Source organism: Pteronotus mesoamericanus, unplaced genomic scaffold (assembly GCF_021234165.1).
Source record: "Pteronotus mesoamericanus isolate MK-2021 breed Mesoamerican mustached bat unplaced genomic scaffold, CSHL_Meso_final contig_2, whole genome shotgun sequence".
Taxonomy (NCBI): domain Eukaryota; kingdom Metazoa; phylum Chordata; class Mammalia; order Chiroptera; family Mormoopidae; genus Pteronotus; species Pteronotus mesoamericanus.
In genome coordinates this window covers 15107932-15247298 of record NW_026555084.1, presented here as the reverse complement: position 1 = coordinate 15247298, position 139367 = coordinate 15107932, and the positions used below count along the sequence as shown (strand labels likewise).

The following is a 139367-nucleotide window of genomic DNA, read 5'->3' as shown; positions in this document are numbered from 1 at the left end:
GACTGGCCCCCAGTGAAAGCCCTTGGGCTGCAGTGTCGGTAGGCCTGAGGCTGGCCCTGGTGCCCAGCAGCTTCTCTTAAGCAAACCACTTCCAACAGAAAGCTGAGCCCAGAACCTTTTCTCTACCAGGGCCATAAACCTGATTTAAAAACCAAGTTATCACCAAGATCTTTATGAGGCTGTCCTCTTGGCACCCCACCCCAGGAGGCCCTGGTGGGGGCAGGGTGTGGGAGCAGCCCAGAGGGAGGACTCCAGAGGGAGGAAGAGGGGCCCACGGGGAGCCAGAGGGAAGGAGCGGTCCAATAAACAGCCGCTCCCAGAGATAAGGGGCTGTCAGAGAGGAAGGGGCTGCCGACTAGGGAGTGGTGGATGGACAGGGGCAGTGCTTCTCCGCCCACACAGGGTCACAGTGTCACGGCTGGACCACTGTCTCAGCCACCCAGCCCCTAGTGGTCATGCGGGGACGCTGAGGCCCAGAGAGGTAAGGGCTAGTCAGAGGCCAAGGTAGGGGAAGACCTGCGATCTCGGCCACCCAGCCTGGGACTTTGGTTACAGTGTCCTCGGGAGGGAGAACCTGGGGGGGAGGGGCGGGGGAGGGTGTCACATCAGGGCTGGCTCAGGCCTCTAATGGAGGGTGGTCTACCGAGAGGTGACCGTAAGGGAGAACTGACGCTCTTTTGCATGATGAAGCCAGAGGAGGAAGAAGAGCCAGGAATTTGTTTAAGCAAAATCCCGGGGTGGGGGTGGGGATTGGGCGGGGGGCAGGGGGGAGGCACCCACAAACTCACTATCCTCCCAGGCCGGCTCAGCCGGAGAGGAAAGAACTTCCACACAGGCCACTGACTTTCTGGGTGGCCTCAGGCAGGTGACTTCATTTCTCCGAGATCCAGGTGCTTCGTCTACAAAATCAAGATAACAATCAAATTCCACCTCACTGGGCCGTCCCAGGATAAACTGGTCCCCCCACTCCCGTCGGAATGTAGAGCATTCCTGTGAAACATTTCTTACGCTGTAATAGCGTCAAGTGAAGAAGCAACGACCTTAGGACTCTTCTTGCTAACGGATGCACGAAGTAAATTGGGATGAAGCACAGACTCTCACAGACACAGGTCAAAGCTATGGCAGCTTGGTGCTGAGATGCCACGATGCTGAGCATCGTTCCTCAGGAAGAGGCTCAGCGAGGCCATGCTCCCCGCTCAGGGTACCTGCTGCCTCTATAAGGGACCACTGCAAAACAAATGCTGAAAGCTACTTTTGCCTTTTTTCATAACAGTGAAAATCCACTATCTTTCTGTTAACAAAAACAGGTACTAATACAGGTCTTTCCTAAAAGAACGGGGGCATAAAGTAAACTTTCAAAAAGCAGGTGGTAACTGTACATGCAAACAACTTGGCCTGGCACTTAGTAAATGCTCAATAAATTGCAATGATGCTGTTGGTATCACTCCGGCACAGGCAAAGGGTTCTGTCTCAGCAAGATGCAGTGAAGGGGCTCTGTGCTGGGAGTCAGGACACCTGGGCCTACTTCCAGCGCAGCACTGACCTGAAAAACAAACGAACAAATTCTTTCTTTAAGCTTATGAAGCCTTTGTTTCCCTATCTGTAAAGGGAGTGGGTGGGCTCCCTGAGGGTCTTCCATCGTTAGGCTGCTATAGATCTTCGGTGCCAATGCTCTCCTACCCTAGGCAGATTGGAGGACCGGCAGGGCTGGGTTGAGGACCCCTCAGGTAATCTGCCTGGGCACTGAGAAAGGCCAATGGGGCCAGAAGACCCAGCTTCTGAAACCAGCCCTGCACCCGTGTGACCTTGCCCGAGTACCTGGACCTCTCTGTGCTCCCTTTCACCATCCAGCAAATGGAATCAATTTGCCTCATCCTTCCCAACACCCGGGGCTCAGGAAAGAGCAGGCTGGGAAGCAGGGGGCGGGAGGCCCCTTCCAGGGGTGTTTGTGGGGTTGGAGGCAAGTCTAGCCGCCCGCTGGGAGAAGACAGCAGTGAGGGGCCCACAGAGCGGCTGGGATGGCTCCCCCAGACCTTGGGGCTCGCTGGCTCTGCACTCTCCCGGATCCGAGAAATAGGCCCTGCTTTGCCTGGGAAGTCCATTTCTCTGCCACCAAGTCCTAGACACCATCTTCCTCACTCGTGGAGTCCTGCCCAGCTTCCGTGCTGCTCTCTACCTGCTGGACTCTCCTCTGGCTCCTTCCCCACACCCCAGCCACAGCCATCTCCCCACTCTCGCCCCGATAACAGCTTCCCACACCCTCATACGCTCTGGCTCACCGGGCCTCGCTCCTCCCCTCTCCAGACTCACCTCCTGCCCCCCTATCGCCTGCCCCCATCACTGAACTCCGAACAGGTCTTTCAGTTCTAGGGACCCACCCTGTGTCCCTTTGGGTCTCAACACCATCCTTCTGTTCACAATGTCCTTCCTACTCCTAGGGCCTTGACTTATATGTCACCTCCTCTGACAACTTTCATGTCTCCTCCCTTTAGGTCAAATCTCTGGATTCCTGGCCCTCACCAAAGGTAATTTTACCTTTATTTGTGATCATTTGATTCATATCTGCTTCTCCCCCTTCCCATTCTGTAAGCACCCTGAGGGCAGGGCCTCATCTAGTACTAATAGCGTCAGCACAAACAAGGAAGAGTAATACATAATTGTCAAGTGAATGAACACACAGGACGATTGAATACCGATACCTAGTCTCAAGCTTTAAGCCTTCTGTCTGGGTCTGATTTAGCATATTCTTGGAATCAGAGGGCACCTCAAGGGTACTGACCTTCCTACCCCCTCACACACACTCCTCCCCGTCATTGGCATTCTCTCTGCAGCATCCCTGATGAGGGACTTCCAGCAGTCGCTTACATACCTCCTATGATGGTGAACTCACTCCCTTTTTCATGACAACCTATTTCCTGATGGATGGCCCTTTAGAGAGCCCTTTGTGATGGGTGGGTGGACATGTGTGTCTGTGCCTGCAGTTTGCTTGCTTTCTCAGGTCCCAGGTCTGCCCTGTCCCACGCCCCAAACTCAGACCTTCAAGTCCCACTCCAGGTCTTCCCTGCCTTGAGTCTGAGCAGCCCCGGTGATGTCAGGTCAGAGAGGGGAGCCCAGTCCTTCACCCTCTGTACTTTTCCCAGTTCCTCACTGACCCCTTGAAAGAATTTTGCATGACTTCGGAGTAAAATGTCACTGGCATGTCCACTTCCTGTCAGGGGACAGGGGCCCCTCCCTGCAGAGGCAACCACGTGCTCACCCGTGTCAGCCACGACCCCAGCAGCCCCCTCTCCATCTCCAAAGGCAGCCTTCACTTCGCTGCAGAAACTTGGGCACAGCCTCTGGCCCGTCTGGGCCACCATGTTTCCACCCGCACTGTGGAAAGCGTCCCTCTGAGCGAGAAGGGGAGCCCTGGGCCATATCCATCGGAGCCCCAGAAGAACAAGATTTGACTGGAGCCAGCTTCCCAGGTGGGTCAGCTGTGCAGTCACACAGGGCCCCGCGTTTGCTTAGAAGGGCTGCGTGTGGGAAGGGCCCCACGCTTGGTGGAACCCTCTGCTGTCGCCATCTTGAAAGCCTCAATAACCTCTGAACCAGGGGCCTCCCGACGTCCTTTTGCACCGGGCCCTGTCAGCTGGGTCCTGATCCTGACACATCTGGCCCAGAGATGCTGCTGTCCTGCCCGGGGCCAGTGACTCATGGGAGAGGCAAATTGAATAGATAAGAGCCTCTCTGATTCTGTCTACCTCAGGGCAGGTCCCATGGCCCTGCACATTTGGGGAGCCCCAAGATATGTCAGAGGATCAAACCCCACAGGGGCTTTCTGAGCAGCTCCTGGGCACTGAGCCTCCTGTGGGGAAGGGAACCTGCCTTCCCCAGGCTTCCTGACCCAGAGCTCAGTCCTTCACGACCCCTCCCCGGGGAATTCCCTCCCCAATCCCTCAACCCTGCTCCCTACTCCCAGTTCACTCAGGGTCCCTCAATGGTTCACCCACCCTCCTCCACTGGGGTAGCTGTGAAATGCTTGCCAGTCTTTAATTGGGGGTGGGTGCTGGATAATACCCAGGAATTTGTGTTAATTTTGTTAATGATGTTTAAAATTTGTTTTAAAATATTTTAGCAAAAAAAGAAGGGGAGGAGATGAAATAAATCTTGATAATGGTTGAAGCTCGGCGATGGGCATATAGCAGGTCACTCGCCCAATTCTACTTTTGTGTGTGTTTGAAACCTCTCATTCAAATAAAGGAGGTAGGGGACCGCCAAGAGAACTGCAAGAGGTTCCTCAGAATGTCCCCCAAAGAGCCCCCCGTACCACCTCCCAAAGAACTCGTGTATGTGCATATGTGCATTTTCCCAGTGAAAACATCCACAGCTTCCATAGGACACTCAGAAGGGTCGTGACCCCTGCCCCTCCAAAATTAAGAACTCTGTCCCCCTACAGACAAGAACGGTGTTTGAAGTCCAGTTGCCCCCTCACCTCAAGCTGGTCACTGCGGAGTGTGCCACAAGCCTGGCCTGGCTGTGTGACGCTGGCCTAGGGACCCCAGGCGGCCCCCCATCCCTTTTCTCCACGGGGAGATCGCAGAGTTCCGCCCCTGGGCCGCCAGCCTCTCAGGGCTCTCCCACACCTAGCGTGCCTCGACGCTCGCCCAGGATGCGGCCTCCGCGTCCCCACCCCTCCAGGCCCCGTCCCGTCCACCTCCCGCTTGGGGTGGCAATTTGTCTCCTTTTGAACCCCCCGCCCCCGACGGGTTTCCCCCTTTGATTCGCGGCCCGGAGGCACCCCCCGCTTTGAAATGCAAACCCGCCTCGGCTGGGGCCGCGGGCGTCCCGGGGCTATAAAAGGCCTGGGTGGGGCGGCCCGGCGGCGGGGCTGGCGAGTTCAGGTGAGCAGTTGCTCGTTGGGGCGGCCCGCGGCGGCGGCTCCAGGGCCCAGCATGCGCGGGGGTCCCTGCGGCCACCATGTACGTGGGCTATGTACTGGACAAGGACTCTCCCGTGTACCCCGGCCCCGCCAGGCCCCCCAGTCTCGGCCTGGGCCCGCAAGCCTACGGGCCTCCGCCCCCGCCCCCCGGACCCCCGCAGTACTCCGACTTTACCGGCTACTCTCATGTGGAGCCGACCCCCGCGCCCCCTGCGGCCTGGAGCGCGCCCTTCTCTTCGCCCAAGGACGACTGGGCCGCCGCCTATGGCCCGGGCCCTGCGGCCCCGGCCGCCAGCCCAGTCCCGCTGGCATTCGGGCCCCCTCCGGACTTTAGCCCCGTGCCAGCGCCCCCTGGGCCTGGCCCGGGCCTTCTGGCGCAGCCCCTCGGCGGCCCGGGCGCACCGTCCTCACCCGGAGCGCAAAGGCGGACTCCCTACGAATGGATGCGGCGCAGCGTGGCGGCGGGAGGCAGCGGTAGCAGCGGTAAGGACCCTTCCCTGGCCCTGCGCCTCCGGATGGTTCCCCTGGGCACCGGCAGGTGCTAGGGCTGGGCTCCGGCCGTCCCCTGTGTGACCTCTGCCCTGGCCCTGCCTGGGTTCCTGGGATGCGGCCTCCCCTACCGCTCTCGCCCCGGGGGGCTGTCGTCTCAGCTTCCCTTTCCGAATCCCAGCCAGAGGAAGCACAACCCGCCTTTCTGTCTAGGTCGGGAAACTGAGCCCCCAAAAGTGAAGTTAGGGGGCGTGTGGTTGCGTGGCAAGGCCGCAGCTAGAACACTGCCCCCAGGCCTTTATTCTAGGGCCCTTTTAGAGACACTGGCCCTGGTCCTCCTCGGTTTCTTCCAGCCCTATCCCAAGCCCGGGCAGAGGCTGCAAGCCCGCCCCGGATGGGACGGTGCCCTGAGTGTAAGAAGGCGGCCAGGTCACTTTCCTTTACTGGTGTCAGCTCCCCAACCCATACAGTGAAGAGATTGGAGGGCCATGTTATTTGGACTAAAAAAGAGCCCTCTTTGGTGAGACTGGCGGGTGGGGTGCTCCTTACCTTCCCATCCCAGGGCCCTTCCTGAACTCTTGACCCTGGGGGAGGGGAAAGCGGGAGCAGTTGGGAAGGTGGCTGCTGTTTGGTTCCTGAGCTTGTGAACCTCCTGCCCCCAGGCAGGCCTCTCTGATCCACCCTCTTCAAAGGCAGGGGAAGGGGCTGGACAAAGGCCCCGCTTTAATGAGGGGCGGCCTGACCTCCTTTATAGGTCCCCCCTTTGTCATGTAACAGGCTGCGCCTTGGCTCGGTAGTGACTCCTGTTGGCCGGGAAGTGAACACGATACCCCATTGTCCTGACTGTGTCGGGCCAGTCCTGACAAAGGCCACCTGGCCTGGTGGGCGGGAAGTTGGCCTGCCCACCCTTTGATGTCCAGCCCCTCCTCCCCTTCCCCCAGCTGGGATGGAGCCTGGGACTTCCCCACCTCCTCTCTAGCTTCATCCCCCTTGTCTCCACACACGCCCTGCTCACCCGGGGGCAGATGCCGGGGAGGGCTTGATCAGTAGCTACAGGTCCGGCTGTAATCAGACCACCTTCTTGGGAGTCCCAGGGACGCAGCACCTCGTATCTGCCTCCAGAGGCCTCGGAGGACTGGGACGTATGACCCGACCCTGCCCCTTGTTTCTGTAACCTTAGCTAAATTATGATACTTACTAATAGACCCAGCACTGACCTAAGATCTTGCATGTGCTAACTCATTTAATTCTTATAACATTATAGTGGGTACTGTTATCACCCCCAGTGTTAAGATGAAGAAATGATGGCATCGAGAAGTTAAATACTTTCACAGAGCAAGTATTTATAACCAGTAAATGGTGAGGCTGGGACTGGAGTCCTGGCAGATTGACCACCAAGCCTGTGGGCTAATTCTCTAAATAGCTTCTCTAAAATCAGTCATCTTTTCTGGGTCTTAGTTTTATCATCTGTGACATGAACGAGAAAGGTCTCGTACCTTGTTTGAGTTACAAAAGGACCCCTCTAAAAAATCTGAGGGAAAGTACCAATCTCCCTAGAAAAGAGTGTTGCCTAATTTGGCAGACAATTTCAGGAATGTTCGAGGCCCGGGAAGCTTTATCCGTGACCCCGGCTGGGAACCCTGCGTTAGATTATATGAGAGAAGGTGTCTGGGGCCAGGGACCCTCAGGGTCCTGCAGTTCTGTGTCTGTTCCCTGGAGGAAGAAGCCTGCTTTTCCTGCTCCTCTATTCCAGTTGTTACTTCCTGCTGATCAGGTGACTTTGGAGATGGATGGGGGGCTTCCCCAAGGGCGGGACTTTGAGAGAGGCATGGCCCAAGTGCCACTGCTCCTGCTCTACCGTCTCAGAGACCTCACTGTGTGAGGGGGGAGAGTAGGTCAGTGGGGGTCAGAGGACTGGGGCTGTCTGGGGGAGCTTCCAGGCCATGTGATGTCAGGCAAACCACCTCTTTGGGCATGGGAGCTGGCAACCCAACTCAGCCTCTGATCTCAAAAGTCATTTGGATGCTGTTGTTTCAGGGCAGAAAAAGGGCCTAGGAGTAACTCTGCCCAAAGGCAAAAGACCTTTCTCCCTTGACCCCCAGACAGCAGAAGGAAAGGCTAAAGGACGTGTGGCGGCAAGGAAAGTGGCTGCCCCCAGGGGTCAGGTTGGACCCATTCTGCCAAGGAGGCAGGGGTCCTGGCCTTCTGAAAGCTAGAAGCTGCTGCCTGTCTGCCCAGAGGGCATCTAATTATGACCAGTGCCCCTGAGGCGGGGGCAGAATTGGGTGGGGTTACAGACCTTCTGAGAGAGAGAGAGAGGCCAAGCCCTCCTCCCCTGTTTGGCCTCAGTTTCTCCTTCTGGGCAATGAAGATACAGGGTCTCTCAGGGTGTTACCTGTGTGAATGCTGCTGTCTCAGATGGCAGACGAATGATCAGTGCCTATCATCCCCCCCCCGCCCGGCCCTCTGGTCACCCCGTCTTATGATGGCATTTTTGGCCAGCCCATTTTTCCTGCACTCTACCCTATCTGAGCTGGACAGTCAGAGACCAGGTGTACAGATGGGGAACTGAAGACCAGAGACTGGAAGGGATGTTCTAGTTTCACATAAGTGAAATCTGGACTAGAATAGATGTTGGATGAGTCAGTTAAAAAATTTCCAAAGGTTTCCCATCATTTGGGGGGGAAATCTGCACTCCTTCCTGAGGTCCCTGAGACTGTAGAGCAGCAGCACTCGACCCTTGCCTGCCTCCCTGACCTCAACTCTACCCCCTCTCCCCTCGGCCACCAAATGCTAGCCACTCCAGCACTCTTTTAGTGTTTTGGACATGCCACGCCCTTCTGCAGGTCTTGTACAAGTGTCGTTCCCTCTTCCCAGAAACCTCTTCTCCATGACTCTTTGCAGGCCTGTCTCCTTCTCACCCTTCAGGTCTCAGCTTAATGCTCACCTCCTCAGAGATGTCCTCCATGATTTCCCAAGGAAGTCTTCTCCTACAACCACTGATAATCTTTGCCACACTCTCTGTAGAGCACTAACCGCCATTGCAGTTTACTCAGTTATTGGTGTGTTTGTGTGTGGTCTATTCCCCTGCCTACCCACCAAGGTGAACGCCTCTGAGATCCAGAGCCACGTCTATTTGACCTGTCACTACATTCTCGACACCCAGCTCCATGTGTGGCATTTTGCAGGTGCTCAATATATTTTGTTGACTGAATGACCAGGGCGAGTGTGAGCAACAGTAGGTGACTCTGGGGGAAGAGGGGAGAGATGAGACCTTGGCTTTGACACAGGTTTCTGAGGTCCCAGCCCTGGAGATGGGACTCACAACTGTCTAGTCGAGGGCTCATGCCAACGGACGGAAGCCTCGTGGCTCCCCTCTCACCACTGGGACAAGGTGGTGCCATCCTTACCTGGGACACCGGCATAGCGAAGGCTGGGACTAAGACCCTGGCTTTGTTCTAACGAGGGGGCAGTGAAAATAGAGACGATCAGGGAGAGGCTTTGGGCCTCCATCCCACAATCAGATATGAAACCGTTCCAAGTGTTTGCTGTCACTTGACTGAGGCCAGGGTAGAAAATGACGAAAGGGGTTCCATTTTTTTCCCCTTCCCCCTTTGCATCTACAAATACCAGTGTTTTCATTAAGAAGGCCCTACATCATCCTCTGCCGAAGGCTCAGCAGCCATTCCTTGTGCATAAACAGCGCTTCACAGGTTAATGGCCTATTAGGGAGGCTGAGGTTCCGCACCACGAGGGAGACGTTCACTCGGGTGATGAGACTTTGCAGCAGGGTTTAGATCTTGGTTCAACCCCTTCAGCTTTTAGATGGAGAAACTGAGGCCCAGGAAGGGATGAACCCCGTCCCTCACCACATTCCAGACTCTCTCTCTCTCTCTGTTGCCACAGCCACCAACCTGGCCCCTCACTTTCAGCCTCTCCGATGCCCAGCTACCTTCAAAACCGTGAACTGATTCACCTATTCAAGGCACACCCCTGCTCAAGAGCACTCCATGGCTCCCCACTGCCATGGAATTGCCGTTTTATTTTAAGCCATTTCACTGCTGTGAAATCCAGCCCCATTTCTGTGGCATTCAAAGCCCTGTTGAGAACTGACTCCCAACCCACTACTGAAGCTACCCTCCCGCTGGTTTGCGTAGATACAGAGATGCTTGCTTGCAGCAGTTAAGATCTGGACCTTAGCTGTGATTGTATTTCTGTTAGAAGCTGTGTTAGCATCAGGAAAGTTAATTTGGATCATTCCGCTGAGCCTCAGCTTCTTCCACGATAGTGTTCAGATGACAATAAGATTGCACCTCGAAGCAAGGGTACCTAGATCCCTGGGGTGGCCTAGTAGGTGCTCAGTGCATCGGTGCCTGTGACCATCTCTTCTAGTCCTTGGCAGGTGCACTCGAGCACACGCCTTACACACCCACCCCTCCAGTCTGGGCACCTCACCTGAACTATTCTCCCTTTCCTCTTCTACATCTTTCACCAGTTCAAATGCTGCTCCTTTTTTCAAGGCCGCCTCCTCTGGCAAGCCCTCCTTGGTTCCTCCCCTCCCAACACTCTATCAGGCCCTCGTATGAACAACATTTACCACTGACTGTTTATCCCTGTCATCTGCCATCCGTTACCCCTCAGGAACTAGTCTCAGTCCCATCCTTCTTACTGTTCCTTGCCCACAGCAGGGGCTCATGATACAGCTGATAACCCTGGTCTTGCCTGAGTCCTTACCATGTGCCAGGCGCTGTGCCCTTTGCATGGGTGATCTCACCTAAGCCTCCTAACAACCCTAAAAGTGTGAGAATCTATTATTAGCCTAATTTTACAGATAAAGTTAACAAGGCTCAGAGAGGGCAAGGCAGCTCGCAAGCTCACACAACGGGGATGCAGCAGACCCACACACGATAGGCCTATGGAGCATCCGTCGGATAAAGCAACACCCTGGCACAGGAGCCCAAGTGCCCCTCCCCAGCGCGTCCCGGCCCAGGTGGGGGAAAAGGAGGCCAGTCGAGGAAGAGCTAAAAGAGGCTGGAGGGGGAGGGTGGGCACAGCAGGGGCTGGGCTGTTTAAAACTGGCTCTCAAGGCAGAAGCTCCATGTGACACCTCATCGCTCAGATGTAGCTGGGGAGGGGAATGACCCAGTTAGAAGGTGGCAGAAGGCTGTTTTTGGTTGAATGTTTGCTACACCCCCCAACCCCCCGTTTCGGCAGATACTGCTGCTGAGAGGCGAGGAAGTCCTCCTGAAGGTCCAAATTGGCTTTGTTAGCAGCCTTGTGCTGCTTGTCAGGAGGGAGTTATCTGAATGGGCTGGCCCCGTGGGCTTCTGTCCTGGAACTCCTGGGGTTTGGAAACAATTGCGTCTGGAGTCAGGTCTGTCATTATGTTAACGTGCTAAACCCTGTTCACGCCACACTCACCCCTTAGGTTTGTAAGGGGGTGACTAGATCCCTCTGCATCAACAGAGAGGGGGCAGGTGTTAGTGAAAGCCGAGGCTGGTGCTCCAGCCTCATACCCCTTATCCTAAGACTCAGCTCTGCCAGCCTCTCCAGCCTCATTATGTGCCTCTCTCTCTCATTCATTGATTCATTCATTCATCCATCCATGCATTCAGGCCTGTGGACGATAATATGCCTCAGTGTCTCTTCTGGGTGCTAGGGATTCCAGCCAGAACCAGCAGACAGAGTCCCCTCAGCGAGCTGGCACTGTCTGCCCCTGACGCTGCCACTTTCAGCCTTAGGACCTTTGTACATGCTGTCTCCCTTCCTAGGATATCCTTCCCTGTTGGTAACATGGAAACCTCCTTCTCAACCTTAAGGCTTGGCTTAAATGTTGCCTCCTCCAGAAGCCCTCCCCTAAACTGAGTAAAGTATGCCTTTCTCCACCCAACCACCACTGAATCTGGCTCTCAGGTCTTCGCTTGCTCTCCTTCATACTAACCAGAGTCTGTAATTGTATCACTTGTTTGTTTTTAATAAGTGCCGCCCCCCCCCCCAGCAATGAAAGAGAGGAGTGAACTATTTAACAAATAAATACCAAGCAAGTACCATAGTAATAATATGAACTAGCATGCATTGAGTGCTCAGTATTTTTTCAAATGCAGGTATTTCTGACCCCAGAACAGCACATTTCTGCATTAGATTAGTGGCTTTGACTACGGCTGTGGCATCCGTGGAGCTGAATAAATGGGTGTCCTTTGGAGGCCGAGCCGACCAGCTGATGGATCGGATGTGGGGAGTGGGACGTGCCAGCAAGGCTTCTGGCCTGAAGGATGGGGACTATTTACGGAGATCAGAAAGACCAGGAAGCAGTAGGTCTGTGTTACATACTCAACAAGGCCCAGCAAGTCCTTGCTGTGGGCCAGCCACTGTTACAGGACTGGGTGAGCAAGGTGGCATGGTGCCTGCCCTCACAGAGCACAGAAGGAGCCAGGCACCGAGGGGAGGAGATTTGCCAAGGTCACACAGTGAGCCAGAAAAGGGCTGAGTCCAGAACCCCTCCCTCCACCTCCACCCAAATGGAGGCCTTCTGGAGCCACGCCTGCAGACCCCTGGGCAGAGGCCTCACCGCCTCACCAGAGGAGGGTGGCCTGGCTAGAGCAGAGGCCTGGCAATCCCACCAGGAAACGTCTCAGAGAGGCCTTGGGTTGTTCAGCCTTGGAGAAGGTTTGCAGGGACTCCGTTGCTGTTTGCAGATTTTAAAAGGGCTGTTCTGGACCAAGGATGCCCCTTCTTTTAGGTGCCTCTGTGCAGCAACCTTGGAAGACTGAACGGGTGGTGGGTGTGAGCACGGGCCGTGCCACAGATGGTGCAGGCACCGTGCAGGTGCAGGCATCTGGCCCTTGGTACGAGCCTGGTCTCGCGGGGCTGTCCAACGGCGAACATACGCTGCATGTGTACAGTCCAGCATACGAGCTGCATGTGTCTTTTCGAGCACTCGAAATATGGCCAGTGTGACTAAAGACCTGAATTTTAATTCTATTTAATTAATGCAAATATAAATAGCCACATGTGGCTGGTAGCTGTCTTGTGGGACAGTGCAGGAAAATCATCCTCAAGGGTTCTTAGAGAGGTAAGCCACTCCAGATGGGACCCTCCCTCTACAGCGTGGGTTCTCTCCTGCCTCTCCCATCTCTGCAGTCCTCTTCGTCTTCATCGTCCTCGTCACGGCTAGCTTTTATTACTAATGACCTTACTGAGGAGATTTTCTTATCTAATCTCCAAAAGGACCGCATATAAGGAGGAATGAATAAACTGGGATTCCAAGAGGCTCAGTGCCTGGCCCGGGCTCACACTGCTGGCATGTGGCCGGCCTGGGCAAGGACCAGCGGGCCTGTCTGACTCCGAAGGCTCTGTCCTCTCTGCTGTCTCCCAGAGCCAAGTCAGACTGTGGACCTCCAGGAAATAGATAGGGCAGGGGATGACGCACAGGTGGCCTGGGAGGAGGAGCGTGCAGTGCTGACTGAGCACTGTATCCAGGAAGGAGGGTCAGGGCAGGGAGGAGAAGCTTGCCTGAGGCTGCAAGGCTCCTATTTGTGGCTGGCCGGGCCATTCCCGCCCGCCCCACACCAGCCTCACCCCTGCTCCAGGGCTTGAATGAGGAACTGAAGGAGCATCCTGGGACTCATAGATCAGCAGGAGCAAGGACCCAGTCGAGGACCCACTAGAAAGCCTCATGGCCCACAAGAGACAACCATCATCGAACTGGCCAGGTCAGGGCTGCCGCAGCAGAGGTCCCATCCCCTGGTAGTACAGAGGAGGAAACAGACCCAAACTGGCCGTCACACGTGTGGCGGGTGGCCCAGCCAGCTTTCCCCACGCCCAGGCCAGCGTGTTCTTTGCCCTGCTGCTCCCCATCAGGCGGCGTTCCTCCGTCTCCCAGGGGAGCCCTCCAGCATCCGCTGCCACAAATAGCTCAGTTCTCCTTGTTGTCTCCAGAGCTCTTTGCCCTTTACAAACTGCTCTCACATCCATTCTGTTCCCCATGGGGAAGGAAAGCCCAAAGAGGTTCAGTCGCTTGTCAACTCCTTCAGCTAAGGATGGTGGAGGTGGGTCAGGTCTCTCTCTGCCTCCAGCAAGGTCTGGGGACTCGCCCCCTGTGCACGGGGCCTCACCCACAGCTCAGCACAGTGGAAAAGCTGATAGGATCAGGCCCCTCCCCAGGAGCGCCACCACCCCGGGGCTACCTTCGCGGCCCTCTTATATGTGTTATCTGGATATCACCTCACATGTTTTATGTTAAAGTTAATTGCATGCTCAACATATTTGTAGTTCTTTCTTCCTCCTCATTGTGCTGAAAAATGCTCACCATCCTTTCAGCGAAGTCCATCTCCTTCCTTCCCCGCCCTCTTTGCAGTGGGGCTCCGTGGTGGCCCCGGTGCTTCCCCCTTTTCTGAGCCCCCTCCTGCCAAAGGCCCCAGAGCTTGCCTTTCTCTCTGTGGTCCCCAGGCCAGCACTACGGACATGGGTGACTCCCTGGTGCCTCCTCCCCTCATGTGTCCGAGGGACTTGGCTGGAGGATGTGCAGGCCATGCCCCCTCCCTGTGTGTGCTGCCCAGGTGGTGGGTGGTGACGGGGAGGGGGTGTCTTGTCCTTATGGGAGGGCTCAGAGCTGCACAGAACTTTAGACTCTATGGGGCCTTCAGAGCTGACACCCCAAACCTCTCCTGATGCACAGGAGAAAGTGAGGCCCAGATTGGAGACAGGCCTTCTTCAAGACCACACAGATGGCACAGAACTGGGACCTGGACCTGCTGGCTCCGGCTGGTGGTTCAGAATCCCCCAGCAGGCTTGTTGAAGATGGCGGGGAGAACAGGATGCAGTAGACCTGGGGCGGAGCTTGTGTGTGTTGGGGGGATTTTGATGCACAGCCAGATGGGGCTGGACCACACAAGGAGGAGTTGCAGAGGGTCCAGGGCTGGATTTGCAGTTCAGGCCCTGAGGGCCAGAGGTGGCAGTGTCATCCCTTAGGCCACAAACCCAGCAGGAAGAGGGCAAAGGAAGTGCTGCCCAGAGTCCACTGGCTTTTCTTGGAGCCACCTGCCCCGCCCTGGAGGCAGCGGCTGAACTCTGTCCTTGCCCTGTCCAGGCTGGATGGGGAGGCCTCACTGAACGAAGGCCGTGTAGCTCCTACCTCCCGTCCTCTAGCTGGGCAGGCTCTGTATCTAGACTTTCAGGCAGGGAAATTGCTCTTAGAATTCTTTTAGCAACAGTAACAAACACAATCAGAGAATCAACAAACATTGGGAGCTTCATGCTTCCAAGTTGGAAGGGAGCTTATAAATAAACAGTCTCGTCCAACATACCACCCATTGCACAGATCATTTCCAGCACTCCTGCCATGTGGTTATCCTGTCACTACTGGGAATGAATGAGATTTGCCCTTCCCCACACACGCAGTATGCGCCGGGTACTGTGCTGGACATCGTCCGCCCTTCACCTCACCCACCTGTCGCAAGTGGCCCCCTGCAAGCCCCATAGCTGGCTAGTTATGGGAGAACGTACACTTCGCGGTAGGTGCTGGTGCTGTTTCTGAGGCTGGGCAGGCCTGGGTTTAAATCTCGCCTGCCAGATGTGTGGACCTCTCTGAGCCTCAGCTTCCCCATCTATAACACAGGGATAACAATTGTACGACTTCATAGATTGTTGAGACACGAGGTGTCTGACACATGGACATGTTGGCCTTTATTAGAATAATAATTATCCCCGTCTTGTAGGTAAAGAAAAGAAGGCTCAGAGAGGTGGGGTGACGGCCCTGGATCACCCAGCCAGTGAGAGGCCGTACTGCACACCTCCGGGGGCCAGCTCGCTCGAACAGCCTGCACCTGAGAATGATACAAGTATCACATCCCTGAGCCCTGTTTTAACCCTACTGACTCTGAACTTCTGGGCTAGAATCTGTGTTTTTAAAAAGCTCTCCGGCCAGTTCTGAGGCTCCTGGCAGGTGTCTGGAAACACGAGCCTGTATCTTCTCCCCTGCCTGCCAGGCATGCTGGGCGGGGGGCACTTGCTCCTTCCAGGGCAGGCTGGTGCGCATGGGTGGGCCATTCCTCAAGTCCCAAAGCCAGAGCGGTGGGAAAGCCTCTCACGGGGGCAAGTCACCCAAGGCTCTCCCCACAGTGCGCGCCCCTGGAGAGCTGGGGCGGGGGGGGGGGGGGGTTCCCTGCCCTCCCCTCACCCACTCGCACTGGCATCTGGCCCAGAGGGTTATTTATTAGGTGGCTGGGAGCGGTGGCCCCCATCAGACACCTGTCACAGGAGCCTGGACTTCCCCCTTAGCCCCAGCATCCCAAGGGCCTGTAAATCATTGATCCCAGGCCCTCTCCCTCCCCCCGCTTACCCCCACCCCGCCACTCTCTCGCACCTCCCTGCCCCCTCCCTCCCCTCCCTCTGGGCAGCACAGGTGCTCCTGGGAGGGGGCAGGGAGAGTGGCTCGGAGCATTCAGTCAGGAGTTCTGGCCCGGAGCTGGGCCTGCAGCCCAGGGCTCCCAACTGCCATTAAAAACACAAGTTCACGTCTGCACATGGTAAAAATTTAAACACCCCTAACATTCTCTCCCACCGGTGGTCCCCCAGCCTCCAAAAGCCCTCTCCAGAGGCAGCTTCTGCTAATGGCTTCTTGCAGAGTCTTTCAGAAAGAACTCTGTGGGTGCACAAATTTATGACTGTGAGTGTGTACCCCCACATTTATGGACAAAAACAGAAACATTATTCACAACATTCAGTGTCTTGTATTTTTTTTTTTTTTTTTTTTTTTTTTTTTACTTAACACAATATCTTAGGCACTGCTCTGTATTGGTGCATATGGAGCTTTACAATCCCTTTAGAATGATTGCATAAGGCTCTTCTCCATGGATGCACCATCTTTTATTTAACGTGTTCCCTACTTATAGGCATGTACATTGTTTCCAGTCGTGTGCTGTTCAAAACAGCTACAGCTTTGGGCATTTCTCTGTGGGATCAATGCCTGGAGGTGGGATTAATCGGGAAAGAGTATGTGCATGTTCAACTAGGCTAGACATCACCGAGCTGGGCTCCAAGGAGGATGCAGCAATTATCACTCTGTAGATAGCCCGTGGACTCCCTGGACCACACAGTGTGATAGCAAACATTTTGTTCTCTGGCAAAGCCTTTTTCTTAGCAACAAAATGGTGTGTTTCCAGCAGCTCTATCAATAGAAGTTGGCCAGGAGGTTCCTGAGCCCACCGGCCCCTCTTCTGGGCCCAAAGGAGGAAGAGGGGATGGGGGCGGGGGATGGGGAGATGAGGCCTGTGGGATGGGCCTTCATTGGCAGCCAGGCTAGAACAGAGAGGACAAATTATGCTGCGAGAGCCCTACCTCCCATCTAGTTCCACGCCCACCTGATCTATGGAACGGGCACGATGGATCCCTGTTTGCTCGTGAGAAGGGATGGGAGTGAGAGCTGGGTGCCTGAGGGGACAAGTAACTTCATAATCCCTGCTTGGAGTCTCTTAGACTGAGGTTTGAGTGGGCAGGGAGCCTCATCCCCAACACCAGGCTGGAAGTCTTCTGGGCCTTTTCCAGGCCCCCAGCCTGCAGACCCTGCAGGACCCCACAGCCCAGGGCTGTTGGGAGCCTGATCTCACTGTGGGCTGGGCCCTCCTCCCTTCCCCGACACAACCAGATGATGGGTGGTCTGCTGTTCGAGCCTCTGCTGTCAATACTCAGGGTGGGCTCCATGGCGGGGGTTCTGCAGCCCCGAAGCCTGATGGGTGAGGAGTTGTGAGTGAGAATGGGAAACGAGAGCCCGAGGCCAGGTGGCATGGTCTTGGGCGAGGCCGTGACAGCCGGGGGTCCCAACTGCACAGGGAGCCTGGACGAGAAGGACTCTCCAGGCCTCCCTTATTTAGATCTCTGGCAGCTGTGTAGCCATCCTGAATGTCAGTCTCTTCATGGATAAAATGGGAGACTGAACTCCCATGACTCCTCTGGGTTTAGCCCAGTGAACCCAGTGGGCTGTGGAACCAGAGCTTTCTGCTGGGCTCTGGTGGAGGGGGCGAGAGACAGAACTGTTTCTGAGAGGGCATTGAATTTTCTAGGCCAAGCAGGGGCTCCGTCTGGACCAAAGCTTTAGCAGCCACTCCCTTGTCCCTTTCCTGGGCCAGGCCTGGCTGCGGGCCGAGGTTGTCCCGTGCTGCATTGGGCAGTGGGCTGAGGGCAGGGGTTGTGGAAGCGTCCAGGGCGGTTCCGCTGCTCTGGCAGGAAACCCAAGGGAAAGAGACCAGGAACATCTGTTGTCTCCCATTCTCCATAAAACCATTTGGCTCCCAAGGAGCCCAGTGCTGTCCTGCCAAGCTGCGTGGGCTTGGTGGAGGGGGTGGGGCTGGAGCTTGGGGGGTGGGTAGTTAGGACAGGGGTGCTGAGGGACAGGCAAGGCCAGAGCTTGTGGCCCAGACAGAGATGAAACAGTGCTGTTGTGGGGGCACTAGGGTGAGGCAGGAGGGAATCGATGGTTATTCAGAGACCCACCCTGCCCTGGTGGGACGCATGTGTGTGTGTCTGCGCTTGCGTGTGCCTCCTATTTATAGCCATGTGCTCGGCTTTTTACAAAGAAAAATGGTGTTTAGTCAGTCCCCCACACCAGCCCAGGCCAAGCATGACTCTTAATATTCTCTCCAGACAGACCTCTGATCCCAGCCCCAAAGAAGCCCTGACATTAACCCCAGCCGGTCTACAAATCCAGCTCCTGGCCCCCGGCCGAGCCCCATGTAGAAGCCAAGCCAGCGCCTTCTCTCTCCTGGGTTATTGCAGGTCTCCCTGTGCTTCCCGCTTCCTCTTGCCAATCTGTTCTGCATGTGGCAGCCGGAGTCATATTAAAACGTACACCAGACCTCATATCTCCTCTGCTCAGAGCCCTGCAGTGGCTCCCATTCCAGACAGAAAAAAAGTAGGGTCCTTTCCATGGGCCATGAGGCTCTGGGCAACCTGCTCCTCCCTGCTTGCTAAGTGCCCTCTAACTGCACCCCACTGCCTCTCACACATGTCAGACGTCAGGCACGCTCCTGCCTCAGGGCCTTTGCACTTGCTGTTCCCTCTGCCTGGAGCCCTGAATTGCTCTGGTTTTGCTCTTACCGATGTACACCAGTGCCTGGCTCACAGAAGCAGCTCAGTAAATGTCATGGACTGAGCAGTCACTCCTGCTCTGTGCCTGGGCACAGGCAGGAGTGTGGATGGCTCCACGCAGACCAGCACCTGCCCACCGTGCAGCCCTAGCTCAGGGCGCGGTGTCCAGGGCTAGGCCTCTTGAGGTAACTGCCAGGTCGTCAAGGGTCACCAGCAGCCACACTCAATAGGAATCAAGGCGCCATACACCCCAGGACAGTTTGGCAAACTTCCGCCTCTGTCTACAGTGGCTCTTCCCTGCTCTCTTCTGCACAGGAGAAAGGAACAGCTGCCATCATTAATCTCAATCTACACTTGCCTGCCAGTTGTCCCTCCATGTCACTGGTGTTCATACCTGTGGTCTGAGGATCCTGAAGCTGAACCACCTGGGGAACCTACTAAAAATGCAGATTGCACTCCCAGACTTTCCGACCCACGTGGTCAGGGATGCCCTAGAAGCTGCTTTCCACAAGCTCCTGGAGTATCTGTAGTGCAGCCACATATGGAAACTGCTGGGTGAAAGCTGGAGGAACTGGCGATCATAGGAGGGCTCTGGGTCAGGAGACCAAGACTGAAACCCCAGCCCCGCTAGCGGCAGCTTGCTATGCAGCCCTAGGAAAGTTGCTTCCCCTCTCTGTGCCTCAGCACCTCCCCAAATGGGCGTGAAGCAGTGCTTGCCTCTCAGGAAGTCTCCAAACGTGAGCCTGGGGGGAATGGTTGTCACCCCCAAGGCTGGGGTGTACGGCCCTCCTCACCTCAGCGTTCTCCTTCCGAGGGCTGCGGGCCCTTCCTGGGCCTTTTGCGGGCTCCCCTTCCCCATTCACCTCTCCTCCTGGCCATCTGCTTCTTAGGTAAGACTCGGACCAAGGACAAATACCGCGTGGTCTACACCGACCACCAGCGCCTGGAGCTGGAAAAGGAGTTCCACTACAGCCGTTACATCACCATCCGGCGGAAGTCAGAGCTGGCTGCCAATCTGGGGCTCACTGAACGGCAGGTGTGTGGGTCCCCCCAGCTCATCCACAGAAGCAGCGCCGGGAGTCTGGCTTCTGGGCTGCCAGGCAGATGACAGAACTCAGTCAAAGGAGAACAGAGAGGTCGAGTCTCCTGGCCATGGTCACACAGCACAGCAAAAACTGAGCTACCGCCAAATCCTCTCCTGCCCCAACAAAACCCACTGTCCCTAACCCTCAGGAGGGAGATAGGGGATCTGATTCACTATAGGCCACAGCTATGACCAGTGCTGTTCAAATCCAGAGGAGAGAGCAGTCACAGGCAGAACACGGAGGGCTTCCTGGAGGAAGGGTATGGCCTTGGGAGAAGGCGGGGAAGAAGATGACAGGAAAAGTTGTCATTGGAGTAGGGGACCATGATCTGGAGAAGAGAGCGTGGTCGGGGTGCGTGAATGGCCGGGGCGGCTGGAACGGGATGCAGGCTGCGAAGGCCGCACCAAGAAATGAGAGCTCAGCTGTCCTCCCTCCCTCCCTCCCACTGCCCCTGTGTGCCGCCCCTCTCTGTTCTCCAACCACAGGTGAAGATCTGGTTCCAGAACCGGCGGGCGAAGGAGCGCAAAGTGAACAAGAAGAAGCAGCAGCAGCAGCAGCAGCAGCAGCCCCAGCCCCCGCAGCCGCCACCGCCAGCCCATGAAGTCGCCCCCACTGCAGCTGGGCCGCCCCTGGGGGGCCTGTGCCCCAGCTCCGCCAGCCTCCTGGGCGCCTCCTCTCCAATGCCTGTCAAGGAGGAGTACATGCCTTAGCTCCCAGCCCTGCCACCGACCTTCTGGGTCACCTTGGACAAGTCACCCACCTAGCCCCTGTGTGCCCTTGACCTATCTGTGCAGCGAGCTCTTTGGATAAGGACACTTTCCTGTTCTAGGTCTCAGGGGGATAAGGGAACCCAGGGTGGGAGGTCTCAATCCCTAGAGGGCTGGGGGAGGGGGGCCAAGATAAGTCCCCCGTCTCCATCTCCTTCTCTGTGGGTTCAAGGGCAGAAGGCCGCTGTAGGGACTGGACCGGCCTGGAGAAAGGAGATGGAGCCGAGGGAAAATGGAACGCTCACCCAGCGTGACCTAGGGGGAGGAATGTGGCCGGCTCACGCCCGCCTGGTCCCGCAGCCTCAGCCCCACCGGCCCCCCACCCTGACATGACTGGAAACCTCTCTGGGCTGATGCAGAGCACAGAACCCACAGGACGGGGCCTGAGAGGCTCTGATGACTGTCCCCTCTGGGTCGCAGAGCCATAGCCCCTCACTAGCATTCTCAGTGGGGCCTCCAGGGTGGGGAGAGGCCCCCTGGAGGAGTTCAGAGGGGCAGAGTCCCTCGGCCACGACCCACCCCACCAGGCTGCCCCTCAGGGCCCAGGCCCCAGTGGGCCCTCGGAGGACTTTCTCTGGGCCAAGCAGAGCTCACGGCTGGGCAAGTGTTGTACAGAGTGGAATCTCGTGGATGCAGCTTCAAGAATAAAATTTTTCCCCCTTTTTAAAGATGTATAAAAATCATTATGCACAGCATTAAAGGAAAGTGTTAAGTGTAAATCATCCTCACCCTTCCCTAACAATTACATAATCCCTTTCAGTCGCTGTCAGCCTACAACAAGGTCACCTTTAAAATGCATTTGAACGATCAAAACATGACACTGTCAGAGTAAGTCTATGAGACTATGTAAAATATCAGTCTCTTGAATTTTTCAAATACTCTCAGCTCAGGATTTTACAATATTCATTGGGCACCCCCATATGCCAGGCATGGCTGGGCCCAGTGAATTCACAGTCCTTGCCCACCCCCCCCCCACCCCAGAGAAGTTCCAAGTCTGAGCTATGCTTTGGGCATCAGAGGGCGGAGCATTCAGGGGCTTCCAGCTTCTCTTGGAGGGTCTGGAAGGCTCCCTGGAGGAGATGAGGTTTGAGCTGATGCCTAAAGACTAGTGGGTGCTGTCAGGCTACCAAGCAGGGAATGGCAATCAAGAGTATGAGCAGTAGGAAGTTAACTTGTAAAAACTCCTGAGAAAAGCTGCTGTTCTCACCTCCCTTTCAGGGCCTGCTAGCTGGGGGGCTCTAGTGCCAGCTGCCTGCCCCCGCTGTTTACTGTTCTGGGAGGTGCCCCGGCCATAAAAAGTGTGCACCGCCTGCCCTTTGCTCCTGGGGCACGTGACAACAATGCATGAGGTGGCTCCCTCCTGCACACGAGCCCCTGAGGAGCAGCAGGCACTCCTCTCTCTCCTCCTACTGGTGGCCTCAGAGACATCGCGGCTTCACTGAGGGCAGTGGACTTCTAAAGCGTTGGGAGCTGGGTGGCACCAGGGAAGGGACCAGGGCTCTAGGAGCAGAAGAAGAGGGTTGGCAGAAGGGTGGCTGGCCGTGAGGGATTTGCTGTGTGACTCTGGGGTAACTGCCTCCCCTCTCTGGGCCTTGTTTCCCCATCTGTAAAATTGGGGAGCTAGTTTACCAAAAAGAAATGGCTCTGGTCGAGCAAGTTTGGTAAGTCCTACAGGCTTAACCCTCTTGGGAGAGTCACAGTGGTGTATTAGCCACCAAAGGCTCTCATGAGGCCCACAGCAAAGAAGCCCCTCGAACCTTCTTTAAGCCAGCATTTTCCATGCTTCACTGCCCAGAAGCCCCTCCTGGCACTACCGGCTCCCCAGTGAACACCCCCCGCTCTGAAGCGTGGCGATTCTATAGGCCGGGGGACCACACTTCAGCTGTGACTCAGTGGTTAGTAGCAGGTTTTGTTGTCAGATGGCCTCAGCTCCAGCCTAACGGCTAAGCTGTGAGACTTCAGGTGAATTACTTAGCTCCTCTGAGCTTCAGCCCCCTCACTTGTCAAATGGAAAAAAAGAAGAACCTATCTCAGAATCGTGCACAAGGCCCAGGACATAGTAAAGCTCTGGGCTTCGGCCACCTGCTCCCAGGGCCGCTGCATCCTCGTGTGACAGGCTGTCAGGCCTGACTGATGTTTTAACTACCCCACCCCCCAATGCCGAGGACAGATGGTGGCTGGGAAGATCTGAGGCAGAACAAGGCTGTCCCCAGCCACAGGAAGACCTTCCTGACAGGAGGTCGGGGCCAGGCCCGGCAGGCTGGGTGAGCGCAGCTGCTGCCCACGTGGGAGGTCAGAGGTTGGGTGGGGCCCACAGGTTGGGTCGGTGATCACCTGTCAAGTGATATGAGTGCTGTGAAAAAGGAAACTTCCATCTAAAACAACTTCCAAGCAGTGCCATTGGCTGGCTGGTGAGGTGGTGAGTTCTGTCACCGAGAGACTTCCACCAGAGGCTGAGCCTCGTAGTGACTCAGGAAAGGGCCCGCTCCTGAGCTGTTAGACCCCAGCACTCAGAGATGGTCCAGCTTTCCTATTAGGTGCTTCTGCTTTGCATGTAGAGAGTTTCCGCTTCCCCCCCGCAGGCTCTGCATTGGTACTGGAGACCCAGGCTCTCAAAAGTCAGACCTGGCCTCCATGGCCTTTACTGAATCAGGGAGATGCCCATCAGCACCTTGGTTTGCATATAACTTCCCCTCTAGACCCTTCTTGCCATGCTGAGAACCTTCTAGACCCTTCATGCCATGCTGAGAATCTTGTCTTACAGAGGCGTTGCTGATGGCCGAGAGATTAGTGCAGCTGAGCAGAAAGAGCCACAGCTCAGTTCTCACAAAGCCTGAGCTGAGGGCTTGGAGTGGAGTGTTCTCACCCCGGAGGTCTCCAGCAGCCCAGGGCGGGGCGCTTGTGTGTGTGTGTGTGTGTGTGTGTGTGTGTGTGTGTGTGTGTGTGTGTGTCTGGGTAGCCAGCCTCCTGCTGGGTGGCTTAGAGGCCCAGCCAGTGGGATGCAGAGCCTGGGGGCACAGCAGGCCCAGGACAGGGTGGCGCTGGAGGGCAGTTCTGCCCCTGCGTGGCTGCTCCGGAACCACTTCCTCGGAATCACACCAGATGGACTAGCGGTCTGGATCCTCATTTTTCACAGTCGCCGCTCGGCGGGTGTAACAAAACACATGCTCCACAGTGATAGTCTGAACATTAAAGCAAATTAAAATGTTTATTTATATGCATTTAAAAATATCTTCCTATATAATAACAGGAAGTACATTTTCATCTAACACTCTCCTTAAATTAGCACACATCTCCACTTTACTTTTGATGTGAGATCAGAAGAAAGGGAGGGCGAGGAGGGAGTGGGGGAAGGGCAATAGAGTAAGTGAGACGCACGGGTTTGGATTCCTAAGCAGCTATTTTGCCAAGTAGTATCCGGATTGCCTGTCGAATGGGGGAGACAAGACGGTGGTGGTAGCGATTGTCTAACAAGCTCAGTAGCTGAACATGGGTCACTTGTATGATTATAAACCTGGGACTTCAGTGGGTGGATTAACTAATGGGTCTTCCAAAGTTGAGGTTTTGTTTGTTTTATAAAGTGCAGACTTTTCCCACAATGGCTGTGGTGGTGGGGACAGGGCAGCAGAAAGGTGCGATCTGAGGGCACAGGCCAGGTGGGTCGGGCTCTGACATTCCAGGCCTGACCCTGCCTCTACCCCCCAGAGTGATTTGGCAAAGTCCTGGCTCTTCTGGACCTCAGTTTCCCCATCTGAAAGCTATGAGCCTAGACCCATCTGTCCTCAGCTCCAGTGACTTGCACTTGAGGAAGGCTAAAGCCCCAGCCCCACTCCTTCTCCTGCCCCAGAGCCGGCTCCCTGCAGGGCGGGGGAGCAAGTGCCGCTAGGAAGGGGCCATAAAGAGGCTCTGGAGCCAATGCCTTTGTTCTACTCCCTGTTCTTGTGGTTCTCTGTGCCTTCCACCTGGGCCCCCATGGGAGGGGGTAGTGTGGCAAAGCTGCTTCCTGTCCTATAAGAGATGTGGCAGGCCCCAGAGAAGGGTGGGGGTGGGTCCTGCCTGGGCCTTCTTGGAATCAGGAACCACTGGCCTTTGCCTTTCCCCAGGCACAGCCCACAGCTGTCTTGGCTTTATCTCCAACGCCCAGAGAGTCAGTGCTCTGTGTGACATCACTCCTCTGACAGTTTCCTCAGGTGTCACATGGAGATGCACAAACCTGTCTTCCCAGGCTGTTAGAGAGAATTAAAATTAGACACTGGATCTGAGTCCATCTAATATACCCAGTGGGGGTCCATGAGTGTTCCTTCCTTTACATTCATGGCCAAGGGGCCTCCTCCTGGGTCTGGAGGCCCCTGGCCTGCTCTGTGCGGCCAGGCTGCAAGGCAGGAGCAGCCTGGAGGAGAGGTGGGTCCCTGGGCCAGGCCAGGCCAGGCTGTCTGAGCTCTTGCTTTGATTTAACCCCTTCCCACCTCCTACCAGGCTCCAGGGGTGTAAGCAGCAGCCCATATCTTCTCTCTCCCCAAAGACCTCCCCATGTTGGGTGATAACAGGGTGACCTTGAAATAGTGTCTCGTCTGGGACACTTTTAAGAGTAAAAGGGGCACAATGTCTAATGTATGGTACCTGCTGGGTTCACTAGCATATCCTGGTTCAGTCCCACAAACGAATGCATATGGTCACCCCAGCCAATAATTTCCCATCCTGGCCACAGGCTCATGGACCCCCACGGCCTTCTAAGAGCTCAGCCAGGAAAGGGCTGGTTGACGGCCCATTTGGCAGATGTCAATCCTAACATTCCCATGGTCATACTGCGGGTAGACAGGAGCCCAGGCGCTCATGCTTCCAGTTACAGGTCATCACGACAACACAGTGGCTCTTGTCCCGTCCCTTCTGCTTGCCCACACCTCCCTGTTTTACTTTCCTCTCAAGAAAAAAGAGGAGTGTTCAGGACCGTCATCAGGTCCAGAAGGTCCGTGAAGACAGACTCTGTTCCTGGTGTCATTCACTAGCCCTGTGACCTTGAGTGAGTAACTTCACCTCTCTGTGCTTCTGCTTCCTCATTTCCTCAATTGTAAAATAGAGACAATACCATCGGCCTCTCCAGGTCACTGTGTTGAAGAAATAAGAACGAGCACAGGATCTGGCACACTTTGTACTATTTTTTTTTTAATATCTATCTAGTCATTTATTTATTTAGAGGGAAAGGGGTGGAGAAGGAGATGGAGAGAATCATTGATGTGAGACAGAAATATCAGTCGGGAGTCGCACCAGTAACCTTTTGCTTTGTGGGGTGATGCTCAACCAACTGAGCCACACTGATCAGGGCAGGATTTGGCACACTTTAGGTGCTCAGTGAATATTGATGGATTGGATGATTGGATAAATCTTTGACTAATGGTTGATTGTTGTTGTTGTTGTTTTTGACGTTGGCAGGAGTGGGCAACCCACAGTGGGTCAATAGATGTTAACTGAGCCCCTACTATGTGCCTGGCCCCATGCTAAATGTTTTCCATGCGCCATCTTCCTGAATTCCTCACATTCTCATTAAGAAAGTAAGATTCTTATCCCCATTTTCCAGATGAAGAAGTGGCAGTGCAGGGAAGCAACATGGGCAAGGTGTCACACAGCCAAGAGAGGAGACACTGGGATGATGGAACCCACGCCTGGCTGTTAGTGTCCACGTGCATAACCTGCCTCCTTCATTGCCCAGCTGGGGAAAGAGAGGTCCAGAGAGGCCAGGTGATTTGTCCAAGGTCACGCAGGAGACTGTGACCGAGGCCTCCAGACTTCCAAGGGTTTCCCTCGCAGACGCCCCCCTCCCTAACCCCCCACGCTACCACTCCTTACGCTTTTGGCCCCTCCAATCGCAGCTCTGCGCGAGGGGGCGCGCATCCCCCCACACATCCACCCTTCCGCTGTCCGTCTGTCTGGGTGTCTACGCGGGCGCAGCCGTGCACCCCTCCCCAGCCTCCGGACCTGCGTAAAGAGAGGCAAGCAGGCGATCGCGGTGCCCGGCCCGCGCCCCACACCCGCAGCCGACAGACGGCAGCGCCTGCGCTCGCGCCCCACCAGCCGGTGCGCGGCAGCCGCCGGGGCAAAGGCGCGCTGCCGGCCGGCGGTACAGCTCCTGCGCTCTCGCTCGCTCTCTGCTCTGAAGGGAAGTCAAGCCAGGAAACCCCAGCAACCTGCCCTTCAAGATGAAGAAGCTCCAGGGAGCTAAACTCCGAAAGGTAGGGCGCGAGGGCGGGCTGGGGGCGCACCTGAGAGAGGGGTGCAGAGGCCCGCCCCTATCGAGGCCCCGGGAAGGCGGAGAGGGCACCTGGTCCCAGCTCAGAGCTGGATTGCACGGAGGGGCGGGGTCACGGTCTGTGCCGCCCCATACCACCCTACCTGCGTCTGAGGGTCGGGATGTAGTGTGATTGGGCCTGGGGTTCATTGGGCCAGTCCTGCGAACAGGTGTCTGCAAGCCCAGAAGGCCGAAGGTAGAGGTGGCCTGGGCCAGGAACCTACCCTTCTCCAATTCCTCTCCCGTTTCCCCCAGGGGCTGATGTGAGGCGGGGCGGGAGGTGGGGGAGTCTAGGGGGGGAGGGGGCGTGTGTTAAATAACTGAGCACTAGCCTTGAACAAGACAAATTGCAGGGTAGTGGGTGGAGGCGTTGGCGGGTCCTCCTCTGGTTACTCTAAGCTGAAGCAGCCTCGGAGATCCAGCAGCCCAGGCGTTCCTGCCTGCGCTCCTGCCCACAGGGCCCACCCCCTGCTTCCTCCCTGCTCCCTTCCTTCTTCTGGCAGCTGCAGTGTCCCCGCTAAGACCCCAGGCTGCCCCTCAGCAGGGCAGAAGGAGACAAGGAGTGAGGAACTTGGAGCCCAAGGAATATGGGGTGGGAGCTGGCAGGAAAGAGGCAGCCAAATCCTGGGGCCCTGGGCTCAGACCTCAGCCCCTTCCCGTCTGGTCCTGTGGGGCTGGACCTCCCAACCAAGTGGCCTGGGCATGGGAAGGGAGAGTATTGAGGCACGTTTCCTGGCTTTTGGCTTAAAAGTACCAGTTCCAGCCAAGGAGCCAGCATTCCAGGGTGCTGTTTCTGCAGATGTCCCTTGCTCTGTCTGTAGCAAGTCCATTCTCTAACCTGGAGCGTTGCCTGTCCACCCTCAGTGTCACCAAAAGCAGGCTCCCCTGTCACAGGTGCTGCTCATAGGGCCTGGTGTAACTGACCCCTCCCCTCCCCCAAGAACCTCCCCCATTTATTTAAACTCTCTAGCCTTGGGCAGCTGCGTGGAACCACCAAGTGAGAAGTGGGTCCTTTTTATTCCTGACGTGAATGACTTCTTAGGGCCATTTGTGTGTCTCTTGGGTCCTACCTGGTTCTTTCCCATTCTCCTCTCTTCCTTTTTCTCTCCTTCTGCACAAGGACCCCTCCCCCTCTTGCTACCATGGGGTCCCACATTATGTAAATCACCCTGTTTCGCGAAGCCTTATCTCATGCAATCCCTAACAATTCTGGAAGCTAGGTCTTACTATCCCCACTTTATAGATAAGGAAACTATGGCAAAGAAGGGTGCGGCTTACTGCTGTCCTGAAGGTGGGCTGAGCACCCTAGGACCAGCAGAGCAAAGGGTGGGGCCACGAAGCCTCAGGGCATCCTCCCTTGGTCTGAAGGAACAGGGGCAGGGAGGCAGGAAATGCCAGGTGTCAGCTCTGAGTACTGGGCTGAGTCAAGGGTCTGGGTCCTGGCCTTGCTCTGCCCTTAACTTACTGTTTGACCTTGGGGCTCGCCCCTTCCCCTACCTGAATCTCGGTTTCTTCATCTACACAATGATGAACCATTGTCTCTCTCACCCTGGAGAAGATATGAGAGCCTTGGCTTGGGGCAGTCCTACCTCCCCCAACCCCTAGCAGGCCTGGCGACCTTTATCTGCTGGTCCCTAAAAGAGGGGGTGCAGGTCTGCCAAACTCGGGTGTGTTTCTGCGTAACTCTGGGTGGGCAGTAGGGGGCTCTGGGAGCCTCACACCCAGGTGGAAGTGTGAACTGATTCATTAAGCTTCCGGCACTGGCCTTGCTTTCCTCTGCCTTGCGACTGGCTCCATCCTCCTGGGATTCACTCCATGGTGGGGCTGGGGATTCCAGGTAGCCTTCACATTGGCTCAGCTTTGTAGGACCCCATCCCCTGCCCCAGGAGCAGAAGCAGGCTTCCCTCAGATTGGGGAAGGAGGGGGACGGAGAGCTGGCAGCATCCTGCTCTTGGAACTCTTGTCACCATGGCAACACAGAGCTGGGACCCGCTCTGTGAACATAGAAAGGGCAGCAGCTTCTCAGGAAGGATCAGAGGAACCTCATTATCGGACCTTCCTGCCAGGTGGCCTGGATGGGACCAGGGGGTCACAGGGCAACGGGCCTGCCTCACCACCCAGGGCCAGTGTCAACTGGCCCCAGCCCGTCCCTCCTGGGGCTAACCTAGGAGGGAGCGGCTCCAGAGGGCTGCTGCTCCCCCAGCCGGTGAGGGGGCCTCGGCGGTCAGGGCATCGGGCAAAGGGGCAGGCTCCAGATGGGCCCGGGAGCTGCTGCCGTCCTAACCCCAGCCTGCCCGAGAGCACAGCTGAAGGGCTGCCAGCCACATAGTTGTTTCAACCCTGGGAACCCCTGTACTCAACAAGCAGCTTCTTCATGTTCTTCATTATTGCTGCCATCACACCAGGCTGTCCCAGTCCAATAGCCAGGGCCGCCCCCCCCATGGTCACCACCATCACGGAGAGTCAACCCAACAGCGTTACCCCGTTTCTGCCCCCAGAGCCTAGTGCACCAACCCTGTTACCACAGCCAGATACCCCCAGTCCTGTGACACCTGCGCTCTTCACCCCAGCAATGCGCCTATGACAAGTCCCCAGCCAAGCCTTCTCTGTTGCCGCCTGGTTTGTGTCTAGGTACCACCTTGGTCTGGTGCCAGGAAGGGCATTTTTAGGGGAACCCACAAACTTGGGTCGTAGCGCTTTCCTGAGCCCCTGTGGGTGTGAATCAGATCTGGCCCTCGACCACCTCAAGTGCCTTCAGTGAAGTCTCTGATGAATCGTGCCTCCCAAATCAGAGCCAGAAGACTCTTAGACAGAGATTGTCTAGACCCGCATTTCCCCAAGTGTATGCCAGCAGGCCAGCTCCTTGAAACCTTTTTCTTAAACGAGATTGGCGAATACTGTCTATTCCAGCCCCTATTTGGAGAGTCCCAGTGCTTATTGGTCCATTAAAGGCCCCCAACAAGTCCTGTGGAAAAGAAGCCTCTTTGACTTGGTGTGAGCCCGGCTTCCCCCAAACTTCTTTGAATCAAGAATCATCCCCTGAACTTCCCAAGGGATGTGATTTTGGAAACACTGACCTATCCAGTCTCCCCAGTGTCCAGATGGGGAAACGGAGGCTCAGAAGACTCCCAAAGTCGTACAGCGAATTGGCGCAGACGTGGGACTGGAACTGTGGTCTCCTGACTCCCAGTCCAGCGGCATCACTGCTTCCCCCAACCATTCCTCAGCAGGAAGCAGGGAGGCCCTTCTCCCTGAAAACCATGGACGTCATTTGATAATTTGCCTTCTTTGCAATTCCGTCTTTTTCTGCCATGAGGCGAGACTTACAGAGGCAAACAGGAAAGGTATAACTGTCTCTTTCTCCTGACTCATTCCTGGAGTCAGTTCTCGAAACTGCTCTTTGAATTCTAGGGGGTCATCCTGGGATCGCTGGTCTTCCTCCCAGGCCCTCAGCCCGGGCAGCCCATGGACATGATAACTCACATCACTCAGGGCCAAGATTCCAAGCAGCTGATCCATCTCCTAGCCTCAGCCTGACGGGAGAATGCCCAGTGGACTTCCCCGCCCTCCTTGAGTCACAGGAGGGGCCCTTAGGGACAGCTGGCCTCCATTCGCCTCTGTGCATACATCTGTCCTCAGTGATAGGAAGATTATGACTTTGTGAGACAGATCGGAGCTTAAGTAGCAACTTCCTGCCCAGTAACTAACATGCACAGCCCTCTGTAGGCCCCCTTGATCATAAATCTAATCCCTCCTTCAGGGGAGCCCAGGGTCCCTCCAGGCCCTCGCCTCTCTATGCTCAGGGTTCCCAGCTCTTCCCTTTTGTCCTCATGTAACCGCTTTTCCTGAACAACCTCCAGTTTGGCCACCTGCCCTTTGGACACACTCCGAACTGTCTGTGTCTTTCTTAGAAGATGGTGCCTAAAAGGGAGGAGCAAAACCTCAGCCCTGGTGTTTGAAGACATGGGCTTTAACATGGGGGAGCGTTGGGCTCAAGACCTAATCCTCCCACTAGCCAGCCTTGTAAAAACCTCAGGTGGGTCAGGATTCCTCTTTGACCCTTGGTTTTCCGCATAATTAAAATGGAGCTTAGATGAATACTTAGCTCACAAGGTTGTTTTGAGAATGAAGTCAGGCAACGTGAATAAAAGTGTTTAGTGCAGCGAGCACATAGCAAGTGCTCAGTACATGGTGGCGGTTGTTAAGATCATCATCATCACTGTCATTGCCGTCATCTTCAAAACAGGACCATCCCTTCATTTGACCTCTGTTAGCCCAGCTAAGAGCAAGGTGGCTTTCCTAGTGCCTGAGCCACCCTGCTGGTCTCGTAAGTTTGCAGTCCCCTAAAACCTTGAGGGACCATGTTAGCCCAGCCAAGAGAAATTGATCATCTGAACCAATAGAATAGGGCTTTTGTGTCCATGTGTTTGTATTGGTGGTCACAGTTCCAGCCTGACCTCCCCTTTCTCCTTCACCCTTTTGGCCTCTCTTATCGGCAGCCTGTCACCCCGGACCTGCTGATGACCCCCAGTGACCAGGGTGATGTAGACCTGGATGTGGACTTTGCTGCAGACAGGGGGAACTGGACAGGCAAGCTGGACTTCCTGCTGTCCTGCATTGGCTACTGTGTGGGCCTGGGGAACGTCTGGCGTTTCCCCTATCGAGCCTACACCAACGGAGGAGGTATGGGCCTGAGCTCACAGCCAGGCGGTGGATCAAGGCTCCGGGTAGACTGAGGTTTGAAGTAGCCTTAGCCACTGTTTCCTATTTGACCTTGAACAGAATTAGTTGAAAGTGTTTTCATAGCAACCTCGGGCTGGAAAGAGGGAGCTCACCTGCCTTGTCTCTTTTCATCACCCAGGCCCCTCCTCCTTCTCTCTCGGTCCTAGCGTGGATACCCAGACAGTGCCCAAAGCACTGGAACTTCCTGGGCCCAGAGTGACGGGCAGGGGGCTGCCTCTGCTTCGTGATAAAGAGCTGTATCTGCCTGTCTGTACTCTCAATACCCTCCCCACCTCCATCTCCCTCGCCTCCTCCAGAACCTTGTTCTATCAATAATTCCTGCTCGTGAATCTTCAATCTGTCCTCCGCTCCCGGGTCCTTCCATTGTGACTGCAAACACAGAGTCTCCCATCTTAAACAAATTCTCTGTTGTCCCTGCTTCTCCATCAAGCGACTGTTCTAAGTCTTATTAATAATAGCTGGGGTTGAACACTCGCCATCTGCCAGCCCTGGGCTTGGGGCTCTCCACGCCTGTCTCAATGAACCCTGGTGACAGCCCTCCTGGGTGGACACTGTTGTCCTGATCCGGAGGCCTGGGCTTGGAGAGGCCGGGTTCCTTGTCCAAGGTCACACAGTGGCCAACGCAGCATCCCACCCCAGGACTCTCTTCTGCAGAGCCAACGCACGCCCACCAGCACTCCATATCTCTCCCATCTCTCCCAAACATGTTAAAGAAGCACATATTGGCAGGGCGACAGGAATCCAAATAAAACTAGATGAAGCAAGGGCAGATGAATTGATGTGGCCAGGAAGCGGAGGACTGGAGCTGGCCGCTAAGCTACAGGACCTTCATAATATCCCATAATATCCAGGGAGTTCTCTCTGCTCCCACCCTCACCCCCCCCCCCCACTTCCTGACTCTTTCCCTCTCTATGCTGACCTCATTTTTTCCTGGGACAGCCTGCCTCCTTGCAGTTGGGGTGGCCAGAGACAACTCTCGAATGACTTCACCCTCAGAACTGCTGTCTCTGAATAATTCTATTTAGAATCTCATGGAAGGCCTTTGATTGTCCTGACCTGGGATATGTGCCCATGAGGAGGTGGGCAGGGGTTGGCTAGTGTGACTGGCAGCCCCTCCAGAGCCATATGGGAAGGTCGGCTGCCAATGTGAGAAGAAAGGAGGAAGGGATGTTGGGCACACGGGACCACAGGTGGCAGCCACGAGTATCTGAGGTGGCAAGATGGGGAAGGGAAAGGCAGGTAGGTTGGAGGGTGGATTTCCACACTGAGAAGTTTGCACTTTCTTCAACAGGGAATTCACTCATTCATTCATTCATCTGTTCATTCACTCACTCAGTGTCTGTTCTGAGCCCAGCCCTGGTCTGGGCACTGGGGCTACAGAGGTGAGTGAATCCTCCCTGCATTCCCTTGGCCCTTGGTAATTGGTGGTAAAAACAAAAAAACAAAAACAACAACAACAACAACAACAAGAGAGCCCCAAGCCATACTAGAAATGGTCCCTCAGGTCTCAGGTGGTGTCCACTGGTCAGGGGAGGGGCAGGGCTGGAGCTGTGCTTCAGCGGGGGCTGACCCACCAGACCCTGCCCACCCTCCCTCCTCCTCGCAGGTGCCTTCCTCGTGCCGTACTTCCTCATGCTTGCCATCTGCGGCATCCCCCTCTTCTTTCTCGAGCTCTCTCTGGGCCAGTTCTCCAGCCTGGGGCCCCTGGCCGTCTGGAAAATCAGCCCTCTCTTCAAAGGTGAGGCCTCAGTGGTCGCCGGCATGGTCCGAGCCTGGGGGAGGCAGGGAGTGGCCCCTCTAACTTCCAGAAAGGGGTAGATCCTCAGAGGAAACAGAGCCTGGCCCACAGGAGGGCTCGGCCTAAGGGCAGCCCCCTGTGCCCCACGCCAGGTGCCGGCGCGGCCATGCTGCTCATTGTGGGCCTGGTGGCCATCTACTACAACATGATCATCGCCTACGTCCTCTTCTACCTCTTCGCCTCCCTCACCAGCGACCTGCCCTGGCAGCACTGTGGCAACTGGTGGAACACAGACCTCTGCCTTGAGCACAGAGGCTCCAAAGATGGCAACAGGGCCCTGCCCCTCAACCTCACCAGCACCGTCAGCCCCAGCGAGGAGTACTGGAGGTCTGGGGGGTGCATGTCCCGCAGGGTCGGAGGAGGGCAGGAAAGGACCCACATTCCCCTGGGGCCCAACATGCACCTCAGAGGTGCCAGTGTTCGGTGATCTCTGGGTTCTAATCCCAGCTCTTCCTTTGATCAGCGCTGTGGCCTTGAACAATTTAGATAGCATTTCAGAGGGTTGCCATGAGGATTAGAGAAAATAAGGCATGTAAATTTTGCTATTCAGCCTGGTGGATAGCAAGTGCTCAATAAATGCTAGCTGATAATAATGATTATGGTGATGGTGATGAGGAGGAGGAGGAGGATGAGAATGATAACAGTAATAGTAACCTTTTGGAGCCTCAGTATCCACCTTTGTAAAAGGGGATGATAATAGTCTCTACTTCATAGGATGTCATCCAGTCATTCATTCATTCAATCAACATTTATTGAGCAACGACTGTTAGTAGTCGTTAAAGAACGTAACATCATCCAGGACCACAAAGTGAGGACCACCTCTGGTTAGTTTAATAGAGATAAGACTATGGTAGAGTAAAGGATTGCTATGAGAATTATACAAAGTAATGCAAGTAAAGCCCTTATCACAGAGCCAGGCATATCGTGAGCCCCCATGAATGGTGGGTGTCAAGATGTCACGATTCATCAGCCTGTCCCAAAGGCTCACTTTATAGCTGAAAAACCAAGAAGCTTGCTCAGTACTTGGTGGAAAAGTCAGTACTGGAACCAAGTAACCCTGATTCTTGACCCTGTTCTGCAACATTCCAGAGTAGCCTGGTCTCTAGGTAGAACCATTGGCTGACCAGAAGACACAGGCCAGATACCCCCAAATCTTCACCTGCCAAGGGATGCTCTTGGGAATCTTCCCACAAGTGGTCCCCAGATCTTGAAATATTTTAGCCTTCAACCTACATTTATTATATAGTTCATCCATTCGTCTGTCTAAAGTCCCTCCAAAGTATGTGTACCTGCTGAGGAATATGTCTGACCAATGAGAAAGGACGAGCTTGGGTCTGTAACTTAAAGCCAAACAATGTGGCATGGGGTCCAGCAACTGCCAGGCTGTCCTTAGAAACACCACGACCCACTGCATCGGTGGGAGCACAGGCAGAAAGCAGACGGTACTCTCCCAAGGCTTCAGCAAAGGGAGTTTAGTGGGGGAACTTCACAGAGGTGAGGGAATGCACAGAGCAAGGTGAGGTGCCAGGAATGAGCAAGAGGGTTGGCCGTCACACCCCTGAGATGAGGAGGCAAGCAGAGGGACTGGTGGTACTGGGACCAGGGGGGTTTGGAGCCTTGGAGGAAAGGCTGCCCAATAAGAGCTTGCTATGGAAGAAGGCGGTCAGAGCGAGGCCTGCTGATGGTGGGCTTGCATGCATCTGTGCGTAGGCACATGGACATGTGTGTGTCCAAATACCCCAACCCCTCACTCCTGCCACCCTCCAGTCTCCTGCTGTTGCCTCCCACTAGCCAAACCCAAATGGAAATAGAAGAGGAAGGCAGCCTGCACAATGGGGTCTGTAGAGGTCAGCCCCCTGAGCGCAGAGCTGGCCAGAGGACAGACAGGAATCAAATGGAAACTAGCCAGGATTGCCACGCAGGCTGGCCGAGGCTTTCCTCCCATCAGTGGAGTGTGGCAGCGTGACCAGAGGACACTCAGACATTCGTCTCCCACAGCCGCTACGTCCTCCACATCCAAGGCAGCCAGGGCATCGGCAGCCCCGGGGGCATCCGCTGGAACCTCTGCCTCTGCCTGCTGCTCGCCTGGGTCATCGTGTTCCTCTGCATCCTCAAGGGTGTGAAGTCCTCAGGCAAGGTGAGGCCTGGGAGGCCCCGGGGGCCTGAGGAGCTGGGCGTGGTGAGGGCTTGCGGGAAGAGGCAGGCCTCGGGACTGAACCTAAGAGGACGAGTAGGCTTCAACTGGGAAGAGGGGAGGGGAAGGAGCATGTAGCTGGGGATGTGGGGAGCACTGCCTGAAGAAAGATGTGGAGGCAAGGATGGCAGTGGCCAGGCTGGTTCACTAGACTAGAAACTTGCCAAGGGCAGGGCCTATCTGTGATTCAAATCCAGATCTTTACCCCGTGCTTGGCACTTTGAAGGGGCTCAGCAAGTGTTTCTTGAGTGCTTTGTGGGTGGTTATTATGAGTCAGAGCTCTTTGAGATGCCAGCGACCAGAACTCAGTTGTCACAGTCTATTAGAAAGTTCAGAGTGTGTGCTTTAGGCATGGCTGGATTTAGGGATTCAATCAATAATAGGAATGTGGTTCTCCCAGCCTCTCAGCAGTGCTTTCCTCTGGAGGGGCTTCCTTCACAGGCTTCATTCTTCATGCAGTTATCCCAGCCGCCCTGGGATACACTGTACCTGCTTAGTGGAGGGGTCTCCCTTTCCCCAGTTTGCAAAATCCTAGAAGTGAGTCCCACTGGGTAAGCTCGGTTGCAGCACTGATCCCTGAACCAGTCACTGGCCAGGAGGGTGGAGTGCTGGGCCTGGGTCACAGGCCCACCCCGCAGCTGGGAATGAAGTCAGACCAGCTAGGGAAAGTCAGGGGACTGTTATCTGAAGAAGGTCAATGAGATACTGAGCAGACAAAGCTACAGGTGTCCACTTTAGGTGATAAAGGGCAGGGAGGCCATAAAGCTGTTTCGGAAGGACTTGGAAACCTGAATGGTTTACTTAAATCGTTTATAAATTAGAACTTGTCCCTCTGCAAAGTGCTCAGAAGTGTTGTCCACTTGGAAGAGAACCATTAAAGGAAAGACTATGAAGCCAGAGAAGAAAGCATTTAGAAAGAGGGGAGAAGTAACCATAGTGCAAGCCAAGGCAGTGAGGAGCTGGGACTAACTAGATGGCGTCCGCCAAGGGCATGGCTGGAGGTTTGGGAACGGGCAGAGACGGGCCAGCGGGGAGCCTGGGAATGTGCAATGTCTGGGACCATGCTGGCTAACGCCCACGTGGGGTGGGTTTGCTGGGGACATTGGACATGAGGAGCAGGAGGCTCTTCTAACCTTCAGGGGAGGGATGATGGTGGCCGGGACCGGGCCACAGGGGAGCTGGAGGGAGTCAATGGATTTGGGACAGGCTTGGGGAGCAGTGCCAGGACTTTGCTAATGGGGTCAGTGGGGGGAGGGCGAGAAGGAGGAAGGGAGGGAGGGGAAAAGAAGCATCATAGGTGGATGGCTGTTCCCGGCTTGGGAGTAAGATGGGCATTTCTAGAGGAGGAGCAGGGCAGAGGAAGTCACCCTGCCTTCCGTCCCCGTCACTGCCTCTCAGGTGGTGTATTTCACGGCCACGTTCCCCTACCTCATCCTGCTCATGCTGCTCGTCCGCGGAGTGACCCTCCCGGGGGCCTGGAAGGGCATCCAGTTCTATCTGACCCCCCAGTTCCACCACCTGCTGTCTTCCAAGGTGAGGCCCTCGGGGCTGGGGTGCGCAGCAGGGGCTCAGGCCAGAGCTGGGAAGTGGAAAGATGGGTCCCTGGGGAAGAGAGTGAGCAGGGGGAGGGAGGCCCCCACGGGGCGAGCCCCCAGGCCCAGGCCCTGTGCTCGACACTGTCTTTTTCATTAATCGTCTTGACAAGCCTATGAAGTAGACATTCTTCTCCCATCTTAAAGGTGAAAAAACGGAAGCCCAAAAGAGTCAGATCAGCTTCCAGTCACACAGCTAGGAAGTCGCAGAGCTGGGATCCTAGCCCAGATCTGTCTGACTCCAAACCCCAAGGAGGGTCCTAGTAGTGTTAATAGTCACGGCCATGGTGCTGATGGCTGTCATTGCTTTTTTATTGACAAATGACTGCGCCTAACCTGGCTCTTAGCACTTTGCATATATGTAGTCATTTAATCCTCCCCACCACCGTGTTCCTGTCCCCCGATTGCAGAAGGGCTGAGGCCCAGAGAAGTGAGGTGGCTTGCCCAGGCTACACAGCTGGAGAGTGGTAGGGCTGCGGTCCAAATCCAGGTCCCTCTGCCTCTGGGAAGTACAGAGGTTACATGGGCTTGTTGTCCATGTGAATTTACTGGAAAACTTACATGAGGAACTACTACTACTTCCTTCAGAATGAGACCAAGTTTAGGGATTAAACTTCTAGATTCTAGATGGAGAAACTGAGGCCCAGGGAGGCAGAATGTATGTGTAGAAGCTGGGTTTGCTCCCAGCCCATGCCACTTGTGAGCCAGGCCCTGCCCCACGCTGTCCCTGGACCAATCGACGAGCTCTCCCCCGACCCCCTTCCTCCTGTTACCTTGGCCCTCTGGCACCACCGTGTGCCAGTTGCTTCTCTCTGCCCTCCACCTTCACCCTTCCTGACACAGGTGTGGATCGAAGCTGCCCTTCAGATCTTCTACTCCCTGGGTGTGGGCTTCGGGGGTCTTCTCACCTTTGCCTCCTACAACACGTTTCACCAGAACATCTATCGGTCAGTGCAGCCTGCTGGACCCCAGGGCTGGGGCCGGGAAGAGAGAGGGTACCCAGGGAGGGCCTCGTGGGGTGAGGCTCACCTGGCCTGTGCCTGGACTTCTCCCGGCAGAGACACCTTCATCGTCACTCTGGGCAACGCCATCACCAGCATCCTGGCTGGCTTTGCCATCTTCTCCGTGCTGGGCTACATGTCTCAGGAGCTGGGTGTTCCCGTGGACCAAGTTGCCAAAGCAGGTGGGCAGACTGCCCAGCCCTGGTGGGTGAGGGTTTGTGTGTGGGGGCCTGGGAAAGCGAGCCCATGTGTGGCCCAGCAAGGCTGTGGATGGATCTGTTGAGTGTGTGTGGACCCGGGCGTGCACATGCGCTCAGATGAACGTATCTTAGTTGGTGGTCGCCATGTGCAAATGAGTGTGCATTGACTTGTTCCTGGAGATAAATGAACTTCTCTATGAGATGGTCTTATGTTTTGTCACACCTTAGTAATTCACCTTCCTCATCCAAGTGAATCACATGCTGTATTGCGATGTCTGTGTGCAAGAGAATCTATGGTGTGAGTCATCTTATGAATCGCTCTCTTGTGCTTTAATAACTATATGTGTTAGTGGGATTGTTTGTACAAACAGCTGTGTATATAAGTGCATTCAACCGAGGTGTTATGTTTGGATCTCATGTTTATTCATATACTCATTATTAATTCACTTATTTTATCAACTTATGTTTATTGAGAGCTGACAGTGTACTGGCATGTATCCTAGGAGTCAAGAAAGTATCCGAAGTGGGCAGTTAGTGGACATCTTGGGGTTTGCCCAAGTGGTTGTGAGCGACCATGTGTGTCTCAGTATGTATGTGGGCGCCTGTCGCGTGCCCCAGGCTGCTGACCCCGTGTGCCCTCGGCCCAGGCCCTGGCCTGGCCTTTGTCGTCTACCCGCAGGCCATGACCATGCTGCCTCTGTCACCCTTCTGGTCCTTCCTCTTCTTCTTCATGCTGCTGACTCTCGGTCTGGACAGTCAGGTGAGCCTTGTCCATGCCAGGACAAGGGTGCCTTATGGCGTGTGTGATGTGCGTGTGCTGTGTGTATCTCCATGTGCGAGATGTGTATCTGTGTGTCTGTGTGTGATGTGTGAGTGTGATATGTGTGTTTCTGTGTGCATATCTGTGTGTGTCTCTGATGTGTGTGATGTTTGTGTTTGTGTGTATCTATGTGAGTGTGTGCGTGCGTGTGTGTAGTGGAGGCAGAACTCTGACCCCCCGCCCCCCTCCACCCCAGTTTGCCTTTCTGGAGACCATTGTGACAGCTGTGACAGATGAGTTCCCTTACTACCTGCGACCCAAGAAGGCCATGTTCTCAGGGCTCATCTGCGTGGCCATGTACCTGATGGGGCTGGTCCTCACCACTGACGTGAGTGGCTTTGCTGGGCAGGTGGCTGGTGGGTGAGGCTGGGAGGACACCTGTAGCAACGTCCGTGGCCAGGCTGTGCATTCCCTGAGCCTCCCATTTCTTTGACCTCTTTGGGAGGAGCCTAGACCTCCCCAGACCCTCTCTCCCAAGGCCAGCTTGGCCTGTGACCCCGAGTCCTGGCTTTGGCGTCTAAAAGACCTGAGTTCGAGCCTCAGTCCTGAATTTGCTGCATGAGCTCAGGACAAGTGGCTTCACCTCTCTGAGCCTGTTTTCCCGTCAGTAAAATGGGGGCCTGCCTGCATGTAGGGTTGCCATGAGGCTTAAGGCGATGCATATAAAGGGCTTGGCAGGTAGACAGCGGTACACTGCCATCAACTTGCTCAAGGGGCTGCAGCAGGGAACCAGGCCCTGGTGAAGGGACCCCAGAGCTGTGACTTGCATTCCAGGGAGGCATGTACTGGCTGGTCCTTCTAGATGATTACAGCGCCAGCTTCGGGCTAATGGTGGTGGTGATCACCACGTGCCTCGCTGTCACCCGGGTATATGGTGAGAGGGGCTGGGGGAGGTGGGGATGAGGCTCCCCACAGTGGGAGATGGGAGTCTACCTTGGAGGCCCCCAGCGACTGGGCCCCTGGTCCCAAGGGCCAGGGTTTCTGGTGGAGGCCGTTGGGGTGGAGGAAGGGCCGTTGGCATGTGTGGGGCCTGTGGGTGGGGCCTGTGGGCGGGCCTGTGGGTGGGGCCATCCTCCTCTCCTCCCCCACACAGGCATCCAGAGGTTCTGCCGGGACATCCACATGATGCTGGGCTTCAAGCCTGGCCTCTACTTCAGGGCCTGCTGGCTGTTCCTGTCTCCAGCCACGCTCCTGGTAACTGGGGTGGTGGGAGGGCTGCTGGCTGGGGACCCAGGGCTGAGAGCAGGGCCCCTCTGGGCATTCAGTCTGGTAGGGCTGTCCTGGTCCAGAGTGGACTTCCGTTGGAGCTGAGGGGTGGGCTGGGCCCCAGGATCAGCTCTGTCCCCCTGCCCCTTGATGCCCCCAGCTTTTGTTATCTGTGCTCAGCCTACTCCTGAGTTTGGGCTTTCTGGGGCCTCAGGCCTTAGGGCTGGGGCCTTGAGGCTTTCCTTTCTCAGCCTTGAGGTTGGAGCAGGTCAGGGATAGACCATCTCAGAAATTAGGGTGCTTCAGAGCTGGGCCGTCTCAGGCCTGGGCATTGGGTGAGCTCAGAGTAGAGCTAGCTCAGGCCTTGCCAAGGCTCCAAAGCAAACATGGACCATCTCAGGTTCTGGCACCTCTTAGGACTGGGCTATCATAGATACCAGGTGTCTCTGGGCTGGGCTTTCTCAGGCCTTAAGGTAGCTCAGGCCTGGGCTACCCTAAGCCCTGGGGCCAGCCTAAGGCCCACTGTGATGCTGGGAGCCCCCTACCTGCAGGCCCTGCTGGTGTATAGCATCATCAAGTACCAGCCCTCAGAGTATGGCAGCTACCGCTTCCCAGCCTGGGCGGAGCTGCTGGGCATCCTGATGGGCCTGCTGTCCTGCCTCCTGATTCCGGCCGGCATGCTGGTGGCTGTACTTCGAGAGGAGGGCTCGCTCTGGGAGGTGAGTCGGCTGCACCCCTGCCTGCCCCAGGCTCCCCGACCTGTGGCCTGGCCTGGGCCCACCTGCTAAAACAGAACACATTTGTACCAACACCTTATCCAGGGCTTTGCAGGTTTCTTTTAACAAGAGCAGTTTTTCTAACCAGTAGCCTGGGCTACAAATCGCCTCAGACCCACCTGGACTGCGATAGGCTTGGCAGGCCTGCCCTGTGGCCCCTCATATCACACAGGGCCTCTGGGATGCTCAGTCCAAAGACCACCAGTATCAGCCAATGCCTGCTTGTCTCGAGGAGAAGACAAGGGACTTGCCCGAGGCCCCACGGTGAGTAAGGCAGGGTCAGGACTTGAACTTTGGTCACCAGCCCAGAGCGTTCCTTTGGAACTCAAGGTCAGAAGGCAACATTGAGGGACCCCAGAGGATGGGCTGTCACAGTCCTCCTGTGTCCAGGAGCCCTGCTCTGGCCCACAGGTGGCCTGGGAAAGAGATGATGGCTCGAGCTCTCCTCATGGCCAGGGCTCTGTGGAGACGCCTGCAGGGATCTGCAAGGGGAGTCGTGACCTTTTGGGGGCCCATGCGCTTGCCGTGATGCTGTGTGGTTACAGAAAGGTCCTGCCCCTCTCTGAGCCTTGGGGTCCCTTCTTTATATTGAGTCCTTCGCTTCTGAGGCCATGGATGTGGAGTCCTCTGGTGGCAAGAAGCTGTCATCATGAGCAGAGCCAAATGAGCCTCCTAGCACGAGCGCAAGCCTGGGGACCCCTCCTCTATCCCTGCCTCCCAGCAGGGGTGTGTGCTGGATCCAGCTAGTACTGCCTCGGGAGAGCTGATTATTAAATATTCAGGAACGTTGTTAGCCAGTTGTTAAACCATTCATAGCTTGAGGATGACATTTGTGGAATATTTGCACCATTGAAATTGTCTACAAATCAGGCCTTCTGCGCCCTGCACCCCCCACCCCAGCCTGCTACCAGCATGCTCGTGCCCGCACTCCCCCATACAGCTCCGCTGGCCCTCAGCACCTCTCGCCCACCCTCACTCTCCGCCTGGACAGAGGCTCAAAGGCTCAGAGGCTCAGAGGTGGGCTGTGGCCACTTCTCTGAGTAATCCGGGCACTATTCTGCCTCCAACTGCTGTGTGACTGGGGGCAAACCCCTTGCCTTTTCTGAACCTAAGGAGCCCCACCTGTGCTACTACAGGAAACTTCTCTCCTTGCTTGAAAAGGAAGGAGGAAGAGGGGTTGCTCAGGGTGAAGGGCCCCAGCGCTCCCCCCACCCCAGAAGCTCGTGGTTCCCCAGCTTTGCTGTGCCTCCTGCTGCTCTGCTGGCCCAGCTGCTCACAGCTGCTTGGAGAGGCGTGTTGTTGGGGGGCCGTGAGCACTGCAGGCGAGTCACTGCCCAGCTCCAGAGTGCCACCTTCGGAGACCAGGGCTTCCAGCACCAGCAGAGACCTGAACAAAATGACAAAGTATCTAAGGACAGCGCATTCCAGGCAGAAGGGCAATTAGTGCAAAGGCCCTGAGGCAGGAGGGGCTGGTATGTGTGAGGACAGCAAGGAGGTCCGCATGACTGGGTCAGAGAGGGTGGAGCGAGAGTGGCAGGAGCTGAGGTCAGGGAGGCGGGCAGGGGCCAGGAGGGGGAGGCCATGGTGAGCGCTTAGGACTTCATTCCAAGCAAGATGGCAAGCCACTGGCAGGTTTCTGAGCAGTGGGGTACGGTGCTCTTCATAGATTCTAATTACGTATCCCCATGCTTTGGGTACGGTGCCTGGTCTCAGCGTGTTGGTGCACATCCTCTCCCGTGAATCTGCGCCCCACAGGCTCCACTTAATGTTGCTTGTGTTTCCTCCTTGAAGGGCCAGGGGTCCTTCTCCCTGGCGGGGCAGAGGGCTTAGGGAACGTGGTTTCAGGAAGCAGGGGCCCTAGACTGTCCAGCCTTAGTCACCATCTTAGTCAGCTCCCTCCTTCCATGGAAATGGGGCTCCAGGAGGGAAAGGTCAGACGTCAGAGTCAGAAGGAGGCCAAAAGTCAGACACTTGGAAAGTCGGCGCTAATTCCTGCCTGAGTTTTCCTAGTTTGTGGCTCTTTCCCAACGCGGCCAGCTCCTTAGGACTCAGCATTTGGTGGGGGACCCAGAGTGAGCTCCTGCATTGGCTGCCGTGCAATCATAACCACAGCCATCCGTTGCGGGGCCTTACTCTGTTCCCAGCACCCTGCACAGCCTTAACTCAGCATCATGAGTCCCGAGTTACAAACAGGGAAAGAGAGCTTAGATTCTGTGCCTGAAGGCCACCTAGCCCATGAGGCAGAGCAGGAATCTCATCCAGGCATGTAACTCCCTCCCTGGGGTGAGTGACACTGCCCCCGTCCCCGAGGGTATTGCAGGACTAATCCAGGTGGCGTGGGAAGGTCTTTGCCAGGTGCCCAGCCCCAGGAAGCCTTCCTGGAGCACTGGCTGCTTCACCGCCATCTTTGCTCTGCTGCAGAGGCTCCAGCAGGCCAGCCGACCGGCCATGGACTGGGGCCCGTCGCTGGAGGAAAACCGGACAGGCATGTACGTGGCCACACTGGCTGGTAGCCAGTCGCCCAAGCCGCTGATGGTGCACATGCGCAAATACGGGGGCATCACCAGCTTTGAGAACACCGCCATTGAAGTGGACCGCGAGATCGCCGAGGAGGAGGAGTCTATGATGTGAGGCAGGAAGCGGAAGGACGGGAGGTCCTGCCCTGTGCAAAGGCAGCCATGCCCTCTGGGGCTCTGGGAGGCCTGAGGCCGCAGGAGGTTGCCAAGGTGATACAGTCCCCAATGCAAGTCCTGCTTTGTGGCCTCTGCCTCTCCCGAAATCCGTCTACCCCCTACGTGCGTGCACACACACACAATTAGAAAGCTGAGAATGATCCAGCTCAGCCCTTGCTTCACCGATGGAGAAGCTGAGGCCAAAGAAGAGAACTTGCCTGAGGTGTCATGGCAGAGGAGACTGAACCCCAGGCCTCCTGACCAGCCAGGCCCCTTTCTCATGTGGCAGCTGGTACCACCCTCCCATCTGTGCGCAGGGCCCAGACCCCATCCTTTTCTCAGGGAGCCTGCCCCCCACCCTTCAATACCACCAGAATCTTGAGCTGGGCAGGGACACTGGGGGCGTCTTAAGGCCCACTAAGCCCCAGGCATTGAGGGTTAGCAAGTCAAGTGGGAGAAAGCCCCCTGTGGGTTCAGGCACATGGGCCAGTTTCCCTGAAGGAGGTGGGACCTGAGGGCTCTGGGGGATGGGCAGGTTTGGAAAGAGAGGAAGAGGAGGGCAGGGTGGGGAAGGCCTCTGGGTGAGGAGCTGACCCAGCCAAGGCGCGGAGGTCTGAATGCAGCCTCTTCCTCCTCCCCCAGGGCCAGGAGGAGGCTGCCGGCCTGGGCAGAGACCAAGGATACAGGAGCAGAAAGAGCAGTGGGAGGAGCAGTTACCAGGCTAGACAGTTCAAGGAGGCATGAAAACTACTGGGGAGGGCGGGCCAGGGACAAGGGGGGGGGGGGGACAGGGGATTTGCATGATGTTTGTGCTTTAGATAGAACGTTGTTCTCGGTCAGTGTGCAGGGTGGACTGGGGGAGCAGGATGGAGGAGAGGGGCCTGTGGAGGACAGGCAAGAGGGGTGGTGGCCCAGGCTAGGGTGAAGGAGGTGGGGGTAGGGAAAGAAGGGGGACCCTGCACTTCCGAGCAGGGTCCTCTGTGTAGGACATGACTACGACAGAGGAGAGAGATGCCTGATGTGCACAAGCTATGGAGAAGGGAATGAGGGGTCATAACCAAGACCCAGGGCCCCTCTCTTCCCTTCTCCCTTATCCTGGTGGTCCTCACTCTGTGCTCCAGCTCTGGGCACTGCTGGGAAATTGGCCTTGGCTGTGGATGACCAGGGCAACTAGGAGACTTGGAGGCAGTCCACACATATGGCTGACTGGTCTTGATGCCGCCCACTGTGCTCCGGGACGTCTGGGTCCCCAGGCCCGGGCGTGAGGGTGGGTGGAGGCGGAGAGCAGACGGCAGCTGACATCCCAGGAGCGGGGCTGGAAGCCTTGGTGTCTTCAACCCCCAGGCACAGAAGGGGCTGCCCTGGGGTCCCTGCTCCCCTGAGAGAGGAGGGTGGGGTGTGAACATACCTGAGCGGGTCTCCTGCACACGGTGATCCCCAGTGGGGCTACACCAGCCTCTGCGCCTGTGTCTCTCCTGTGTCTCCCCCACCCATCTGTATTCTGCTGGTATATTGTTAATAAAACCCAATGAGGTCACACTCCTTACCCTGCCTCCTACCTGCCAAGAGCCACGAGGTGGGCAGCACAGGGCTTTCTAGTTCCCATTGGACAGATGAGGAAACTGACTCGGCTGCCCCCTGTCCTGGCTCCCCTGGCTTCTGACACTTCGTTCCTCTATGGCAGTGGGGGCAGGTGGGGCTGAGGAAGGATGTTGAAGAAGATGCAGAAGGCCCATAAAGGCTACTTGGTTCCCCATTATGCATATGGACAAGCTGAGGCCCACTGAGGGGAAGAGACTTGGTCAAGGTTACTCAGCTGAGACAGGCAGAGCTGGGGGGCAAACCAGGGCAAACCAGCATTTCCCCTCCCTCTCCAGCTGCTCTCCTGCCGTCTCTGCAGGTGCCGCTGGAGGGGGAAGACCTGGGTTGGGAGGAGCCTAGACTTTCCCAGGCTGGAAGAATTTCCTGGTTCTCCCCACCTCCTCCTGGCAGGACCTTGCCATATAAAAGAGCCCCAGAGCCTTTCAAATGCGAGGCCCAGGTGTCTGCAAAGGCTTTGATTGGGGGTAGAAAGGAAAGGCCTGCATGCTGCATATTTCGGATATTAATAAATTTCCCCTAACAAAGGGCCAGGCCCCCCTCCCACTCCTCTTTGTTTGGGGCTTTAGATGGGGGAAGAGAGATGGGTTTGCTAATTTGCAGAGGATGTAGGAATGGACCTCACAATTCAGGGTGCTTCTTCCCGCACCCAGGGGGTAGGCTCCAGCCTTGCTCCTGGCCCCTGGCGCCAGCCCCGAGAGTGACCGTGTCCCTGTGCCTCTGTCCTTGGCTCTCCTTGCTGGCCCTAGGACAGACCCCAGGCCCAGGCCACCATGACCTTGTACACACTCTTCACACAGCTGCATCTTGGGAGTCAGGAACAGAGCATCCTAGAAGTCCAGGCTTCTCCCCGGATTCTGAGCCTGCGATTGGCAGATCCTAGGAGTCTGTGGGCCATCCCCTGCTTCACCTCCCCCTGCCTCATCTCCCTGCCTTGCTTCCCCCTGCCTCTCCTTCTCCCTGCTAACCACCCTGCAGCCGGGCCTGCGGTTCCTGGACTGGCCGCCCTTGGCCCAGTCTCCCGGGCTGTCCTGCTTTTCCCATTTCCGGTGCTCCCAGACAGCCCGTCCTACCACACCGCCCTTCCCTTCCCTGCCGCCCGCACCATCTCCCAGTTGCTCCCATCACGGTCCTTTTATTGACTCCTGGTTTAGAACTGACCCCAGCCACATCCCAACTGCAGTGGGAACTCGCTAGGGACCAGGGACCCCCAGCTAGAGGACCCCACGAGAGCAGAGTAGGCATCTGGAAGGAATCGCAGCCCTGTCTGGAGTAGAAGCTCAGCCAGCCATCCTAGACTGTCCTACCAGGCGGTAAAACACAGTGTCTGCAGGACCAGGCAGGGAGCCTGGGGTGCAACGCTGCAGGTGCGAGTAGGAGAGTAAGTGGCAACCGACTATTAGTGAGTATTGGAGAGACAAAAGGGGGCGGTGGGAACTGTGGTGAACTGGCGGCGAATGCAGGTTGCAAGATATCTAGGCTTTTTAAGAGAAGTTAGAAATCTGAACTTTTATGAGAAATTGCCCGTTTTTAAACATGAGCAACTGGTTCAAAAGATGTACACCAGCATGGCTCCAACAGGGCCTCCTGTGGGCTTCTCTGCGCATTCGCAGGGTCTTAGCAGCCTGAGGGGCGGGGCTTGCCCCAAGGCCCACGTGAGAATGTGCTGCTGCTGAAGCCCAGCCCAGGGCTCCCCACCCTGACTCAGTGCTCTGCTCTCCTTCTCAGCTAATCTCTGTGTCCATAGTCCCGTGACCATGAGAGGTTAGTGGGCGCCCTGGGAGGCAGCATCTGGGCCTGCTTGGGGTGTGGTGGAGGGTACCCTGGGGCCCTTCATTCCTGATCTGGGACTCATCGGAGAAGGTGTTCTCTTGGGCAGTGCTGGGAAGCACTGAGATGGGACACTGGACCATCCGTAGTCACTTCAAACCTATGATCTGAGAGCAAACATCAAGGGGAGATGGGACACAGAAGGGAGGGGCGTTTTATCATTAGGTTCAGCCATGTTCCCAAGGTCAAGTGAGGGTCAACAGAAAAAAACCAGGGGTCACAAGGGTTAGTGTTTGATCCTCAGCAGGAGGGCCCTGCGCCTCCTGTGTTCCCCTCCACCGCCCCAGCCAAGTTCATCCTTACATGGAGTCCTGAGCAGGCCTAGGCTCCTGAGGCAGCGTCTTCCCCGTCTGCCCCTGGGAGTCTTGCCTATTCTTTTAGGTCTCAGCCCTTCGTCTGGTGAGCCCTGACAGCCCAGCCGGCATGCGCAGAACATTTGCCCTCACATCTCTCTGAGACACCCCATTTCATTTCCAGGCAGTTAAGACTCTTAGATCACGCTCCTTGGACACCAGAGGGCTTGCGGGGGGGGGGGGAGCGCAGGCTGTACGGCTACACAGGCCTGGGCTCGTTCCCAGCTCTGCCCCTCCCTGACAGTGTGTCTTTGGGGGGACATCATGACAATTCAGAGCTTTGCACAGCACAGCATGGCGCCAAAAGCAGTTTGTTGGTGGCCCTGGGGACAGCCAGCAAAGAGTTAAGATGGTCCCGGCCCCTCTGAATTCCACGTGACCCTGGGTTGCTGAGCCTTCAGGTCTGCGGTGGACGCTCTTCTCCAGACTCATTTTTTGCTGGTGGCTCATGGAAAGTTTGGCTTCTTGAGCTCCAGGCCACTCCCTGTGGGGCTGAGGCCTTGCTGACGCTGGTCCTGTCCTGGAAGGGCGTCCAGGGCCGCCAGCCCGCCCTGCCTCCTGTGCATCCTTGAGCAGCGCCCCCTTGTTCTCCCTGAGGACGGAGCAGCAGCCCGCTCGCTCTGGTGACACGGAGGCCCCCTCAACAGCCCCATGCAGGGTCACTTTTTACTTAGGGGAAAGAAAGCCTTTTCCTGCTAAAGTCCCCAGCATCTGTGAACTGCATCCCTTCGAGAGTTGTAGCGGGTAGGCGCCAACTTGGACATCACTGGTCAGAGCTGCGTCTCGGCTCCACAGCTCAAGGCTGTGTGACACGGCTGGGTCTGCTACTTCCCCTCTCGGAGCCCGGTATATTCAGGTGCAAAAAAGGAGAATGACGTTCCTCCAGCAGAGGAGATGAAGTAATACAGATGCTCAGTGCGTATTTTCAAAAAACGATCAGAGTGCTTAGAGCGAAACAGGACACGCAGAAACCCACCGGATAGGATGGCTCCATGGGCCCGCTGTGCCTTGTATAGACAAAGAAACTGAGGCCTAGCTCCGGCCCCCCGCCAACCCAGGGAGAAGGAGGACGGGGGCCATGTGCTTGGAGCCAGAGATGGCCAAGATGGAGACCCAGGGCACCTTTCAGTTCCATGGCAAGATGCCTGGGAAGCTGGGCCTCCGTGCACCTATCTGTGAAGTGAATGGGTTGAACAGAAACAGTGTGCCCCACAGAGGTGGCTGGGGGAGAGCCATGGGAAGAAGGGACCTTCTGCTAGAGATCACGCCATGGTGAGCGGCACTGGGGAGCAGAGTCCCTGTCTTTGAAGCCAGATTTGGGGATGGGCTCCTCTTGCAGGATGGAGTTAAGGATTTGGAGCCCTGTGGTTCTCCAGTGAGCCTGGACGCCCTGCCAAACCAGAAGGAGGTGGAGGATGCAGGGTGGGAGGGGCACAGCAATAAAACCCTCTGGGCCTCAAGCCTGGCTTTAAGCAAGAGTCAAGCAAGCCTTGACTCTGCTGACCCAAGGTCAGGGTCACAGCTACGGGGGCTCTGGGGTGGCTCGGGAGTCAGGGGCAGGGGAGGAGCCTATGGTCAATATTGACCTAGCTGAGTCAGGAGAGCAGGAAGCGGGAAGTGGGAAGCGGGAAGGCTGGGGTGGGGCTTGCCGATAACCAAATCTTCCAGCTCCAGCGTGATTGTGGGAACTGGGGAAGGGGATGCTTGATGCAGAATTCCCGAATTGGGTGCTTACTAAAGCTACAGCTGCCTGGAACCCTGCCCAGCCCTAATGTAGTCTACTCTCTTGAGGGTAGGGCCTAAAACATCTGTATTTTTAGCAAACTCCCTGGGTGACTCTGTGGCAGCCAGCTCACTTCCCATATTTGGGGACCACTGAGATCCAGAGAGGGAAAGTCATTCACCCAAGGCCACGCAGCAGGGGTGGGGGCGTTGATGACCACTCTCCCCTTTTTCTTGGGGGAAGGAATAGTCTACTTCTAGAGAACTCCATCCACCCCCAGCTGTGGCCCAGGGCCCAGGAAGGGATGGCGGGGCCAGGCTGCACAGAGGGAAGTGGCCCCTGATCTTGGCAGGCCCAGATGGAAAGAGAGGGTGAGGCTCGTCTGGGAGGAAGGACAAGGAGAGGGGGCCATTCCCACAGGACTGGACCTGCCTGGCCCGGCCCTGTGCAAACACTCCCAGCACCTGCTGAGGGATGTTTCCTAAAAGATCTGCTAGGGCCCCAATCTGGGGGAGGCCATCTCCTTTGCTGGACACCCACCCACTCCCTCAGCGCAGTTGATTGGGGCACACTTGTGCCCCGGACATTTCTCACCTTCCTCAGCTTCCTCCCCAGCCCTTTCTCCTTGGCCCCTCAGCCTTTGCCTCCACTTTCCACTCACATCTCAACCGGTCCGGCACCTGCACAAAGCCCCCCAGAGCCCTCACTCCTCCTGCTTCTTCCTCTGGTTCCCACACACTTTGCCCCTCTAGACCCAGTCCCCACCGCCGCCTGCCCTGAGTTCTGGCTCTCTGCATGGCTCTTGCTCACTGGGGTGGCGTCAGGGATTCGTGGGACAGGCGTCCAGCCTGCTCTAGCCTGTTCCGGAAGGCACTCAGAGCGGCCAGGATTCAGAGTCTCACCTCCCTCCCTCACATCCTGGACCACGGTGGGCTGGTTCCTTCCCTGTGTGCTCCACAGGCTCCTCGTTCACGGAGTGAAGAGAAAAGCAGGGCCCAGGAGAGGCTGAGAGCACATGTAAGGGAGGCAGGGCGTGCCGTTGTCCTTGCAGAGGTGGCTGTGATGCTCAAGCCCCCACGGCATCCAGTCCTCCTCCATTCCAGCAGCAGTGATCTGCCGGGGGCTACTCCTTGCAAGAGTGAAGACACCTGCTGCACGTGGCCTGAGCAGGGACCACATGCTGTCACAACTTCAGGGCGTGCCTAGGTTTGCAGGTGCTTGCTCAGGTGACTTCAAAACAGAGGGCTGTGTGAGGTGGGTAGAGGGGTTGTGGAAGCCCATAGAAGGACAGACCCAATGTGTGTTGGGAGAGAGGAGGAGACTTCTTGGACAGGACACCAGCGCTGTGTCCTGAGGATATAAGGAGGCATTGAGTTGCACAAAAGAAGGAGGAGCAACCAGCCCTCTACAAAGGATCTTGGAGTATGTGGGCAGTGAGGAGGTGGAGACTGTAGGTGTAGACAAGTGAGATATGAGGCAATAGCTGGAAAGGGCAGAGGGTCAAAGACAGAGGGGTTCTTAAGATTCCCAGTTACCATGTGGTGGCTGTCTAGAGATGGCAAATGCAGACCAGAGCGCAGAAGACCCTGGGGGAAATGGAGCTCGGCCCTGGAACCCTGGCTGTGCCCAGCAAGAAGCCTCTTTGCCTACGAGTCCTGTTGTTTTTATCCTCAGAATAGGGCTGTCATAACCGGGAGGGGAGGTGTGGTGAAAGATTTATGAACTATAAAAGGTCATGCTCCATTAGATAAAAATAGTCTTTACATGGAGTTGGTACTGTTTGAGGGGGCAGGGCTACCTCTTGAGGTCAACTGGGAGCATCCACAGCCCAGAGCATAGGAGCCCCCCAGCAGGGCGCAGGACAGCCTGTAACCTGCTCCTGTGCTTCCATCTGCTGGCAAGTGTCTGCAATGGCATCCCAAGCCTCAAGCCCTCCCTCCTGTCCAGTAGGGAGATCATGAAGGCACTGCTGGGCAGCCTGGCACAAAGATTTGCAGGCTCCAGGGCAAGAGCGCAAATGAAAGCCCCAGCTCCCTCTGCAATCAGCCTTGGCCTCTGCTCTCACTGTGAAGGTCCTCACCTGTGCGCTAGGAGCACATGCCCCGTGCCCCGCCCCCTGGCCGCCCCGCCCCCTGGCCACCCCACATAGCAGCAGTGAAGACTGACCCAGAAAGTGGCTGGTGCGAAAGTCCTGGAGCCCCAGAATGGCAGGAGCATGGTCTAGAGGGGACTGCAGGCTCCAGAAGGCACATCCCCCGTCCTGTGGAACTCAGGCCTCTTAGGGGACATGGTTTAGAACGACCAGCTCTGTCTGGTTTGACCAGGACTGTTATAGGCTTAGCACTGCAAGTCCTGTGTCAGCAACTAGGACAGTCGGTCACCTTGTGGTCTGAGGGGAGCCGAAGACTCTGTGTTACCCCCTGACTTGGCCTGAGTAGCTTGGATTCAGAGAACCAAACTAGCCTCTAATGTGGCCTCTAACGGGCCGGTGGAGCCCCTCATGCCATCCCTTTCTCCAGCCCCACGGTCCCGGCCCTACTCACTGGGTCCACACAGAGTTTGTGGGTAAAATGACCCTTCCTTCTCCAAACCAGTCTCCAGGGGCTTTGAGGCCCAGGGGTTTGTCTGTGAGGTTGGGCTGAGGGAAAAAAAAATGGGTGGGGAGGGACTTCTTCTGAAGCAACTTCCTCCTTACACAAGGAACCAAGGGCCTGGAGGGGACTTGCCCCAGGTCCCCGAGGGAGACTTTGCTGGTTCCTGTTTGTGACAACCCCTTTGCTTTTGTTAAGCGACCCCCCTGTGCCTGAGAGCTCCCTCCCTGGCTCTAAGGTTGGGGCACTTGGTCCAGGCATACTTTCCCAGTGATTGGCTCAGCCTTGAGCATGTGACCAAGTGGGTTCAATCAGAATGGAGACCTGGGTTTTTATTTGGCAACCGGGGAGATCTACAACAGGAAACAAACGACCTCCCCATGCGTGCTTGAGCCAGACAAGGAGACAGCGTGCACAGAAGTTTGTAGCTATTTATTGCACTGAAAACACCAAGAATAAAACAGACGCCCGTCTTTTCCCCCCTCCCTCCCCAATAGCAGAAAGTTTGAGCAGTGGTCATTCAAGTTCACAGCCACATATTTTTAAAAACAGAAAAGAAAACAAGAAAGAAAAGAAAGAACCGAAACAAAACCCCAAACAGATAATAACAAAGAAACCAGCACGGGGAGTCTGCAAACACATCCCCCCAGGGGGTCTTCCCTAGAAGGGAGACAGGAGGCCACGGTCAGGGTTAGCGCCACGGGAGGCATGAACCCAGGAGAATACTTTCCTGTAAACGTGTTTGCATGCTGGAACCTAGGTCTTGTCTTAGGTCTGGATTTTTTTTGCATCTACAGGGTGTTTTGGAGGAGCACAGAGTTGACTGTCTGGTGGGGGTGGGCTCTGGGCTGCTCTGTCCGCCATCCTCCCTTCCCCGCCTGCTGCCCCAGGATCACACGGGTGTCCTGTGGCCCGCGCCACCTGGCTGACTCCACAGGTGTGGCCTCCACAGCGGGCCACGGGGAAGGGACTGCCTCCACTTCCTGGTACTTAGAGAGGGACACAGTGGACAGGAGGTGTGTCAGCAGATGAAAGGCAGGACATTGGTGTCCTCCAGCTCAGTTTCCTCTGGTGGGAAACTGAGGACTAGCACGGGGAAAGGACTTGCCCAGGGTCACACAGCAAGTCTGGTCAGAGCTGGGAATGGCATCCTAATAACCCCCAAACCACGGCTCCTGCCCCACAGTTCACTGCTGGTAAGCAGCGGACAGGCACCAAAGAGGAGACTTGAGGGGGCAGGCGGGGGAGGGGAGGGGACTGGCCAGGCTCAGAATGGAACAGGAGTCCAGCCAGGGACTAACCCTGTCGGTTCTCATGGACATATTGGGCTTCTCCTCGCCACCCCATTTGATCCCCCATCAGCCCTGCAACACAGGCTGGGCAGGAATGTTTAACCCCTTTGACTGATGGGGACACCAAGGCTGAAGAAGGGACCAGACTTGGCCTTGGTAGCTGCAGCATCCCCTGGCGAAGGCCGCACCTTTGGCTTGGGGATGGCCGTGGGAGCTGGCAGCTCACAGGGAGGCAGGCGGCTTTGCTTCAGGGGCTCTGGGATCACTGCGCTTGACTGGGGAGCCCTCTGGGCCTGGGACAGGCCAAGCGCCCACCCCTGGGCCTCGGCAGCAGGGTCTCTGCCAAGGCTAGAGGCCAGTGATCAACCAGTTTGGAGACCGGGAGACTCGGGCAGCCTCTTTCCTGGCCTGTAGCCCCTGGCCTGCCTGCCTCACCTGTCCCTGGGGCAGCAGCAGTTGAGAGAAGAGCCCAGCAGACAGCCCGCAATCAGGGAAAACTCAGAAAGGTCAAACGTCCCCATCAGTCCTGCTCCAGCCACCACCCAGGACTCCCCAGAGGGAATCAGTGCCTCCTCCCAAGCCATGGGGATGTGGCTCTTCCTCCCCTAAAATCCTCCAGAGGGGACAATATCTCATGCTGGCAAAACACGGCCACACAGAGGCCAAAAGCACAGAGAGGCAGCAACATATTTCCGAGTCGGACACTGAGAATACAACCTCTATTTCTTTTTTTGTCCAAAACATGTAGATTGGATTTGCTGAGTGTTTTTTCTTCTTTTCTGGTTTTTTTCAACATACTTACTGCATATAAAGTCATGCAAAGAAAACAGTGCAGACAGTAGATCCTAGTGGACGTGCCAAGGCTTCCACATCAGAGTCAATTCCCGGGGAAGAGGGCGCAGGGGAAGAAGGAACGATGCGAACCCACGGCTGCGGCACGAGGCGTGAAGAGTAGACATTCCAGGGCTCTGCTTGGACCAGCAGACACCGAGGGGGCAGACGATGAAGACACATGCTGATGAACCACCCCCAGAGATGGGTGGGGGTGCTGGGGGTGGCACGCAGATGAGGTGGGATGAAATCCTGGGATGCGCCATGATGAGGACCCCGGTTTGGGAGGCAAGCAAAGAAAAGTCCAGGTATTTCCATCCTGACAACCTCCCTCACTCTCTCCGCCCCGATTTACTGTTGCTTATCAGCACCAACAACTGATTTGGTCCTCAAAAGAACCTTGGGACCAAAACTTCCGTGACGTCCTTCCCGCTAGGGCTGAGTCCCGCTGCCTGCCGGGGGTGACCATTGGTGACAAATCCATCTCAGAGATGACATTTAAAAATAAATAAATAAAAGACCTAGAACAGAAAAAAAAAAATGCCCCTCTGCCCTCTTTCCACCTCCCTTCTCAACTCAACCCAACCCTCTTCGCAATAATTGAGAGGTCTAGTTATTACATAAATATCCATTAACGCGAAACCCATTTACGAAACACACAGGAGTTTGGCTATAAAAAGGCATGCGGTCCAAGTAGAAGTGATACCTAAACATTGCTTTCTTTTGCCCCCAAAAAGCAATCAGGTTTTCTCCCTTAGATGTGATGAAGCTGGAATTCCCCAGGCCTGACGGAGGGGTGGAATGGGCAGTTAGTGTTGGAGGTAAACATCAGAGAAGGAAGAAGGAACAAAGTGGGGGCACCCTGAGAGGATCGCGCCCCCCACACCGAGGGAGAAGCGGCAGGCAGAGACCGGGAGGGAGGGCAGGACAGGAGAGGAGGTTGGGTGGCAGTCTGAAGCAGGAGGCTCCTGGTGTCTGCTCTTCTCTCTCTCCCACAGGGGAGGTCGGCTCGGGGGGTTGGGGGTTCATCTGCCTTTCCCAAGGGGGATCCCTGGAAGAGGAGAGATCAGGGATCTCCCGACTCGGCCTCTCCTTCTCCCCGGCCCCTGGGCGAGCACACAGCTGGGCCTTCTGGTCTGCATCCGAGGCCAGCCAGGCCTGTGACAGCCAGGTGGGAGGGCCAGGGGGCCACGCAGGGCACCCAGGCCTGAGGAAGCTCCGCCCTGGCCGGGGACAGAGACTGAGAGTGACAAGTGGTAGGTGGGGAGATGTGGCCTTTTGCTCTGAAGACGTGATGGCTTTTGGGGGTAGGCTTTCTTGAGGCAGGTATGAAGGTGACGGTGATGGTGGTGGTAGCGGGCTGACGTGATTGAGGGAATTCCAGCAAAATCCAAGGTGGGAGAAACAGCAGCGACATTCCACGAACGAAGAGTAGATCTCTGCAGTGCAGTGCCCCAGGCTGGTCCCTCAACTGGAAGACACCATATGTGTGGTGGGTATGTGGGCGCATCTGAGGGCGCCCCATTTCCTCCGGCAACCACCCGGCCTTCTTCCCTAGAAGGAGTTCCAGCTGCCACCTACGGGACCCGCCCAGCTCTTCCCCTGGGACCTGCACACCGGCTGTCCTCCCGCCCCCACCCCATGGCCTTCCTTTAGATGGTGCTAATGACAGATGGCAGGAAGGAGGGGCTCTTACTGGGGCAGGACAGAGGGTGCCCCAGATCTGTGGAAGTGGACGATCTGCCATTTGCCGTCCCGGCGGTGCCAGACGCGGGTCTCCTCGGACTGGGCCGTGCGGGGGATGCCGCCGGCGTCCAGGTACTGTGTGATACGGATGTAGGCGATGCAGGCCGACTCGTCACCCATCAGGTGGATGTGAGGGTTCAGAATGGTGGTGTGCACGGGCTTGCTGTTCCGGGACCACACTGCAAGGCAGACACAGGAGCGCGCGGAGCAGATGCAACGGGGGGCCTCCCGCCTGTCTGCCTTCGCTTCCCTGACTCCCCACCACCGTCCCCGTGGAGGCCCCTCTGCCTGTCTTGTTTCCAGAGGAGCGGCCTCTGTGACAGGCTGTGACAGGGCTCAGCTACCTGGGCATCGAGGCAGAACTTCTGGATGACTGGGTCATATCCCAGCTTAGATACAATGGGTTTCCAACTAAAGAGTCTTCGAGTCCAGGGAAATGGAGTTTTAGAATCATAGTGTCTCAGACACATAGAAATATAGGACTAAGATGATTATAAAATCAAATCGGTTTAGACTAGAGTCTCAAACCCAGATCCTTACAGAGGACAGGCAAGTACATATAAATGAGGGGCTGAGCTGGTACAAGATGCTAAATGACAACTGACCGTTTGCCTCTGTGTAAGGAAGCAATAGGGAGTGGCAGAGGTATGGTGAATAGCTTGCCACGTCCCATCAGCAGAGGGCGCCCTGCACACAGCTTCCCTGTGGCTGCTATGTGAGCACATGGGATCCCTGTGGCCTCAGTCTCTGACTTCTTAGGAGAATCTAGAAATCTGGATTTTTATCTGGAAATGTCTCATTTTTAATTACTGGCATCTAATCCAAATTTAAAACATCATGCAGGCCACATAAAACACATATGCAGTCCAAATGTGGCCTGAGGGCTTCTCATTTGCCACCTCTATTCTCAACATGTAGAATTATGGAAAATCGCAGAATATTATAGCCTTTTAGAGTCTTGGAATTGTAAGGATGGTACTTGTGGTCATGGGGTGAGGTAATGAAGCTTTTTCAGAGTTAGGGAGAAATGCATAACTCTTATAATCCTGATAGAGCTGGGAAGAAAATCTGAAACTTCTTTCGCTATGGAAGATATTAGCCTTTATTATTATTATTATTATTATTGTTATTATTATTACCACCTATTTTGATTCTAGGAACTCTTCATGTTTTTTAGCAAGATAGAAAGCAAAAGCACAGAAAGACGATGACCCAGCGAGGGGCTGGACAGGGCTCATGGGCTCCTGGGGCTCCAGAGCAACCCTATGTTTTTCCTTAGTGCAGCCCAAATGTAGGTCCAAACCCCTTAGAGATGCCAGTTCAGGAATCTGTAGTATTGCCCTGGCCGGTGTGGCTCACTTGGTTGGAGCGTCGTCCCGTAAACTAAAAAGTCGCAGGCCCAGTTCCCAGGCAGGGCGCATGCCTAGGCTGCCGGTTCAGTCCCCAGGAGGGGCGCCTACAAGGGGTGCCCTGTTAGGGTGCATATGAGAGGCAACTGGTCGATGATTTCTCTCTCTCTCTCCCTTCTCCTTTCCATAAAATCAGTGAGCGTGTCCTCAGGTGAGGATAAAATAAATAAATAAGTAATTTAACAAAAACAATCTGCAGTATTAAAAAAACTCCCATCCCCTTTCTTACCCTCTCTGATTCTGATGCCCAGCCAGGTTTGCAAGTCACCGATTTCCTGAAAAATCTAAAATGTCTTTTTTCCCCCTCAGGACTTTAGAAAGCCTCCCATAATATCCACTTCTAATTTTATAATCACCTTCTACCCAGATTTTGGATAAATGACTCAAAATTCACTGGGTCTTAGGTATGTAGACTAACAGACTTTTACAATTCTGGGTTTTCAGGGAGAATGTAACAGCTTATGTAGGCTTGGGTGCGACTCAGAGGTCAGAGGTCATCAAGAGGCCCTTGTATAAAACGCAAAGAGGCCTCCGTAAGGATCCTTGACAGCATCCAGAGCTGAAGGCATTTAAGATGGTCTAGTTCAACATACCCATTTAGCAGATCTGGAAACTGAGGTCCAGAGAAGCAATCTCACTTGTCCCAAGCTGGGCCAGTTTCTAAAAGAAATGCAGTAGAACCTAAAAGAAGTCAGTCTCCATGTGGGACTGAATTAGAACAACCTGGAACAATCCCAGAAGGGACAAGCAGAGCTCAACATCGTTGAGGGCACTGGGCCTTGCTGCTATTGATGAGGGTGGGGGCCCTGAGGGACACCTGTAAAGAAACAACCACCCTAATGTGGTGTCTCTTGAATAGACTGCAGGCTTTCAATGTCCACCATTGTGGATAGCATGGGAGAAAGACACCAGGTCCTCCGGCAGGAAAAGGTAGGGCTTGGCCAGGAGTGGGCAGTTACTCTGGGTCTGCGTCTCATGGGGTCCTCTGACATGACCAGATGTGCAAGCCTAGAGTTTAGGTGCCGGTGCTATGACAGGGCAGACTGTCCAGACACAGGCCAAGGGCTAGCATGGATTTCTCTCTGTGTTCTTTTCTCTTTTTCCGTCCCTGAGCCCTGTGAGTTAGCTCAGCCTAGCCTCTGCTCTGCTCTGTGAAGTCTGTGGAGGATGCACCAGGGAACCAGCACCCCCAGAGACAGACCAGTGGAGAGATGGCTCCAGTGACCAGCCAGGAAGCTCTAGGGCAATGGGGACCATGGGGGGCCCAGCTGCCTCTCTTCACGTGACAACTCAACTTCCATTGCTAGCCTTGGAGAATCAGAGTTTGATCAATCAAGGAGAAATGCGGCTTCCTTCTTCACAGCTCTTCGGGGGTGCTCTTGAGCCCCTGCACTCTGTAAGATTCAGTCAGATTGGGTGCAGGCAAGAGCGTCCAGCTGGCGGCCACAGACGCACGGGTGAGAGCAGCAGCACATGGAAGGGATGGGCCCTGGGGTAAGTCGGGGCTGGAGTCTGCCACCGACTTTCTGGGTCCCTTCGGACAAGTCACTTCCCCTCTCCGGGCCTCAGTTTCCCCTCTGGGTGATGAAGAGTTGGACTAGGTTCTACTGTGATATTTACACAGTATTAAGTGATATTAAGTGATATTTAGTCACTTAAATATCACCTTTATGTTAACCCACAAGGACCACCTGTACTGTCATTGATTTCTTAAATCAATGCACTTTATATAAATGGATTTTAAAAGAAATGCCTCTAGCACAATCATTAGTGAACAACCACAATCACAGGACACAACTTGAATAAGTCCAGCGAAAATGAAAGGAAGTTATGTAATCCTAGCTCCACCCTCCTGCCTGCAAGAGACCTCAGCCTGAGACTGCCACTCTCTTTGATGAAGAGGGAAAGTAGAAATGTTAAGAGGAGTTCAAGACAGACTGGCACCCAACTGAGCCTTTACCCTTGATGGAGCCAGACGTATTGAAAGAGAATTTAGAAAGGGACCGGCTTTCTCACTGAGAACCAGCGTGTCTGAGCACTGCCCACGTGCACCGGAAGTCATCTAGTGAAGCCTCATTGGTGCACGCCCTCCCTTTGGAAGACCCTGGGCATGTCACCTCTCGAGGCCTTCCTCCAAGTCCTGAGCTGCATGATCCTAACCTGCATGCGCTTTGGGTCGTCCCCATCAGACCCCTGGCCAACGTGAGACACGGACATGGGCAGAGAGCACCCTAGGTCAGGCCAAGGCTCAGCCCCTGACAGCCCCTGGTTGCAAAGCTGCTAGCCTCTCCTGCAGAGGAGAGGCCCAGAAAGGACAGACATGCGGACAGAGACCTCAACAAACAGGCAGGACACAGCAGTGTGAGCTCTGGGCCTCTCTTCCCGAGACTGCCCACCCAGAGGGGACACGTGCATAACAACCCACGAGCCAGCTTGTGACCAGCTGGGCAGCTGGGGTGGCCCCAGGTGTCAAGATGACTGCAACTCGGGTGTGTGCCCTCATGGGAAGGCTTCCTTATCTGTAAAATGGGAACAAGATTTCCCAAGATCCTCCCTGAGGAGGGTCACAGGCAGGAGAAGGCTGGGAGGGCTTGTCACGCTTATCCCAGGTCCCCATCCTCAGCCACAGGAGGGACAGCTGGCAGTCGGACGGGCCAGGGTTATGAGGGGGAACCAAGATGGTACCGACCCCTGCCCACATGGGATCTTTCTCTTCCTGGCTCCTTAGCCACCCCGGCTGCCCCCACCTGTCACCCTGCTGTGCCCCCCGGCAGGACATGGAACGAGAGCAGACAACAGGCACCCCAGACTGAAGGAATTGCTCACGGTTTTCAAAATAGAATCGATGGAAGTCCAGGCCCTCGACCAGGTTCCCCAGGGCCTCGGGTTCGAAGGCTGTCATTCCGGGGTCACACATCTTCCTGAGGGGAGGAAGTCAGAGGAAAGAGGGGCTGCGGTGGCCTTTCAGAGCCACCCTCTAATCCAGGGTCCTGGACCCAAGGAGGGTGAGTCTGTAAAACTGGAGTGATTGCACCCACCTTATAAGATCAATGAGGCTGATGGATGGGAAAGGGGCTTGCACACCGTGCAAGGTGGGGCATGGCTGATGGGCTGGTGCCATTTAGAACTGGGAAGCCTGGGTTCAGGTCCTGGCTCTGCCATTTTCCCAGCAGGTGGCTTAACCCCTCCAAGCGAGAGCGCCACAAACGGAGTGCGGAATTCTGCCCTGCATAGCTCAGCCTGGGGGCGTCTCTCCAAATCGCATCCCGTCCTCCCATTCCTGCCCAGGGTAGCAGATCCACATAGGGGTTTCCTAAGTTGTCTTCCTGGGAAGGGGACCTTTTCCTTCACATCAGAGTGACTTCTGCTCACCAAGAAGGTCTGTCCTTGGACAGGGTGCATTTTGCTACTTTATGCAAAGATGCCCTCCTGGTAGCAGCAGCCCTCCCTGTGACCCTCTTTCCTCTTCCGTAAGATGAGGAAAAGAGCGTTCAGCAAAGCAATGCCTGGGAGGAGGGGGCCGGCGCGGGCTGGGGAGGCGCTGGGCCAAGGGTTTGCAGGGCAGTGCTCCCTTCCAGGTCTCAGTCTTCCTGGAGGCCCTGACAGCTGGGTAGGGAAGGGAAAAACTGTCTCCCCCACCCGCAGGTCTCTGTGGCACAACATGACCTCCTGTGACAATGACAGTGAAGCCAGAGACAGAAAGTATCCTGGGGAAAGCAAAGATCCCAATTGGTGGGGGCGTGGGGGGTTGGGGAGGGACGGGTACCGGAGACCATTGGGGAAGGGTGTGAGACCCCGCATTTTCTGAGCTGGAACCTTGGCTAGCACAGGGCGCCCTGTCCCTCTGCTGCCCTGACAGTCCTGTCCATGTGACCCAGGCAACTCGCTTTTCCACTCAGGACCTCAAATCCTCCAGGTGGATTAGCCAGGTGCTGAGACCATATGGGATGCTCAGGACCGTCCCAGCAGCAGAATCCTCCGAGGCTGGGGGTCTGAGCTCTGAGCGTCCGGGAGGCTCAGCATCCCCACCGGGGAAGCCCCTCTTCAGGACGTCCCTGGGCATCCCTGCCTCCGAAGGAGATCATTTGCTCCAACATCACTGTACATGTGGGGAAGCCAAGGTTCATGATACGAAGAGGCTTATCCAGGGTTACACAGGGCCAGACTCAGGGCACCAGGGGCCCTAGAGGTCACGGCAAGGGGTCAGAACCTAGAGTGAACTACAGATGCCAGAAGAAGTGATGTCACAGAGGTGGGAGCGGGCTCCAGAAATGACATGGGGAGGCGTGGGGCCCACAGGAGCCACCTCTTTCCCTCCTTCCCCAGCTGTGTCCTACCAGGGCCACTCTGGCTCCACCATGGCTGACTTAACTCTCTAGGGCCAGTGCAAACCCCAGTGGCCAGCGCATTTCCATGCTTTGATGCGACACCCAGGGCATACATGTCTGTGCCCACCCCTGTGCACACAATTGCAAACATACATGCATGGACAAGTGCCTACACATACACATACGGCCTCAGTCTCATACCTGCGCCTTCCAAGGTCCTGAGCTCCAGAGATAACCAGTAAATTGCTGGGGCTTTGCCACCTGTTGCTGTGGAAACCCCTCCCACAGGGGCCTGCCAGGGCTCTGGGAGACACACTTCAGCTCCTGGGCACAGTAGAAACCAGGAATAGGCTGCCCAAGGAGCAAACCCCAGCCAGGTTGTTGCCACCTCACCTGAACCTAACAGGTAAGGATCATTCTGCCTTAGTTGGCAGCTTTCATCCAGTAAGAAGCATGTGTGGGGTCTCCAGACCCAGGTCTTGTCAGCTCTGGCCAAGAGACAGAGGATTCAGCCAGGAATCCTGCTCTCCCTAGAGCCAGCTGAGGACAGGCTCAGGGCCTGCTTCTGGGCCAGACCAGGAAGGGCGTGGGAGGTGTCCACCAGGGGCCGCTCCAGCTCAGCCTTTGCACACAGCTGCCCATCCAAAGGTTGGACCAGATGTGCAGGGAACATCTTACACCACCTGTTTCATTTTGGTTTTTTTGTGCACACTGTCTTATTCTCCAGAGGGTTTAAGGTTCCATTTTGAGGTTCTTTTGTTCACCCTTGCTCACTGGAGGTACCCACCCTATGGATTCCTGCCCACTCCTGCCCCGCTGAGGTCAGAGGTCTGAGGAGGCCCAGGTTGAAGACCCAGGCCCATGCGGCAAGACTAAGGAACAGCCTGCCTTCCTCTCCTCCTTCCCAGCTCATCTCCTGGGCAACGAGCTATGAAGAGCAGGAGGAGCAGGACCGAGATATAGAGAAGCATAGTGAACCGAAAGCTGAATAAAAGCATAAAGTCTGAATGCCAAACAGAAATATGAGTTCATTCTGATTCACAGCACATGCAGAGTGAGTGACTGGGGCTCAGAGACGAGGACCCCAGAGTCAGCCATCAGCCCCCCGAACGACAATCCAGGCAGGACATGCAGGATGGGCCCAGACAACTCACGTGTAGGACTCAAAATCTCCATTGCTTATGGCTTCAATCAGCTGCTCTGTCACTTTTATAATTTCCTGTTTCCGCACTGTAAGGCAGGAGGGGACACAGAAATAGTAGCAATCGTGACAGTAATAAAGCACCAACTACCATTTCCTGAGTCCTCATCATGTGCCTGATGGCCTCATATACATCGTCTCATCTATCCTCACAGTAGTTGTGACAGGTAGGTAGCATTACTCCCATTTCCCAGGAGAAACTGAGGCCTAGAAAGGTGAAAAACGTATGAGGTCTCCCTCAACTACAAAGGGCAGATCCAGTGTTTTAGCTGGCAGCCTTTGCCTCCAAAAAGCAGCCACAGTGGGCATTCTGACCTAGACCTGTTCTCATTCCAAAATATGCTTCCCTATCACCTTGCTTTATCCCCTGAATCAAAACAAGGCAAGTGTGGTGGTTGTCACTAACAGCCACAAACCAGGGGCTCCTCTGTGGCCCAAACTGGGGCCGCTAAAGTGGGTGTCAGGGCTTACTCATTCTTTAGGTCTGGGGGGGCCTTTTGCTCCATTGGGGTGCCTGTAGGAATCAGGCACTGAGCTTTCCAGAACTTTCTAAGCATAATGAATCCCAGTTGCTGAGACCTGGCCTCCCCTGCCGACACTGAAACATGAACAGCTGCTGTCCTTCTGGTAGAGGGACAGACGTCACTTTTCTTAGTAGATCTGTGGTCCCCAATTTCCCCACCTGTAAAACGGGGCACCATCACCTCTCATTCATTCAGCGCCGGTGGCACTGTGGAGAGAGCCCAGGCTTCCGTACCAGACAGGCTTCCCCTAAAGTCCAACCCAAGCCCTTACAAGGCAGGCCACTGTGGGCCACAAAGCTGTTTCCTGGTCTGTCCCATGAAAGGACAGTGTCCCCTTCCTGGGGTTGGCATGACGGTGGGATGACGGGATGTGCACGGGGCACTCAGCCCAAAGCCTGGCACACAGCCGGTACACCGTGTAAGTGCCGTTTCCTGCACCCTCCCACACGGCCGCCACGGCTGCTCCTCGTGGGCACCCCGGGAGCCGGGCAGGGCGTTTCCCACACCTGACACCTGAGGCGACGAAGCCTCAGTGGTGAAGGAATTCGAAGTCAGGAGGCTCCCAGAAGGACACTCCTACCAGAGTGGACACATAGCCCATTTCTTGGTCTGGGACTGTGGGACAGAGACGACGCCTGGCTGAGGCCCTGTCCCTGACCTTTTCCTCACCCCTGCCCAGGACACCCTACCCCATCTCACACCGGGGAGCTCACCTCAGACCCAGACGACAGAGCGTCACAGGACAGCCAGGCTGGAAGAACCCCTAGGGACCAGGGACTCAGCCTCATTATCAAATGAGTGGGGAAATAATGGCCTGGAAAGGGGTTGTGACTTGTCCGAGGACACGGAACACACAGGGTGCAGAGTCTGGCTCCCAGCCCAGGAGATTTTCCGCACGACTCCAGCGCCCCTACCCTTGCCCGGCCACACTGGGCCTGTATGCTGTCTGTCCCCAGCTCAAATACGAGCTCTGTGGAGGCTGGGCCATGGCCGCCCTGGCCCCCGGACCCCAGGAGCCTGGAACCAGCCTGCCCCCACAGGGGCTCACGGTTCAGTAGACGAGGCCCCAGGCATTGTGCTGTGTGCTCAGCCTGCAGACTCTTACTGCTCACAGCACAGCTTCGCGCAGTTACTGCTTCCACCTCGGAGGTAAGCAAACTGGAGGTGAGAGAAGTTAAATGGTCTCCACTGGTGGACCAGCTGCCTGGCATTTGCAGCTCCAAAGCCCATCACACTCTCCCTCACACCACATGCCCCTCAGGGCAGGGGCCCTGCCCAGCACAGCGCTTGGCACTTGGTGGGTGCTCAGCAGGCATGGCAATTAGCATCGTCAATGTCTGTTACCACCGTGAACAAGGAGTTAGCTCTCTCTTGGCTCCAGTACAAATCATCGGGACTGGGAAGGGGTCTCTCTGAGACCGCGAGCTCTGCCAGGTCACTCTGCGGCCTTGCCTGGGGCTAGGGCGGAGGCAGCAGGAATAAGTGAATAAGCGACTGACACCGAACCAGGGTCTGGGCCTGCATTCTTTGCCCTGTTTCCTGGAATGGCCTACATCACCTGGTGGCCTCTGTCCCTGGGAACCAAAAGCCCGGCCTCCTGGTCGTCAACTCTGCCCTCCTTCATGGAAGCTGGAGACTGAGGGCGGGAAAAAACCCTCCGCTGGAAGATACCTCATTCCAGCCTCTGCTGTATGGAATCAAGGCGATGACCCAGAGAGTGTCCGTGGGCTCACGGCAGGCATGGAACCGTGCCCCTCCCTTGCCCCCTCCTTTGGACTTTAAGAACGCTTCCAGCTTGTTATTCCATGAGACCGTGCTTGACACCCTGCTTCCTCTGGGCAGCTTCTCCCTGCCATCTCAGACAGGCCAGCAAAGCGGTCAGAGACATGCGTTCCATAGCGAGACTCCCTGAGTTTGGACCCTGGCTCTGCCTCTTAATAATTGTATGACCTTGGGCAAGGGATGTCCCCATGCCTCAGTTTCCTCATAGGTATAATGGAGCTACTATTAGTACTTACCTCGTCAGGTGGTTCTGAGGATTATGTGAGTTAAGAATATATTAAAAAAAAAAATAGCTGGTACATATGTGGTCCTCACTAAGAACCAGCTATTGCTCCAAGCCCTTTATATCAATGTCTTTATGTAATTAACGATGCTTTATGTAAAGCTCTTAGAGCAGTAACTGGCACTCCATAAATGAGAGCTCTGATTATTGTCATGTTCGAGTCTTTGAATGGGACGTTGCTCTGGAGGACAGCCTCTCACCTCACCTATGGGTGCTCCCCCGCCGCCCAATATGTGGTTCGTCCTTGGTCGGCATTTGGGGACTTGCAGCCTCCTGGGCAGCCTGCTGCGCTGCTGGACAGCTCTCACCATTGGCATCTGCCTCCTTCTTTGTTCAGGCTGAAATCTGTCCCCCTGAAAGCCCCTAGTTGTTGTCCTTGTCCCTTTCTACCTTCTGGGGCCCTGCGCTGAGTGCCTGCTCCCCTGGACTTGGGCCTTCCCCCCCAGCGGTCTTCTGAGGGCTGAAGGCCTCCAGGATGTGGTTTGCAGGATCTGACCCCAGCTGGCCATCTGCTTTCCCAGGTCTCTGAGTGGTCTGGACGCCTCACTGAGTGTAAGCACACAATCCCAGAGGTGGCCTGGACATGGCAGAACACCAGGTCTGGGGTAGCACTCTGTGTCCCCTCCACATTCAGGACACTATACCTCTATTAATGCAGCCTAAGACAGTGCCTAATTTGGCTGTGCCTCCAGCCACTCAGGACACCAAGTCCGCCAACAGTCAAAGCCTAGTGGGCAGGAATCTCCCTAGCTTCATTCTCTGGGACAAAAGATCCGGGAATCTAGGGCTCTGTAAATCAGGAGAAGTTCACTCTGGTTCTGGGCTCCCCCACGCCCTCAGCACTCCCACAGCTGTGTGCAGGGTTCGTCCAGCATCTGCTCAGAGCAACCCGTACATTTCTATCTGCCACACATTCACCCGGCAGTGCGAGAGTGCCCCCCATAGATGCCCCGGAGAGGTTAAGACTCTCTCTCAAGGCCACACAGCACGCTGAGGCTGAGACAGGATCGGCATTCCTGGCTGACACGTGCCAGAACGTCTCTGCCGAGACGCTGAGGTCCTTCTTTGGGTTGCAGAGGAAATTAGCTTTTCCCAGAGCTGACCAGGAGGAGGCAGGAGAGTGGGGAGAAGCCTGGCTGAGCCCAGTAAGACCCGGGTGGGGGCGGGGAGCGGGGGGGCGCGCTGGGGGAGAGGCCTGGAGATGAAGCCCAAAGCGCTCTGAAATATTCATGTCCCTTTCTTTGCTCATGGGAAAATGTTCCCTGGAGGATGACATTTCCCATTAACTTGAATGTTAGGTCAGAATCCACCCCACCAGCTGCTATTCTCACTTAGGAAGAGGCTTAACAAATTAACACCAGAGCAGAGTTCTCTGGAAATGTTCTCTGAGGCCTGGAGAAGGCACCGGCTTCTCTTTCTGGCCAAACATGGGGAAAGCTCCTGGCTGAGCCAGCGTCGCTTCCATCAGACATGGCCTTTTACAGATGGGGAAACTGAGGCAGGAAACGGGGTCCCATTTCTGCCATTAACGACCCAGTGTGCCCTTCCTCTTCCTTGAGCCTTCAATTTCCTCCTGGAAGAGGGGCCTAGATGATCCAAATAAAATTCAAGACCGCAAATTTCCCATCCTGTTCTCTCTAAAGCAGAGAATTATGATGTAAATGCGGGTCCTCAGGGAATGTGACCCAGGGCCATTACCCCAGGTGGGACATATCTTTGGCAGCTTATGTTTTACATTAATAGTGCGTATAAATTTTGCATTCTCTTCCAAATATTTCCCTGTCTGTTCAATATATAAATATTTGCCTTAAAGTAATCTTTCAGGGAAACTGATGTTCCAAAAATGTCATGTTGCTTCCTGTCAACCACAAGCTCTAGTTTAAAAAAAATTAAGATTGATTAAACAATTACCATGTGCCAAACACCATGTAAGCCCTTTATATGCAGCCTCTCATTTCATCTTCACAGCAATCCCCTGAAGTTGGAACTACTATCATCACCTCTCTATTGTTAAGGAAATTGAGGTTCAGAGAGGTCGAGTAAGTTGTCCCAAGTCAACCAGCAAACGGACCCCAATAAAGAAACACAGAACTAGCTAGCCTCCATGGTCCCATTCTGCTCTGAGACTGGGATTATGAGGCCACAAAGAGTCTCCTCAAAATCCCAATCTTAACATTGTGACAGCAAGCCTCAAATATGGGGACCATCTTAGAAATGCCAGGTCTCAGCTCAACATAAAACTACAGAACTGGAATCCACAGAGACAAGGCCGGAATGTGGTTAGAAAATTATTCTGGGAGGGACTTAGAATGCTGACTTGACTCTAACAGGGAACTTTTGTGTTTTTTCCCCATTGCTCTCCTCTGCCCCGCCACATTGGAATTCTTCTTCAAGACAATATATTTTTTTAAAGGCTGTCACTAGTGCCATCATAGAAAACCGATTTGCGCTAATGCCAGGCTATGGCGTTAGGGACCAACCCCCTTCCCCCCAGCTAGGACTGACCAGAGAGGGGCACACACAGGGCAGGCTGACCTTCCAGGGTCTCCTGGCAGAGTCAAGAGGTAGCCATGGCATTTACTGTATCAAAACTACCTTGAAGCCTGAATTGCCACTGTGCAAAAATATTTATTATATAATAAAATGCTCTTTTCACCATCATTGTATTTTTTTAGAGATAAACTATTTAAACTACTGAAAAATATCTAAACGCCTCTGGCATGTGCCTGAGTGTGAGAACCGTTGCAGTCTCTGGTCTCCCTGTCCTCGTGGAATGTGGAGGGCTGGGTGCAGACAGAACATGGAACATCCCCACCTCACCAAAGGATCTGGTGTCCCCTGACCGGAAGGCAGCGCTCGGCCCTCACTCCCCTCAGTTCCATGCACCAAGGCCTCCAGAGAGGTCCTTATCAGCTGGACCCTGGAGCCACACTGCCTGGGTTCGAATTCTGACTCCACCCTTACAAGCTATGGGACCTGGGGACAATCGACTCAACTCCTCTGTTTCCTGGCCTGTGGATTGCAGTTAATTACAGCACCTACCCCATAGGGTAGTTATGAAGCTCAGGTCAGCATGAAGTACTTCCAGGCTAGCCCCCAGCAAGCATCCCAATTAAGGCAGCCATTCCGCCCATTACTGTCCTTATTGTTTCCTCTCTCACTATCCCATCGCAGCTCTCTGGCGGTTTTCTCTCTCCTCCATCGGAGGGCTTTTGAGGGCGGTTAGTCACCAGCCATAGTCACTCCCGCAATCTCGGTTGCTCTTGGCAGCGTTGCCCATACTTCCCATGCAACTGAACTTTCTGTGTCTTGGCTTTCTCTTCTCTTATGATTATTACATCATGTTTTAAAAATCAGCACACTTAAAAAATGCAAAAAACGCATATTCAAAGGGAAAATGCATACTGCTATGATACATTTGTGACATGAATATGTTAAATTAATTTTTCTAACACACATTAAAGTAAGTACATAACCCCTACAATAAGAAAAGCCCAGCTATGTACCGCCAGCAGGTTGAGTGCCCCACGTGGGGAAACGGGGTCCTCAGTCTCAAAGGAACCAAAGCAAGGTCCCGCGTGGAGGAGCCGGACTCAAGCTTGGCACTGAGGCTGTCAGGGAAGGGGGCCCGAGGAGGCCTGGGGGCCCAGACGCCAGAGGCAAGGCCCCCCCTACCTTTGGTGTCTTCGTCCTCAATGGTGGTGTTGGTGCTTTCTGAAGATTCCTGCCAGAGAGAACAAGGAGCGGTGAAGCCGGCCTGGCTGGCAGGACGGGCGAGGCCAGTGGGGGGCTGCCCCGGCTGCCTGATGCTGCGGCCCAGCCTCTGTACACCTCACAGGCTCTGACATCCAGACGGTCCCCTGAAAACCCTGGCAGACCTCCGAGCCTAAGGAGGGGAAGGGCCCAGCTAAGCAGGAGGCTGGTGGTGGGGGCGTGGATGGAGGAATGGATGCAAGGAGATCCCTGGCCTTTCTGGAAGGGCTGGGAAGGGTCCCTGGGCCCTCTCTGCTTGAGGGAGCAAAGAGGGGGTGTAGAAGAGCAGAGAGGCACATGGTGGCCCCAGAATGGGGAAGGAATGCACACACTGGCAGAAAAGGAAGAGAGAGAGAGAGGGAGGCCCAGTGCGAGAGAGCTGGGCTCTTCAGGGGGGAAAAACCACACAGCGGAGGGAGACGGCAATGGAATCAGAAGAAGAGGGGTGTGGGCCGCCATGCCACAACATCTAGACAGAGGCAGGGGCTGGCAGCTCCTCTGCCACCGGCAGGCCCTGTGTGGCCTTGCTCAAGAAGGGCCTCTACGGAGCCCACTACTTTGGCCAAACCAAGTCCCTCCACCCCTTGCTGCAGCTGGCACAAACCAAGCCCTGAGATGAGCTCCAGAGCAGAGGGCAGGAGAAGCGAGAAGCCAAGGGCTGGATGGGGGATGGGGGTCGAATCAACCTTCACACCCAGCGGAGTTCTCAGGTCTACTGTCAGGCTGCTGGACTGGGCCGTGGAGTGGGAGGTGTCAACAGAAACACGCCAACAACACGCACACACAACGCACAGAGTGTCAAACGAGGCACACGTACCAAGCACGCCCTGAGCCCCCTCTCCCCGCCCGGGTTCCCAATGCAGCCTGCAGGAGGGAGGCAGGAGCGAGGGGTCGAGGCCCAGCATTTACCGGCGTTGGGGAGACGGCAGACACTCACCATTAACTGAACGCTGGAACTGGACTTTCTTTTCTGGAAAAACAAGGAGAAGAAATGGGACAGGAAAAGACACAGCGTGAAAACGGCAGGGAGCAGAGGAACAAACGACAGGGGAGGTTCGGAAGGAGGATGGGCCTCGGGGTCATCCTCTGCAGTCCCTTGCCGGAGTGGCATGGGGGCAAGGAGTCGGGTCACCTGGCGGGACCGGTCCTCTCTCAGCCTGAAGTTCTGGGGCCTTGTGCACAGCTGCCTGGGTCTCACAATCCAATCACTAAGCTCCAGGTCAAGCCTGCCTTGGACCCGGGCTCCCCCTACTCCAGGCTCTGATGGGGGAGTCACCCCTGGGTCTCGGCTGCTAGTCGCCTATGGCCTTCAGCATCCAAAGCTATTGCGGGACAAAAGGGCACTCGGTCTTGGGATGAAGACCCATCTCTCCTCTTAGACTCCCCATGCATCTCTGCTGAAAGGACCCCCAAGCGTCATAGTCACTTGGGAAACTTGTCAAAAACACACAGAACCAGGCCCCTTCGAGGAGGTTGGTAACTCAGACTGGGGTGGAACCTAGGGATCTCCCTTTTGTACAATCTCTCCAGGAGGTTCCAGAGCTGGGCCAGGTGTGGGAACCAATCTTCTAAGTGGCCTTGGCAATTCTGCTTGTGTTCCCAGCTTCCCAGAGACTGGCCTACTCAGCTCCTTTATGCTGAGAGAAAAACCGAGGCGCAGCCAGGCACACAGCAGAGCCCAGAATTTCAGCCCTCGTGCCCTACCATGCGGCCTCTTCTAGCTTTTGCCAGGTGTAGCTTTCCCTGTACTACTGGCTGTAGAACCGAGGGGAGGAAAGAGAGAGGACTGGTGCAGATGATCTTCTCCTTTCAGCTCTAAGCCAGGAGTCTTAAAGACTCCTCCTCACAGAAGCTTGCAGGTCAAGACTGACACTTGAATTGCACAGGTGAGAAACGGGCCCAGAGATGGGCCGCGATCTGCCCGCAGAGCAGAGGCCGGCGCCCCTCAGGGCTGCTCTCTCCTCTGCCCAGGCCTCAGGCCCCCACAGCCTGACCACTCTTCAAAGGCGTGTCCTTCCCAGATGCATTTACATCTGAGGCCGGGAGGCTGCTCCGCTTGCTGCACGGTGGGGAGAGAGGAGGAAGGACTGGAGATGCCCTTGCGGTAGGCCTGCCAGGGAGAGGCTCTGAATATCCTCTGAGGGTCCTCAGGTCTAATTCTGGGCTTTCTGACTCCAAGATCGCCGGGCATTTCCAGTGTAAATGCTCACAGCCCCTGCGTCTGCTCCAGCTGGGCCGGACAGGGCGACCTCCAAAGCCTGCGGCCTGCCGTCAGCCTCCCGTCTCCTCTCCTCCCTTCTCCCCCCCGGAGTCAGCCTCACTCCCGGGTGGAGCCAAGCCAGGCACCGTGTCTGTGGGAGGGGACAGGCCCTCTCACCTCAGCTGTCAGCAGAAACCTGAGAAGTGGCCCAGGGGCGCCAGGAGGTTCCAGGCAGGACACAAGGAGGCAACACAGAGCAGAGACTGCATCAGATTCGCACGTACAGTGACAGGATGGGACATGGGGGAGAGAAGTCACAACGGCACGGATGGGACACCAACGGGCAGTGAGTGGGGTTGAGGGGTGGGAGCAGTCGGCCCCTCCTCACAGCAGTCGAGGCCTTGGGGTGGTTGACAGGGGGCATCGCGTCTTGGTAATAGAGAGACTCAGTTTCCTGAGTCACAAATGATGACGATACTAATAATAACCCCACACCGACCAGCAAGTTGGAGTTTAATTTACACGGGCCTTTCACCAAAACTCGAGTCGCATCTCTTGGAACCACATGGAGAAAAGCATGGTTCTAAGGTTAGCAAGGATGGTAGAGAGGAAGTATGGTAAAAATTAGCCTCCTAAAGCCATTTAAAGCCCATGAAGTATTGTGTCATAGCTCTAACTCCAACGGGCCGGTTGTCCTCCAGTGCTGGGGCCAACCACTGCTTCTTCAAGTCCCAGAGGAAACCTCTGGTTTGTCTCGAGGATGATGTTGTAGGAAGAATCTGTATTTCCCCACTTGGGCTGAATGTGTGTCAGTTAAAGAAGCACACGATGACTCTACCAGGCCCTGGTAACAACTGCCATTCTCCCCTTGCACAGACGACAGAAGTGATGACTCAGGTCCCCAAAGGAAGGAACTGTGGGGCCCAGACGCAAACTCTTGGCTTCTTGACTCGAGACCCAGTTTCATTCACAGTGAGAATACCGCCGGACCCCCGGAGCGACGCATTGCAGGCAGGGCGCCCCGAAGCCTGGGCAAGGCCCCTGGGCGGCTCTCGTCTGCCAGCCGGACTCCCCTTCTCCACACCAGGGAAGACAAGGAGGCTGCAGAGATGGCCGGGCTTCTGTTCATCCGCGCCCAGGCCCCCCTGAGAAGTCACTCGCGGTCTGTCTTAGCTGCAGGAAGGAGGGGCACTTTCTTCAGCTGTGCCCCCCCGGAAAGCCCTGCAGTGACTAGCCAGAGCCTCACTGTGCCATGTCCTTGCCCTCAGACAGTCTCCGTCTCCTGGACTTGTTCGGAGAAGAGCCAGACCAGAGAGAGCTTTGTCCCAAGGCCCCGCCTGAGGGAGGCCCTGACCTCACACCGGGAGCTCTGAGTGAGCCTTTGCCAGGGCCCCACCCATGAGCCGAGCAGCCCGGGACAGCCCTCCTTCTGCCCCCTCCTCCTCCACTGACCGGCTCCTGTGGCCTCTGCCCCATGTCTCCCAAATACAGTTTTCCCCAGGGAACGCAGCACCCCAGCTGGAGCCAGAGAGCGCCCCAGGTGCTCCAAATGGGACCACCCAGTGTCGCATGATCCCCTCATTATCCTTTCAAATAGTGGGGTGGGGGATGACTCATGGGTAACCCAAAGTGGCAGGTGAGCCAGCAGTTAAGCCAAAACTCAATTCTGAATCCTGTTACAGGATTTGGGATGCATGCGTGTCAACTTTAGAAACTGAGTCGGCTTTAGATCTGTGGACTGCCAAATATTTTCTTGAGCAAACTTTGTTTTCAAGACAAATCTTAACCTGAAGTCCAATAGATAAAACAGAAAAGATAATGACACTGACCAGCACCTCAAGAGCACATGTCGCACGCCCTGCACCCTGCTAGGCCCTCAACACACATGATCTTGGAGCTTCCTCGCAAACAGCCCTGTGGGGTGGAAACCCCTTCTATCCTCATGGCTTGAACAAGGAAACGCAGGCTCCCGGGATGTAAATAATCAGTCAAGGTCTGAGGCTGCTGAACCCAGGCTCTCTTAACCACGTGCTGGTACTTGGAGCTGGTCTTGTTGAGGTGGGCACGGGGAGCCCAGAAACTTCTCTGCTAGCCCCCTGCTTCTAATCCCACCCCACCCCATCTGCTGCTGGAGGTGCCTCCCCAGAACCTTTGGGCTCCAAGGAATTCAGTTTGAAAACCGCGGACGTTGGCTGATAACCAAATAATTATGTATTCCTCAAGCACCCAAGATGAGAAGGGAGCGTGATTAGATAGGGTTTTGTTGTCTTTTTTTTCTTTTATTTTTTTCCCCTTGTATGTTTTTAAAGCTAAAATCCTGGAAATCCTGGTGTTCACACTCCTCCCGCCCCGCCCGTTGTACCTACAGGGAAACTCAAGGCCGCCGAGGGGAGACCCCCGACCCCAGCCTCCAACAGCCAGCCCAGATCCCCTCCCACGTAACCTTGGCCAACCAAAGCCAGCGGCCTGGGACTGTAAATGCCACAACAAATGAAGACATGAGGCCACGAACCCACCTGGGTGACTGTGTTTGGACAGCGTCCCACACCTTCCAGTGTCCTGGACACAGCCTGGCCCTCAGGCCCTGGCCAGGCAGGGTTCTGAGCCCAGAGAAAGGCAGGGTCTCAAGAGAGGAGAACCCACAAGGCGAGCCAGTGGCAGGGAGAAGGGGGCTGCAGAGAATGGGCACCAGACCCAGAGAGCAGAGGGAAAAGAGAGAGGAGGGGAGGAGAGGGGGAGGGGTCATGGAGTGTGTAGGGAAGTAGCTCGGGCATCGGGTGTGGGGTGGGCAGAGGGCAGGCCTACGTCAGGGGAGGAGGGCATGTTGGCACCAAACCAGCAGGCCTTGATGGAGAGGGGCTACCTCTGGACTCCAAAGCGGAGAGGAATGGCTGGTTGTCCTCCATAGGCTTTGTGGGCTGGACTGGGGTGTACTTGGGGCAGGGGCCCATTCCAGCCAGCCCACACTCGGGAAAGGGAAGGTCACCCCTCATAATCACCTCTGTCCCTTCCTTGTACCCTCTTGCTCACCAGTCCTCCAACCCCAGAGCACCCCAAAAACCCCCTTCAGACCTGCGCCTTTCCTGGTGCCTGCTCCAACCCGAGGCCACCCGCCTCTCCCACATGCTTTCCATCCTCCCTCTGCCCCGCCTGCCCCTTCCAATCCTTGTGAGAGGGTGGGCACCAAAGCCCAGGTCCATGGGTCTGGGGATGGCCCGGCTGCAGGAGAGATCACACCAGCCCGGAACACTGGTGGCACGGCCTGGGTCTTACCCCAGCCCTGAAGGCTGGGCCCTCTTGCCAGAAACGCTGGCAGAGCCGGCCCTGGCAGGCTCCCAGGGGGCTTACCTTCACACCATCATTCTTCTTGTTTCCTCCACTCTTCCCTCCTATGGAGGAGAGAAAGTAGAGGGTCACCAACACCAGGCAGGGCACCAGGGCCCATAGGGCAAGGAAGAGCAGCATCCACGGGCAGCCAGAGGGCAGGAGCCGGTTTGGCGATCTGGGGAGACCTCCTCCTCCTGCTTCTCCTCCCTCCTCCGGAGCCCGGGACTGCCAGGGGCCCGCTAAGTGGGCCTGGGCTCCCCCAGTCCTCAGGGATCTCAGGTGTGACCCCCCGGCCCCATGGGTTGAGGTTGAGGAAGGCGTCCAGTGCGTCCCAGGACCGTGGGTTTACTGTTTCAGCCCGGGGATTCCCTCTGGATCACGGTCACCACCCGTGCTGGTGGTGGCCAACCCGGAGGCCCAGCTGCCCGGCCCAGGGCTGGACACTCCCTCCCCAACCCGGCCGGCTCTAATTTTAGCCCCATGCTGCTGCAGAGGTCATGTGTCAGCCCTGCCTACTCACTCTGGACAGCTGCAAGCTGTGTTTTGCCAGTGACAAGAAGCAGATGCCCCCTTCTGGGGCCCACCCCTGCCAGAGCACCCGTCCTGGCCGTGGCTTCCCCACCCTCAAACTCCAGAGTTCCGGGCTGGGGTTGGCTCTGTCCCTGGTAGCCAGGTAAAGCAGAGCAACAGATCTCAGGGAGGCCCCACCTCTGTTGTTCCCCCTCCCCTCCCCCCTTCCCTCCTGGCCAGAGCCCATGGGGAGGGAGGGCGTCAGCCAGGAAGAGGCATGGGTGCCCAGCTCTGCCCACCTTGGCATCTGGCTGCTCAAACCTCAGACAAATGCTGTAAGTTAAATGCATAGGGTATCTATAAAGTGCTTACTTAGCACTGCACTTGACCTCATGCCGTAGGTGCTCAGTAAATGGGAGCCACTTGTCCTTCTCTTGGTGGCCTGGAGAGGGTGAGCCAGAGATGGGGGCAGGGGGTGGTACAGGACATTGTAGCCCCAGGGGCTTTGAAGGATGAGGTTTACAGTCTGTCTGTCCAGCTTCCCAGGCAGCCTCACATTTCCAATGACCCCTACCAGGCTCTCCTTCAAAGTCTCCCTCTTGTAAAGCAGGTGTGAGGGTGGGCACCTCTGGATCCAAAGCCGAAAGGAATGGCTGTGCCCCCTCCACAGGCTCTGTGGGCTGGACCAGGCTGCACAGTGAGGTGGCGGGGCTGCTTGCCCCTCCAGCCTCAAGGGTGGCCCTCTTGTCTCCAGCCCACTGCTGCAAGACGGTGGGGGCCTGCGAGGCCACATATTCTGATTTTCAGGAGAAAACAAGAGATCTGGGCTTTGCCATGAAATCTCCTGATGTTTAAGTGCTGGAAACTTTTTCCAAAAAAATATTTTCAAACACCACTGGCCCCCGCCTAAGCGCATCTAGAGACTGGACCTAACCCACGGGCGCCATTTTGTAAGTTCGGGATTAGCGTTCTCCAGGGGCACTGCAGTTGTTAAAAAAAGACTCTGACTGTCTGGGTGGCTCGGGTTTCACTTTAAGGAGCTGCAGGATCCTTGTCTGGGGAGAGAATGGGAAGGCAGTTCAGGTGGTGGCCACAGCCCAGATCTGAAGTCCCAGGGTCTTCCCATCCCGGGTCTCGTTCTTCCAGCTGGTGAAACAGGCAGGTGGACCCTCTCCACAAAGCCCGGGCGGTAGCTGCCCAGAGCCGAGCCCTTGCCGCGGGGCTGGCCACGTGACCACAGCAGCCCTCGCAGGTCCAGCCGCAGGCAGAGGGCCCCTCGGGTGAGCTTTGCCATATCTGCTCAGCTGCCCCGTCAGCCTCCGGGCTCCCCAGAGAGAAGCCTCAGGCAGTGCTGGCCCCGGAACTCTCCGGTGTGCCAGGGGGAGCTTCTTGCTAAACCCTGACACTAATCTCTTCCCCTTCTCTCTTCAGGGCCACATGCCGCAGGTCATTGGGCACTCCCCACCCTAACCAGCCTGGCCTTGGCCGAGGCCGCAGGCTCCTACCCTGGGCTCTCTGGTGATTCACCCTGGCCGCAGGCACCCGCACCGGGGCTGCTCGAACCTGCGCTGAGAGCAGGCTCTGCCTCCCCCTCGCGATGCGACCTGAGGCCCACCACAGTCGCCTCCCGGAGCACAGTTTCCTCCTTCAGAAAACAGGCCTGGCAACGGCCCCCCACTGCCTTGTCAAGCAGGCCACCTGGGCGGAAGCGTGGGCTCCAGTAACGATGGGGAACGGGAGCACTGCCACTCCCTGAGCCTGGCTCAGTCCCACCTGGACCTGTACCCCAACATTTGAGCGGCCTTCCCCTCTGGCTGGCCGAGCCTGAGAGCCCCAGCGCGGCTGTGGGGGGAGACAGACTAAACCTCTGAGCCTTCCCGGGGGGCCCTTAGCTTGCTGACCTTTGGTCTTTCTCCATTTCTGGGTGCAGGTTTTGTATCAGGTGAGCTAAACCCCTCGTCAAGGGGTCCTCTGAAGCCCCCACTCTCCCCAGGCCCCCCGGCCTGAGGGCAAGTATCCAACTTGGCAATGTCCCTACCTCCTGCAGGATGTATGTGGGCCTTTGAGGTCTTACCACCTACCAGAGAAGTTCCGGGTGGCCAGCATCGTGGTGAGGATAGCCCCCTGCAGCAGGTAGGAGGAGAGGGCGTGGAGGGGAGAGAAGAAGCCGGAGGTGAGCGGGGAAAGGAGAGACAGAGAAATGGGTGGTGAGGGGGGAAGTAGAGGAAGGTGCTCCATTCAGACACAAAGCCAAAGCCTTCTGCCCCTCCATGGGGCAGGGACCGAGGGACCAACCCACAGCCCAGGGACCAACCCCCACCTCCCTGGAGAAATCAGGGGAGCTCCACCTTAGCTGGCACCACGCCAGAGACAGGGCCATCCTAGGGGCAGATATTAATAGGTTCTAGCGGCCTGGCCAGAGCTGGCGGTGGACAGGCTCGGGACACCTGTCAGTGGGGGCTGCTAAAGACCAAGGGAGTTTCCTGCCTAGGAAAGGACAGTGGACCCTGTACCCTGGGCCCCGCCCCCGTCCACCCGCTGCCCGGAGCACTCAGCACCTCACTCTAGTACTAGTACATCCCTCCGTCGTCCCTGGGCCTGGAACCCTGGAAGCTTAATGTGGAAAAACCCTCTTCTGTCAGCGAAGGGGCCGGGGACAATGGCCCTTCTGTTTCTGACACTGTTTGATTTGGACCCTCTCTGAGTCCAACAGTCCACGATTTTAAGAATCCCTGATTCTGACATTTTGAGACTTCCAGGACTGCTCCCGCTAGGGGCTGATGACAATTTTCCTGGCATCACATTGGCTGCCACCCCCTTGGCCCGTGTCCCCGTCCTGTGCCACCATGCTAGGCTTGGGAGCAGCTGGCGAGAAGCTTCCCCATGAGCTGGGGCCTCAGTGCCTGTCACTCAGCATGCTCACGGCGTCTCTGCTCCAGCCAGCTGGGGACCCCTCGGTCACTTTTCCTACCTGCTCACAGGGTCGCTGGCAAGGTCTAGGCCAGGAGTTGTCCTGGCCCTGAGAACACACAGGGCCTACGTAGAGGCTGGCGGCTCAGGTCTCACCTGGGTCCCGCTATACCTTCCCTGGGGTCACGACCCCTACCCGAGTCTCTTGGCCATTCCTCTCCCACGTTTGGCAGCTGGTGCCTCACCCTATCATGGCATCCTGCCCTGTCACATGTCCCCTCAAAATCCTCTCCCCTGCCTTGCTGAAACTCAGCAATTTTCCTAAGGGATCCAGCTCACACTCCCAAACTCCTAATTTAGGCTTCTCTGTGTCTGGAACATCTGCCCACTCTGACTCTGCGCTGCTCGCACTTGCTTATCCTTTGGGGTCTCAGCTTAAATGCTACTGGCCCAGGGAGGCTTCCAGAGTCCTTCCCTGGGCCTTCTAGACCTGGTTCATGGCCCTGACATATATACCCACAGCCTCGGGGTTTGCACTCACCGCTGCCTCATAATGTCCCAGTTACGTGTCTGTCTTCTCCACTGCTCACTGCCCCACCCGGAGAACGAGCGTTCAATAAATCAGTGAAGGACACGCCTGGTGAGGGGGGTCTCCAGGCCGCTGTGGAGACCCAGGCCAGGCTACTCCCACATCTGGGGACACGGAGGGTGAGGACCTGTTACCTTGAGTTTTCTCCTGGCGTTGAACTTCTTCAGGCAGTCCACGGTCTCCTGTCTGTGCATGCAGGAGGCCACGGTGGACCGGTGCTGGAGGAGGCGGGGAAAAGGTCTGTGAGCGGAAGGCAGGCCTCCCCCAGGGCCCCGCAGCAGGGTGTCTTATGGGCGTGGTTGGCATCTTGGGGGGATAAGTCTTTGTTCCAGGGATGTACTAAACATCACGGCTGCTTGGCATTCCGGGCACCAGACGGTCAATGCCAGTAGCACCCCAGTCCTGATGCCAACCTCCCACTTCTACTTTCCCCCTGAGAACCACAACGCGGTCAGTGTCTCTGGGATTAAACCTCCTCAGGCCGCAGCGGGGCCTGAGAATCGAGGAACAGGACTCCATGAAGGACTTAACCGTGAGGCCTGGGGGCGCTCCTGGGAAGGGTCTTGCTGAGGGAGGCTCACCGAGATCCAGGGGTGCTTGAGGGCCTCAGCGGCCGTGATGCGTTTGGACGGGTTGATGGTCAGCATCTTATTGATCAGATCCTTGGCTTCTGGGGTGACGGTGTCCCACTCTGGTGATGGGAACTGAAAGGGGCAGAGGGGCCAGGTTTGCCCAGCCTACCCCAGGCCACCCCTGCGATCCCCCAGCCCCTGACTGGCAGGGGAGCAGGCAGGGGTCCTACTGCCCTTCCACTCGGGCGTTCACAACCAGGAGGAGTTGGGACAGGGTCTCCTGACCCCAGGACAAATCAGAACAACGGCCAGAGGGAAGAAGGCCTCTCTCTGCTATTCTGAGGCTGTGCCTTATCTGGAGAGCAAGCAGGCCTGTGGTTATGGCCCAGGCTTTGGGACCACAAGGCTGGGTTCAAGTCTGCTTCCTGGGCTGTGTGACCTTGGGGGAGTCACATGACCCCTCAAGCTATCCCCAGAGGTATTGTGAACGTTGAATATGGTATAAAACATCGGGCACATAGCTTGATAGAAACCAGCCATGCAGAAAAGCAATGGAGCTTGGGAGTTAGAATCATAAACACTAGAGTTAAACTGCCTGAGTTCAAATCCCAGCTCTACCATTTCTTGGCTATGTGATATGGGCAGTTATTTAATCTCTCTGAGCTTCAACTGTAAAATGAGGACAATAATCGTACTTATGTCATAGATTGGTGTGAAGATTAACTGTAACAATAACAGAAATTGTTTAGAAGAGTGCTCTGTGAATATGAGCTAATGTCATTTGTATGTATGTGGACAGATAGATATCGAGAGAGAGAGAGAGAACCTGGCTCCTGGGACCTGCTCCCTCTACCTCTCTCCCCACCCTGCTGCTGCTTCTGCCCTCTGGGGCTTCATGGGCTAAACCCCATCACTTAGGGGCCCCGATCATTAGGCACAGCCAGCTCACCACTTGGCCTCAGTCAGTCCTCAAGCTCCACCTGCCCTTCAGCCCCTGCCCCACAACCAGAATGGCAAGGAGACCTACATGGGCTGGGAGGGCGAGAGAGGGGTATCCTTGGGCCCTGACCTCACTGGGCACTGGCTTTCACTGGAAGGGGCCCCAGGGATGGCAAGGAGGCTGGAGAGAGGAGGGACACTCACATCATAGGCGCCGGCTTTGATCTGCTGATACAAGCGGTGCTGGTCCTCATCCCAGAACGGGGGATACCCAACTAGCAGGATGTACAGGATGACCCCTGGGGAGAGCGCCAAGGGGAACTTCAACCCCTTGTGAGCAGGAGCAGTGGGGGAGGGGAGGGATGCGAAAGAGGAGAGAGGGCGTCAGAGGTGCAGGTGGCAGGAGGATCGAGGGCCTTTGGAAGGACTCACCGCAGGCCCACAGGTCCACAGGCTTCCCGTACGGGTCCTTCCGCAGCACTTCCGGGGAGAGGTATCCAGGGGTCCCTGCGAATCCTGCTCGCCAGACACACAGGCAGGCAGACACACACACAGAGGGTAGCACATTAGTAAACCAGAGCAAGAGCCCGCTGGGAGGGGGCAAGGTTTGCCCTGGAGATGGCAAAAACACCCCCAGCCCTGGCTCCTGAGCCTCTAGACCAGGGTAGATGAGAACATGGGACACTTGTCACCACCCCCGCTCCTGAGCCTATGGCAGAAGTCATCGATCAATCCCAGAGCCCTTCCCATAGGGTCCTGACTCAGCACCATAACCTTCTAGCACGATCCTCCCAGCAGTCACTACCAATCAATTGCTGGTGGTACTCAAGATGAAATGTCCTGGCCATGGGAGCCCCCAGCTGAGCGGAACCCTTGCCCACTTCCCACACCTTCTGAGAGCGGGTCCTGGGATGGCAGGAGGCCCGTCCCTCACTCTGGCTATGCCTTAAGTCCCTTGGGTAGGTCTCTTTTCCTTCTAGGCCTCAGTTTCCTCATCTGTCAAATGAGGGATTAAGGGTTCTTATTTTAAATACCTCCCAGCATTGTTGGGAGGATCACTTGAAATAACGAACACCCCCAATATTTTAACAAGTAATCGTATGAATAGTTCCTATTTATTGAGTGTGCGTAGGAAGCAGGGCTGGGCTCTTTCTATGCCTGATCTCATTTAACCCTCATACAGCTCTGCAGAACATCCTATTATTGTCCCCATGAAAAAACAGGCTAGGAGAGGTGAAATGAGACCCAGGCACACACCTCATACGCAGCAGAGGTGGGATTTGAACCCAGAAATCTGGCCCTTAACCACTGATCAATATTGCCCACAAAAAGTATCCCCAGGTGGCCAAAAAGACTCACTTATGCCAAAATCTCAGGGCCTGCTGGGTCATCTGAGCTTAAAACCAGGCTCCACCCCTTCTAATCTCCCTTAACCCTTTCCGGGTTTCTTAGCCTCTGTTCCTCACCCGCAAAGTCAGGATAATAACCTCTAGCACTTAGGACGTTAGGGAAACCCACAGAAGCCTCTAGACAACAGTGAAGGAATATATGCATGTGAAGAAGCTAGGTGCTGTTTGAATAATAACCGTGTTCCTGCACCTGACCCCCGGGGAGTAGGGCAACACCCACTGACCCAGAGGCTGGGTGGGGAGGGGCCTCTAACTCTGCTACCTGAGCCTTGGCTGGTGCAAAGCCATCTCCAACCTACCCCTGTTCAAGCAGAGGGTTCCTAGAGGCCAACGTGTCAACACAAGGCTGGCCCCCAACACCCCCGCCACCCCCAGCCCCCACTCACCGAACCATGCCTGCTGCTCCCCCTCCACCTCTATGGCCAGGCCAAAGTCCGCCAGCTTCACCGCGGCGCCCTTGAGCTTGGAGGCCAGCAGCAGATTCTCCGGCTTCCCAGGACCAGAGAAAGAGAAGAGGGGAGAGGTGGGAGGAAAGGGCCAGAGGACAGTGAGCAGATTCAGAACCTCAACTCCAGGGGCCTGGATAACGCGGAGGCGCCCCGCCCCCACCTCGAGCTCCCACCCCAGACCCTGGGCTTCGTCTCCAGAGAGAGGACTACCCCACTGCCAGTCCTCTGTCTTCTGCAACAGGAATACCTTTCCTTCACCAACCACTCCCTCCTCCCCCTCCTCTCAGGGTCTGGAGCTGGGGCTGAGGTGAGGGTGGGAGATAGGGTTGGGCAGAAAGCCACCACCACAATAAGAGAAAGAAGCGACGCCTACTGTGCCCCTACTATGTGCCAGCCACTAGGCTAAGGGTTTTGAATACATCACCTCATTTTATCAGCTCAACAGCCTTTGGAGTAGACATCATTATCCCCATTCTCTATAGTGGCCTTCTTATATTCTCTGAAACAGTCACGCTCGCTTCCACCTCAGGGCCTTTGCACTTCCTGTTCCTCCTGCCTAATTTGTTTCCCTCTGAGCTTCACAGGGCTAGCTCCTTCTCTTCACATGACTCTCACCTTCATGCTGCCCCCTCCAAGAAGCCCTCTGTAACTAATCTATCTAAAGGAGGAGCCCCCAGGTATCATCTGTTTTAGCTCCTTATCATTATCTTCACAGACCTTCTTAGGATTTGTAATGTTTTCTCCACCTGCCTATGTGCTTGTTCATTATCTGTCACCCTGTAGTATGTGAGTTTCTAAAGTGTCCCGTCTATCACTGTATCACCAGCACCCATGACAGTGGCCCGCATGTATCAGACACTTTTTTTGGTCAGTATTTGTCATATGTAGAAAGAGAAGTCAGAGAGGTTAAGTGACTTGACAAAGATCACAGAGTTGGCAAGAGATAGACCCAGAATGGAAGCATAGCCTGGCTCTGCAGCCATGCTCTTGCCCACTGCAAGGTGAGAGACAGGGATGGGGCAGGGGGTTGTGGGGCCTCAGACATACCACCTGGCCCCTGGGATGTTGAGGCTGCTGGCTCTTAAGGACAAGAAATCACCCTAGTCAGGACAGAGAGGAGTTAAGGGTGTGGACTCTCCGGTCAGAGAGCCTCAGCTTCCAAATCCAGCTGTGATATTTGGATCAATTATCTCAATTCTCTAAGTTCTAGTTTCCTCCCAGAAAAATGGGGATAATGCCTACATCATAGGCTGGCAGACGGATTAACTTCAATGATCCAGTACTTCACAGCAGCCAACAGCAAGTGCTTGATAAACACAGCACTCTATTTTCTCCTTGGGGAGGGGCTGGAGCTCCAAGTCTCTGGAGACGGCTGACTTCCTCAGACTCCCATCCCCACTGGAATTTCCAAGGGGTTCTCGCATCTGACCTTTCACTGCCCAGAGCTAGACAGGCCACAAAAAAATACAGCGCGGTAAGGCCCCTTTTGTCCTCTGGGGACTGTGTTCTCAGCGTGTCCTGGGTCTTGGTAACCGTCCTGCCCTGATTTGATGTATGTGCCACTAATTATTCCACCCATGGTGGCCTAAATTTGTGCTACCTCTCCTCCACCCTCCTCCCAAGCAGGGGCTGTAGCTATAATGGGAACAGGCCTTTTGGGAGAGCCACCCTGCAGTCTGGCCAGAGACCTTCTTGCCTGTGAGTCTAGGCTGAGCCACAGGGAGCTCACCTGTGTTCAGGTGAGGAGCCATGGACTACTCATGACAATCAGAGGTGGGCAGGGGTTCCGCACAGAGCATTTCACCCTAAAGAAGAATCTGGAATGACTGGAGGGAGCCCAAGGAGGGTGCCCAGGGTAGAAGGGCCTTGAAGTCCTATCCTGGGTGGGAATGAGGGCAGTCTACGGGTGACTCGGGAGCTACTGCAAAGCCACCCAGATGCCTTCAGGGCTGCTCTGAGCTGGAGACTTGATCTCTGAGGCCCCCATGGGTAGCACTGGGGTTCATGGGGAAAACCCCCATAGCAGGAAAGAACGAAGGAACATTTCCCAATGGTGCAGGGGCCTATCCTGTAAGAAGTGAGTTCATAGTCACAGAAGACCAAAAAGCAGAGGTTTGATGGATACTCAACAAGGTCACCTAGAAGGGGCTACTGCAGAAGCAGGAGCTGGATCGGCTGGGGGGTTTTTTTGGGCCACAGACCACCCAGGGCCTGGGATCTGAGGTCAGAGGCCAGGGCTCCAATCTTAGCTCAGGCACAACGGAACTGCATGTTCTCAGGCAAATCCCTGGGACTCTTTAGGCCTACTTTCCTGCTCTGCAAAAACGGAGAGATGTTATGAGCTGCCGGCTGCTGAGGCCACGTGACCCAGCAGAGGGGAGCTATGAAGCCTGTGCTGACCAGGCAAGGCTGCGCGGCTGATGCAGACGCTAGACTCCCGGCTGCTTGTCTTGTTCACCTCCTTTCTCAGATGGCAAGAGAGAGGACTCCGAGGGCGACAGGCCTGTTTGTATTTCCCCCCCTGCCTTCCACCTGCCAGAGGCCCAGAAACAAGAGTAACAATGCCTCTGTGGACCAGGCACTGTGCTGTCTCCTTTGACATCCTCGCCAACCTGGGCAGAGGTTGCTATAGCAACCCCTGCGATAAAGAAGCTGACACTGGGAAGCTAGGAAGTGGCCCTGCTGGGATCTGGACCTGGCCATAGCCAGTCTTGGCATTCTAACTGCATCTCACCTGGCTTGGCTGGGAGTCGGGAGGAGTCGGGAGGCCTGGGTCCCAAGCCCAGATACTTGACCTCCCTCAGCCTGGTTTCCTTGCCTGACACTTTAAGTTAATGCCAGTGGCTCTGCAGGTGAAGGAAAGGGCAGGGGGCAGAGGAGCAGGCTCCCTGGTGCGCTGCACCCCGGGGCTGGTCGCTCACCTTCAGGTCCCGGTGCACCACCCCCATCTGGTGGCAGTGCAGCACGGCCTCCAGGATCTGCTGGATACAGTGACTGGGGAGAGAAAGGCAGGGGTCACGGTGGGAAGCCGGGCCTCCCCCGGGAAGCTGGCAGGTGAGACGCCCTGTCTCCCGGCGCTATCGCCAGGCCACACCCGGAACTCACCTGGCATCAGCCTCACTGTAATACTCCCGGGCCACGATGTCCTCAAACAGCTCCCCACCAGTGACCCTGGGGAGACAGGCACGGCGTCACCCTCCCACTGAGGCCACAGGTGCCGCCTCTTGGGCGAGTCTCCAGGAAGCTACGGGCAGGGCCTGGGGACCTCAGAACCTCAGCCCCAAAGGCAGGAGCCCTGGGGGTCATAGTGCTACAACCTCCTTCCTGGCTTCCAACCCACCCTTTCACTAACTGCTCTCCCTCTGGGCCCACTGGGCTGGAGTTACCCCAGTACACACCACTAGGATTCATTAGGTCCCTAGAAGCCCAAGGACTAGGTCTTGTAGGTCTTGTTTTTGTGTTTTAATAGACTTTTTAAAGACTTATTTCTCTTCAGAGAGAGGAGAAGGGAGGGAGAGAGAGAAACATCAATGCGTGGTTGCCTCTCACACGTATGCCCTACTGGGGACCTGGCCCGCAACCCAGCCATGTGCCCTGACTGGGAATCGAACCAGCAACCCTTTGGTTCACAGGCTGGCGCTCTATCCACTGAGCCGCACCGGCCAGGGCAATAGACTTTATTTTTAGAGTAGACTTAGGCTCACAGCAAAATTGAGCAGAAGGCACAGAGATCCCCACATGCTACTGTCCCTGCCACAGGCATAGCCGCCCCGATTATCAGTGCTTGGGTAGCAGACCTATCACATCTGGGGAACTCTATCAGAAGAGGGAGTTCAGCCCAGTCTGGAGGCATTTAGGACCACCACCACCCCTGCCCCTCTACCCTCCCATCCCCTGGCCAAGGGACTCAGAGAGGTTGTCCCTGCTCAGGCTGCCCTGATATGCATTGTACATCCCAGGGTGGGCCCAAACTCACAGATCAAAGATCAAGTAATGGTGTCCTTCCTCGGAGATGCTGTCATGGAGCCGGACTGTGGGAGGAGCCAAGGCAGCCAGTTACAGGAGAACACACTGTTCCCCACCCCAGCTCTCCCTCCCTCCCTCCCATTGTCCAATAGCCAACATTGCGATTTTTCCGACAGTCACTGAGCACAAGCTAGGTTCAGGGTGCTTGGACAAATTCAGGTGGACAGGAGCTCTCTGGCTTTGGGCACCGCCAAAAGAGGCCCAGGCTTAAAGACAACGGACCGTTTGTTTGGCCAAAGTTCTATTCGTCCCCACCCCCACCCCTCAGTTTCCTTTCTGGACAAACAAGCTGCATCGAATGAGTCTGTGGCTCAAATCTCTGCCACTTGCTAGCTGTGTGACTTCGGGCAGGTCGCTACACGTTCCTGAGCCTCTCTTTCCTTGCCTGGACAGTAAGAATGAGGTTCTCAGACTTGGAGTACATAGTTGGTGGTCACTCAGTGCTGGCCTTGAGCAAACATCCCTGATCTGTGTCCAGGTCCGAGCAGATAACAGAGCCCGTGGAGGTGGCAATGACAGCAGTCCCCGAGCTCTGGCATGCTCAGAAACTGTCATCCCTTCATATCTCATTAACCAAGAACAGAGCAAGGCTCCCAGGAGCCCAGAGCTCCCAAAATTATCCCCTGAGCTTCTGAAAGGAAGGGCCTGAAGCCTGGGCTCACTCCGGGGCCTGCACCCTGCCAGCCCCGGGCAAGCTCTCCCTGGACAGGTTCATGTCCTCACCTGCACCGCAACCTAAAAATGTCCCCAGAGGGGGCGCGGGCCTGGAGGATTATGATGCATCGCATGACGGAAAATTACACAGCTGTGAAGATCATGAGGCAGTTATGTATTCACTGGTTCAGAATCATCTCTCAATTATGTTGTTTGGCGAAAAGCAAAATGCAAAACAGTGTGCATAGTCTTTTTCTTTAGAGATGCATTTAAGCTTGTATATGTCATAAGTCTCTCTGGAAGGATACAGCGCTGTGGGCATTGGGGGTGCCCTGGGGGAGGGGTCATGGATAGGTGAGGCTTTTCACTGTCCTAACGCCGTTGGAATCCTTGCCACGCGCAGGTGTTTCTGACTTAATACTGAGCCCCCTAAATTCCTATGGCTCTCACATCTACACATAAAGTTTGAAGAAACAGGCATCAAATACCCCAGACTGGGTGCCTACCACAGGGGAGGGGGAGGGGGGAACCAGAGGTGGAGGAGAAAGAGAGGGACACGAATTTAAATTTTAAAAATTTTAAATTCTCAAATGATGATACATGTTTATAAATAGTGACTGAAATATGTTTAAAATCTATTTTAAAGCAAAGCTGAAAAACAGGCTGTCTAAGAGTACATATAATAATATTTATAATCCTGCTTTGATTTTTTTTGCTTTGATTTTTTTAATCAACATTTTATTATAAAAAATGTCAAACATACGATCAAGTGAACACCCATGTGCTCACCACCTGGGTTTGTTTCTATCATTAATGTTTTCTCATAGTTGCCTTATTACATTTCTATTCATCCCTCCACCTATTCACTGATTTTAATTTTTGAATGCATTTCAAAGCAAATGCGGGCCTAGTTTTTAAAGGGTGTGTGTGTATTGAACAGAGCACCCTGTGTCTTTTGTGTCACACTGTAGCAAACACATCAGGGCCCTACGCAGACCCCCTTAGCACAGCTCCTGGGAGGGTGGGCTGCTCAGGGCTCACAGTTGCCCTTCTTTTTCTGGAGAATTGCACCCTGCGGACACCTTGCCCACCAGGTTACAGCAGCCTTCAGCCAACGACGGAGGAATGGGGCGGGGCAAGGCTGCTGCAAGGCCCAGCCTCTTTGCCTTAAGGAGGGACAACTCCAAGATGGGACTTACCCTGCAGAGGACTCCCCACTGCTCCCTGCTTCCCCCACCCCCGTCCCTTACAGGTCCTCGCTGGGAGCCCAAGCACCCAAATCCCTACCCTGGGCTTTGCTTCTAGGAAACCTGACCTGAGAAAAGACGTGCAGGTGTACGTGAGAGGGTATCACATTAATTATCATATGGAAGCACAGTCATACAATGTTAGCCCTGGATGCTGAGGTTATCGGAGATACTTGAAAAACTATTTGTCTTTTCATTTATGCACTATAAACTTGCATTGCTAGTGTTTCACGGTCAGATTTTGAAAAAGACCCTTTCCTCTCTTTGTCTTCTTCTAGGCGGACCCTTGGCGATAGGCTCCTTCCTGTCTGCTCTGCTCCAGTGGCCATGAGAGGTTTGAACTTCCCTTTCCTGAGCCTGGGAAGCTCTAAGAAGCCAAGCTGTGGCCAGGACCATCTCAGAAAGGGCTCTTAGGGCTGGCCAACAGCCATTGGAGGGAACTGGGATCCCAGGTCCACCCTCTGACCAGGAGCCTCGGCCCCTGGAGAGCAGGTCCTCAGGGTTCAGGGAGATGGACAGAATTGAAATGGGGGTGGGGGGTTCTCTAGAGCTGACTTTAGCTCAGACGGTACCTTCGCGCTGATTGTAAAAGGCTGCTCCTCCATGGGAGGATATTGGAATCCGTTTCAGCCCCCAAGAGGTGGCTGACTCACCGCTCGGAGCCCAGAAGACAGGGCCTCTTCTTTTGCTGCTGTTTTCACAGACAAAACCTGCCCTCCAGGCAGCACAGCCCAGGAGGAAAGGCAGGATCCCAGGGCCATGGACTATGCAACAGTCCTGCCCCTCCCCACCTCCTGCCCGATGCAGGCGTTGGCACGTCTGTGACCATTGGATTATACAGTTACTTATTTGACTTTTTCAAATGTTGTCATAGAACAAAAATTCTGTAATCTAGTTTTCACTTATGTAGCTGAACTCACAAATTTCTGACATTCGTGCCCACATTTCTAACAGTTTTTTTTCTTAAAAGTTGAAGGGCAATGCTTGCTCCCCTAACCGCATGTGCCCCCGAAAGCACAGCCCTGACCGCTTGGGAAGCTCACAGAATGGCTGAGAATGGGCTCTGGAGTCAGACGTGTGCATTCACCTCCCAGCAAACACCTCGAACAAGCTCTGTGACTTTGGGCAAATTCTGCACCCTCTCTGAGCCTCCTCCCCTAACAGCAGGGGCGGGTCGCTACAGCCGTGTGTGCAAAGCACCCAACGCAGTGCCTGGCACCTGGAAAACCCGAATAAATGCAAACACTCATCTTCATCATCAACCGACCTCTCTTCCCTTCCCCACCCCAGATCATCTGGCTAAACTCTCAGGTTGTCCCCTGCTCCCTGGGGTGGCCTTTCAGGACCTGCCCCATCAGCAGGTGGCAATGGGATCTGTTAGCCCCAGAGCCCGTAACTTACTGCTCCCCATTATAGCCGGGAATGAGAGGGAGAAGGGGTGCAAATGGGAGGAGGGGTCATTGACCCGAAACAGCTGCAACTGTGCAGCGCGACACACACACACTTACACACACTCACACACGCCTCCTTCCTCCGGAGCCGACAGCCTTTATAAGAACCATGGGAATTTGTAGTCAGACATCACTCACAACCTCTTTCATCATATAGCTGGGGCGCTGGAGGCTGGGAGGGGGCCACACAGGGAGGCCAGAAGCAGATCAGGGACCAGGGTCCAACCAGAGCTCCTCCCCGCCAGCCGCCAGCCGCCCCTTCAGATTCTGGTGAGTCTAGCAAGGCTGGAGCAGCCCCGCTCCCCTTCCCAAGCACAAGGAAGGGGAGGTGCCTTCTGGGTATAAATAGCTGATGGAGATGCTTCTCTCCCGCAGGAGGGTTAACCCTTGGGGCTCTGGGCCCAGAGAGATGCTTCCTAGGAGAGAGAAGGCGTGGTAGCTGTCAAGAGTTGGAACGTTCCTTAGAGGGCACCTAGACCTTGCTCCTCAAAGTACGGCCTGCGCACCAGCAGCCTCAGAGCATGATAAAAATGTAAAACCTTGGGCTCCACCCAGATCCCAGACCTGCTGAACCAGAATCTACCTGTTAACAAGATGCCCAGGTGATTCACACAGTCCTCTCCTTGTGAAGATGGAGGGAAGTGGCTCAGAGAGTGCAGTGCCCCTACCCAAGGTCACACAGCCATTTCCTGACAGAACTATATCTAGATTCTGTACTTCTTCCCCTTGTGACTCAGAACCCTGATAGGCAGGGACACAGCCCCCACCCCACCCCCCAATGGTGCAAGGGTGGGGGAGGGCAGCCTCTCCACACAGCCTGCACCCAGTCTATGCCTGGGGCAGGGCCACCTTGCAGCTCACCCCTAAGGAGCAGGCCAGCCACAAGTCTAGGCAGGTGGGCACGACCACCGTGCAGGGCTGACTCAGCATGGGGGTGGGTTAGGGATGTGGGCTGCACTGGTCAAGGCCCAGCTTGGCCTATTTTTGTCTCTCCGAAAAGACGAAAGGCTTCAAGAGTTTTCTTAAAACAGCTTTTCTGAAGGAGGCTGCTGGCAGCGTGGGCTGCAAGGAAGGGCTCCTTCTTCACCTTCCCCCCAACCAAGCTGGTCTCCGAGGAAAGTGGAAGCCATCAAAGACATCTCTCCTGCCGCCATCCCCAGGGAAGCGAGCGGCTACCTTCCCACCTGATCAGCAAAAGGCCACCAGGATGAGCAGGGGAGCAGGGCAGCCCCACCCTGCACCCCTCGCTTGTCCCCTAAGAACTTACCGATGTTGGGGTGCTTCAGCAGGCGGCAGATGCGAGCTTCGCGCTCCAGCTTCTGATGGTCTGAAACACAGATAGATGCCCAGGTGAGTCCCAGGCAAGGGAGGAATCTCCACCCACTCCACCTCTCCCTCCTACAGCCTCTTATGACCTCCGTCTCCAAGGGCAGCCCCTGGGCCCTGAACAAGTTTGCCTTTCAGGCAGAGCCTCTGGGTGGTTTAAGGAGGCGGTGAGATGCAGCAGAAGAGGGAGAGGCTGGGGTTGTGATGATGCAGAAGTCTCTTCTGGGCCTCAGTCTCCAGGGCTCTCCAGTGAAGGGTATCCCTGAGCCCCTTCCTTTATAAGACCCAAACTCTAGGAGGCCTGGACCGTCCCACAGCCAAGGCTCCTGCTGCCCTCCTCCCGCCCGGCCCCCCATGCTATGCTCCAGCCAGACTGAACTCCTGAATTTCATACCTTGCTTGGCCCTCTCCCTTTGGGACCCTCACACACCGGCTCTTTCAGCTTGGAACATTCCTCCTTCACCTCCCACTGGTCTTCCATTAGCCATCACTCACTCCTACCCATCCTTAGATGTTGCCCTCTCCAGGCAGCCTGCCCTGATTGCCAGGTTGGCAGGGGCTCCTCCTCTGTGCTCCCAGGCCCCTGGGCAGCACGTTTCACTCTGTCTCATTGATCTCTACCCTCGGGGGCAGGTACTTGGTCTCTGGCCTCTACTCGAATGCTTGGCACATTGTAGGTGCTCAAAAACTAACCGAATGGAGGAACAAATGATTAAATGAGTGAAGCTTTCTAAGGGGGTGGATATTCTCCGCAGAAGAGCTGCACCAGTTTGCAGAAGCCACCTCCCTGGCAGAGGACGCAGAGATCCCCAAAGAACCTGCCAGGTACAACTTGCATCTGGCTCACCCAGAGTTCTCACTCCTGCCTTCCAGGACGTTTGTTCAAATCCCCTGGGTCTCCCCACCCGCCTGGGAGAGAGGCCTGGTTCAGGACCTGCCACCTGTGGTCCCTGACTCCGAGGCTGCCGGAAAGGGTCATATCCACTTCAGTCCTCCCAGAGACCCTGGCTGTGGGTGTCACTGTCCCCTTTTTATAGAAGAGGAAGCTGCAGCCTCATCGGTGGCAGAGCCGGGACTGAAAATGTATTTCCCCATTCCCTTCCTGGTGCTTTTCTCACAAGTCAGTAGTGAACACCTTAATTTAAAAACAAAACAGGAGAACAGGAACCTTTTACAAAGGTAGAATGCTTACCATGCGCGAGGCCCTGTGTGGAGAGCTTTATGGGCATCTCAAGCCCTCACTACAACCCTCTGAGGAAGGTGTAATTACTAGTCCGGCTTTTAGGCGGAAGAACCACAGGTTTAGAGAGGTTAAGTCGCTGGCCCAAAGTTACATCCGTAGTGAGCAGTGGAGCCAGGCTTTGTACCCAGGCATCAGACTCCACGGGTGAGCTTCAAAATCCTGTGCAATGCTGTTCTCCACGCCCTGACAAGTCGCCAGCACCTCTGCCTGTCCCCAGTTCTCAAATGGGAAAACCAAGGCCCACAGGAGGGTTCTCACACAGACACTCACGGGCAGAGCGGGGACTGGAACCCTGGTCTTCCAGTGGCCCCTTCAGAGTAGGCAGGCACCGCGGAGGGTGGTGAGGATGGAGAAAGTCCCAGCCCCTGTCCCGCGGCAGCCAGCTCTCCTTTCCCCACCCCCTTTATTAGAGCATTAACTGGCTATCCTCCAAGGGCTGCAGAAGCCAAGATCAATACTGAAACATGGCTTTTCCGACAGCAAAGCGATTAAATCCAATCAAGTTTTCATAGAGTGCAAGCTCAACTCCCCAGCTAAAGACCAGCTGCAGGCTGGGGAGGGAGGGTGGACCCAGGGGCGTTCCCTTAATACCTCATCTCTCCCTGCCTCCTTCCATATCCTTGTGGGGGAGGACGGTCAACTCCAGGGCAAAGGAGGGGAATACCCATCACCTGGTGGGCAAAGGGCCCTCTGCGGGCTGAGGAAGGCTGGGCCCGCCTCCTGCTCCATCCCCTGCCCCTCCACCCCCACCATCCCCAGCAGATCCAGAAACCAGGCAGGTCAAAGTTGGGCCTATCAGAGTGGCCTGGGGCACCGGGAGGGGCGAATTCATAATTCTGGTGTTTCCTCCATAGGAAGTCGCCCAGGAGCAGGGTTAGACTGACAGGATTGAAAGAAGAAACCATTGGTCACGCAGCTTCAGGCTGGTGCCTGGTTACCAGACCTCACTGCTGGAAATGCTAGGAACTAATTGTTTTTATAAATCTTATAATCATCTTGTGCATAGTACAATTACATTGCATTGCAACTTTCAGTGCTCAGAGCACTAATTTATTGAATGGATACATACATGTTATACAATAATTTTTGTAATTCTGAAATATTTAGACTTTCTAGTACTATACAAGAAACCTCAACAAATGTAGGGATTGTATTTGTTTTGACCTCTGAGGCCTTGCTCTGTTATGTAGATGGGGGAACTGAGGCACAGCGATGAAGAAGCAGTCCCTTTATCAAAATCACTCATCAAGATGATCCAGCCTTATTAGAGCTCAGAGCTTAGAGAATTCACTCCTACTCATACCCCCTATCCCCCCAGCCATCAAGTCCAGGGCAGCCAAGGAGCTCTTATTAAAATATAAAATAGATCCTGTCACTACAAGGCTTCAGACTCTCCAACAGCTTCCCAACGTACATATAACACAATCCAAATACCTCACTGCAGCCAACAAGACCTGTTGGGTCCTGCCACATCTTGACCTGAAGCTCCAGCCACATTGGTCTTATTTTGGGCCTGGAGCACACCGCACCCTCCCCACCTCAGGGCCTTTGCACTTGCTGTGCCCCCTGCCTGGAATGCTCTTATCCTGGGTCTCCTCATCACTCCCTCCTCTTTTTTTCTGAGTGCCCCTCCTGCCGCACCACTTCCCCATTACCCTGCCTTATTTTCGTCATACCACTCATAGCTTCCCGAGATCACCCCGGAAGCCTATCTGTGTGTTTCATGCTCTTTTCAGTCTCCCTTCCTAGAAAGCAGATGCTGTGAGATCAAGGCCTTCTTTGTCAGTCACTGCCACGTTCCTAGAGCCTGGAGCCCAGCTCATCGAAGATCCCATAGTTACACAGTGGCCGAGCTGGGATCTCAATCCATATTTATGATTACTATACTATATTGTCTCCTATTCTAAGAATTAATTAATTGCCAAATCAGGGAGTCTCATGATGGGGAGAGGTCTGAGGGAAGCAGGTCTGCAGCTCCCAGCCTAGGTGCCTGGAAAGATCACTCCTAATGTCCACAACATAACTTGTGGGCCTTCCCCCTCCCTCCCTGGGGTTTTGGAGACCAGCCCTACCCAGAGCTCAGCAGGCATCGGCGAGAGGAAACTCTGGGGGTAGGTTTCTGGAGCCAGTAGGGCAGGGTGGGACAGAGAAGAGGTGGAGGAGGTGAGGGGAGAGTGCAGTCAGGCAGCTTGGAGAGCTCTCTGCCTGCCAAAGGGCCGGGTTCCAGCAGACAGGTGGGCTCCGGGGGAGAGAGGCCTCCTGCAGGCAGGTGGGCAGCGGGATTCTGACCAGAGGCACCAGAACCAGGAGAGAAAATAGGCCTCCAGCTCTGGAACAGCCAAGCCCCACCCTCTGTGGGGCCTCCTCAGGGCTCCGTAAATAATTCTGAGGACTGGGAGTGCCAGGCAGGGGTGGGGAGGAAGATGAGGACAAGAAAGATGCCTTCCTGCCACCTCATAGGCTCCCTCATGCGGACCTGAAGCTCAGGGGCAGCCTGAGTGAGCTGGTGCCGTGCTTCCTACCCAGTGGCCTGAGACTGATCCCCACGGAGCCAGAGCCAAGGGAGTGACCCCTCAGCACCAGGATGGACAGCACAGCCTGTGGAGGTCGCTATACCTGGATCAGTCATCGCCGGCTGCACCAGCTGCATCCATATGCCCAGCAAGGTTAATGACCGTGTTGTGCATGTGCCTGGTGAGCAGAGGCTAGAAAGCACACAGAGCTGCTGACAGGGAGTTAGCGCCGCACGATACTCAGCACAGGAATTTGTCTATGCAGGCACTCAGGCCTCACCTGCTGATCCGACCCTTGGGGCGGAACTGCCTGGGGCAGCTGCATTTTTATAAAGACACCCACAGGGATTTGGCAGGGATTGGGGCAGGCAAAATTTTTACTTTTCATTTCACATGTATACGGTTTCTTGGAATTGTTTATTTCATGAGCGTTTTATTTAAAACACTAGTTTAAAAATATGTACAAAAAAACATCTCCTGGGTTTGGGAACCGCTGGATACAAGAGGCTGGGTGGGAAAGAGGAAGCCGCAGCTCCCTGGGGGTTGGACAGATGCCCCGAGTGGGTACGGCCCCCCGCCCGGAGCTGCCAAAGTCACCCGAGAGTGCCAGCAGGAGAAGCTTAGAGTGTGTTGCCAAATATTCAGTCTCAAGCCATTTTCTACCCTAGGCACCTTGAGTGGCAAACAAAGAAACCTGTTAAAAAGAACTCGATTCTCCTCTCCCGCGGGGGAGAAAGCATTGGCAGTTGGCATGCTGCTTTGGAAAGGTTCCCCTAAGAATATCCCCATCCCATCCTCCATACTCACCTAGGCCTGGGCCACCTTCCTCCCTGGAACTCAAAAAATTGCCAAAAAGAGGGGCCATGGCGGTTAGTACCTGGCACAGCCCGTTGCGTGCACTGGCCGGGAGTGCTTACTCACCTTCTGAAAAGGCAGCGATGCCTCTCCGTTCTTCCCTGCACTCCTGTGTGTGTGTGTGTGTGTGTGTGTGTGTGTGTGTGTGTGTGTGTGTGTGTGTGTTAAATTGACCGAAGACCCCCGCATCCAGGAAGGATCTTGCTTCCTGACCCTCCCTCATTCGGGGTCAACCTCAACCTCACCCTGTCACCCCAAGTCATGACTCTAGTCCTGCCCCCACTATTTTTCAGGGATTGGGACATCTCCTTTGCTCACTGGAGGTGCAAATCAGAGAAGGGCACCAGATTGCCACTAGTCACACAACAACAGCAAGGCCCGTCCTACTATCTGGACTTGAGGCCGCGCTCTGGCCGGCCATCCTACCACCCTGGCCCCGGCTGCTGGTTCTGGCTCCGACTCCGGATCTTCCTGAGGTCCCTTCCTTTCACACTGGCTTTCATGTGGACCATGTGCCCTTGGGGGCCCTGGGTCTTCAAAGAACTCCCACCCCCATCCTCAGCCTCTTCTCCCTGCAGGACATTGGCTGCCCACAGGGGAGTTCGGTAACTAAGACAAAGTGCCGGGCTCCCAGTAGCACTGAGTCGGGGAGATGAAAGGCAGCAACACAAGGTCTAACAGAGGGCCTGCTGGAAGACATGTGGGGGACAGCGTGAACATCCTGTACCAGCCTCCATGAGCCTTGCACCTGCCAGGCCCTGGCCCAGACACAGCTGCTGCCTGCACCAGGCAAACACCTGGACACTGCATCAGCCCTGCAGACAGCATCTCCCACGTGGCACAAGCCGTGGCTGCACAGCCCGCACCTGCACCAACCCACCTACCAGAATTCCCTCCCCCACTCAGTGGTCCCCCAGGGCAGCTTAGACACTGTTCATACCAGGGATTGAATCTTTGAAGGCAGCCTTCCCCAACACACTGACCGTAGTCACCGCCATTACTGCTCTAATCAGATGCTAAAGTAAAGAAGCAAGACTTCTAGGCAGGCTTCCCAAATTTTAGAGTCCACACGAACCACCAGCCTGTCTTGTTAAAAGGCAGCCTCTGGTTCCTTAAGTCTGGAATTAAGAATTTGCATTTTTAATGATTTCCTGGTGATGATTCTGCTGCTGGTCTCAGATCACTTCCAAATTAAAATTACCCAGGGATCTTTCCCAAATCCCAGGTCACACTCCAGGCTAATTAAATCACAGCCTCTGGGGGCGGGACCCAGGCAGCAAGAGTGTTTGAAGCTCTCCAGGGGATTCCAAGGTAAAGGCAGGTTTGGAAGTCACTGTCCTAGGGAGTTTTAGGGACCAGAGATCAGACTGACGTGGTTGAAGCAGAACACCGGGAGTTCACTGGACACTGGTTGAGCACCTAGGATATAGAGGGCGCTGTCCTAGGTACTGAACATATCACAAAGAATGAGACCCATCCTAACCTCTTGGAACTCCGAGTCAAGGGGAAAGGGGGATGTTAAACAAGGAACCAAGCCAGTAAATAGATTAAGCCCAGGTTGGCAGAAAGCCACAGGAAAGTAAACAGTAATGAGAAGTATAAAATGGGAGAGACACCCTCAGATTTGGGGGTGAGGGAAGTCTCTCAGAGTATGTGACATCAAGCTGAGACCCGAAGATTGAGAAAGAGCCAGCCTTATAAGGAGCCAGGTGAGGGCATTCAGGCAGAGGAACCAGCAGGTACAGAGGTCTGGAGGTGAGAATGGGGATGAGTAGCAGACAAGTAGGGAAAGGAAGTCCCACCTGGCATCTTAGCCTTCACCCGGGTGTTGAGGCAGAGAGCTTGGCCTCTCAGAGGTGCTGTGACCTTAAGGAAGGAAAGTGGAAGGGTCTGTTCATAATACCCACAGGAAGAAGAGGTCTCGCCCCTGCTGGCAGCATTGCCCATAGGGACAGACTCAGGTCTTGCTTCTAAGCCAAGGGGTAGAGAGAGGAGTGAAGGGAAGCAGAGCCCCAGGGATGGGAAGTCATGGATTGCCCACCTACCTCTGGCTGAGAGTTTCTTGGTGTTGATGATCTTGGCAGCATACTCCTGGCCAGCCAGCACCTTCACACACCTGCGCACCACCGAGAAGGCTCCCCTAGGAAGACAGAGAAGTCAGAGGGTGAGGGTGGGCTGGGGGCTGTGTCCCCAGGAGACGCCAGAGTCCTTGCAGCTGGACCGTGGTGGGTGGGGAGCTCTCCTTCAGGGCTGCCCGAGCTCATAGGGGCTGCTGTGGCCAACTCAGGGACAGAGCAGGGCCGCGGACCCAGGAAAACTGGGAGAACCACTGGTGGTGGATTAGTCGAAGCTTGGCCTCACAGGAGGTGAGCCTTCCAGAATCCCAGTAAGTTAGGCCTACCCAACTGTAGAACCTTAGAATTAAGTCATGCTAGAAACGCAGAATCTAGGTTCCCAAAAGCTTTCAGTGTTTTATTCTTTGAGTAGGTAACACGTAGATGTTCAAAGTTCAAAAGATACAAAAGACTCCCTCTCACCCCTATACCCCAGTCTCTGAAGCCCCCTCCCAGAGGTGGCCACAGACACCCTCCCCGACACAAATGCTGCTGGACCTCGCAAGCTGTTCTGCATCCTCCACTTTTCAGTATTTTGGCGACTCTCCTTCCATTACACAAAGAGCTCTTCATGCTGTCATGTTTAATCATGTGGCTGTCCTGTAATTTACCTAGCCAATCTCCTGTCGATAGGCAACTGTGATACACACATATGTGTGTGTTAGCATTATGTTTCCCACATGTGTATGTGTTTGTGGATAAATTTCCAGAGCCACTGTTATTTGGTCAAAAGGTAGGTGTTGTCTGGAAATTTTGATAGATAATAAGAGATTTTCCGTCTTAGAGATTGTGCCAACTTACGGCAAGGGGACCATTTTCCCCTGCTCTTGTCCATGTGGCGCTCAATCAAACGTCCTTATCTTTGCTAGTGAGACAGGTGGCAAATGGCAAATGGCAACTCAGTGTAGATCTGGTTTGGAATTATCATACTAAGAGTGAGGCTGAGCATCTTTTTGTGTGATTTAGGATGCTCCTTGGATTTCCCCCTCAAAGTATTGGTAGTTGGAAGAGAACCTGAAGCAAGCACTTACGTGAGATTTCTCCATTTTGAAATACTGGCACCTTATTTTTTAAAAAAAGTAAACATAGTATCAGGCCAAACAAAACTAGTTTGAGGGCTAGATCTGTCATCGAGGTGTCATGTGGCACCCTCGACCACGAAGGTCATCTGGCCCAACCCCTCCATGTCACAGAGGAGGCTCCTGAGAGGCTGGACAATGACCATGGTCCCAACCGCAGGTTAGTGGCGTGCAGTAAGTCAGCGGCGAGTCTGAGCGGCGAGCTTCCCCACTTTTAAGGTCCATACAAATTGCCCAGGTGTGTTGCTAAAATGCAGATTCTGATTCCTTCAGTCTGGAGTGGACCCAAGACTTTGAGCTCCAGCATAGCTCAAAGCCTGGCCCTTCTCCTGGAGGAAGGCAGCAAGGCCGTCACCCTCCTTGAGAAGCCTCCCATTGCAGGTCCTCCTGACAGTGCTCCCAGAAGCCATATACCTCCCTCTCTAGCCCAGGTTTGCAGCTGCTCTTCTGGCTCGTCTCTCCCACCTGACGGTGAGTTCCCCTAGGGCCAGGACTTGAACTTTCTTTTCCACGCCCCCATGCCCGTCTACCCACTGTCTGCTGCCAGCTGGGACTCCATAGATGCCACTTGCAGGAACAGAGGTAGATTTAAGCAACAGCAAGAGCGACTGAAATGAGACAGGGGAGCAGGAGGGCATAAGGAATAAGAACAGGCATCTGAGGAAGGGAAGGCCCAACTGGTCTCTCAAAGGTGCTCATGCTACCCAGGCAGGGGGATGGACCCGAACACCTCCAGGTTCCTGCTCAGGTTCCCTGCCCAGCCATGATTTTCAAAGGCCCCAGCAGAGAGAATGATTAAAGTGGCCATTTCTGGGAAAGGTTCTGAGAACTCCAGGGAGACAAAGGGTGGGGAAGGAGGGGCCCTGTAGGCTCCTAAGTGCAGGGCTAGGTTTAGTCCTGCTCACAAGCATCCAGCCCACGCTTGGTCTGATATGGGAGAGAGGGACAGAGGCGGGGAGGAAGTGAAGGAGGAAGGGAGGAAGCGGGAAAGGCGGGGAGGAAGAAAAGGAGAGAGGAAGGAAGGGAAGAAAGGAGGGAGGGAGGGAAGGAGGGAGGGAGATAATTTCTCCACTAGAAAAATGAAACTCCATTCTAGGTAAACACTTTAAATCAATGGTTATCAAACTGGCAGCTTCAGAATCCTTGCATGCGGCGTGGTGGGGGGCTGTTCTTTAAAAAATATGTATTCTAAAGCCCTGTTCAGACCTACGAAATCAGAAACTCTGTGTGGACCCAGGGAATCTGTATTTTAACTGAACACGCTGTCCCAGCCAGCTTGGCACTGCCACCTTTTGGGGGAGGTCCTCCCTGAGGTCCTCACCACCCTGGAAATCAGCACTGACAGGGGGTCGCCTGGAGCTCTGAGCACAGAGGCTCCACAGGCAACATGCACCTGGCTCTGTTCCAGGAGCTGATGTCCTAAGAGTCCCGCCTACAAGCCAGGAGATGTGCTAACCTTCCTCCTCAGAACACAGCCCTGAGCTGATGAGTAAATCCGAGGTTCTCACTCAAGGTCCAGGCCATGGGTGGGCAGTCTTTCTGTATCCCAGAAGGCCATCTTGTGCCTGCGAGTGGAGGTATGTGCATTGTTTCCCCTGGGGCAAGGATGCCTGGCTTTTAGCAGATGCTTAGAGGGAGGAGTTTATCAAAACCAGGTCAGAGTTATGGATCCAGAGGACACCAGCCTCCCTTCAACGCACAGTTACCACTAAGCTCCTCTGGGCCCTCACAGTTGTGGAATTCTGATCTCCCATTTAACAGATTGAGAAACTGAGGCCTCAGTGAACAAGAATATTCATAGTAAGGCTGTGAAGACATCCCAGGTCACTTGCCTGTGCTCTTCTGCCTCCACCAAAGGCAAGAGAGCATGACCCTCAAGAGCAGGGGCTCTGGGCTCACAAAGCCCTGTGGTCCGATCATGACTCACCCCCAACTGACTGTGTGATACTGAACTTGGTGCTACACCTTTCTGTCTCCTCCTATGAAGTGGAGACAATAACAGCCCCTACCTCCTTCCCGGCTATGTTGGGGAGATTAAGGGAGACAACACCTACAAAACTCTGGGCATAGTGCCAGGCACATAAAGCTTCAGATGGGGTGAGGAAGGGCCTGAGCCAAGGAACCCCTCTTTCTACCTGCGCAGCTTCAGATCTTCATCTGCAGTGGGGAGGCTCCTCCCTTCCTGCCAAGGCGCTGAGACCAGGGAGACAAAGGGCAATGGGAAATCTGCAGCAAAAATGAGAGCAGGGGCAGCGAGCCTGCTGCCCTAACTTCCTCCTCTTTTATCTTCTGTTGAAAAAGGGCATTTTTCTGCAGTCTCGTCCTACATGAGCGAGTGGCCACAGCACAGCTGCCTTGGCAAAGAGGACAGCCAGCCCACTCCTCCCCCGGCCCTGAGCTGAGCAGGTGGCCAGCAAGTGGGTGGGCAGGAGCTTGGAAACAGGACAGAGTGCGAGAGGGGAGGAGGCCCAGGTGGGGAGGGCAGGGCGGAGGGAGTGACCAGGGCTCCCAAGAGGAAGGGATGAAGCCTGCGTGCGAGAGCCCTGGGGAGAGGTAGGGAGCCGCGAGGGTGGTCCTGGGAGTGCCTATGAAAGTGCTTTTGGGTGCAAAGTGGTCAAGGAAATGGGTCTGCCTACAGGTGTGCGCTGGGAGCCTGGTCAATGCCCTGGAGCATGGGGTGCCTTGTGGCTCTGGGTGTGACGAAGCACAGATACATCACCCTGCGTTTGAAGTGCCTACCCATGTTATCGAGAGGGCCACAGAAGGGGGCAGGGAGAGGTGAGCGTGTGAGGCAGACACTGGAGGGACAGAATCTCAGGCCTCAGCCATGCTGGGAGGTCTTGGGCCGGGGTCTACATCAGTGTGGCCTCAGTTTCTTCATCTGCAACACGGGATTGGGGCGGGGAAGGGGCTCCGTAGCAGAGGCCTTTCCATCTTTAACATTCTATACCAGCACCGTCCAGCAGAACTTTCCGTGACAATAGAATTAGTCTGTGTTGTCCAGTGTGGCAGTCACTAGCCTCATATGACTCCAGTATTTGAAGTGTGGCTGGTAGGACTGACAAACATAATTTGTAATTCTGTCCCATTTAAATAACTGGAGGTGGCTAATGACCCCCTATTGGAAAGTGAAGTTCTATGCTGATAAGAACAGGCTCTCTAGAACCAGACCAACCAGAGTTTCAATTGTGGTTCAGCCGCTTACTAGCCAGTTCCTTAACCTTGGTGAGCCTCTTTCTTCCCCTTAAAATCAGATAAGAACAATGCCACCATGAGCAGCTTTTTCGAGGATTCAATGAGAAAATAAGGTCTGCAGTGGGTTAGCACCATCCCTGGGGTACGGTGCACAATCAGGAAACAACGCCTTTCGTAGGCATCATTACCTATGAAGTGATAAGAACAGCTGGCATCACCAGGAACAAAATGGACCTTGTTTGCCAAGTTCAGGGAAGAAGCAAGCGGGGAGGGGAGGTGGGCCCACGGTGAGGAGGGGAAGGGGCTGCTCCCCGAGACAGAGCAGAGCAGCCTGCCCTGGGTGTGCGGGCAGGGTCACGAGTGGAAAGGAGGCTGTGCCCAGCTCTCCTGACAGAGGGAGAGGGCACTGTGAGAGTGGGTCCAGCGAGGCTGAGAATGTGGGATTGTGCTAATGGGCTGTGAAAAGCAAGAATCGCACTGGGAAATTGCTTGCTGGATGCCTGGCAGGCACGGTGTCCTGGGAGTTGCTGGCTGCCAGCCCGCAGGGGCTCACCACGCTCCCTGGCCTGGAACACCCCCGGTGCGGCGCCCGGAGCATTTGGCTGCGAGTGGAAAGACCTGGGTCCTCACCCAGCTTGGCTGCCAGCTCGCTCGTCCTTCTGGGCCTCAGTTTCCCTATTTGAACGACGGAGGTGAGAAGCCCCAGCCCTACTTCCTTCTGGGCCATTTGAGAGAAGTCTCTGCTACATAGGGATGGGAAGAGATTCCTGCTGCCCAAGACCGGCCACTGCCATGTCCTCTAAAGGAACCCGCCGACCGTCACCCCGAGTGCTCAGAGCCCGTGGGTCTTGGCAGACAGGAACGTGGTGGATGGGGGCCCGGAGACAACATAGTCACCAACCCTTCCCTCTGCTCCGTAACCCTCGGGGGTCCGGCTGTCAGGGGTCCTGACAGGCTTTAGGTGCTCCGTTTCATTGGCTGCTTCCTCCAACACACCCAGGTCTCCTTCATTTTGGAAAAATAATCCAGCATCCCTCCCCCAAAATGAAAAATATATATGTAAAAGCTAAGAACCTTTCTTTCCACCCAGCAGCCTGGGCCATTTCCTTCCTCCCTTCTTTCCTGCCAAACTTCCAGAACAAGTGTCCGACCGACATCCGCCGCCTCCTCTTCCCACCTCCCACACTCCATGAACCCACCACAATCTGGCTCCCACCCCCGGGCTCCCTGGGAGAAAAGCTGTGCCAGGCCCGCCCACCCAGTGCCCCCCTCCCCCCGCCTCAGCCCTACTGGTGCCGCTCCGCCTTGCGTGCCCTATACAGGCGGCGTTGGGCCCCTCTGAACCCCCAGCTTTGAGGCCCCTCCTCGTTTTTGTTTCATGGTTGCAGCACCAGACTCCCTGGCGACCCTCCTTGCTGATACTTTTCACTCCTTCAACTTCCCCCCAACATCGCTGCTCCTGCTCTCCCTCCACCATTCTCTTACCATTTCCCCTTCGTCTCGTCTACCCAGGCCATTAGCTGGGATCTCTGGGGAGGCTCTGGGCATTCATGAACATGCTTAAAATTTTAACAAAATTATTCTATGTCTGTGCATTGTTTTGGGCAAAGGATGCATACTTTTCATCAGCTTCACAAAGGATTCTGCGGCACCCCAGCCCAAAGCGGTGAAAGCCATCAACCATCGCTCAAGATGGAACTCTGCTTCTAGACGCACTCTCTTCCCCAGAAGGCTAGTCCCAGATTTCCAGTGTTCGCCATCTTGCCTGGATGCTACATGACAGGTACATAATCAAAGTCCGGTCTTTTCCCCAAAAGCTTCCCCATTGTCAGTAAGACACCTAAGCATTCTACCTCTCTGAGAGGAGCCGGATGGTTTCAGAAGTGCCTGGCCCACTGCAGACAGACCTGCTCTCTGTGGGAGGATTCATATCCAAAACCTCTCGGTGGTCCGTAACTCGTAGCCCAAGTCAGCTGATCTGCTCCCTCAGCACAGAGCAAGCCTGGGATCGTGGAACCCAGAGTGGGCAGGGTTAGAATGTCAGAGGGAAGGGACAACAGAGCAGGAGCAGGCCCTGGGAGCAGCTCCACCCAAGGGGCCAAAGCGTGGGCCACATGTGGCCACATCAGAAGCTGGTATGCCCAGTGATGTCTTACCACGGAGGGGCACCATTTCTCCACTCTGCAGATGGAGGCCTGAGGCCAACACCTTGAACCCAGAACTCCTGTTTCCTCTTCCATCGCTCTTTCTAATACCTGACACTCTCCAATCAGGAGGGGCCTTCATCTGGGGTCCTCGGGCAGGCTTTAAGGGGGTTCTGTGAGTTGCAGTGAGGTACGTTTTTCTGGGGAATGTGGCTGTGGCTCATATGGGATTCTCTGAGGGCTCCAAGATCCCCCAACTGTTAAAGAGCTGGTGTCAGATTTGTTTCAGAAACAGAAGGATTATCCTTTTTCCACAGCACCCACCTCTGTGTACTTTAACCAAATCCCTTTACTTTTATGGACCTCTGTTCACCAGTCTGCGAAATCACCTGTTGATCAGTCATTTTTAAGCCGTCTCTCTCTTTTCAAGCAGTAATGTCCTTTTTTAATAACAAACAAAACACAGCTATGCAAGTCCCCAAATGGCAAACAGAGCAGAGGAGACAGAGGCTGGGGGCTCAGGACCCCCTTGGCTTGGTTTTCTCTCTCTTCTCCCCAGCTCACCACAGCAGCTCTGCCCAAAACTCCACAAATGACAGCATTTTCCAGCCAGAAAATCCTAGGCGCATCCCTCCGCCCAGCCCGGGCTGCAGCCGCCCACTCCCAGATTCCAGAAGATGCCGCGGGGACATAGTGTGTTGGAGCTGTCCCACACTGCCCGGGCCTGCCCCACGCCAACTCAGCAGAAGTTATGTGGGGGACACAGAAGGCCCGGGGACCGGAAGATTCTGTTTGCTGCAGAGAACATTGAACCAACAGAAGTTCCTTGTTTTGGCTGTGCATGGGTTTTCTTGAATGGGTTACAAAAAGGAAAATGAGAAAATATTCACAGAGCTTGGAGACAGGACCAGATCAGGCAAAGCAGGGAGGATGCTGAGCGCCAGAGGGCCTCCTGGCTGGCCCCATCCACTTGCACACCCCAGAGGCTCTCCGAGGTGCAGCGAGAGACGCTCCAAGGGCCAAGCACCAGACTGGAAAGAGGCTAATGTGTCCAGTTCTCATATGTAACTGGTTTGTATGACCTCGAGCAAGTCTCTGGCCCTCTCTGGGCCTTCGTTCCCCCTCGGTAAAAAAGGGAGCACTCCTCACTCCAATATTCTGAGTGGGACTGACGTTTAGTCCCGCTGAGGTTTAGTCCCACTGAGGTATAGGGACTCTGGCCCCTAAACCATCTCCCACTTCACACATGCAGCAAAGCATCTTGCTAGGCAAGGGCAGGGATGTGGAGTGGGAGGGAAATAGGTGCAGGGGCGAGAGGGGCTGTGAATGTGCGTATCCTGGTTCCTAGAGTTCTCACTCTGTCCTGAGGACCTGTCCATCTAGGGGGTAGAGGAGCAGTTCTGACGATTAGAAGGTTCCTCCGTACGTTGAGCTGAAATCCACCTCCTTATTGTGACTCTACACATTTGGCTCTACCCTGCCCTCCGCGGCCACACAGGCCATCTGCTCTCTGCCCTGGGGCCCCAGGACATCCCTGCAGAAATGAGGGGAGAGGCCACCGCCACTTCAGGGGTCTGCTCTTCCTGCTGAAGCCCCCCAGCTCCTCAGCCCTCTCTCTTTATTTGGCTTCCAGACATTTGCTACCCTGTCTGGTTCCTCTTCGAGACAATTGACAGGTTTTTTAATATTCTTTCTAGGCTCCAGGCATTCAAAGGCTGGGGGCAGCTGAGCAGGTTTAAGAAGAGTGAGACCCTCCATTTCCCAAGGACTGACACGTTCCATCAAAATACACACCTCAGAGTCTGCCTGTACTGTTCCCACACTGAGGAACACTCTTCCTCCCTCTTCCCGCTGATAACTCTTACTCAGCCTCCAGCTCCCCAGTGGCACCTCCTCAGGGGAGTCTTCCCTGATACGCGCCCCCCACCCCAACTAGTTGGGATCTCTGTGCATCTCATAGCTCCACGTTTGTGCTTGGAGTCCTTGTCCAGTTGCATTTAAGTAATTTCTGAAGTGATTTAATTAACATCAGCTTCCCACTAGACCATGAGCCCCGAGGGGCAGAGACTACCTAAGTCTTGCGTGTGGTGCCTGCCGGGCTCAGGAAATTCTGGTCAAATGGATGCAAGAGTCATAGACGTTCCTCCTTTTATACGATCCCCAAGACACCAAGGCCTTCAACCTTCTTCAGCACAGAACGTCCCAGGGGCCCTATAGCCCTTCCTGACATATCAGTGGGCAGCCAGGCCCCACGAGCACCCAGAGGGCCTGGGCTGTGCCTCAGCAGGTTTCAACAGGCTCTGGGGGCCACACCAGGCTGGCCTGGGATGGGGGCTTCTCTCCGAGCCACAGAGAAGCTCAGGAGAGACTGTGGCACGGGCGACATGCATGCAGGAGAGGGCGAACTACAGCAAAGGGACCCACAGAAAGAGAGAGAAGGGGAGGGAGAGAGAGAAGCAGAGGTAGAGATAGAGGTAGAGAGACAGAGACAGAGACAGCCCAGAAGCCCGGCCCGTATCATCTTGCTCTCTCTGCACTGAGAGATAGACGTATGCTTAACATGCAGTTGGAGCTAGTGTGCATGTGTGTGCGTGCACCCGTCCATATGCACTGGTGTGTGTGTGCACTAGCAACAGGAGGCTGGTGTTGCATTCCAAGGCTCCGCCTTCGCCCCACCGAGGGAGCCGGGGCCCCAGGCTGCAGGGGTGCTGGCAACAATGTCACTGTGTGCTTGTGCAGGGAGGCGGGCGGGCGGGAGCCTCGGCAGGGTGTCAGTGTGTCTCAGCCTGTGAGGGGGCGGTTGCGTGGGGGCGGAGGTCTGCCGCATGCACCAGAACATGTGAGTGCCTGCCGCTCGGATGGCTTGCAGGGGAGGGAGGAAAGGCTGTCCCCTCCCATGTCCTTGCCACCCCCGCGTAAGGACCTGCTCTCCCCAACTCTTCATTCTTGGCCTCTGGCCCCTGCACATCACTTGGCCCCCTCCCCTGGCTTGGCCACTGCCTCTCCCTTCGACCTTGAGCAAACCACTTCTCCCTGGGCATTGACTTCACCATCTGTGCTATGTGTGGAGACAGTGCCCGTGGTCCTTCCAGTTCTGAGGTCCTGGGAATCTGAAATTCCCCGTGTGTGCCTCCCACAGAGGAGGCCTAAAGAGGGCAGCAGCTCCAAAGGGACGCTTTAGCATCTGCAGAGCTATTCCGATCCCGTTTTACAGGTGGTAAAGTTGAGGTACATCGAGGACAAGGGCTCCGCCCAGGGTGGCCCAGTAGATGAGCAGCAGAATCATGACTGGAAAACAAGCTCAGAGTCCCCTCCCCCCCAGGCCACCACCCCTCTTCCTAGTAGGGTTCCCCAGACACAGCGCCAGGGGAGGACCGTGTCATCAACATTCCCGCCCATGTAGGTGCTGGAGACCTACACGCCAGTCTGAGCGCTGCCACCGGTCCCCCGAGCCGGTCGCTCCCCCTGCTCAGCCTCGGTCTGCTCATCTGGGAGATGGGTGAGTAAGCCCTCTGCCTCCCACAGATGGGCTTGCGGGCCCCACAGTACTGCCAGTGTGATAAGTTATCAGAAGCAAAATAAAAGCACAACATCCGTCTTTGGGTGGTGCGTCCATACCCAGGTGTTCTCTCTCTCTGGTGTTACATCACCAACCCTCTAGCAGCTCTGCCGGGGAAGCGCCAGATAGCTAAACGCATTTTGCAGACATTAGAGTTTGCATCCCCAGAGGGAAATCTAAGCACCAGGGATGCTGGACACCCAAGTGCAGGGAGCTGCCTCTGGGCCCCAGTGTCGACCCCTGATCAGCCAGCCCAAGTCCGGTTCACGATGCAAAGCCTTGGGCGTTGGAGGGGCAGAAGCTCCACAGCCAGCTCCCCAACCTCGCTGGCCCCTGGAGCTCCTCCCCCAGCCCCAACACCACCCTTGAGTCATTTCGAATCTCTGTTTCTAGAGAGAAAAGAGTAGGTTGCACCTGCTCTCCAGTCTCCCTCCCTCCCTCTCCTCTCTCAAGTAATAGCTCCTTCAGAGGCTCTTTCTGCTCTGCCTGCTGATAACACAGGCTGCAGGGCAATTCTCGGTCTCCCTCACCTCTCCTGGAAGCAGATCCAAAGCCCAGAGGGTGTCAGAGCCTGGAGGAAACATTCTCCTTCTCCACCTCCTTCCCCTCATCCTGGTCTCAGGAGAGCAGAGAACGCAGAGCGCCTGTCTGGTCCATGGGGAGCGATAGCCCGAGTGCCCGGCCCACCCTGACCCCTGAGCAGACATTGTGGCAGCCTGCCTCCCAAATAGCTTCTGTGCTCCTAAGGTCTGGGCTTTATTTCTCTCATCGCCTGGGAGGAAGGAGGATTGGGGCCAAGGGAAGGGAGAGTGAGCTAGGCTCTGCGTCCCAAGAGGGAGCTCACCTCACCACTCTAGGGGACCTGAAATCAGTTCCCGGCTTATCTGAGTCTTATGCTGCAGTGGGACCTTCCTCCAGGAGCATTAAAAGGCCCTGCCCAGGCCACTGACTCCAGCCCACATCCCCCACCTCAGCTGACTGCCCACCAGCAGGGAGAGGGGCAGCTTCTCTTACAGCCCCAGCCAGCCCTACCCCTCGGCTCCTCAAAGGCAGGCCTGCAGCCACAAGCCAGGTCGCATCGGGCAGGGCACCAGGCAGCCCTCGAGAGGCACGTGCCCGCCTCTCCAGCCAGGCAGCCCGGGTCCCTGCAGAAGGATGTCCAGAGGCTCCCTGTCCCCTTGTAGGGCCCACCCAGCTGCCTTGGCCAGCCTCCCTGCCAGCGATCTGAAGCGAGCTCCTGGACCAGGGGCTCGGCATCTGGGCAGTGACTGCGGTGTCCTGGCTGGGATGAGCCCCTCAGGCATCTTCGGTGCTCCAGTCCCCAGAGGCCAGGCTTGTCACTACGTCTTCACACGCACTATCTCCTCTCATTCTCTCAGCCCTTTTGCATCTCCAGATTACAGGTGGAGGGAGAGAAGTGCCATAGCCTGCCCAGTGGGTAGTGGAGGTCCAGAGCCTGTGCCCTGTGCCGGGCACTGCCCCTCTCTGCCCTGCTGGGCCCTTGGACTGAAGCTGCTATGCAGAGCTGAAGAAGCCCCCGCCCCCAGTGGTACCCTGGCCTTTTAAGCCAGGCATCCCAGGTGTGGGTCCTCATCCCCTTTTTCCCAGTGCAAGCACCCTTAACCTGAGGCCCATCCACAGCCTTCCTGATGTCCTGCAAGCTCCTGACGTTGCATGCAACGTATTTTAGGTTTGCGCATTTTCCTGAGGAATGTAGACTTAAGCCTTTCATCAGACTCCTGGAGGAATATGTGACCTAAAAAAGGTTAAGAGCGCTGATGATTCTGGAAGGAAGAGGTCTGAAATTGATTAGACAAGACCGGGCCATGCCTGCCACCCTCAGTGTCCGTGCCATGCGCACCCCAGTGCTCCCTGGCTCCCGGAGCGCTGCCATGGCCCGGTCCTCCCAAGAGCCCTGGCAGGCAGCGGGGCTGAGAGGGCTCCCTGCCAAGCCGCCCCCACAGCACCCACTCTCCATGATCTCCATCTCCTCTTGGGGCAAAACATCACTTTTATTGTCATTTTGAGCACCTGAGTCACATTTTAACTCCATTTCACTGCACTCTGTGACGCAGTCCTCCCAGACCGAGCCTCGATCACACCCTGAAAGGCAGCTCCCAGCTAGGGAGGGAATCCAGGTGAGAAAGGGGGTCCCTGTGCAAGTTTGGCAGACAGCCTCAGTCCCCTGGGGCAGCCCTCGGCATTCTGCTCCTGCTGCCCGCCCCCTGGCACGGAAACACACTCAGAACGGCAGGCAGACAGCAGACAAGAGTGAGCACACATCTGCACAGGGGTGCGTGTCTGTACGAAGGAGCTGGTGTGTGCCTGTAGGTGTCAGGATTTCCCGGTATGCTCGTGTGCGTGTGCAGGCAGCCTGCTTGTACACAGCCACAGGCCCACCTCCCACATGCATGCAGACACCAGCATGAGCTCACAACACCCACATCCCACCCGAGCTTGTCGACCCAGGCTACACACACACACACACACACACACACACACACACACAATCTTCCTGTTTCCTGCCCTCGTGTCTTCACATGGATGTGCATGTCCAGACCTCACGGGGACCGGTGTGCCCAAGTCCCAGATGTGTACCCTGACACAGACATATGTTCGCATATGCCCAGACCTCACATACAGTTGCCTGCTGCTGTGCACACAGCCCTAACTTGCCATACATGTGACTCACACTCACACTTTCACTCCAATGCAAATCAGCCAACGGCACCCCTCGTGCCACTTGCACACATCCGTGCTTGCAGGGCACACTTGCATTTTCAGGCTTTACACAAGGAGCGCACACCAGCACCTCCTCCTGGTGCATGCACATCAACACTTGCGCACCCTTTCAGTGCTCACCAGGGTACCCCAGAGTCAGTCCTTATACAACACACATCAAAATGCACACTGTGTGTGCATTCCAGACCTCACGCAGCACATTTCTGTTTATAGGGCCCCTCCGCCCTGGACCCCGGCTGCTACAGCAGAAACCACCCAGGGCACTGGAGCTGCTTTGCCCACAGGGCAAACCTGCCTCCGAACTGTACAGTTACCCTGGGTCCATCCCTGCATCTTCCACACACCCTACTGGGGGCATCTAGAAATGCTTCCCGGACCCTCCACAGGCAACTGGGGTACCCCAAGGGGCTCTCCTCTCCTCCACCCTCCCACCCTTCTCTCCACACCAGTCATCAGAGGCAGAAAATGAGCTCTGGGGCAGGACAACTTTGTCAAGGGACCCGAGCTGATGCACTGTCACCCCACTGGCCCTGCAACAACAATGCCCCCTCCCAACAAGCCTGAGTTTTGCAGATTGCCCTTCCCCTCCTCCCAACACCCAGAAAGCCTCACCAGTCGCTCAGTTATTAACCCCTGCCGTACCCGTGCCCTCACTCCTCAGGGGAGCAGGACGGGGGCAAGTGGGGAAAGATGTGCTTCCAGGGAGAAGTTGGCTGCTCTGCACAGTCTCTCAGGGTGTCTAAAGTCAGAAAGGACTGCCTGGGAGGTGGTGAACTGCCACCAGAGGTATCCACATTGATGCCAGATGGCCACCTCAAGAGAAACTCACAGGGAATTCCAGCCTTGGACTCAGCTGATGGGAAAATCCCTTGTAAACCCTGAGTTTCTAAGAATCTGTGTGTGCCCAGGTCATGTGCATGTGTGGGCAAGTGTGTACACTCACTGGCATGCACCGTCAACCCTTCGCCTCTACACACACTCTCGCCCAGCTGGCTTCGGCACATCCGTGTTCCTGCAAACATGCCCGTGCCAGTTCTGGGCACTCTGCACATGTCAGAGCCCCCAGGCACGCACGGCCTTCCTCCCTGAGCGAGGACAGGAAACACTGCAGGTGCACACCCCCGCCCGTGCCGCCTACCCCCTGCACCCTCCAGGACTCTCTAAGGTGTAACTCACTTTCCCAGTTCCTCAAAGAGCTGGTACTCTTCTGTGAAGCGGGTGCAGGTGATGGTGGCCATCCTGGTGCTGTGCGGGCGGGCGAGGCTCTGGGATGGAAGACCAGGGCTGGGGCACTGCTGTTCTCCGGGAACCAGGGGCCACTCGCCTGCCCGTGCTGCCAAGTGAGAGTCTAGAACCGGCTTGACTGATGAGCCCCCGGCTTCTGAGCAGGGCACTGTGGCTGCTCACAGCCTCGCGAGCCTTCGTCAGCATCCAGGTCGCCATGGCAACCACCTCAGAACCGCCCTGTTCCCGTTGCCTCGGTAACTGCCTCCCCAACACCTGCCTGCCTTCCATTGCAAAACCTGCTCCAGGATGCCCTGGCCCAACCGCACACAACACTGCAGGCATGTGTGAGCCTCAGGGGCAGGTGGACCAAGCACCCCCTCCCCAGGTGGTGGACCAAGGGAGGGGCTGCAGGAGGGGGAGGAGAACAAACTTAGTCTGCAAGTGATCTGCTTTCTTCCCACCTCCCCCACCTCCAACTGTGGGGTCCTCAGATGGGATTAAGTGGGGCAAAAAGGCAGTTGTCATGGTAATGGTGGGTTCCACATTCCAGGATGGTCCCCAGGAAAGACAAGATGCAGTTACCCTGGCAACTTCAGCTCCTTTGGAAAGACAGGTATTGCCCCGTTGCCCTGGCAACAGCCGGGTTCTAAGGTTTATAAGGAAATGATGGCTAATTCATTGGAATCTCTTTCATTCTCTCTCTCTCTCTCACTGTAGTCCCTGTAACTGTCTCTCGGCTCCCTTCTATTTTTTATTCGCTTTGCTTCTGCCTCTGTCCTTCTTATTTTGTTGTAGCTCTGTCTCCTCTTTGCCACTTTGTCCAGCACACTGGCGCCCTGGCTTGGAGAACAAGTGCAGGGGAGACACCAGGATTCTGGAAGGAGCATCCCTGGCTCCCTGCGCATGCCCACCTCTCCCAGCTGTAACAGTTGGTCCCCTCTTGAGGCCTCTTCCATAACCTCTCCTCCACCCCAGGCCCCCAGAGGGACCATGGAGATCTGGTACCCTGGGGCTCGTGTCCCAGTTTCTGCTTGTGCTTCAAGTCAAGGTGAAAGTGGAGGAGGAGGCGGGGGGAGGGAGCACCGCCTGGCTTGGAGGCAGGTGGCTGCAGTCTGCCCTGCAACTCTCCTTCCCAAGCTGTGTGGGCACTTTCCCTGCCAACTTCAACTCTTTGGGGCAACAGCCATCTCGGTGGCCCCAAAATCTCACTCCAGGGTCTGAGTTCAATTTCAGCTCCAGCATCTATTGGTTGTGTGGCCCTGGGGAAGTCACTGCCCCTCTCTGAGCCTTCAGCTTTTCTACAAAACAGAAGCTGCCACTGCAGAGGAAAGCTGTGAAGATGGAGTGGGCTGATGGCTGTGGAAGCCTCTTTTTAGGTTCTGGAAGAGAAAAAAGAAGGCCTAAAGCGGGACCATGACCACCCACATCACTCCAGATTGAACTTGGAATCCCAGACCCTTCTCTCCCTCCTCCCCACCCACCAAAGTGCATTTCATAGCCCACCAGGCTGAGGTCTCACGCCATCATTTGCCCACAATGAGCACAGTCCGGATATCAGGATCCGAACACTCGGGGTTTTAGCCCACCTCCTTGGGACCTCCAGATGGCCTTACTGGTCATCTCATTTGCTGGACACGATGTCTTCTTGTTGGTAATCCCCAAGCCCAGCAGGTCCCTGACTCCCATCTCTAAGTCCAGGGGCGCCTGGAGACATCAGGTACCCCCTCCTCCAAATTCTACCCCTTTTCCTGGAAGTTGAGGATGGAAATGATGGGGTTGGCTCTCTGATGCAACCACTTCTTCCCAGGAGAGGAACAGGAGGGAGACAGAGGGGAAGGCGGGGAGGCGAGCAAGGGAGGAAGGGTAATGGCTTAGCCACTAATTGCACCATTACCACCTTCAGAAAAAGGAAAAACCTCTCAGTTTTGTTTCTGTGCACAATATGCTTCCTGCTTCTGCCGCCAACGTTGCAATTCAGAAGCAAGGAAGACAAGCCTATGCTCTGGGCTCACAGCCGGTGGGCAGCAGGCAGGGCACGGAACACCGCTAGAGGCGGGGTATGCAAGCAGGGAGGTGGGGGGAGGGCGGCGCCACCATCTCCCACTCCAGCCCTGCTAGCTGGCTCCCAGCGGGGATGGCTTCCACACATGAAAGTGCTGGAACAGCTTTTAGGGACCATGGAGGGCATCCTAGTTATTGCCCAGGAGAGAGGAGGGCGTGCAATGGTTAGAGCAGCTCCATGACCTACAGGCTGTGGGATTTGGGATGAATATTGTAACTTCTCCGTGCCTCAGTTTCTTCATCTGCAAAGCAGAGTTAAAAATATGCCCTACCTCCAGAGCTGTCATATGGATCACATAAGATAAGCACATTGGGTGACACTGTATATGCTCAATAAATAGGCATTATTATTATTATTATTATTATTATTATTATTATTGAGGGATTAAAAAGACCCTCCTCTCCCCATTACTCTCTCTGCACCATGGAAGCTCATGCCACCATCTCCAAGTCCCTGCACTTTGGGGGTGTTGGTCTCTGAGTCTCCACTGGAGTTGGGCTCGTGATTTGAACATCACCTTGCCCAGGCCTGGTTTGTAGCAACTCCTGTAGAGCAAAGGACCGGGGCTATAGGGAGAGGGGTCACAAAGCCTGACGCCGTATTAATGGGAATCTAACATTCTGCAAGAAGGAGCTGATGGCCTGGCTTCCGCTGGCCCGCCCACCCTGTGTCCTCCTCCTCACTTTGCCCCATGGCACGGAGCCCGTCCAGGAGAGAGCAGAGCACGTGGTGGGGGAGGTCCCAGCATCATCTCAGGGGGAAGCAGCCGTGGCTCAGAGGAGGACATGAAGGGACAGAGGCACAGATGACCAGCTTTCACCCTGACTCTGGCAGAGACCTTGGGAGGTGGCTGATGTGGCTTCAGAGGGCAGGCCACTTCGCCCTATCACCGCTGTCACCGTGGCGGCTCTTCCCTGCTCCCATCACTCTTTTCAGCTCTCCTTCCTTGTTTCCCTCCCTCGAGCCCTTGTCTCTCAGTGCTCCCCCTCCTCCTCCCCATGCCTTTTCACCTTTTTTGTCTCCCTCTCCCTTCCTTTCTGCCCATCTCCATCACTCTTCTCTCCCTCCCGGTGCCAGCCCAAGCCTGTGCCCAGGGTCCTGGGGGATGGGCAGGACCCAGGCTGCGGGATCCTGAGGGTGGAGAGATGGCTGGAGAGGAGGGAGGGGAGGAACAGGAGAGAAAAGAGGAAAAGGTCTCCTTGGCAACTCTCTCTTACACACACACACACACACACACACACACACACACACACGCGCGTACGCGCGCGCCCCGAAACCTTCGAGAGCCTCGCACAGGGGTACGGGCACTGCCTTGGACCGGGACCCCCATCTGGAGTGCAAACTGCCACCCTGCTGCGGAGGCACCGCTAATTCACTGCCTCCCCTGTGCCCGCAAGGCTGGCAGCTGTGCCCAGTGGTGGTAGGCAGCGAGGAGCCAGCCCTGCCTCCCTGGAGCTGAGAGAATGCGCCGGTGATTGCATCGGGGGTGGGGGCTGTTCCTGCCAGACTCTCCCTCCCCAGGGCCGCAGCAGGCATGCGAGCCAGCACGTGTGCCCCCATCTGCGACATGTGTGCGGTACTCAAGAGCAGGACTGCATGCCACGGGCTGGGGGCCAGGGGGGTGGGGGCCCTCCAGTCGCTGAACACAGCGCTGACACGCTAGGATAGGGACCATGAACATGAGCACAGGCTGTGCCCCTCGTATACGGGGAGGGACAAATAAGGACCAGGGTCAAGTTCCTGGGCCATGGTAGGGGTTGGGTGGGGGCTGAAGCCCCAGTAGCATGACAACTGACAAGTTCCACCTTCCACAGCCCACACATGTGTTCGCATGTACACACCCAAGTGTCTCAGGGTCCTGCAGGGCCTGGGCAGGCACCCAGAAAACGTGCCATCCAAATGGTCCCCAAGAGGCCTGTCCCACTAAGGGCAGTGAGCGTAAGGGGGCAGAATCAGTGGAAATTGGGCCAAGAGAAAAATGATCCTGCAGAGGGTCTAGGCAGAGGGTGACTTGGTTATTTTGCTGCAGAAACTCCAGGCTTGCACTCAAAAGGGAGAGAAGTCAGGGGTCACGGAGTAGCACTGTTTCCTGAGATGTCCCACACAGAAGGCATTCCTTACAGGGGAGAGGGAAGCAGGGAGCCAAGGGACAGAGGACAACAGCTGCTGGGCCAGTGTCTGCACAGCACGGCCTGCAGTTAGAGGATCCAAGTTCAAGTTCTCCCATTGGCTCTGCGTGCTCATGGCACGTCTTTTCCCCATTGGGGCCTGCACTTCCTCCTGAGAAATATGGGGACAAGATGTTCCTTCACAGGCTCCAAAGGACACTTTAGAGCCAGGCCCTGTGCTCAGCCCTTGACATATTGCACTATTAATACCTCACAAGGAATGTGCATGAGACAGGTACAGTCACTGCCCATTTCACAGAGATGGGACATGACTTACCCATCTAGGGTTGGTGTGACTTCCGCTACCTGCCCTGTGTTCTTTAGCCTCCACTAGAGCTGGAAGGGCCCTGAGAAAATCCATGCCCCCTACAGATGGGGGACCAAGGCCCAGAGAGGGGACGCTTCCCTCTCGCAGTCACACAAGTCAGGAGCGGAGGCAGGACCACAGCCCGAAACCCCTGACTCCCAGAACAGTGCTCCTCCCTTCCCTGCTCTGCCTTCCGCGTTCCAGACACCACCGGGCTGCTTGCCTCCGTCTCAATATAGCCAGTAGGCACCGAGAGAGGAGGAAATCGTGTTAAGGCCCAGGGTGGGTCTCATGCCCCACCCCCCAGCCAGGTCTGGGGCTCTCTTCTGGCTCTGAGGAGACTGGTCATCGCTGCTCAGGATTCCATAGGCAAGGCCCAGCTCAGACAGGCCCGTCCTTGGCTCAGCCCCATCAGGCTGGCAGACCTGCTGCCGTCTGGTCCAGCCAAGGGGCAAAAGGGGCTTGTCTGGCATCTCGGGCTCCACTCCCCCAGATCAGTGACCCAAGGGGCCAGAGCTACCTCTGATCTGCTTCCTTCCCATCACCTCCGCACAGGTGATGTGAGCACCTGCTTGGTGATACAAGTCAGAGGCCTGGCACAGAGTCCAGCCCCAAGTGTCCCGGCTTGGGGGGTGCAGGAGCCACTAGAGGCTAGACAGGGACCAGCAGGAGTCATGCTGATTGCTGGGCAGAGCAGAAGCCACAGCAAGCAGCCTGAACCTCTTGTCACTACACCCTGAGTTCTGGTCACTCCTTATCCCAAACGCCCTCCACCCATCTCAGGTCAGGGCCAGCAGCCAGCACCCCGGTTAGGCAGGCTTGGGGGCTGCTGGGCTGCGGACCAGATCGCAGGCTGAGGCTGGAGTGGGGCTTCCGGGCTGTTTGCTGGGCTCTGGGTTAGGTAGGACGCAGCCAGGTGAGCTGTAGGCTGGGTTGGAGGTCAGATCAAGCCTTCTGAGGAAATCAGGAGCAGGAGCCAGCCCCCAACCCCAGCGGGACTCCCTGCCTGGGGCCAGGTTGGCCAAGGGGGTGGGCCTTGGTATGTAGGAGAGAGCTGAAAGGACCTTTTATAGTTCTGCCATTGTGGCCCCAAAGAGCAGGGGCCTAGCAAGAGAAGCGGGGCTGGGGCCAGAGGCAGGGCCACCTCGGGCAGGGTAGACTCAGCAAGCGCAGGCAAGCCTATTACTCAGCTGGTATAAGCCAGAGCCACGGGGGATCCCTTGATCTTGTCATTGCTGGGAAAAGCCCCCTGCATAGCTGGAGTAGCCTGGGTAATGGGTAGACTATGAACAACCCCTCCCCGGGGTACACTGGGCCTGGGATGCTGTCCCAATGGGTGGCTTCTTCCAAGTCTCCGTCCTGAGCAGGCAGAAGCTCTGGGGCTGGCGAGAATCACTGGCCTCTGCCAGTCCTGGTCCCTGCCCACCCCAGTCCTGGCATCAACGTTTTGGAGAGAGAGAAAGGTTCCAATTGGAGGGGCCCAGGTTTGGGAGGAAGGGGCCCAGGGCATGAATGGTCACCTCCGCCCTGCGGCCCTAGGACAGACCTTCACTCCCAGGTTAAGCCACCTCTGCAGTGGAGATGCAGCTCTTAACGCACACCCAAACCCCCTCCACCGCACCGCACCCACCCCACCCCGCCCCACTCGTCCTGCTCATCCACAGGCTGACGAGTCCTAACAGGCCTCCTTTGCCAGTGACAAAAATAACTATTTTCAAAATTCACAGCAGGGCTTTCGCCTACACACGCTGTGCCGACTGGAACCTGAAGGGAGATACGCAGAACGCAGTGTGCGGATGGAGGCACACTATGCAGCACGGAGGCTCGGAAACCCCACGCCCCTCCTCCCACCACTCAGCCCATGTTCCCCAACACACAAGCATGTGTGCGAGAGCCCAGCATGGCAAAGTGGGAAGGGATCTTAGATCGTCCGCTGCACACGGGGGGCAGCGAGGCCCAGAAAGGGTCTGGGATTTACCTGAGGTCACACAGTGGATCTGTGCCAAGACAGGACCAGAACCCACACATTCAACTTCCAGGCCAAGCTGCCTACCTCTTCTCCCATACCAGCGGCCAGTGGTTAGCTCACACCTGCCCCTTGGACGCACATGCACACAACCACGTGCTCACAGACAGCACTACAGCCCTTGCTTCTATGTTACTGCATTTTAATCAAGTTCATGGGCTTCTCCACAACCACTAGCCTGGCCAGTCCTCTACAGCCCTGTGAGGTAGGCAGAGCCAAGGCTAACATCCCCATTTGCAATGGGGAAATTGAGACCCAGAGGGGAAGGACTGGGCTCAAGTTCAAAGCAGAACCCAGATGTCCTGACCGTTGGTTCAGGGGCTCTTTTCAGAGCTGTTTCCTCCACCCTGGGTCCTGCAGCAGCTAACAGCCAGGCCAGTTCCTCTGGGCGCTGGGGACAGGAAGGAGAGCTTGCTACTACAGCTCCCACCACCAGTCCAGCCCCAGGGCTGGCCAAAGCCATGTGAAGAACCAGGAAGGTCACCTCCCTGGCTCCCTGCACCTCCGCCCGCAGTGCTCGGGGATCTCCTCAGAGTGGCCAGACTGCCCTGCCTCAGCTGGGGTCCAGGCTTGGACTCGCCTCCACGTGTCTTCTCACCCAAGCAGTTCCGCAGAGGTCAGGGTTCCAGGATAAGAACTTGAATGAGCTGGGACGTAGGGCGGTCCCAGGAACTCTACCATAGCACCAGGCACCGGGTCCAAAAAACAGTGCCACAATGTCATTAGAACTCATTTCACAAATGAGAAAAGTGAGACCCAGAGAGTTTGTGCCGGTCACCCGAGGCCACAGAGTAAGTCAATGGAGAGGTAGGGCTGGGATCCAGGAATCCCAGTCTAGTTTATTTGGCCCCCACCCCCAAGCCAAGCTCCCCAGTCTTCAATTGTGGGGCTGTATAGCCTCCATTTCCCTGCAGGTGGGGACGTGACCTCAGGCCCCTCCCTGGGGAGAAGCAGGACCAGGCTTGAGTGGGGGAATATATTTAGGAAGGCAGAGAGCCTCACCTTCCCCCCACCCCCATCAGATCCTTTGGGACATCAGCCTGGTGTTGAGTTTACGGAAAAATGATCGCAGCTTGCAAATCTTGCATTTTTTCTTGCGGCGCCCCCGGGAGAAGCTTCGAGACCTGGCTTCCTCCTCCTCCTCCTCTTCTTCCTCATCACTGGCCCAGGGTCCCCAAGCACCCCCATTAAAGTCAGGATGGGCCCGGGGGTTCTCCGCTGGGTAGCGCACGGGGATGGCTGTGCGGTTATAGTCTGCCAGGCGGGCCAGCAGGGCACGGACCACATCGGGCCGCTGGCCAGCTAGGTCCTCCCGTTCATAGGGGTCAGCACTGATGTTGAAGAGCCACACAGCCTGGCGGGCACTGGCCATCCGCTCCAAATTCCACCAGCTGCCAGGGAAGGCAGCCAGCGTCTGCGGCGGGATCCAGTCGCCGTAGCCAGGGTCTCCCGTCAGCAGCTTCCACTCGCCCACGCGGATGGCAGCCTGCACAGCCGTGTTCCAGATGCCGAAACCCCCCTCGAGGGAGCCGTGCCGCGCATGGTTGTAGAGTGGGTCGATGTTGTGCAGGATCTCCGTGCGTGGTGAGGCCCGGCCCTCGCTGATGGCTGGCCACACATCATAGCCATCTAGCCCATCCGCCGCAGAAGCAGTGCCACCTGCCAGACCCACCAGGGTCGGGTACCAGTCGGTGATGTGCACCAGTGCCCGGCTTGTCCGTCGCTTTCGTTTGAGCAGGGGGCTGTGGACGAAGCCCAGGCCCCGCACGCCACCTTCCCAGTAAGTGCCCTTACGTCCTCGCAGCGGCCAGTTGCTGCCCCCCGAGAATGTCTGGCCACCATTGTCACTGGAGAAGATGATTACACTGTTGTTGTAGAAGCCATAGCGCTTCAGGGCCCAGGTGATGTTGCGCACGGCCTCATCCATGCAGGTCACCATGGCTGCGTACTTCCGCCGGGCCACGTTGCCCATGCTGCGGTAGCGGTACAGGTACTCACGGGGGGACTGCAGGGGCGTGTGCACTGCCTGGAAGGCCACGTAGAGAAAGAGGGGCTGCCGGGGGCTGTGGCTGGCGAGGATGTGGCTGACGCGCTGGGCATAGAGCATGGTGGAGTATTGGCCGCTGAGCCCCCAGGCCACACTCTCGCCCTCGTGCAGGTCAAAGCCGCACACCCCAGGGCCGTCACAGTTGTCGTAGGTGTAGTAGTCCACGTTGCCTGTGAGCGAACCCAGGAAGGTGTCGAAGCCCCGGCGGGTGGGCAGGCACTCCTTCCGGTAGAAGCCCAGGTGCCACTTGCCCACCATGTGGGTAGAGTAACCTGCCTCCTGCAGCTTCTGGGGCAGGGTCACCTGGTCCAGGGGCAGGCAGTTGGGCTGCCGAGGGCGGATGATGGAATGCTGAAGTCCTGTGTGGATCTGGTACCTGGTGTGAAGCGCAGAGGGCACAGAAAGCACAAGTAAGCTACCAACCACTGCCCTGGCCGTCCAACCCCCAATACTCACCCTGAGGCGGGCTCTGGTCCCAGCGCGACCAGCATACACAGTAACAGTAACCAGCAGGCATTATCCAATGTGCTGAGCACTTCAAATGCATGACCTCTTTGAATCATCAAAATCAATTGCAGCAGATATTATTATCATTTTACAGATGAGGAGGTTGAAGCTCAGAATGGTTGAGCCACTCACCCAGGATAACACAGCTAGGAATTTGGGGAGTCAAGGGTCAAACCCAGGTTCATCATGGCCACAAAATAATAATAGCTAACACCAAGCACTCACTATGTGCTCAGCATGGCACTAAGGCCCTGTATGAATTATCTCACTAAATCCTTCCTGCAGCCTAGAGGGCGCATATCATTATTATTCCCATTTCCCAAATAAAGAAACTGAGACTCAGTTAAAAAAAATCACTTGCCCAGTGATTCATACAGTTAGTAACTAGAGTTGGAATTTGTATCCCCAGCGGTCTTTAGAGACTACAGGGTCCCTAAGTCCTAAGCCACTAACTTGCTTTGGGGCCTAGAGAAGTGTTGCCCTCTCAGGCAAACTCCTACTCACCCTTCAAAGCCCGTCCAAAAGCAATTGCGGGGGTAGGAATGTATCGGCCTCAGGAGCTACTGAGGTGATAGAATGTACTAGGACATTCTATCCTCGTACAGTGCGGGGGTTGGGGGAGGTCAGCCTAAACATTATCCCCTCTGTAAAGTCTCTTACGAGTCTTTCAAAAAATGAGTCCCTTTTGCTTCTGAGTTCCCCCGGCATTTAGTGTGCATGATCATTGTCATACCTGGCCATGAGGTTCTACTCAGTGTACATGTTGTTGAGCCCAGTGTATTCCTAGCACACAGGTAGTGTTTAAAGAGCACTCAATTACTTATGGAACGAATGAATGATACTATGAGGGTCTTAGAGCCGGAAGGAACCCAAGTCATCTTCTAGATTATTCACCTTGTCTTGAAAAAGAACTAAGATCCCGAGGAGGGGAAGGGCCTTCCCCAAAGTCATTCAGAGGTCAGGGCAGAGCCAGGACTTGAACCTAAATGCAAACAGTCCAAGCACAGACCCTTTTCCAGAAAACTAGGCTGCCACTTCCCTTCCTCTGTGGGGGCCTCAGTTTGCTCATGAGTGAGTTGGTTGCAATGGGAGACCTTTAAAAATCTTTCAGTTCCCAAATTCTATGAGACCACTTCTTCTGCACCTGTCTGTAAATTCATCTGGCCCCTGGACCCGGGTCATTTACACAGGCTCACACCCTGAGGCAGAAGCAAATGGTTAGCAGAATCCTACATTTCTCACTCCTTCACTCCAACCCCATTCTCCCTGATGTGATAAAGGCCCTCGTGTGATCCCTTATAGGATCTTGTCTTTACTCGAGTCTTAAAAGTCCAGAGTAAATAAAAGCCTGGAACTTTACAAGTGTAATACAGTCCCATACCTTCTTTCTACCTCTCCCCTCCCCCAAGCCCACCCCAGGGTATCCAAATTAAACCGAGACCTGACACCTGAATACCTGACATCTTTAACCCAGGTACTGGGGTGGGTTTTTTTGTTTTGGTTTCCTAATCTTATAGCTGTTATTGTTAGCTATAATTAACTACCACTGCCATTTTTAATACTATATGCCACATATGTTATTTCACTTAATCCTCGTAAAAAAACCTACAGGGAAGACTATCACTCATTACCTTCCTTCTACAGATGATGAAACTGAAGCTCCCAAAAGTGAGGCGACAGGTCCAAGGTCAGACAGCTGGCAAGCAGTGGAGCTGCGCTTTGAACCCAGGTCTACACAATTCATGCTCCAAATTTCTCAGTGATGAGGCCTCTGAGGACCTCAGGCAGGCTAATGAATGATTAGATTTGATTCCAGAAGTGCTCTAAGGCCCTGAGTCAGGGCCAAGCCTCTCTTTCTAGGGGCTGGGCACCATGGAGCACTGTTGTGTAAAGTGGGTGGGCCGGCTCAGAGTCCCTGAAGCCCGTGTGCAAATGAGTAACATGAGAAACGTTGGCTCTCTCCAGCTTCACCAAACACGGCTGGATTTATTAACAAACACTAATGAGAGTCGTCAGCATCAGTCAGATGGAGCCAGCTGCAGGGGGCGGAGGGCAGGCGCTGCCCAGCCACGCTCAGCTAACTTCACAGATGGGGGGGGGGGCTGGAATACTGCCCTGCTGGCTGCTCATTCCCCTGCTTAAACCAAAAGTCACCTCGTGGGACAGAAATGATAACTTGTGCACAAATCCCGGGAATGCAGATTCCTCCTCCCTCTTCTGGAGGTTAGCCACCATTTGGTCTTCACCACCCCGGCCACCCGCAACACATACAGTGGCCCCTCTTCGTCTTTCTCCCATTCTCTCTCTGTTCCTGGACCTAAATGCTGAGTGCCAGCTTGGAGGAAGAAAAGGCAGCTATTTGACTCCCAGCTCCAGGACCCGTGCCAAGTACCTGGTCTCTCAGCCCCCTTTCTTACAGAACCTGAAGTTGGGTACAGGCATGAATGAGATGGGCCCTGCCTGACTCCATGCCTCAGTTTCCCCCATCCAGGAATCGGGGAGATCACGGCTCTGGTTCCTGAGATCACACTAGTGGCTTTTGGGTGGAACTTGGGAGAAAGCAGGCCTTGGACCCCATCCAAGGAGGATTAGCTTCAGCCTTGCCAAAGGATTTTCTCCTAAGTGGCCAGAGTTTGCTTTCCACACCCCCACCTCCTGTTTCCTTGCACTTTTAATCCTGTGATCCTGCCACCTTGCCTGCGGACGACTCCTTCTGCGAAAGCAGCGTGTCTCCTTGGGACTCCCAGCCAATGTGAGAGGCTTGGAGAAATGAAGTAACTAGCCTAAGGCTACTTAGGTCACAGCATCCTATGTGTGTCTTCCACTTCCACCTATCAATACTTCGGTTTCTCCCCAATGTAGTCATCAAATTAACCCTTCCAGTGACATAGAGGCTGCCCATTCATTGACAGCCAGGCAGGTTACAGGAAATTCATTCCATCCTTACGACTGTTTCTCGAAAGAAAAACTGTCCTTCACCCCATTTTATGGAGGAGAAAACTGGGGCTTAGAGAAATTAACTAATTTGTTCAGGGCCTTGGGGTGTGTAAACGGAAGCACCATTCAAACCAAAGCATCAGAGGCTGCCATGTTCCCTTAACAAAGGGATGAGCAGATGTCTCCTTCGCAGGGTGTGGAGTGTGAGTGTCCTAGAACACAAGAGGGATGATTCAACCAGAGGCCCAGAGAGAGCAAAGGATTTAGATCACACAGCCAACTGGAGACAGAATTGGTCCCGAGTCCCAGGTCCCAGAGGTGATGTAAATGCAGGGGAAATCTGCGACTGGGTTTATTTGGGGCTTGGACAGACAGCCCCAGGGCCTGGGTCATGCCTACCTGCCAGTGAGAAGTTGGCTCCGTGAAGGCGTGCAGATGGGCTGGATATAGTAATTCTCCAACTTGACACCCTCGGCGGCCAGCCGGTCTAGCGTAGGGGTCTCGATATCTGAGCCATGGTAGCCTACGTCGTGGTAGCCCTGGTCATCGGTGAGGATGAAGATAATGTGGGGAGGCTGGGGTGGAGCGACGGAGGGCTGCTCGCTGGCCTCGCCGGGCCCGTCGGCCACCAGGCTCGGCTTGGCCCAGTCCCAGGACAGGTAGCCGAAGCTGAGCAGGCTGACCAGCGAGAAGCCAGTGAGGGCGTGCATCGCCAGGCCGGCCCGCGCGCGTCTTGGCATGCAGAGCTCCCCAGGCCTCACCGCCGCGCGCGCCCAGGGCGCACGGCCCGCACGCCCGCCGGCCGGCTCGCCTGGACGCTGCGAGAGCGCTCAGCGCCCCCGGGGCGCCCCCAGTGAACGGTCCGGGACTGGCGTTCAGACTGCGAAGCCGGACCTGCGCGGCCACAGCGGGGCGCCCTGGGGAGGTCAGGCCAGCGCCCAGCTGCCTCCCACCGCCCTCTCGCGCACCCAGTGCCGCCCCTGCTCCCTCTCCCCCTAGCTCAGCTGGGCCAGCCTGAGAAGCAGCGTGGTGACTTCCAAAAAGTGCTCTCCACCATCCTCGAACTCTCTCTCCTCTTCCTTCTAGCCCTCGATTTCTCCCGCCTCCTAATTTCTCTCGCCTCTGCTTTCCCTTTCTCCTCCCTCCCGACCCTCCAGCCCCAGGCCCGGCCTCTCGCCCCGCCCGGAGTCTTGAGAACAGTCGGCCTCCCGGCAGGGAGGTGGGCAGGACCCCAGCGGGAAAGGGGAGGGAGGCACGGGTTGGGCGGGTCTGGGGTTGACACCGCGGAGAGAATGCGAAAAAGTTGTAGCATCTGCCGGGCCGAGCCCCAGGTGGAGGGGCGGGACCCCGGGCGGCGGCTCCGCCCCCGGGCGGGAAGCCCGGGCCCGCTCGGCCCTCCGGCTCCAGCCCCCACCCTGGCCGGGTCTGGGGAAAGGAGGGAGGGGGCTGCTTGGAATTCGATGGAACAGCTCCGGAATGGCCCGGTCAGACATTCCTCGATTGTGGAGTCTTAGCATCTTCTGAATGCCAGTCCTGGAAGGGAAGCGCATAATTTTCTATTCCAACCAGCTCATCTACCGTACGAGAAACTGAGGCCCTGAAATGGGCGGGAACTCGTCTAAGTCATGGAACAAGTTAGTGGCTTCTTTCCTTGGCTCGCGGTGGCTGTTTGAGTGGCAGTAGAGAGAGCAATGGAGCATAGGAGACGGCTTTGGCAAGCACCAGGGGCTGGTAATCAGGAAGCTAGGTTCTGGCCTTGCCAGCTTCCCTCTCCTGCCCCCCCACCCCCCACCCCCTCATCCTGCAATTCACAACTGGAACCTTAGAATGCCAGTGCTAGAATCCGAAGGGCAGGGGCTGTTGTATACATCTTGTATCCAGGGGATGTAGAGGCTCAACCAGTATGTGCAATGTGAATGAATGAATGGATGAATGGACCTCAAGGGTCATCCAGGCCAACTGTCACCCAAGAAAATCTGCCTGAAAGCAAGCCCAGGGGACTCCTGGGCCAGGCAAGTATCATAAATGAGTAAAGCCGGGGGCTCTCTGTATTGCCAGAGGAAGGCAGCAGGAGACTGTGGGCCAATGCAACCGAGTCTTCTGATTTTTAAGAGAACCCGAATGTAGTCTATTATGAGAACTATTCCAGCTGTTAAGTGTTAATAACTAACTTAAAGCAAAATTTAAACACTGCACAATCTAAAGCAAACCTATCTAAGGACTGTTTTAGGCCATTGGGTGCCCGTTTGCAACTTCTGCATTGCTTGCCAAATTTTTACCACTCTATGTTTTTAAATGGGAGAACTGAGTTAAACAGGACCAGGAGTTCAAATGCTTAATACGCAGATCTCCAGGAGGGAGGTTGGTGAAGCTGCATTTCCCAGTCTCACGTGACCAAGGACCCTGCGTTTCACAGAGCCTCTCGAAGAGGCAGTGTTTTGTGAACTTTGGGAAACAAAGACTGTCCAGGTGTGACTTCTCTCCTGGCGCCTTTCCCCTGCCAGTATTCTGTCACGATCCTTTCCTGCGTCCTTAAAACCACCGAGTGCGGGGAAGGACACCAGACCTCCAAAATAGCAGCCGGAGTCCATCTGCATTTTGAAATGAGGGCTGCGTGGGGCCACCACTCAACGGCCCATATTTAGGGTGACCAGATTTATCAAAAGGGAAAACGGAGTGTGTTGTTCTGGCAGAAGACATGTTAAGGACAGACAAGAAAAATACAGCCTCCTGAGGGGAAGGCTGCTAAAATGATGCTTTGGCAGAGGCTATCCTCAGGGGTCAAAGTGGGACATGCCACGGGGGAGTCAGACGGACTTGGGTCTCGCATTCTTTGCATCGTCCCAGATCTTGGTCCGGAGGAACTGGAGAAATGGCACAAGTATAAATGGCAATGGGGATGAGGTGGGTTTTCAGCCCCCCCCCACCCCCTGGGGAAAAGGTCTAGGAGGCTCAGGGCCTGCAGATCTCTGCGAGGCTGTCACAGGACGACAAGACAAGCACAGTTTCTGAGAGGTCACCCTTGTGGGCACTGACATCAGGCTGCTTGAGTGCAAATCTTCCCGCTTATTTGGGGTCAGGCCTTGGACAAATTATTTTACCTCCCTCAGCCTCGATTTCCCCATCTGTAAAATGGGATAATAATATAAATGAGATACTACGCAGCGCTCGGTAATGGGGCCGGCACATAGTAAGCACTCGATGAATGTGAGCAGCATTCATGATTGACCTCTGTGGCTCTGAGAGAAATGACCAAGTCCTGTAAGTGAAGGTGACTGGAAGACAGATTTCAGGCCAATGTAAGGGATTACTTCTGTAAGTCATCTGGCAGCTTAATAAAAGGATGACAGCGATGGGTGAATCACCATGTGGCGAAAGTGGGTGGAGCTCTTGGACCTGACTCTTTTTTTTTTTTTTAAGACTTGATTTATTTTTTAGAGAGAGGGGAAGGGAGGGAGAACAGGAGGGAGAGAAACAGTGATCTGCCCCAAACCGAGGACGTGGCCCACAACCCAGGCATGTGTCCTGACGGGAAACCTAACTGGTGACCTTTTGGTTCGCAGGCCAGCGCTCACCCGACTGAGCCACACCAGCCAGAGTGGGCCTAACTGTTGTTTCTCGATGTTCACATTTCTTTTATGAGTTCCTCAGTAATCACCCCAACCCACAGTGTTCTCAGAGAGCACCATTCCCCCTTTCCTGCTCTAGGGAAATAAATCCTGACCTTCAGCTCTTCTTTTAATGCCATTACGCAATGAGGCCAGGCTGGAACGTTTAAACCAGACCCTTCCAAAGGCAAAGAGGAAATAACCACAAAGAGTAATGTGAATTCGGGTCATACCGCTTTCAAGGTGTGACTCACTCATCTTCCTTTTGTGCCCTCTGCAGGATGCCTACCTGCCTTCTTTCCTGGGACAACGTCCATCAGCCCAACTCCCACCCAGGTAGACTCTCAAGAACTCTAAGATGTATCAATGTCAGGCCCAAGAAGTAAGTCTCAGAGAAACAGAAGCTAGCCTTTGCAGTTTCTATCTCAGGACCCAGCTGCTTCCAAGATGATTGACAGCAGGAATATCTACCTCATTCAGGTAAGATCTGTCCACCTCCTCACAGAGGTGAGCACTCACCCCGTAACCCCTAAAGGGCAGCTGCATAAAACACTGGGAGAAACCTAACATCTGCACACAAAATGCAGATCAGATGTGGGAGGGATACAGCGTGGCTACTTCCTGTCAGAAATTTCCATCGATGAAATCAGACTTCAAAAAGTGCTGAGCTCCTCCTCACTGGTATTATGCAAGAAGGGGATAAAGTGCCTATCTGTCCAGGAAGTAACAGAAAAGAGCCCTAAGCTAAAAATGGGGAGCAAAACTCAAGGACCTTAAAATTCTTTCCAACTTGAAAATGTCATGATTCTAATTATTTATCCTCAGAAAACTTTTTAGGATACAGAGATATAAAAGTGAAAAACTGGGTGAGTCGGTTTTGTGGCTTCATTGCTATGCATGGTGTGTGTGTGTATGTTTGGCCACCTTTGAACTAAAATTATCTTAGTACAGATATTATTTCCTTCTGACTTCATTGACCTTGGCAAAGATCTTACGCCCAGATTTTGCACGCTGTCATCCTCTGGAGGTCCATTTGTCGAGGCTGGATCACATCAAGGGCCTAAAAGAAAATGGAGACAGCCTCTGAGCAGGCAAAAATGTCAGGGTTCAATCCTTTAACTCAGAAGAGAGCTCCTGGGGCCTTCCTCGCTCCAAGCCTAGGGACTCTTACTTCATTCACAATTCTTCCAGGGCTTATGATTTCATTTCCCAACCCTAGAGTATTGGAAGCAGCTCAGAAAGAATATATAAGAAGGTGGCTTGAGGCAACTGCCTGTTGGACACTAATTCAGTGTCAAAGTGAAAACATTAGGGAGAAACAAAAGAATAAACATAAAAATGAGATTGGTGAATTCCAAAAGGCTAGGAGTTTGGGCCCATTTGTACAGGAGCAAAGAACCACACCTACCTAAACACACCCAAGGGCATAACCAAGTCACAGCCCAGCCCAGTCGGGAATGATGGGTTGCCCTCTAGAGTGTCAATTCAGTTCAGGATCCTTTCTCTGACAACGCTAGGGAAGATCTGGGCTATTTTTTTAAGTTTTCCATTCCAAAGTCGTTACTATGACGAGGTCATGGTATAAGCTCAGCGTCCGTTCTAGAACATTCTCCCTGAAGATGCAGGCTCAGGAGGTGACAATGTCTGCAGTGGGTTCCATGGTGATGAGGAGGCTAGGAGTCAGGCCCAGAAACCCAGCCGCATGCCCAGTGGCAGGCCCTGCTCATCCACCTCCTGCCTCCTCTTCGCAGCCCTCAGATGCCAGCACAATGTTCCCTGCACTTCAGGAGGCAAAGGTTCTGTGTTTTGAAAGGGCAAGTGGCCCTTGGGTAAGTAGCACACTGAGTGGAGCACAGAGTTCCGACAGTTAGGCCACATCCTCCTACCAAGCAGCTTCTCGCTCTGGGAAAGACCTCCACAGGAGAAAATGCCCCAAGTTCCCTTGGACAGCTAGTCTAGTGACCATTGGTTCCCACTTTAACTCCTACACTCTTGACTAGGGTCATTAATTAGAATTAGTTAATGATTAATGGAAAAGTTGGAGGTGTTTCAGAAAGCCACACTGGCTATGTGATGGAGAACGTATTGCAGAGGCCCAAGTTCAGGGTCCATGTAAGAAGTCCAAGTAGAGACATGCCTGCCCACGTGACCTGTTCTCCACAGAGGACAGGCTCCAGGGCATCTGAGGCCTGGCTCTTCCGGCATATTACTTGGGAAAAATGGTTCTAAGAGGAAAAGTGTTTTCTTCTTTGATACTGGGGCATCCCATTAGCATTTCCAGGAGAGATACACAACCCCCCTGACCCCTGCTTCTGGTCCTCTCTGTGATCTCGCCGAGTGCCCCTTGTGTCAGGATCCCCGTATCAGACATCGGAGCCAGGAGTGCCAAGAGTCCGGGCACCCGCAGCCCCTTGCCTTTAACCCTTCATGGGGCCCCGGCCCCGGGCATGTCAATGGCTCCTTTCTCTGGCGCTCAATGAAACATTCTTCCAAGTAGATTATTGAAAGCAGAGCTCAGGGTACACAATGGGTGCTCTGTGCTCACAGCCGCTGCCCAATCTGTTTGCCCAGCCCGACTGCGGCCTCGCCTCTCCGCACACTCCCCACCCTCCACCCACCCGACCCCGGCCCCACCTCGAGGCCAGCTCAAAGGGAGGCCGTATGAAAGGACTTGTTCTCCACCTTCTCAGAAGTACCCGCCGTGGCTCTGCCAGCCGGGAGGAATGAGCCTAACCCAGGCCTGCCTCCAGCCCATCCATCCGGGGCTCTGCCCACTTTGATGTCCAGAGGCTTCCGTCCTCACTGGTCAGCTGGCATTTCTCTCTCTTGCACACACACACACGTACGCATGAACACACACGCACCCAATGGGGGTGCCGGGATCCAGGTAAATGGAGGGGCTCCTGAAGGTGAGAATGAATGACAGGCTGCCCAGCAGCCCCTCCTCCCAAGGTTCCAAGCTCCTTCCAGATTCAGAGAAGGCAAAAGAGGTTCCTGGTTAAATGTGAGACCCCCGGCGCCAGATTGCCTGTGTTCCAGCCCAGCTCCGCTGTGTACCAGCTGTGTGATGTAGCTGAGTTAACCTCTCAGTGCCCTATCTGTAAAATGAGAATCATAATAGTATTCGCCTCATAATATTGTTGTGAGGATTACAACAGACAAGACATGTGAAGTTCTTAGCACGGTGCCTGGTGCGTGATAAGCTCCCAAGAAATGATAGCTATTGATATTATTGTTACTATACTTAAGAGTCCATTGTCATGATCCTTGGAGTCTATTGCTACAAGAGCATAGCCTTGGGAACAAAAGTCTGTTCCCCTGATCAAGTCAGTCCTCTCCCTACATTTGCGGTGGCTACCAGCTTCCTGCAGCAAGAAGCTCAAGCGTTTTGGGGCATTCAGGGACAGAACTTTGATTTCCTCCTTCTCAATAGTCACTGGTTCTACAGAAGGTAATGGGTCCTATCACTATTATTACTGTTGTCATTGTCATCTACTTTATTTGGAGAAACTGGTTTTTAGCACAAGCTGTAAGGAGACCCTGCCTGGGAACAAAACCCTGAATCAATACCAAACTAAAATTTGAAAGTAATAATATAATAGCTTGGATATCTTGAACATCTACTATGTATCTGGTACCACGCAGGACGCTTTACTTAATTCTCACGCAATTCAATGACGTAGATAAAATGATCACCATCTGCATCTTACAGGTGGAGAAACTAAGAAGCAAAGAAGGAGTAAGTGATTTGCCCAAAGTCACACAGCTAGAAAATGTCAGAGCCAGGATTTGAACCTCGGTCTGGAACCTAATGTCTACTGTATTAGATAAGCAACCTTTCATCCTCCTGTTAGAGACAGCCAGCCTGTCAAGGGGCCTTCACTTACAGTTTCCCCTCTGTACTTGAGAGGCTAGATGCTGCTCTGGTCCCAGTGCATTGAACAGCCTGCAAGTCCCCAAGGGCCTTGGGAGGTCTGAGTGGGCCTAGAAATGACACAGATGCACGGTTGGAGAGGCTCCCTTCCTCTCCAACATCCAGCGGCTTTTGCCCTGCTCCACCCCGTGGGCACCAAGTGGGAATGGAGCTGCCTCGCAAGCCTGCTATCAGACTGTTTCCTGACCTTCATGCTCCCCCTCTGAGGCCCCAGCGCCTGCCTCCTGTAGCTCCTGTATGTCCCAAAGCCCTTCAGGGCAGAGGCCTCCCCTAGCTGTCTATCTCCTCAGCCCCAGATGTCACCTGTCAGCTCTGCCTCCCAGGACAGCAATCTTGCTGGGCTCTTCTTCTAAGGGATGGCCTTGGCTAGACAGCTTGAAGCCAGGGAGAGTCACAAATGACAGGGACTGTGGCTTGCCTCTGTTCCCATGGCAACGGCTGTGCTCCACTTAGTCGATCACTTTTTGAAGCTCCTGCTGGTGTGAAAGTTATTTTGCATAGAAGTGCTTAACTCTTACCCAGGAACTCTACTCTGGGTCTTCAGACCCTTCCAGGTTCCTTGTAAAGTTGATTTTCTCTTTCCTCCCTTTGTGGAAGTCCTTTCATCTTTAAAGCTCAGCTCAAATCCTACCTCTTCTAAGAGACCTTTCCAGATCCCTTTCCCCTCCCCTACATGGAGTCAATCTCCTGCTCCCCACACTCCCTTGGGGTGTGTTTATGGCTCCATTAGATCACAGCCTGCCTGTTTCACAGTTATTTATGTGTCTCCTTCTGAGCCCCTGGTGAGTGATCAGCCCATAGTAGGTGCTAAACAAACATTTGTTTGAATTTATTTGAATTTCCTGTCAGAGTTTTTAAAAATTACTATTATTAATGGTACAGACCATTACTAATAATCCCTTATGCTTGTAAAATTATTTACAGTTTATATATAGCTTCATGCTTGAGGGCACTGCTTTAAACCCCAGCCCCACCCTCGCTAGCTGCGTGACAGTGTACGAGCCTTGTAACCACTCATAACCTGCTTCTCATCAGTAATGGATTGTTGTAAATATAAAAAATAAATGTGTAAACGGTTTGCTTAGCCCAGGGCCAGATGCCTAGTGATGCCTCAACAAATGGTAGCTCTTATTATGAATCATGGTCCCGTTTGGACACACAAAAGCCCTAAGATGTGAAGAGGGCCAGAGCCTTCGTTAGCGTTGTCATCATTCTCGATGACACACGAAGAGATGAAGCTCAGAGAGGGAAGGATTTGTCTAAACGTTCAGACTTTGGTTGAATGCTGTGGTGGGCCTGCCTTGGAGCTGTCTCCTTCCTGGTGACAGAGCCCCCCTGGTGGGTCAACTCCAGGAGCAGGCTTGGACAATCAGAACATTAAATGTCCCTGGCCACCATGATTAGTTCAGGGAAGTGACCCAAATCTGTCCAAGGAGATTCAGTTCTCAGATTTTTTGAGTGTGGACCTGACTGGGGCTCGCTCTAACAGAGAGGAAGCGAAGTACAGAGGCGGAGACAGGTAGATCCATAGTATCAATTGAGCACATGAATCCTGGAGCTAGAACTACCCCTGGACTTTAGCGATGTGAACTAGTAACAGTCTTGTTCTCATGCCAATTTGCATCAAAGTCTGACACTTAACAACTGAGTAAGTACCAACTATTACAAGTATACTGTCTCCTCCACATAGAAGTCAAGGATCTCACCCTGGCTGGTATGGCTCAGTGGATTGAGTGCCGGCCAGCAAACCAAAAGGTTGCCAGTTTGATTCCCAGTCAGCACACTTGCCTGGATTGTAGGCCAGGCCCCCAGTTGGGGGTGTGCAAGAGGCAACCGATCAATGTTTCTCTCCCTCTCTTTCTTCCTCTCTCACTGCTCTCTAAAAATAAATAAGTAAAGTCTTAAAAAAAATAGAAAAGGATCTCTTTGTTCCATTCATTCACTTAACAACTGCTTACTGAGTACCTACTATATGCCTTCCACTCACCTGGGCTGAGACTAGATGGGTAAGAAAGACAAATCTGCCCAGCCCTTCTGGCATTGAAAGTCCATTGTCATTCTACTAGACATAGGAAGAGACTGGGCAGGAGCTGAGGCAGGCAGCGGGACTTGTTGGTCACTGGCAGAAAGGAATGGTTTAGGCAGTCATGAGTATCTGCTCATCCCAGGTGAAAGCAGGAAGGTCCTAGGCCAAGGCCAGAGGTTGGACCTGAAGGCCAAGGCCTTAGTCCTCGGGCAGGACTCTAGGCAGAGAAAGGTTTCTGGGAGCAACGTGGCTCCAAGGCCTGATTTCAGGGATATGATTCCCATGCTCTTGGCCTAATGGATAACCCTCCCCTGACCCTGAGCTGAAACTCTGTTTGTTAAAGGCTGTCCAGCCTTGAGAGTATCCTGGGAGGAGGCTTCTTCTCCCAGGGCCTTTCGCTACACTTCTCAAAGGGAAAGGCCCCGCTTTCCAGCCTAATCTGAGGCTGATTTTCCTCCTTTATCCAGTGACTCACCCTGGGAAAGCCCGTCTCTCCAGGGCCTGGCTCCTCAGGAGGCTGTGGTGTCTAGAAGCTGGATTTGTACTCACTCAGCTTGCTCATCTGTCTCGGCCTCACCCGTATCTAGCACAGTGTCTGGTAAGCAGGAGATGGATTAGTTTTTCTCAAGTGAATGTGTGTGGGGTTTTTAAAGATAGAGACAGGCGCCATGCCAAGGCAGATTGGTCATGGAACTAATAAGCCTAAGCTTCAGGACCTCTTCTGGGCATGGCTCCTCTCTAAATCCCAGGAGGGGCCCTAACAACGTGTTCACATGGTCATGTGCTTCTCCGAAATTTGCACAAGTCATTTTAATTAAAAGCAGCTGAGATCACTGACTCTTCCCACCCTGACCTTCTTTCTCACTGTCATATTTTCCTCGTGTCAGATGGCTTTGGAAGGGCCATGGCATTTTTGGGGTCTGGCTAAAGGGAAGTTCAATTCAGGATATGTTTAGTTTGCATTTGTTGGCTGTCTAGGTTCCATGCATAGTTAGGTCAGCTGTCTTGATATATAATATAGAAATGTCTTGCTGTCCACTGAGCTGACTCACCTGGCAGAACTACACAAAGGTGCAGGCTCAGAGCTTGCATGGTGATGTGAACGTGTCCTTCGGTACCTGGCAACAGAACTCTATGGGTTGGAGAGGAGAGGCGGCTGGAAATCTAGAGAGCCAGAAGCTAAGCTGTGGAAAATTCTTGTAATTATCAGCCCTGCACAATTTGTAAGCAGAGGACTTGGTGTTCAGAGATGCTTAGACAAAACAGAAGTTATTTCCTGTCAGGAATAGTTTCTGTAATGCAATGGATACAATTATAAATGCACCGTAAAATTTTTTTCCTGTTTGATGGGAATCATGTTGTTAATGGATTAAGTCGCATCTGTTCAAAGAGATATGTGAAGCCCTAGCCCACCAGTACCTCAGAATGTGACCTTACTTGGAAATAGGGTCTTTATAGAGGTAATCAAGTTAAAAAGTGAGGTGATCAGGAGGGCTCTCATCCGGTGTGACTGGTGTCCTTATAAAAAGGGGAAGGTTATTTATTTTGATTTTTTATTTGATTTCTTTAGAGAGGAGAAAGGGAGGGAGAGAGGGAGAGAAACATCAATGTGGGAAAGGCATGTGACCAAACCCATGACCTTTATTGTTGTCGGGGGACAATGCCCAGCCCACAGAGTCACACTAGCTGGGGCTAAAAGGGGGAAGTTTAGACACGGATACTTGCAAACACAGGGGAAACCCCATGTAAAGATGAAGGCAGAGTGCCCCCACGTGTGAAGTCTTTAGGCATTCCAACTATCAGAAATTAAGAAAAATTCGATTAACCACGTAAGACGGAAGAGTGGCTTATCCTTGCACTTTCTCTAAAGAAAATGATTACAGAACCATTTTCCTACCAAGACGATGGCACCTGTGGCCTGCACTCACCCTCCAAATACTACACTGTTCCTGCCCTCTGGAACTTTCTTTCGCTGTGCCCAAGTAGGACCCCCCTACCTCCACCCCGAGGGCCCTCCTCCCGGGGCCTGAGTGTGCTCCCCAGATCCCATTTAGGAAAACAACTGGCTGGGCTCTCCTCCCAGGAGCCCAGATCCCAGATTTGAGATCCTAGAGAGTTAAGACGTCAGAGCGGTTATCTCCAAAATTGCCCTTCCCCTTCACTTTCCATTCCTTTTCCCCCGCCCAGAAAACAAAATCAGAGCTTTTCCCTCTCAGAACCTGAGGGAACATTGCCTTCATGCTTGGCCCTGAACGAGCTGTCTCAATTACCCTGGAAAGGCCATCTAAACATTGGCGATTCTGCTGGGTTTTTCTTTCCACCTTTTCCTCCTCCTCCCCCCAGCTTGGCCTCCAGCCTCCCTTCCATTTCACTCACTCCAGTGTCCTCAGGGGACCCCTGCCCTCTCCTCTCCTGAAACCTAGCTCCCACCTGCCCTTCCTACCAGCCTCTTTGGCTGACTCTTTCAGCAGATGCCCAGCCAGGGTCAAGTCTGTCTTAGAGGTCTGTCTGGGGGAACTGGGAACTTAAGAGCAGATCAACGGCAGAGCCCAGGCGGGGATTTGGTGGCTCACAATGTGGAGGCTTCTACCTAGCACATCCTGAAACGCAGCTTGAACCATCAAGACTCTGAACTCAGCCCTGAGAAGAGGGTATTTGTCAGGACTCTTGAGTGGACAGAAACCCAACTCGCCAGCTTGGGCAAGAAGGGGAATTCCCTGGCTTGTGTAGCCACGAGGAAGGAGATGGGATGAAGCAGAGCTTCCAGAATGACTTGAACTCTTCCCAGTTTTCACCTTTCCCCCTCTTTGGGTGTCATTTGCATTCCTCCAGACAAATATCACTCAGAGTCACCAGAGACTCAGAGCCACTCTTTTTCGGTCTAAGTTAAAGTCCCAGAAACCTCATATTGACACATTGCGGATAGGAATATAAAATGGCACAACCACTGTGGAAAACAAGAAGTTAAACATAGAATTACCGTATGACCCAACAGTTCCGCTCCTAGCTATAGACCCAAAAGAATGGAAAACAGGAATGCAAATATTTACCTGTACATGAATGTCCATAGCAACACCATTCACAAAAGCCCAAATGTAGAAAGAGCCCTAAAGTTCTTGTATTAAATATATGCAGTGGAATATTAGTCCTCCATACTAAGGAATGAAGTCCTGACAACATGCTAAAATGTGGATGAACCTCAAAACTATTATGCTAAGTGAAAGAAGCCAGACACAAAAACTGAGGTATTATATGAGTCCATCAATGTGAAATATCTAGAGTAGGTAAATCCTTAGAGACAGAATGAAGATTGCTGGTTGCCAGGGGAAGTGGAAACTTACATATGGGAGCACCTGCTTAATCAGTATGAGGTTTCCTTTGAAAGCGATGAAAAGGTTTTGGAACTATGCAGAGGTGGTGGTTGTACAACATTTGCTTTTAAAAGGTTAATTTTAGGTTATGTGAATTTCACCACAATAAATTTAGAAGCCCCAGAGAAGAGCTCTGATTGGCCTCATTTGGGTCAGGTGCCCGCCCTGGCCAATCAACAGGGACTAGTGCAGGATCTGCGAAGAGATGGCATCTTCCCTTGGAGTCACCTGGTTGCACTCAGGGGGAGTTACGTTTCCTGAAGAAGTGGGAGACAGGGTGCTCTTTGGAGGAAATGAAGTTTTAGTTTAATACATAAAAGAACCATCAAACATCAGAGCTAAAAAAGAAGTTAGAAGTATACCATCCGTTTGGTGGCCACTAGCTCAGGATGGCTATTTCTATCTAAATGAATTCAGTTTCTAAATAGCACTAGCGCCTTTCAAGAGCTAGTGGTGACCATATTGGACAACATAAATATAGACCTTTTCCATCATTACAGAAAGTTCTATTGGACAGCACTAATTTAGAGAGTGTGGACTCCAACCCCTTCATTTTATAGGTGAGGAAAATGAGGCCTAGAGAGGAAGAGACTTACATAAACATGCGCAAGAATTTAGGGCCACAGCCAGAACCAACACTCAGGCCCTGGACTCTTCTCCCTTCGGTCCTTTTTCCCTAAGTTAGCATAGTCAGTAGCATGCTGTTTCTCTCCAGGTAGCTCTCAGTTTCACTGGAGAGCAGACACGGCTACAAGAATGGCAAGGCAGCCCCTTTAATTCCATTCCCAAATGTTGCTGAGAGTCCATGGTGGGCCAAGCACCCAATTATACTTAGAAAATTAGAGGAAGGGAGGTGGGGGAGGGGGGCAGGGGACAGTGGTGGAAGGAAGGTGGAGACAAATGTATTTGAACAATAAAAAAAGAAAAGAAAAAGAAAAAAAAAAGAAAATCAATGTATGCCCCAGGGAGGGTGACTGGCAATAGGCCATACAAATATAGAAATAGAGATGAAGTTTTTAATTGGAACAAGCTCTAATATTTCTGTTTATAAAAGCAACATGCTTATTGCATGCAGTTTAGAAATCCTCAAAAAATTAAGGAAAAAATCAATATCACCATCATTTTCATGACTCAGACTGTTGTAGTTAACATTTTTATATATATCCTACTAGGCCTTTTTTTTTCCTGTGCATTTCCAATAATAAACACATAACTATGGAAAAAATGCATTTTACGCATTTTGTCCTGTCTCCTGCTTTTTTTCACTTAATATGCAAGTATTTTGGACATTTTTTATGTCATTGAATGTCAATTCATGCTGTCATTTTAATATCTGTGAGAGACGGGTTTTGAACGGAATGTTCTGAAAGGCTCCTTTGATGAAGTGACACTTGAACAGGACCTTAAAGGGTCAGGAGGCAGAGACGGTGGCCAGGGCATCTTCAGCAGAGGGAACAGTGTGGACAAAGTGAAAATCCAGTCTGCCCACCAGAAGCTGGCCTTTGATAGATAAGGGAACTAAGACCCAGAGAGGGTGATCTTACCAAGGTCATACAGTGAGCTGGTGTTAAGGGTGAGACTTGAACCCAGGATACACAACTCCCAGTCCAGTCCAGGGTCTTCGCATTGGCACTCAAGGCCCTGCATCACCGGTTCTCATCTGCTTTCATGATCTTAATGGCAGGCGACAGCCCACCGATCATGCTCTGCCTCTGCTCCATGCACAGACCGGGAGATCAGGGCCCATTGAGGAAAGGGCTGTCTGAGGTCACTGAGCCAGAGGTTAACGATAGCATGTGTGGAGAGCATCCTTACCTGTGGCAGGCTGCGAGCTAGCGCCGGCCAGAATTCCACCTCAAGACCCTATCTTCCTCTTCCATGGGCTGTGCCTGCACCCGCCTTGAGTCACCGTCCGCCCGCCTGCGTGCTGTGAGTCAGCAGCATGCTTTGGAGCTGAGAGCATCACAGTGCGGCCACAAAGCCCTCCCCTGTACCTCAGTGAGCCTGGTGTGTGCCCAGTGAAGCTGGACATAAGAGAGTCAGCCAGATGAGTGGCCTCACGTCGTGGCCTGACAGCCTGGGAGCTGACCTGTAAGGACCTCGGGGTTTGGATGACTCAGAGAAACCCCAGCTGCTGAAGCTGGACGTTGACTCTGCGTGCTCTCTGGGAAGGAGCCTGAGGCAACTGTCTGGGCTGGGAGAGAGGGGGGAGGCAGTGAGAAGGTCCTCTGACGCTCCCTCCCCCCTCTTCGGGCAAGTCACTCCCCGGCTCTGGGCGCAGGGGGGACGTTAAGAGCACAGGTTTTGCCACAAGACAAACCTGGCTTGAGATTGGAGTCCCAGTTCTACCTGTCACACGCATGTGACCTTGGTAAGTCACCTAACCTCTTTGGGCTTCTGAAAATGGGAAAGCCCATATCTACCTCACAGGTCTGTGTAAATGAGATAATGTATATATAATGCACTTTGCCCAATGAACAGAGAAAGCTCTTAGGAACTGATAACCATTACTAAGATAATAGTAAATGTTACGCAGGGTCTCTTCGGGCATTTTCCTTTCATTCATTCACCCATTCAGTCATTCATTCGTGTAACTAGTGTTTGTGGAGTGCCTATAAGGTGGGGTCAGAGCTGGGAATAGGGCTCTCCAGCGACTGAGAGGTCACCCAGCTGCTGACATTCATGGTCAAGACCTCAGCTGAGCAGAGAAAACACAGATGCTAACAGTCGTGACTTCCACATCATGGGACTTGGAGTCTAATGGGGAGAAGTGAGACCAGAAAAAGGCAAATGGATAATAAGCAAGGAAATTACAGATATGTCAGGGTTGACCAGAAGAAGCCACTTAGATGGAGCGACCAGGGGTGGCCTCTCTGAGGGGGTGCTGTTTTATACTGAGAGGTGAGGGCTGAGGCGTGAGAAGAGGGCAGTCTTCTGAAGAGGCAGGAGTACTGCCACCAGAGCCAGAGCAAGGTCAAGTACAGAGCCAGCAGACCGTCTACTGTGGGAGGAGCTGCAAGGGGGTGGGTGGGGCTGCCGCGAACTCCGTGACTACGGGGAGTAAGGGAGCAATGCAGGACTAGCACAGGGAACACCCTGTTAGAACGCGTGCCTTCTCTCTGAAGACAATTCCGTGCCTCTGTAGGTTGGGGTTCGAGGGCAACACCCGCCCCCCTGCCACCGCCTCCCTCCCCCCGCCCCCGCAACACACACTCAATG

At 54.9% G+C, this 139367-nt stretch overlaps 4 protein-coding genes across 5 annotated transcripts; 2 read left to right on the top strand and 2 right to left on the bottom strand.

Annotated features, from left to right (window-relative positions):
* Positions 1-4959: 4959 nt before the first annotated feature.
* On the top strand, positions 4960-20288 carry CDX1 (caudal type homeobox 1). The gene is made up of 3 exons (XM_054567923.1): positions 4960-5404; positions 19384-19529; positions 20064-20288. Exons 1-3 carry the CDS (start codon positions 4960-4962, stop codon positions 20286-20288), a joined length of 816 nt encoding a protein of 271 aa, XP_054423898.1.
* A 6251-nt stretch (positions 20289-26539) lies between these two features.
* Positions 26540-43589, top strand: SLC6A7 (solute carrier family 6 member 7). The gene is made up of 14 exons (XM_054567922.1): positions 26540-26572; positions 31128-31311; positions 32978-33109; positions 33262-33496; positions 35168-35306; positions 36762-36896; positions 37799-37902; positions 38014-38138; positions 38804-38916; positions 39173-39304; positions 39751-39850; positions 40070-40170; positions 40734-40901; positions 43380-43589. Exons 1-14 carry the CDS (start codon positions 26540-26542, stop codon positions 43587-43589), a joined length of 1911 nt encoding a protein of 636 aa, XP_054423897.1.
* Positions 43590-52198: 8609 nt separating this feature from the next.
* CAMK2A (calcium/calmodulin dependent protein kinase II alpha) lies at positions 52199-111237 on the bottom strand. Of its 2 annotated transcripts, XM_054568182.1 has the most exons (19): positions 111105-111237; positions 97141-97235; positions 90426-90485; positions 85757-85811; positions 84886-84951; positions 84702-84774; positions 81718-81820; positions 80355-80438; positions 80127-80221; positions 78993-79115; positions 78546-78629; positions 76994-77036; positions 74424-74464; positions 69813-69845; positions 68798-68846; positions 62487-62562; positions 59831-59925; positions 55546-55774; positions 52199-55320 (listed from the first exon to the last, which is right to left on the bottom strand). In XM_054568182.1, exons 1-19 carry the CDS (start codon positions 111164-111166, stop codon positions 55317-55319), a joined length of 1470 nt encoding a protein of 489 aa, XP_054424157.1. In that variant the 5' UTR covers positions 111167-111237; the 3' UTR covers positions 52199-55316. The 2 variants fall into 2 exon arrangements, with proteins under 2 accessions (XP_054424157.1, XP_054424158.1); XM_054568183.1 differs by lacking the exon at positions 69813-69845.
* Positions 111238-118736: 7499 nt separating this feature from the next.
* ARSI (arylsulfatase family member I) lies at positions 118737-123919 on the bottom strand. Its single transcript, XM_054567921.1, has 2 exons — positions 123609-123919; positions 118737-120141 (listed from the first exon to the last, which is right to left on the bottom strand). Exons 1-2 carry the CDS (start codon positions 123917-123919, stop codon positions 118737-118739), a joined length of 1716 nt encoding a protein of 571 aa, XP_054423896.1.
* Between the last annotated feature and the right edge of the window lie 15448 nt (positions 123920-139367).

Coding starts and splice junctions, on each gene's coding strand:
- CDX1 (XM_054567923.1), top strand. CDS start 4,960: ATGTACGTGGGCTATGTACTGGACAAGGACTCTCCCGTGTACCCCGGC. Junction 5,405..19,383: donor GGGAGGCAGCGGTAGCAGCG/GTAAGGACCCTT, acceptor TCTGCTTCTTAG/GTAAGACTCGGACCAAGGAC. Junction 19,530..20,063: donor TGGGGCTCACTGAACGGCAG/GTGTGTGGGTCC, acceptor CTCCAACCACAG/GTGAAGATCTGGTTCCAGAA.
- SLC6A7 (XM_054567922.1), top strand. CDS start 26,540: ATGAAGAAGCTCCAGGGAGCTAAACTCCGAAAG. Junction 33,110..33,261: donor AATCAGCCCTCTCTTCAAAG/GTGAGGCCTCAG, acceptor GCCCCACGCCAG/GTGCCGGCGCGGCCATGCTG. Junction 37,903..38,013: donor TTTCACCAGAACATCTATCG/GTCAGTGCAGCC, acceptor TTCTCCCGGCAG/AGACACCTTCATCGTCACTC.
- CAMK2A (XM_054568182.1), bottom strand. CDS start 111,166: ATGGCCACCATCACCTGCACCCGCTTCACAGAAGAGTACCAGCTCTTT. Junction 84,775..84,885: donor TACAGTGAGGCTGATGCCAG/GTGAGTTCCGGG, acceptor TTCTCTCCCCAG/TCACTGTATCCAGCAGATCC. Junction 80,439..81,717: donor GGAGCAGCAGGCATGGTTCG/GTGAGTGGGGGC, acceptor TCTGGCGAGCAG/GATTCGCAGGGACCCCTGGA.
- ARSI (XM_054567921.1), bottom strand. CDS start 123,919: ATGCACGCCCTCACTGGCTTCTCGCTGGTCAGCCTGCTCAGCTTCGGC. Junction 120,142..123,608: donor AGCCAACTTCTCACTGGCAG/GTAGGCATGACC, acceptor GCTTCACACCAG/GTACCAGATCCACACAGGAC.